Source organism: Oppia nitens, unplaced genomic scaffold (assembly GCF_028296485.1).
Source record: "Oppia nitens isolate AA-2021 unplaced genomic scaffold, nextdenovo-longstitch-racon4-pilon3 scaffold41_pilon_pilon_pilon, whole genome shotgun sequence".
In the NCBI taxonomy this organism is placed as follows: Eukaryota; Metazoa; Arthropoda; class Arachnida; order Sarcoptiformes; family Oppiidae; genus Oppia; species Oppia nitens.
In genome coordinates, this window is record NW_026533223.1 from 274,071 (window position 1) to 418,249 (window position 144,179).

Genomic DNA, 144,179 nt, shown 5'->3' on the forward strand with positions numbered 1-144,179 from the left:
TTTTTTTTTGTTATTTTTATTTATAAAAATTATTAATTTTATTACAATAATTAAAATAATTTTATCATTTTTTATATCTATTAATAAATTATTTAATAAATAAATAATTAATGATCTCATCAAATGTTAACTAATTAGTTAAATAAATTTATAAAACTATTAATTATTTAATTAACAATTAATTTTTTTTACTTATCCATAAATCAATTGTTTATATTAATTATATAATTATTGTAAATTAAATTTTTTAATAATAATAGATTACTGTAATTTAAATTAATTTATAAATATTGAATAAATAAATAAATAAATAAATTAATTAATAATAATAAAAACTGCATTTTTATTACTATGAATTTATTAATCAAAAAATATATGATTGATTGTGATTATAATAATGTTTAAGCATGGCTAATTTTAATAGATAAACAATTTTCAATTATAAACTTTAAAAACTATGTTTTTTTTAATAAACTAATTGAATATATTTTTAGCTTATATTTCTATAAATAAATTTTTAATATTTTTCTATTTTGTTTAATTTATTAATTAAGATTAAAAATAACATTATTTTGTTAATAATAATAATAAAAAAAATCAAAACATATTTTATTTAATCATTTAAATGACTTTTACATTTAACATTTAAATGATTGATCACTGATTTATTGATTTTATTATTTTGTTTCACAACATTTTTTTAGGTATAAAATTTAATAATAATTTATTTTAGTCTATAATAACAATAATATTATTATTATTAGTCAACTATAAGGAAAAACATTAATATATTTATTATTAATTGAAATAATTTTTTAAAAAAATTGTTATATTAATGTTAAAAAATTAAACAATATTTATTTATAATACAAAAACAAAACAATTGTTTAAACAATTAATTGCCAATAATTTTAATCAAATATATATACCGGTATATATATATATATATATATATATATATATATATATATATAGTTTATCTAAATATCAAATTAAAACTAAAATTTTTGTTATTTTTATTTTAAATGCTTTTAATAAACCTATACTAATATTTTAAACGTAAATTATTTTTAGTTTTAAATTAAATTTTAAGTATATTTTAATTGTCAATTTGATAATTTTTGTCTAAACTTTTTAATAAAAATTGTTTAATTTAAGCAAAATAAAATTTTTAAGTACATTAAGTAGTTTTATATTATAAAAATCTAATATATATATATGTGATGTTAAGTTTGCATAATAATTATATTTTAATTATTATTATTATTTATGACATATTTAATGGGAAATATGAAAACATTTCTACTAAATAAACAAAAATAAAATATATTTCATTATATCATACACTATATATACTGTTTATATAAATATAAATATATAAGTTATAATAAATTAGTTACAAAATATTTGAGACCAGTATTTTTAATAAATAAAAACAATATCTAAATTAATTATATATATATTTTTAGAAACAAAATCTAAAAATTTAGTTTGAATTAAATTTTTTCCTAAATAAAAAATTGGAAAATAAATAAATTTTTAATGAAACATAAATATATATATACGAGTTAATTATAAACTTTATTATTAATATTATTATATATATATATATATATATATATATATTGCTAAAAATATAATTTTATTAAAATACTAAAATATTAAATCATACAGTATTACTAATTAAATCCAATAATTAATAAGTTTAATAAGTTAGTTAAAATAAATTCATCCAGTTACTTATCCACAAAAAATCTAGTTTACCTATTTTGTAAACAAAACAAAAAATAAATAAATATATTAATGTTTAATTAGTGATTAATATATATCATTATAATCAACAATATTAATATTATACATGTAAATAAACAGTAATATATTATATGCTTTTTATTTTTATTTACATATTTAATGTAATAATATTTACCATTTTATATATACATGTATATTATATATACTGTATATCCAATAAATACTAATACATTATTTAATGTATTTAATATTTGATGACAATTTTTCTAATCAAATATTTTTGTTGTTTGTTTGATATAATAAGTATTAATTGCAAAAACATTATATAAATACAATATACATATATATATATATAACAAATAAAAATTAATAAATTTAAATATTACTTACAATTTAGTTTATATATGAATTCAATATATTTATAAATCATATATTAAGCAATTAATTAATTAAAACAATTATTATTATTATATATTGTTTAAGAAAAAGTATATTATTTTTGTTGTTAACTATTTAAACAATTTTTTTAAAGAAAATAAATAAACTTTTAATCATTATATATAAAAGTTTATTAGTATTAGTATATAAATGCATAGTAACAACAAAATATAGATAATTTTAATTTTTTTAACAAAAAAATATACATGTTAACTTTGAGTAATATTGTATCATATTCAATATATCTATATTAAATAAGTTATGATTACTAAAAGTTAATTAAAATAAGTTATGATTACGAAAAGTTATCAATATAATTTTTGTTTTTCAATTTTTGTTTATTAACAGTTAATCTAATTAAACCATAATTTTATTTAAATATATTTGCCATTCAATCAGTTTATATATATATATATAATTACTACACAATTAATTTAAATTAATCTATATATATATATATATATATATATATATATATATATATAAATTATATATATGCTTAGTAACAAACAAATTTTAATTTAATTTAACTTAATTTTTTTATTGAAATTTAATTATTAATAAAAATCAAATGTATTGGTGATAATAACCGATAATTTATATATAATTTATAGTTTATACTAATAATTTATTAAACATATTTATAATTAGCAATATTACACTATTAATTTAATTAAACACATAATATATATATATATATATATTGTAATGATAAACAATTATTGATAATTTTAGGTAATTAATTAAATCAATTTTTATTAATTAATCAATCAATTCATATGAACTATAATGTAATGTATAGTAAATATAATACATATATATTTAATTAATATTTGTTTTAAATATTTATAAATTATTTTAAAACACTATACTGTTTATTAAAAAAAAAATTAAATATATTTTTCACAAATAAAAACACATTTAAAAGTTATACAACAATAATATCGTATACAATCATTGATAAAAATCATAATAATAACAATAATAACTATTGATTTATTATAGTGTATAGTATTTTTTTTTTTTGATCATTGATGATGATAATGTTTGGATAATAAATAAAATCTAAACATTAATAATAATAATAATAATAATGAAAATCTAATCCAAGCTAATGGACTAATAAAACTAATAAATATTGTATTTTATTTAGTTTTGTTTTGTTTTAGTGTCTATTTTCATCAATAACTTGACATTTTGGGCAAAAATGTCCAAAAAAAATATTGAACAATAATAATAATAACTACTACTACTACTACTACTACTACTACTACTACTACTACTACTACTACTACAATAACAAAAAAATAATATTAATACTAATAAATTGTTTTAAAGTTTTTATTATTATTAATAATAAGCTAATTATATGATATAATAGAGTATTAAACTATAAAAATAAAATTTATAAAAATTTAATTCAATAAAGTTTTTTTTTGAAACTTAATGTTTAAATACTGTATATATATATATATATATATATATATACTCTATGTATGTATTAATTAAATTCTACCAATTTATTAATATCCAGTATAACTAACTATATTTTTTTGGTTATTAATTTTTTAATTGCTATACAATATATATAATATTAATAATATTACTAAACTTTTTATTGTATACTACAGTAGTTTTTTTAGTTCATTTGTTTGATGAAATAAAAATAAATAAAATCAAATAAATCAATCAATAGATATCCCACACATACACACACAAAAATAACTGATAACTTATTTTAAAGTTCAAAACTATAATAATATAATTTATATAATCATTAGTATTGAAAATCTATTATCATTTCCTGTTGTTGTTATTATTATTGTGTCGATAACACATACAAACAATATATATATTTAATATAAACACCAAAAATAACTGTGAAAATCATATACAATATATATATATAATAGTTTTATACCGGTATAAGTAGTATAAGAGGATTACATTATTACTAGATTTGACATTAAATATACCAATATATAAATTTTATATTTATATATAATATAAATATATATTCCGTAACTATATATATATATATATATTTAATGTATAGTTAGTTATTAAATTATTAATAATATTTTTATTATTATTATTATTATATATCTGATATCTATACCCATACATACATTTTCAGTTAATTTAAGTAAAACACAATTTCAAATGTATATATCAATATCTATTGAATTTTTTATAATGTTATTAATATTTAGTATTAATAATAATAGTAAATTACAATACTTGTAACTTATTATCATAAAATTTTGTTATTTTTTTTAAAGATAACATACAAATGTTATCTTTATATACAGTGTATAAGATTTTACACACAAAAAACTAACAAAATGTTATTATTATTATTATATATTAACACATTTTATCGCTATATAAAACATTAATTATATATTTATATAATGTTGTTGTAGGTGTGAGTGAGTGCTAAGTGTTAATAATAATATTAATAAATAACTAAATAAAATAATAATTGAATAGCTTTAACATATAAACTATAATATATATATATATATATACATATGTATTGTAATAATATATATATGTATATAAAATCTTTATCTCTATAACGATGCCATTAGAAATTATTTTTATTTATTTTAGCAATGAAAATAAATTTATATACATGTATATATTAACAGTATAAATAAATTAAGGTATCTATACATAAATTTTTTATTAAAATCTTATGATTAGTATTATAAAAATAATATATATATATAGTGTAAACAATACTGATATTTAGTTTAGTTAAATAACTTATTTATAATTATAACAACAACAAAAATTTTATTTGAATTATATAACAACAACAACACGAAAATAATATACTTATATAAATTGATTAAATTGTAAGTAAATTGAAATTATTTACTGTTTATTATACAGCATATATAGTACATTAAATGATAAATAAAATTTTATAAAATATATATATAGTTTTATATTAGTAGTTAAGTAGTTATGTATGTAATGAAATGTTAGGTAAAAAATTTGATATTTATTAACTTAACTTTTTATACAGTAGTATACATTTAATAATATTATTATAATACCTATATTATCTATATATTTATAGTTTACTATAGTATATTACCAGTAAATATATTTATATATATATATAATATAATAGCTACTTATGTAAGATAGTATGAAATTACAAATAAAAAATTGTTTGAAAAATCTAATAAAATAAATACATTTATATATTATGTGTAATAAATATGTGATTAGTATTATAATGAAATATATTATATATAGATATTAAAAGCATATAAAACTAATCTAATAATATAAATAATTTAATTTATTTCACATTTTAAAAACTTTTATAAGCTTATAACTATTATTACAATTTTAAACAAAATAATTGCTTATTTTAAAAAATACAAAATTAGTTACTTAACTTTTTTTTAAAATACGGATAATGTTTTATATAATAATTATTTATTTAAATATATATTTTTTTTAATTTAAAAAGTACTTACAATTTAAGCTTAAAATAAACTATTATAATAAATTATTAACAGTAACAAATCATATTGTTTTATAAATTATATACAAAACTTAAGTTTTATATGAAATAATTTGTTTTTAAAAATATTAATATTTAAATTTAGCACAATATAAGCTATATGTTTAAAATGTTAATATAATATAATAACAATAATCTAATCAAATTAAACTATGATTTTATTTAACTAATTAGTTTATATAGTGATACTATTAAAAAAAACTACTAATTAAGTGTATATAAATATTTAATAATTATGATTAACATTTTTTATTGAAGTTTTTAATTTTTATTTTAATAGTCACATATTAAGCCATTAATTTATTTAATACATTATAACTCATAATACAGTAGTTAACATGTATTTGCTTTTTTAAATAGTTTTTTTATAAGTAATTACTTAAACAAATAAAAAATTAAATTATATATATATATATATATATATATATATATAGTTGAACTTATAATATAATTGTAATATAATTTTTTTTCTCATAGAGTTTACATAGAGTTTAGTTTTATTATAGTTTCAAAAATAAATATTTAAACTTTAAATTGTTATTTTTTTGTTGTTGTTATTGTATAACATTACTTACAAATTACTGTAATCATTGTTAATCATATATAAAAGTCTAGCATACAATTAGATAGAAAATTTATATATAAATAAAATTTTTAATTAAATGTCAATATATTTTTATATTTTTAATGAGAAATAAAATAGCTAACCTTGTAAAGGTTTATTTAACTCAATTGAATTTTAAGTTTAATAAAAAAAAATTCACAAAATTTTTATATATTGTATGTAATTATATACTATAATATATATATAGTTTATAATAAATATTTATATATATATTTTATTAAGCATAAAACATCCTGATTTCATTGTAATACAGTTTATATATATATATATATCATATATAATAATATATATATAGTATATATAGCTATCATTAAATTTTACAGTTACTAAATAATTAATTTATTTATTGTGAAAATTTTCCCTGTTAATTTAACAATAATAATAACAACAACAAAAATTTTATATTGTTTTAGTTTAGTACAGTACATGTTATACTACATTGTATAATAATAATAATTATTATTATTACAGTGATAGTACCGTACAATAACATTATAAATCATTATTTTTTAGTTTAATAATTAATTATTTAATAGATTCACTCCTAACAACAACAAAAAAATAGTCGATAAAATCATATTATCAATAATAAGTAATAATCAAAATTGATTACAACACATACATACAGTATATATATATATATATATATATATATATATATATATATATATATATATAYATATATATAATTTCGTAATTGAGTTGTCGAGAGAGAGAGAGAGAGAGAGAGAGAGAGAGAGAGAGAGAGAGTTTGAGAGAGAGAGAGAGAGAATCGGATGAGGAATCTGTAGTTTTTCGTTGTAGTGTATGTGCAAATAGGTGTGGCCTCCGAGTCCATAAAGCAATGTATATTATCCTATGAGAGAGAGTGAGTGAGTGTGTGTGTGTGTGTGAGAGAGAGAGAGAGAGAGAGAGAGAGAGCATATGGTTTATGGGAAAGAGAGAGAGAGAGAGAGAGAGAGAGAGAGAGAGAGAGAGAGAGAGAGAGAGAGAGAGAGAGAGAGAGAGAGAGACAGAGAAGAATCTATTGCTTTAGAGTTTGGGGTAGAAGTCAGACACCAATTCTTCTTGCGGTAGACTCTCTCTCTCTCTCTTTCTCTCTCTCTCTCTCTCTTACTCTCTCTTAACATATGATATAAAATAATTGCAATAAATTTTTCATATATAAAGTGTTGGAAAGTTTTATAATTGAAAGAAATTATTATTATATTTAATAATAATAATAATAATATATAGAAATTTTTTTGACCGAAACCAATAAAAAGTCACATTTAAAAAAAATAATAATTAAATATATATATATATATTCTAGTTAATTTTATTTGTTTGTTTGTATTGGATTGAGTTATAATAGTTATAATTAGTTAGTTATAGTTATATCATACCATCAAAAAAATAAGTGGTTATACAACACATTTTGAATTGTGTTTTTTGAAGTTTTTTATTTTATTTTGTGGTCACGTTTTTTTTCATATATATACTGTTAAACTGTTTGTTTAATTATTAATAGTTAATATCAAACACAAGTTTAATAAATTTTTTTGTTGAAACAATTGTTAAATAAAAAATAAAAAAAATTATATATACATTGATTGGTTTCAATTTAATTTAATTTTTTTTTTAAAAGTTAACAACGATATGATTGTAATAACATTTAATTGATTTTAAAAAAAAAWTTTTTTTGGTGTAAATTATATTTATTTTCAATTTAATTCAATTGACGGATGAAAATGCTATTTTCGAGGACATGTTTTTCGTTAAACTTTCTATTGTTTTCCTATCTATTTGTGGTGACTATTATTATCAATAATTTTCAACTATCACAACAACAACAACAACAACTACGACAACAACAACAACAAAACAAGGAAACAATACCCGAATTGTTTGAGGAGTCGTCCCAATCAACTAATCCCGACAATCCCGACACTGATGATGATGTTGTTGTTGCCATCGCTGATGACGGAACCAGTCATTCATGGATACCGCGAACCAGCAGTCGTAGTGGTAGTAGTAGTAGTGGTGGTTCACCCGCAGCCAGCAGTCATCATCGTCTGAACGAAGAAAATGCGGCCCTCTTTGGCCAACTGTGGCCACAGTTTTCATCGCACGACGAAGCCGTCGATCATGTAATCAATTCGCGACTGATTGAAGAACTGGAGACCCGAGAGCTGGAAAAGTTGTCACATAATTATAATAATATTGATTATAATAATCCAAACTTCAAGATCAGTCACCATCAGCACCATATCAGTGGTCATAACAACGAAGACAATGACAACCAGTTAAGACATAAAGCAGATCTGTTGCGCCATTTGCTTGACTTTTATGCCATGAGAGGTGTCGGCAGCGGCGGCGGCGTCGGCGGCGGTGGTGTTAGTCTGAAAAAGAGAGGCGAAGGACCGCAGCTGTCGATTGTGAATCCGTTGGACGTATTAAGACAGCGATTGCTGTTGGAGTTGGCCCGCAGGCGGATGAAAGAAAATCAGGATCAGATCCAAGTGAATGCAGAGATTTTGAAAAAGATTGGCAAACGAAGTGTCAGACCAGAAGACGAAGAAACAGAAACAGAAGAACAAGAAGACGAAGAAGACATAACCACAACAACAACTACTAGTAGTGACAGACCAGTTGTTGGATTAGTTTCTTCATCACCTCTTCGTCATCGTCTTCTTCTTCTTCATCATAATCATTATCATACACTACCACCTCTTCCTGTCCATCATCTGCTGACAACAAGACGGCGAAGACGTGAAATTAATACTTCATTATTATTAAGAAGAAAAGATAATAATTTTTTAAATACTACTAATAATAATAATAATAATAAAGAAATTGATCCCAAAATAAGTGGTAGTAGTAGTCGATTGTCTTGTACTTCATCTAATAAATGCCAAAAACTTTTACCACTAAAGAAAATAAAACACATTCAACAGGTATGGCTTCAATATAATTGAAATATATATTTATATTGTAATATAATATTTATTATATATATATATATTGATATATAATTGAAAATATATTATATAATGATATATCAATATATATATATTAAAAAAAGAAAAGTTTTTTATATACTTTATAATTATTATTATTAGTATTTATAACTTTTATATACTTTATTATTATTATTATTATTTATAACTTTTATATACATGTATATCTACTCTGGTAATACAATAAAATGTTTTTTATTTAATTATATTACTATATTTACTTATATTAATATAATACTGTATATAAAAAATATAATAATAATAATAATAATACTATAATTTACTTTTTTTTGAATGTTTTATCTGATTATTATTATTTTTTTGTCATTTCATATAATATATAACTAACTTTATTATTGTCTCTAATTTTATTTTATTTTTGTATTTATTTTCAGATTGTTTTCGGATAAAGGCATTGAATATATGATACACACAGTAGTAATGTATTATATTATATGTGTTTTATTATTTAGTAGTTAATTATTAAATATGTAATTAATAATAATTATATTGTAATTAATTAATTAATTAATTAATTTTTTTTGAATAGACTGAATAACTTTTTAAAAAAACATATATTATATTTTATTTATATATATATATATAATTTTTGACAAAACAATAATTATACATGTAATTAATTTCATACTAATTATTTATTTAAATTATTATTATTATTATTATTACTGATAATAATAATAATAATAACATATATTCATTAGACATTATCTTTTGACTTAATCATTGAATCTCTTCTATCATTTTAAACATATATTTTTTTCGTTTAATTTATTAATTTATTTATTGGATATCATAAGTGTTGAGAGAAAAATATATAATAATTTTTAAATGTTGTATAAATGTCTGTACATATAATTATGTGTATATTTTTATTTCAAAAAAATAAATCTATTTTTAGGTTTTATTATTATTATTATTATTATAAATTAAAGAGATTGAATTAAAACTTATTAAAATTAAATTATGAAAAATGTTTTTTAATATATATATATATATATATATATAGTATATAGTATATAGTATATAATGTTATAAAATGTATTTTTAATTTAATTTAAGTTAGTTTATTTAATTTAATAATCATAAATTTAAATCATTTAAGATAATATTAAAATATTATTTGATATTATATTTTTTTCTGAATCATATTTTTTTTTTGCTGAGTGAGATAATAATAATAAATAATAATAATAATAATAATAATAATAATAATAATAATAAAACATTTATTTAGAAATTTATCTAATTTTATGTTTAATTTTAATTTTATTTTTCTAATTAATTTTGGATTTATTATTTTATAATTATTAATGAAGTATTTATGTAAAATATTTTTTTAACAATAATGAAAAATATATGCTCACTAAACAAAACTATAAAAATATGATTTTTACTAATTTTAGGCATTTTAACATTTTAATAATTTGTAAAAATAATAATAATAATTACATAATAAAGTTATTATGATTAATATATATATATATATATATATACTATTTTCATTTCATTTTCATTTATGTAATATTATTATTATTATTATTATTTAATAATATTTTATTATTAGTAATTTTTATCATATATTATAATTATTAATAATAATTACATTAATTCATATATTAATTTTTATTTGGTTTTCATTTTTTTCATAATAATAATAATATAGTATACTATATATTTAGAGCTAATATTTTTCATAATAATTATTTTAAATAATTTTTTTTGTGTCATTACAACCAATTATTTTTAATTTATATACTTATTGTTGTTTATTAATATTAATTTTAATTAATTAACTAAAAAATTTATTATTATTATTATTATTACTTATTTATAATAAATCTAAATATATATTGTTTATTTTTAATTGTCTAACTCAATGATATTATTATTATTATTATTATCTAACATTATTATTATTATATATAATCATTGTTATAATAAAATATATTTATTTTGTGATATTTTCATATATATAAATAATTTTAAATTTTTAAATAATAATAATAATAACACTTAAAATGATAATATATATATATAATAAATTAAAAACAGTATTTTACAAAAAATAAAATTATTATTAAATGTATTGATGTAGTTTTATTTTTAAAAAATAAAATAAAAATTGTTATATTAATTATATGAAAAAATTAATTAAATGAAAACCGAATTCAATAAAAATTATGTTTTAACAAAAAAAAATAAAAATAAATAAATAATTTTTTTTAAAAGAAAACTTCTAAATAATATTTAATATATTTGAGTATATTATAAATATATATATTTAAAAATAATCTATTTTTAGAGTAATATTTTTATTTAAATACCAACAAAAAAAATATTAAAATTACTTCAACACATATCATCCAATTTGTTGTTTATTTTAGAAATAATTTAGTTTTTTTTGTGTGCAAATCAATTGAAGAATTTTTCCTAATAAATGTTATGTAAATAAAATTTTTAAAATAATTGTTAGATTTGTATGTATTAGAGTATTGTATATATATATATACTATAGTAGTGTTAAGTAATATAAATATATATATATATAAATATATTTATTTATAGTTGCATTTTGATGGCTGTATGTGTGTGTATGGTTTGTCAAAAAATATGAAAATTGTTTGTCAAAAACTATGAAAATTATATATAAAATTATTTAAAAAAAATGATTGAAGAGTTGTTTTTTGAGATATATCTAACAACTAAACTAATAACTAACAACTATAACCACCAACACATTTATGGCCTCTATATATACATGTATATACCGTATATATATATATATATATATATATTATATATATAATATACTGTATATTATAATCAATGATTTATCAAATATATATATGAAAAGTGGCATTTAGTTTGCGAAATGTTATATAAATAAAAGTATTACTAAAAAAAAGTATATGATATGGATATGACATCTCTCTCTCTCTCTCTCTCTCTCTCTCTCTGTTTAAAAGCCATATAAAAAACTCTATATAATCTCATGACTGATGCCATACAGTCTCAGAGCTCCGATTTGTTATTACTTTCATACAGTATATATATATATACACACATATATATATACAGTATTTTTATAGCCTGTTCCCCATTCATACATGTATGTAAGCGCACGGTTATGAATAATAATAATAATAATAATATCCTATGCCATATGCTAAATATGATACTTTACACTATCCATATATATATATAAATTTGTTTATATATATATATATATATACAGTATATTTAGTATTTTTATATTTATTAAATACAGTAAATATATATATATATATATAATATTTTTAGGCAATAATATATGTCTGGGCAAATTGGACATACATATTTTTGAGTACACACACACACACACACATACATACTGTACATACTGTACCCACCAAAAAAACCTACCGCACACATAGTATGTATAGTTCAATACACTTTATAATTTACCACTAGCTAACTAACCCCAACCAACCAACCAACCAACCAACCAAACTAAATCTGCTAAATACTGGTTAATATTTTTTCCTAAATATATATATATATATATATATATATAAATTTGAGACAACACTTGTTGAACATTTTTATTTTGTACTTTGATTTTTAAATATAAACTTTGTCTCCCATTCCTCCTAATCTCTACACAATCTCTCTCTCTCTCTCTCTCTCTCTCTCTCTCTCTCTCTCTCTCTCTCTCTCTCTCTCTCTCTCTTACATAATATTCACATAAAAATTTTTGTTAACTAACTATTCATAACAAAAAAAAAATAAAATAAAATAAAATCATATTATATATCATATATATATATACGATATACTTGATTGTCGGGAAAAATAAACTTTTATTTTTTAATTTTCATCACATATTTATCTATCTGACAGTTATATATCTGATATGATTTTTTTTGTACATTTTTTTTTTGGACAGTTTATACCAGTAAAACAAAAATCAAATAAAATAAATATCTAATTAATAAAAAAAATTTGAAAGTATGAAACAATTTTTTGTTTTTTTTTGTTTTTTGATGAAATGCAGACAATTTATATATACTGTATATTGAATCACAAAAACGGAAACAACATATAGATATAGATTATATATATATATAAAGATATTTTATATTTATATAAAACTTTTCACATTTTTTTTATACATAATTTGTTTCAAAATCACAAAAAAAAAACAGTCAATAAAATTATTATTATCACTGTCTATGATATGTGTCGACATTACAAACATATTTTACAAAAATATTTTCAATAATTTAGTACTTTTTTTCAATATAAATATTTCAATAAATAGTAATAATATACAGTATTTATTAAAAAAAATCAGTAATAAAAATAAAAAATTTGATTATTTTTTTTATTATTATTTTCGTATCTAATTTGTTTTAAAATGATAATTACTAAAATAAAAATCTTTAAATTCATTCATTGATTTATATTAATATATATATACTGTATATAATATCATTAATATTTTATTACAATTATTACATAAACAATCACTATGTATAGTATAATCTAATAAAAATTATACAATTTTTATACATATTATATAAACATATTTTATAAATTTCTTGGGAAACATTTTTGTGTGTATGTATGTGTGTGTATGTATGTGTGTGTATGTATGTGTGTATGTGTGTGTGTCTGTGTGCATGTGTGTATATGTGTGTGTATGTGTATGTATGTGTGTGTATGTATGTGTGTGTGTGTATGTGTGTGTGTGTGTGTGTGTGTGTGTGTATCTGTATGTATGTGTGTGTATGTGTGTGTGTAGTGTGTGTATGATGTGTGTGTGTGTGTGTGTGTGTGTGTGTATGTGTGTGTGTATGTGTGTGTATGTATGTGTGTGTGTGTGTGTGTGTGTGTGTGTGTGTGTGTGTATCTGTGTGTGTATGTGTGTGTGTATGTGTGTGTATGTATGTGTGTGTATATGTATGTGTGTGTGTATATGTGTGTGTGTATGTGTGTGTGTGTATGTATCTGTGTGTGTATGTGTGTGTATGTCTGTGTATGTATGTGTGTGTGTATGTATCTGTGTGTGTATGTGTGTGTGTGTGTGTGTCTGTRTGTRTGTGTGTGTGTGTGATGTGTGTGTATGTATCTGTGTGTGTATGTGTGTGTGTGTGTGTGTGTGTGTGTGTGTMTGTATGTATGTGTATGTGTGTGTATGTCTGTGTATGTATGTGTATGTATGTATCTGTGTGTGTATGTGTGTATGTGTGTGTGTGTGTGTGTGTGTGTGTGTGTGTGTGTGTGTGTGTGTGTGTGTGTGTGTGTGTGTGTGTGTGTGTGTGTGTGTGTGTGTGTGTGTGTGTGTGTGTGTGTATGTATGTATGTATGTGTATGTGTATGTCTCAAACATCTAATTGAAACTTTTTTTTGTGTATTTTCAATACTAAATTCCATACATTTTAGTATATATTTTATTATTATTATTTTTTGAGTAAATTTTTGTTTGTTGGTTAAAAATTACAATTCAATGAGTCTAACAATGATAAATAAACATTTTGATATATATATATAAATTATATATATATAGCCACACAAATTGTATAACACACACACACACACTCACTGTATTGATATTATATTTAAATAATATATATATATATTTATAAATTTTTAGAATAAATAAATAATTTTTTTTTAAAGACAAACCATATACAGTAAAGTCAAGTAATACTAACTGAATCAAAAACAAACAAACAAAAAGTTAATAAAAAAAAAATAAAACAAAACTATTACAACATTAGTAGTAGTAGTGATGGTAGTAGTAGTAGTAGTAGTAGTAGTAGTAGTCATTTGACTGACTCACCTATTTTGCCTGTTGTTGTCAATTATTGTTGAATCCCTGTGCGCCTACACACACACACACACACACACACACAGTCATACAATAACCTACCAGTGCTAACACACACACAGGTCGACATAAATGGTTAAATTGTTGTTATGTTTTTTAAGGTGTACGGGTATGTTTGCCTTTTATATAATTGACCCAAACTGGGCAACTGGGCCATACATTACTGTTTACATTACAGGTGCCGATAACCCACACACACACACACACACACTAGCAATATGTGGTCAACAATTAACTTGAAGTGTTAATTAATTCAAGCATTTAAATGTCAACTATGTGTTAGCCACACATATATATATATATATATATATATATATATATATTGATGATAGGTTATACCCCATCATCAACAATAATCTACCTGAACCTATAAACTATTTTTTTTAACAATTTTATAAACTTATACAGCTAGATAATTTAGCTAGACACATTTATTTATCGCCCCATACATTAACGGTTAACTATATTGTAAATGTTTTATTTCAGGTCATTTAACACATAACTATAAAATATTATTTACATATCTATTATAGTTTATTATAGTTTATTATAGTTTATAACATCAATATTTGTACTCAAAAAAAAAATAAAGTTATTTTGTGGTTGACTTTAATTGACTAATTAGTTTGATTTTTATAAAACAAACAAAAAAAAGTTTCATTAAATAGTCTAATATTAGGATCATTTATTATTTAACTATTAATAGCTGATCACTAATAATAACTATTAGGTTTTTTATTTTGTTAAATTTTATTTTATTGTTAAAACAATCAAAACAACATTATTTTACTTTTTTTATTATTACTATTATTTCTATACTTGGAATAAATTAAATTCAATCAATTGTTTTGTTATGTAAACAATATATTTATATATATATATATATCTTCAATATATTTATATATATATATAATATAATATAATTATATATATTTTTTGATGATGACGATAATGCACGCAAATAAAAATTTATTTTTTATATATATTGATATAAAAATAAATAAAAAATTTTATTTTCAATTTATTTCAATTAAACTCTCAACTGAACAACTCATTGAAATATATATTGTTTTTTTTATTGAAATTTACATTATTATTATTATTATTACTATTAATTTTCTATGAAAAACATATTATTTTTTTTGCTGAAAACAACAATGTGTTTGGTTATTCACAATTAAATATATATATATATATATTTATATAATTTTATTTTTGTTATATATATATATATGTATTTTGGGTTTATTTATTTAGGTATAAGGATATATGGGAAATGTTTTTCAATAGTAATCTGTTATGATATATATATATAAAATAATTATAATTTAATATAAAATTCATAGAAATCCAATAAATTGGTTAATTTTTTTACAACAAAAACAACAAAATGTTTTAATTTATAATTTAATTTATATTTTTTTTAAAAATGTAAATATTTAATTTTGCACTTGATAAGTTATTCAAATTGTAAATACTATTCAATTATTACTATGTTTTATATATATATATATATATATTAATGGAAAAGTTTAATCAAAAAATAAAAATTAAATTAAATGAAAAAACTTATTAATTATAATAAATAGTTGAAATCATTTAATATTTATTTATTATTATTTAAAAAAATAGTAATTATCATTTATAAGGCAATATTTAATTGATAGATAAAACTATTTAAAACGTTTAGATTTGTTAATCAATTAATGGGACAATTAGTATATAAATAATATTTTTTTTAATTAATTAATTAATACTGAAAATACTGATGAAAATTATTATTAAATATTTATATATAAAAACATTATCAACAATTCAATTATTAAATCATGTTAATTGCTATTATAGCTAAAAATATTTCAAATATAATAATCAATTAAGTATTTTGTTAATTACAAACAAAATAAATTAATTAAACAGAAAATGTTTTTAATATTATTATTATTTATATATTGTGATTATATAACAAAAATTATTTGCAACAAATAATATTAAAAACATATTAAATACCTTATAATAAAAAATTATTAAGTATTGATTGAATCACATAAGTATGTGGAAAAAAACATTGAAATTTATTATTATTATTTTCATTTTAACAAATCAAACAATTTATTATTAACAAAAAGAGAGAGAGAAAAAAAAAATTTTAATACTAACAGCAAAATAATATAATAATTTCTTTTGAGACAAAAATACAGTATAACAACAATAATCAATACATTTAGTACTTTATATATAATATATTTAATATTATATATACAATATAAACATAAAACAATTGGATTTAGTTATAACAAAATAATAATAATAAGATTTTAAGTGATTTTTATTAACATTGAATTTGGGCTCTGATTTATATACAGTATATATATGAAAAAAAACAATAAAAACTAATAAAACAAAACAATAAATTATCGTCTAATTTGTCATAAATAACTAAATAATAATAATAATTCAATTTCAAGGGAGGATTTTTTCATTGCCTGATCAGTACTGAAAAGTCAAGGCACTGGACCTCTTGGCCACTGAAGGGAACGGTAGCTATCCATTGGCTCAGTTGGCTATTATAGTAGACTTTACCAATTTGTTCGCTAATACGTCGGATATAATTAAATTGTAGCCGACATTGACATATATAATAGTAGTCGACAGTACCGGCACCGCCACTACCGCCGGTAATACTACTACTACTACGTTGACCGCCCAGTACTATGTTGGCCGGCAAATGTCTGGCCGGCCACCGAACTTGCGACCATTGATACGAACTATCGCCGCCCGTGGTCGGCGGCGGTCCAATCAGTAGCTGATATTTCCGGTACAGTTGTTCCCGATTATTGTGTCCGATACTACACTTGTTTAGTTGTACCGAATATTTGCCGGGAATTGTCTCATTTGGTCCGATCCGTACCCGACATATGAACAATGTTTGGCCATCGATGTCGATGCCGGCGGCAAATGCTTTCGATCTTATAATTGACTTTATTTTGTAATTATTAGTTGTATTATTGGTATTATTTGTATTATTAATAATATCAATAATTTTAATATTATTATTATCAATAAAATTATGACTATTACTTAGATTATTATTATTATTTAATAAATCAAATTTATTTATTTCAAAAATTTTTTCATTATTATTATCATTGAAATAATTACTACTATTTGTATTATTATTATTATTATTATTAAATAATCTCATTTTATTAACTTTTTTTATTATAACAACATTTCCTAAAAAATATATTTATATATAATTTATTTGAATAAACATTAGTATATAAAAGTATATTAAACTTATAAAAGATATTTTAATTTTTTTTTACTTACCAGTAGTATTGGCTAATAAAACAATAAATAAATTGATAAAATTGATAAAATTAATGCATTTAAATAATAAATTCATAGTTTAAATAAAAAATCCATTAAACAACAAATTTGGATTAAAATTTTCATCCAATAAATTATTATTAATATTATTATTAGTATTGGTATTAGTTATCACATATTTATTTATAATAATAATTATATTATACATCATAAGCAACAACAAAAATAATAATAACAACTAAATAATTTTAACCATATAAAAATTATTTTAAATATTTTAAACATATATATATATTACACATTTTTTCAACAACAAAAAATTTAAATATATATTAAATTTAGATATTATAAATGTTTTTATTATTTTTTTTTTAATAAAATAGATGACACATAATAGTTATCTAATATATGACACGTTATATATATAACTAATCTATAATAATAGCCATAAACATCATAAATTTGTTTCAAACAAATATCTATATTATAGTTAACAAAAAAGTTGAGTTTAGTTATAGAAAATACAATTATTATTATTAATAAAAACATATATTATTTATCACTTTTTCTCTCACTATCTCTAAAAAGTTATGTTTCAAATTGTGTGACTAATCTGGTCTAGTATTGCATTGTTTTTTGTTGTGATATAGTAATGAAATGTAACAAAAAAAAATTAATATTAATATTAAATAATTACATTTAAATTGTATATATATTTATATATATATATATATATATTAAAGCCATCCCCAATGTCATCATTATATTGTATTTATGTGTTATATTATTATTATTATTATGTAACCAATTGTTTATAATTTAATTTCCTTTTGACATGAATTTTTCCTCCAGCAGTGAAAAAAAGTGAATCTTATTATTATTTTATTTTATATTACATTATATTATTATATATATATATATATAATATACAGTAGTATAGTATTTAGTAGTAAGTATTGCAAAAGTGTTGTAATAATTGTATTTAAAATTTGCATTTTTTTGTGTGTATCACTGTGTTATAGTATAGCGAAATATGTACATATAATATATATAAGTAAATTAAATATTGTAGAAAAACAACTTATAATATACAGTATATAAAACATATATACAATATATATGTGATGTCTTCAAACAATTTGTTTGTTTTAATAAACCAAACAAAAATCTATGTCAATGTCGGACACATCATATCAAACTAATTTAAAAAATTAAAGTATTATTTATTTAAGACAAACAACAAATAAAAAAAAGTCTAAAAAGTTTTATTGCAAAATATTTGTTGGGCTCTCTCTCTCTCTCTCTTTCTCTCTCTTTTTTTCTCTCTCTCTCTATCATCACTATCATGTAATTATTATTATTGCTTATAAATAAATATTTTTCTAAGTTAAAAATAAATATTTATATTGAAACAAAATTATTTTTTTAAAAAAATTTAATATGCAAAATTGTTTTAAAAATTTAACAAAAAAAATCATAAATAAAATAAACCCAATTTTATATTTCCATTGTATAATATTAATATATTAATAAAATGTAAATATAATTTTTTAAAAATATTAGTTTTAAATAAATTATAGTATCACGTATTGCTTGTATTATAATATTTTTTTACCTAATAGATAAATAATATAATTATATGTATTGAATTGTTTTTTAAACAAATATTTCAATTATATATATATACATTAAAATCTATTTTTTAAAATTACATTATTTACCTACACTTCAAATAAAATAATAGCAAAAAATAAAAACTGCATTTATATTTATAAAATTGCAAATAATTTTTTTATATTATATGCTATTTATCATATAATTAACATAAATTTTAATATTAACAAAATTTCAATTGACTATTGTAGTTTAATTTAATTAAAATAAATAAATAAATAAAAATTAACAATTAAATAATAAACTTAACTTAATTAAAATTATTTAGATGTCAAACATGTATATTACAGTATATAAGTTCAAACAAACAAACAAACAGTTATTAAATTATTAATTATAAAATAATTAAAAATCTGTACGTAATATACACTTTGAATTGAATTATTTATCTAAATAAATATTTTTTTTACAAATTTATATTTATTGATATTGTTTTTTAATTAATTAATTTATTTGTTATTATTCACAAAATATATCTTCAATAGTTATCAAAATAATATATATATTATATATACTGTAATTCAAAAATTTTTTAGACACATATAAACACAAAAGTTCATTGATATTATTTTTTTTGTAATATTAAAGAAAAATTAATAAGTAATTCAACAACAAAATAAAATTATGCCAACAATTACTACAAAAACAAAACAGTAAAACAATAATTATAATTATATTATATATAAAATAGATATCATATAATGTATAATAGTTGTTGCACTCTATTATAATAACCATAAATTAAGTTTTTAATTATTATAATTATTTAGGAAAATAATTAGCCAAAATTATTATTATTATTATTATTATTGTAGTCATCAATTTTGAGTAGTGTATATGTAATTGTATTTTTTTGTTAGTATGTGTGCAACAAAATAATAAAATAAAATTTTTTTATTAAAAAAAAATAGTTTTCAATTGTTTTGTTGTTGTTTTGCCAGCAATTTAAAACTGGATGATGATATGTCATAATAATAATAATAATAATAATAATAATATACCTAACAGTATACTAACTAATATACTACTAAATATTTTTCAACAACAAAAAAATTTTTTTTAACATAATTTTCATTTTAAATTAGTGAACAATTTTTTTTGAATATTTAAAAAAAGTGAAAAAAACACTTTTGAAATTTGTTTGACCAAAAAGCCCCAGTATTTAGCAAATTGTCTATAAGTTTATAAATGTTTTTTTTTAAAAAAAAATTATATATATATGTAGACTAAATGACCAAATTGTTTATAATATGATAATAAACTATAGTAACAATTAGTAACTTAATTGGATTTTTTTTATTTGTTGTTGTTTTTCAACATTAATTCAATATATAAAACATGAATTAATTTTTTTTCAATTAATTTTAATTACTTTGAATAAATATTTTCATATATATATATATATATATATATATATATATATATATATATAAATTCACTTATAAATAATATAAGTGATAATTACTTTTTTTAGCTATTAGTAGTATTCATAATATAATAATAATAAAAAAATTGTTAAAATTGGCATCAAATCTAAATTATTTATATCTATTATTATTAATAATAATAATAATGTTTTTCTTAGAAATTTATATTAATATTGTACTTAAAAAATATATATTTGTTAAATTTAATGATAAAACCACACACACACACAAAACAAATTAAATGATTTTATATATTTCAATTTACCTAATAATAATCATTTAGTTAGAAATATCTATTTTTAAAAATGTATAAAATAAATAGCAAAAAAATACATTAATATATAAAATAAATTGACTCACCAATATAGATATAATAATATATTTATAATTTATGTCTAATAATAAAATTGACATAAATATCTCCTAATTCAACAAAATTATTTATTTTTAAAAAATATTATATTTAAATAAATAAATATATATATATATATATAAATTTGAACCATTATAAATTTGTTAATATATAAAAATAAAATAACTTTCAGCTATTAGCTTAACAGTTAATATATCATATTTATATATATATATATATATATATATATATATATATATATAAATTTTTAAAATAAAATATAGTATATATATATATATATACTATAAAAAAATTTAGATAATATATATATATATTTACTGTATATAATCGTTACAACTATTTTTATTATTAATGCTCATTATTTTTATTTATTTTTATTTTTTTGTTTTGTAACTGTATTTTATGCAAAATCATTGGATTTTAGCCAAAAAAATACTAAAACGAAAAAAATCTATTTTTAAGTCCTCTTTATTTTGTTTTTCGTAGCATTTTTTTAAAAATAAAATAAAATAAGTCCTCATATAATATAAGTACAGTTTATATATAAAACAAAAGCTCACTTAAATAAAAATATTTTTTAAAATAAATACTAAATAAAAATAAATATTTTTTAATATATATATATATATATATAATTTAAACCACAAAATGAATGGCAATTGATGTCAATTCTTTTAAATGCAAATTCTTTAAATATTTATTATTTATTTATTTTTTATTATCATTTATATATATATATATATATATATATACTTATATATATATATATATATAAGTACTGTACTTTATAATCATTATAATAATTACTGTATTATCAGCATTATTATTATTACAGTATTATCATCATTATATTGTATAAATAAATTGTTTATTTATTTGTTTTCATGTATTTATTATTATTTATATATATATATATTCAATATATTATTAATTTTTTTGGTAATAAATTTTTAGGACGGCTTTTACATATAGCATAGTATATAAACAATCTGATATATATATATATAGGTAATTGACAAATTTTTTTCAATAATAATAATAATAATTTTTATATATCATATTTGATAGTATCAATAGTTAGGACAATGAAAAATATATTTATATAATTTAGAATAATATAATTAGAATATATATATATATATATTGAATAACAAATTTATTATTTTTTTAAATATATTTATATATATATATATTTAACAATAATATGTAATTTAAATTTGATTACTAAATCAAATTTGATATTATAATATATATATAAATATTGATATTATCTCATTTTAATATACTGTAATACCCTTATATAATCCATAATAATTATAAAAAATCATCAAAAAAATTGACAATTATTTTATTGTTTGTTTTAATTTTTTAATTAAACCAATTTTTTTTTCAAAAAAATCTGTATATAACTGACTCTCACTGATTAATAATAATAATAATATATTATTTTTTTAAAAATACATAACAAACAGTCTCTTTTGTGTGTATATCAAATAACCTGTCATTTGTCTCATTAGATATGATTTTTTTATTTTTGTTTTTTTTTGTTTTGAATAGTTTAGTGAACAAGAAATATAAGATATAATTATTATTTTTTTTTTTTAGAAAAACAATATATTATTTTCTGTCAATAAAACAATCTTTTAAAATAATAACTTATAATTTAAATATATTTTTTAATATATATATATATATATATATATATATGTACTGTATTTCAGATATAAATTAAATTCATTGAATCTTTTTTTTAACAATTTGTTTGTTAACATTTAAAAAAAATACAAACCAATACTGAATATTATTATTATAATACTAACAATAATAACAGTAATGTATTTTTTTGGTTAACAAATTTCAATAACAAATTTAATTTATATAATTAATTAATTAATTAATTATTAAAAAAAACAAATCTATCATTCAATTCATCTGAAAATTTTTTTTTGTGTTATATATTTCTCTCTCTCTCTCTTTCATTTCAAATCAATAATTTAAAAAATAATATAAACAATGATATATTGATTACAAGTACTAACATAACTAACTGTTGCCTATTTAGCCAATTAGTAAACCGAGGATTTGTTAGATAGAGTAATGGATTTCGCGATAGCTTTTCCTTGAGCTCCAGTTCCTGGCGTTGCTGTTCCCGTCGGTTGTGTGACAATACGGATACTTCTTCGCGACTCATCATCGGTTTGTTAACCTGTTTGACAACGTTTGGCTGTAGCGATGGTTTACGTTTCAGACCACCACCTCCTCCACCACCGCCGCCGCCGGCACTTAGCTTCTGGTTATGATTTTGAGCAGCAGTTGGTATTGTTGGCGGTCTGTATAGTGAGGCTGTCCTCCATTGTTTAGGCTGAGGACCTGAGGACTCGTCGAAAGTATCTTCGTTTTCATAGTCATTGTTATTATTATTATTATCGTTATTAATACCACCCGAAGTGCCGGCCACTGCCGCTGCCGTCCGAAACTGTTGTTTAAGGCATTCATCAAGGCTTACACCCGCCGCCGCCGCTAACGGATCGCCGCCGGGTGTCGACGGGATTTGGGATTTATTATTAAAATTCATTAATAAATTTCTATTACTACCGCTACTACTTGTATTAAATGGTTGGACATCGGGAGGTAAGGGATTATAATTAGAAAACCTATTATTATTTAAATTACTAATATTTTGAACATTAGATGATATCATTGGATTTGTCGAAGAATTAGGAGAAAATGATCGCTGCTTTTGTATGTTTGAGTATTTTGATACCAGTGTCTGGTATTGATCAAAATGATCGCTAAATGTCTGTCCAAACGGATCGTTGGTCATCGATGGTATCGACGACTGTTGATAGTTAGGATGGTGTGGCAGTAGTTGATGGACACTTGATTGTTGTTGTTGTTGGTGGTGTTGTTGTCTACTAAAGTTGTGTTGTGGTTGCATATGATGTGGCAATTGGTTTGGCAACTGCTGCTGAAGCATACGGTGCTGTTGTTGTTGTTGGGGTTGTAGTCCGTGTTGAGGATAGATAGCCTGTTGTTGTTGTGTTGCCATCGATGACTGATTATTATGTGTACGGAAACTGCCTCGACGTCCGCCAAACGGTTCGTTAGGGTCGAGAAACTGTCGGTTGGCGGCGGCGACGTTTGGATTGTTTGGCTGAATGGCGTTTCGGTTATCCAGCGGTGGTTGGTGTCCGGGGCCGCCGACGCCGCCACCGCCGCCGCTGTCGCGAGTGTTTCGCCTGATCTGCGAAAAGTCGGACAGCCGTCGCCTGAGCGGTGCGTCCAAGGAATGAGACTGACTCAGATCGATACCGCCGTACTGTTTGGCCGTAATGTAGGCCATTTGGGAGTCGTTGCGGGCCGAACCGGCACCAAAATCGGCTTGTTCGGCTTTCGATCGGGCCGTCGATGTACGACTCACAGCAATATCCGACTTTTGTAGGGCAATCTGTTGGGCTCTATGGGCGGCCACAATGGCCGACTCGATACGTTCCCGTACTTTCGACGATCGTATAACAAACAAATGTTTTTTCCTGACATTAGTGACCAACTGATTGTTCTTGTATTTGCCCTCTTCCCGAGTACCGTCCCTGAATATGGTCGCACCGTAGCCGTACTTTTTATTGTTATACCATTCGCCTTCATACCGGAGCCCGTCCGACCGTTCGCATACACCGAAACCGCATCGCTTATCGTTTTTCCATTCGCCAGCATACGTTTCGGTAGTGGTCGGATCGCTTATGTCGCCGTTTTGCGATAGAAACGATGCATTTGAGCCGACATCCTGGTCCTGATCTTTGAACGAAGCGGCCGAACCAGTTTCCGAAGCTTCTCGGGACGATACCAACGACGGTGTCGTCGACTTATTRGATTTGACATCAATATCGCCGGTCGATCGTTGTTTTCKSAGTCGCAAGTTTTTGAACAGAAAATTCCCSCGAATTCCCGATGTTTTCTCGACCAACGAATTACGGCGTTTACCGCTATCGCGAAACGAGTTACGGGCAACCAMTACGAAACCTCCGCGTACAATATCCCTGCGTTGATCGCCCATTTGGGACTCGCCCTCAGTGTCCAGCGACTGTAGCGATGCATTCGTAGCGCTGGTCACTATGGCTTTTGTAATGTTACAGTGGCCGTACGGTGCCGACGATCGGACACCGTAGCCGTGTCGCATACCTCTTAACCATTGGCCTACAAAACAAAAAATACATATTAAATAATACAATTGATTTTTTTATCGGGTATACTGCCGCGCGGCATATATTTATATATATATACCTTGATAGGTACCGCCATCGGCATAGGTTTCCGACCCGTAGCCATCCTGTAGACCGTTAGCCCAGGTGCCCTCGTATTTGGCATTGGACAGTAGACTGGCCCGTACACCGTACCGGCCCTTATAGCCTTGTGTCCATTCGCCTTTGTAGACCCATTTGCCCCTGTATTCCACACCGATACCGTGCCGTTTACCGTTTTGCCATTGGCCTTCGAAAGTGGCACCCGACGGCCACTTATAGACGCCGCTAACCTCGAAACCGTAGTGCCACGACCCCGAATATTCGCCCTGACCTTTAGGTCCGGTACATATGCCGTGTCCGTGAGCTTTGCCGTCGTGCCAGCCGCCACAGTAGGTACCGCCGTCGTCGAAATCAAAGCGGCCACCGTTTATGACGCCAACACTACCGGCGGTAACGCCGGTTACTTGTTGTTGTTGTTGTAGCGGTTGTATCGGTTGCGGTAATAAGTGTTGTTGTTGTTGTTGTTGAGGAGGGGGTAATGTTTGTTGGGCTAAATTTGACATTTTTTCGGGTATTATTATTATTAAYTTTTTTTGTTTGTTGTTGTATTGATAATTATAATCCAAATTTTTTTTATGTCGATAATTATTAATTTAGTTTTTTGTTGTCAATTATATTACATATTTTTTTCTGGATAATTGATTGATTGATTATTATTATTATATTAAATATAAATAATTAACCAAGGTCCTGGTGTTTGCAGTATATATATAATTTATATATATTGTAAATCTGTAAATAGTAATAATGAATTATAACAAAATAAATATACAAAATTAGATTTAATTAATTAATTAGATAATTAGCAAAATAATAATAAATCTAACTAACAAACAAAAAAAGTTTATTATTTCAAAAATTTAAGGATGTTTATTGTAATTTATATAAATATATATACTATGATATATATATATATATATATATATATACAAAATATATTATAAAAGATAAACATTTTTTTCTGTGTGTGTGTGTGTTTGGTGTCTAACCTAACTCATGGATTAGTTTTTTTTTCTCTCTCGAAACAATTTATCACAATTTATTTATATATAAATAATTTAAATAACATTTTATAGCGAGACTTAAGAGAAAGAAAGTAAAGAGAGAGAGAGAGAGAGAGAGAGAGAGAAAGAGAGAGAGAGAGGATATACTAAAATAATTATTATTAGTTTTCAATGGTATGACAATGTATAATATGGAGCCCATAACTAAATGTGATGTTTAAAAAAAAAAATTTTTTTTCATTGTAATACAAATACGATTAGAAAAATTTATAAATAAATTTCTCTCTCTCTCTYTCTCTCTCTCTCTCTCTCTCTCTCTCTCTCTCTCTCTCTCTCTCTCTCTCTCTCTCTCTCTCTGTGTATTCAAATATACAGACATTGTGTGTGTGTGTGTGTGTGTGTGTGTGTGTGTGTTGTGTGTGTGTGTGTGTGTGTGTGTGTGTGTGTGTGTGTGTGTGTGTGTGTGTTAGCACAAAAAAACATATGTACAGTATTACTACCACTAACCAAAAAATATATAGTAAATTGTATATTATATTATAGATTATAAAAATATATTTTTAAAAATTTAAATACATATAATTTATATATATCATAGTAAAATGTTGAAAATTGTATTAATCATTTTTGGCTACATTTTACATATGATTCACACATATTTTGCTCTCTCTCTCTCTCTCTCTCTCTCTCTCTCTCTCTCTCTCTTTCAAGTCTCCATCGGTGCCAAAATCAGTATCACTAATATTTCAAGTTTCATCGATTATATTATTACTATACAGAATATACATATATATATATATATATACAGTATATACTATATAGATATTTAAAAATATATAAAAATTTAATATTATTATTGAATATACAAATTATAGTATAATTTAACAATAAGTTCAACATTTTTACGACTATTATATTAATATATACAGAGTATGTGAGTTATGTGTTTGCTCTCTCTCTCTCTCTCTCTCCCATTGATGTTAAATATTTAACTAAATGTTACAAATTTAATGTATAAATAGTATAAAATATTTATACTGTATATATATATACTGTATATATTTATATAAATTTTTTTATAGTAAATATTAAGCGTTTTAATATTAATAATACTATAATACTATACCTTTTTTTTTATTAAATAAAATAAAAATTATTTCAACACAAAATATTTATATATTTTTTCAATGTCTAATTACTAATAATCATAATAATAATGATTTATAATAATTATAATAATAGTTATATAGTATAAGACACTTGATTAAAATTTTCATTTCAACGAAACAACAAATTTAAATTAAACAAATTATTATTATATTATAATTTTATGATTAATTAAATTAAATGACTATTTTTTTGGTTTGTAATGTTATTGACGACAACATTATCATCAGTAGAGTTGATATATTAATAATTAAAAAATAATAATAATAAAAACATAGTTTAATATATGATATATCCTTTTTGGTTGCATATAAATTATATCCACAAAAAAATCATATATAAATATATAATATATATATATATATATATTTAATTAGTTAACACAAGTTTTTTTTAATATATATATATAGCGAGAAAAACAACAACAATTGGTTTCATAATAATAACAACACTTTTATTAGTAAATTATTATTTTATTTTATTTTTTTTTGGAGATAACAATATTGATAACAACCAAATAAATTAATTGATAACAAATTAATTTTAATCCAAACAAACAAACAAATTAATTGAAAAAAAACAAACAAATAAAATAAAAGAATATAATTTTTTAATATATAAAAATTCTTTGCAAATAAATATAATATATATTTTATATATATATATATATATATCATATAAATATATATAGATATATACTGTATATATATATGTGTGTATATATATATACACACAGTATAACTGGATGGCAATGTGGTGTTGTTATACCGACACCATTACCATTCTTATGGCATTCTTGTCCATATACGACATCCCCTACTACTCCTTCAGCACATACATGCATACATACACACACACACATACACATACATATACATACATACATACATACATACATACATACATACATACATACATACATACATACATACATACATACATACATACACACACACATACACATACACACATACACACATACACACATACACACACACATACACATATACACATATACACATATACACATATACACATACACACATACACATACACACACACATACACACACACATACACACACACATACACACACACACACACACACACACACACACATAGTCATTGACGGCACCGACTCTTTGCATCACTTTTGATGCCAAACCAAAGTCTTAGAGCGCATTCTCATCCAATGTCTTCACTTTCTCTCTCTCTCTCTCTCTCTCTCTCTCTCTCTCTCATCTGTGTCTCCAGTCTTAAGAAGTCTTACTCTAGTTATATATATATATATTCAGACAACACTTACCGATAAATTTGTTTTTTTTAAAACGTTTTTATTTTACATATATATATGTGTATATATTTTTAGAAAATATTATATATATACAGTATATATATATATATGCCATACCTCTCTTGCACGACACGACACGACACACACACACACACACACACACACACACACACACACACATACATACACAAGCTTTTTGTATTTTATGCCAAGTATTAAGTATTAAAAAATAAACCATTTATTTCATATAAATTATATATTAGTTTCAATGTATAATAATAAAAAACCACAATAATATATATATATATATAATAATCATAATAATATTAATAATAACAATAAAAATAAGTATATAATATTGTATATCGTTTTTTTTGTTTGTTTGTAAATTACATTAACAAACTAATTGTAAGTTATTTTTGTTACCCATACTATTGTTTGTAGATAGATATGTAGATAAAAATAAATTGCTATTAAATTTATATATATTGATATATAAATTAATAATTTATTGTTTTTTTTTGTTTGTTTATGTGTATCACTCATTCAATTAAGTAAAAATTAGTTTATAATAATAAAAATAATTAACCTAGACACTAAATTCAAGTACAAAATATTTTTACCATTAATATAAGTTTACAGTATATTCAACAACAATAAAAAAAATAATCAATATTTGAACCCAAAATTATTAATATTATTACCGGTACATACAGTATATAAATAAACATATATTTAATATATATATATAAATATATATAAAATATATTGCTATAATATTTTATTTTTAATAATTTTTTACCTTATAATAATTATATATATATATATATATATATATATTCAACAACAATAACAATAAACTAATGCACCGTAATTACTATATATATATATATATATATATATATAAAACAATTAAATTATAGAAAACTAAAATATATTTAAAAAAAAACAATTATTAATAAAAAAACAATTATTAATAAAAAAAACAATTATAGTTAACTGTAAAAAAACTATTATTATTATTATTGATATTATTGCTCACACACACACATAGGATATACCACACATGTATAGCTCATGTATGGTACAGTACACTTAGAGCTTATGTATGCGGTGGTGGTATCGCTGGATCAATTGGTAGTCATTTAGTTTTTTGATGACATGTACTAGACTTGCTGTTAATTGTTGGCGAACCGGTACCCAAAACTTTTTTCCGCTGAGCAATCATATAAAAATATAATTGAGGAAAAACTATACACAACAAAAAAATAAATAATATAATTAAAACAGTAATTAATATTATAATAAAAAAAAATATTAATAATAATTATATTTAAAATAAAACTACAATTATTAATATATATATATATATAAAAAACTAGAGAAGCAATTAATTTCTAATTAATTAATTAAAAAATACATAATAATAATACAATACTTACAGGGAATATACCCCAACATAATGGCCACCAAACCGTAATGATAGTAAAAGGAAAAGTTAGCAAAATTTGGTAAACTTAGAGAATAGAGGCCACTGTCCCGTATGTACGGTATGGCCGCAACCATTGTCAACAGTTCACCGGATACCCCGAGCGGGTACAACACAATAAACAGTGTATATCGGAGCCAAGTGAGGACATAGGGTACCTGATCGTAGATATTCAGTGCATAGTACATATAGCGGGTCATTTCGGCCAACGACCAGGCAATCAGTAGCATCGGTACGCCAATACTTGTACGGGAGTCGGCCACTGGTAACAGTATACCCCAGACAACTACCAATCGGGAGAAAATTTGGACAAACGTTTGGAAGGCATTGGACGGAACCAATCGTACCAAACAGTGGCCGACTTCGATCAGCTGTAGTGACTGGAAAATGGTTAGCGATAGCTGAACCCGATCGTAGGCACCGGTAAACTTGCCGCCGGTGGCCAACACATGGCCGACAATTATTATCAATCCGTATGACCAACTGTTTTGTGTGGCGGAGGAGAGGAAAGGTATCCACAAAACAAAAAAAAACAATTAGTATCTGTCTATTGATATGTTTGATGACTGACTGACTGTCCAAATATGCCGACCGACCGATTGGTGGTCTATATCTGTATATAGACTTACCCGAAAAATTGTACCAAATTATAGCCAAACAGATACAGTTTGGCAGCGGATGTGTCTTTTAAGGCCATTATTGGATGTATGGATCAGATCCTACTAATAGACTGTTTGTTTTTCAGACACACACACACACACAGACAGACAGTCAGGTCAGACAACCAACCAAACAGACAGTCAGACACTTAGTGATTGTTTGTTAAACTGTTTGTTAGAAAATGTTTGTCAAACTAATTGGGTTGTATTGTGTGTGTGTGTGTGTGTGTGTGTTATATACAGTACAGTAACAGTTATACTAACATTATTTATATACTGTATATAAAATAATAATTCAATCAATTGAGAAAAAAAATAGCGCTAGAGATCCTCATTTTAGTATTATGGGTAATACTAGAGGTCCTGTACTACTACTTGACATTAGTTTACATTTGATATCTATGGTAACTAAATATTTGGTCAACTTTTTTGACACTACTCTTAAATTACGTTATCATATTTATTGCTATTAAGCTATTGTGTAAGCAATAAATATGATAACGTAATTTAAGAGTAGTGTCAAAAAAGTTGACCAAATATTTAGTTACCATAGATATCAAATGTAAACTAATGTCAAGTAGTAGTACAGGACCTCTAGTATTACCCATAATACTAAAATGAGGATCTCTAGCGCTATTTTTTTTCTCAATTGATTGAATTATTATTTTATAATCATATAATTATTTAATAATACAATTATATAGTTACAAACAAACAAAAAATATTTAACATACATAATTAAAAAAGGGCCCGAGTCTTCGGAACCTCTTATTCATTGTACTGTACATTGTATACTAAACATTTTTTTAAAAACAAATTCAGTACCTTTTTATGTACAAAAAGTTTATGTATGTATATGTATGTGTGTCTATGTATGTGTGTGTATATATATATGTATGTGTGTGTGTCTATGTATGTGTATGTATGTGTGTATATATATATGTATGTGTGTGTGTCTATGTATGTGTATGTATGTGTGTATATATATGTGTGTGTGTGTCTATGTATGTGTGTATATATATATATGTATGTGTGTGTGTCTATGTATGTATATGTATGTGTGTCTATGTATGTGTGTATATATATATATATATGTATGTGTGTGTGTCTATGTATGTATATGTATGTGTGTCTATGTATGTGTGTATATATATATATATATGTGTGTGTGTCTATGTATGTGTATGTATGTGTGTGTATATATATATATGTGTGTGTGTCTATGTATGTGTATGTGTATGTGTGTATCTATGTGTGTGTACTTAATACGATTCATACCTTTAAATGTAATTTTTGTGTGTGTATATTTCTATGTATTTTTCCATTTAAATTTATTTTTAATAATATTTATAACTAAATATCGTATAATAATAATAATAATAATAATAATAATAATAATAATTTATTGAGTAAATTATAACCAAAAATAATATCATAAGTTAAACATTAATACTGTAATAATTATAATCTAATATTTTAACTTTAATATTTTTAGACAACAATATAACTAAAACATATGATAAGGTATGTATGTGTATGTGTATGTGTATGTGTATGTGTATGTGTATGTGTATGTGTATGTGTATGTGTATGTGTGTGTGTGTGTGTGTGTGTGTGTGTATGTGTGTATGTGTATATGTGTATATGTGTATGTGTGTATGTGTATATGTATGTGTATGTGTGTATGTGTATATGTATATGTTTATGTGTGTATGTGTATGTTTTTGTACATTTTTAACATTTTAATCATTATTGTATAAAAATATAATACTCTACTAATAATTATTATTATATATAAATATAAAATTTCCATTCATTTAGTGGTAGTTTTGGTTTAAAGAGACTATAAAAGCAAACATATATTGAAAAATGGGTTTCAATAGGAAACGATTATTTGGATCTAACAGACAGTCTTCGGTATTATTGCTTAGAAAAGCTATACTCAACAACAGATCCATGGGTTCTGTCAAACCTATACAACATGAGGTCGAGATTGCCTTCAAACGTGGATCTGCTTTGTTAGCTAAATGGGATGAATTGGCCGTTAAGACAGACATTGAGACTCACATTTCCAAAGAGTATGTGCTCTCTCTCTCTCTCTCTCTCTCTCTGTCTCTCTCTSTCTCTCTCTGTCTCTCTCTCTCTCTCTCTCTCTCTCTCTCTCTCTCTCTCTCTCTCTCTCTCTCTCTCTCTCTCTCTCTCTCTCTCTCTCTCTCTCTCTCTCTCTCTCTCTCTCTCTCTCTCTCTCTCTCTCTCTCTCTCTCTCTCTCTCTCTCTCTCTCTCTCTCTCTCTCTCTCTCTCTCTCTCTCTCTCTCTCTCTCTCTCTCTCTCTCTCTCTCTCTCTCTCTCTCTCTCTCTCTCTCTCTCTCTCTCTCTCTCTCTCTCTCTCTCTCTCTCTCTCTCTCTCTCTCTCTCTCTCTCTCTCTCTCTCTGTCTCTCTCTCTCTTTCATCTAATTTGATTCACTAATTGATTGATTGTTTTGTTGTTGTTTTTTTTAATTATCAATTTGTTTGGTTGAAACAACAGTTCATTGGTTAACCTAAATGAAAAACTACTTGTTTTTCATCAATTAGATGATGATTGTCGTACAGACCATCCAAGACATATGCGTATAGATGTTGAGGACTACACCTATTTTAGGTCTCAGTTGATTAGTTCGCTCTCAAAAATCATGAAACGGTCGGCCAATTGGCGGTCAATCAGGTATATTGATTGGCATTTGACACGACATTGTATTTGATATATATATATATTAGAGCCGACGATTCACACCCCAGATATAACCCAAACAAACAAACAAACATTAAAAAAAACATTAAAAATTTTAAGTACGGTTTTTAACCCCCCCCCCACCCCCACCCGTGTGTGTATGTGTGTGTGTATGTGTGTGTGTGTGTGTGTGTGTGTGACCCGAATTGTGTTGACCTGAATTGTCGGCCAAACTTTTTTTTTTTTTTTTTTTTAAAAAAAACTTAAAACATTAAAACTTATAATTAACTAAAAATTTTTGTTTTTTAATTATCAGATCGTTTAGTCTATGTGTACGTGATTTGCATAATGATATCCAAGACTTTTTCAGTCTAAACACTACTCTGGAAGTCTCATCTGAAGACTCAGATGGATATGACAGTTGAGATGATAATAATAATAATAATGTTATTAAAAGATTTTTTTTTTTAATTTATTGTAAAAAATTAATTCATTTCACTATTTTTTTTTTTTTTAAATCATTCATTGAAAACAATAATTGTTTTTGTATTTTAATTACAAAAAAAAAAATTTTATAACTTAAATGCAAATAAAATGATTTTTTAATCATAAAAAACAATTATAACTTTTTTTAATATTTATAATTAATATACAATTTGTTTTATATACCGATATAAAATATATTGTAATATAAATTTTTTTTATAACTGTTTTTATTGTATTTAAAAAAAAAAATCAAAATATTTCGATGATTTTTAATAATAATTTCAGTTAAAAAAAGTCAAAATTATTATATTTTATTTATTAATATTTTATAAATTAAAAAAATATTTTTGTTATATATATATATACAGTATATTTAGATATGATTATATCATACTATTGTATCTTATATTTATTAATATACAAGTTATAAATTATAACAAATATATTTTTGAAAATTTTTTAATGTTATATATATACTTAATTATTATTCGATAAATAATAACTTTTTTTTTAATTATTCAATTGTAAATATAATTAGTAGAAAAATTGTCAAAATTTTACTAATAATAATAATTATTATAATAATATCAATATCTGTATGTATATAACAATCCATAATTATTTTTTGTTTGTTTATAATAATAATAATTAATTTACAAATTTGTTTATACAATATAATGTAATATAAATTTTTATTTAACAGTATTTACTGGATATATATATATTTATTTAAATAATCCAAATATTTCAATGATTTTTACTAATAATTATTATTATTTAGTATTAGATTAGTGTTCAAAGTATGCCATTTGTTAGATACTGAAACCCGTCGTACAGTTTCGTAGTCAACGAATGTATGGACGACTCGACCATTGAGTCGACCTCCAGTTGTAGCTGTTCTTCAGTTAAGCCCATATGAAACCTTTCGCGCAGACATCGGACAGTTGACGGGCCGTTACTAAAACAGGCTAACTGTGTGTTTGCCTGTAATATCTCGACAATGGTTACGATTTTTTCGTTATGTTTTCGGGCAGCTATCAGACCCTGTAGTATCAGTATTTTGAAATATTCAAACATATCGGAGCCCAGACCTCCCATTACCTGTAAATAATTAATAATAAATTATTAAAAAAAAGTTAAAAATTATTATTATTTTTATTTGAATTACATCAACAAATTCTTGTGTCAATTTGAACGGCGAGTTCTCGAATCCGAGATTTTTCGGTGAATTCGATAAAATAAAACCAAAATCAATATGAATTATATGGCCCTCAGAGTCGAGTAATATATTTCCGTTATGTCTTATTGTAAAACAAAAAAATTAATTAATTTAATATTATTTTTGTTGAATCAATATTGACTGCAATATAGAGTATAATTAGTTACCTGTCTTTAACTTGGATCAGATAAGAGACCAGACAATAGGCGGCACACGATTGGACAAAATTTTGTTGGGCTGTTATAAACTGTTCGCTGGTTTGCGGACCAAATTCTTTGATAAAATAGTCGAGAATCGATAGTTTACAGTGTTTTTTAATTTGATGTAATGAAACGGTATTGAGTATGACTTCGATGAGTCCCGATTCGCCGGAAGTAACCAGAATTTTGTACGGTTTCAACCAAAGGGGTACCCGTTCCTGTTGCCATATCTTTTGCAAACTGGCCAACAGCTGGTAGGCCATCAGTTCCTGTCGTAAGTCGTCACCGCATTTGACAATAGCAGCCAACAGACGCCAATTCGACAGATGTCCGAACGGTGACGACTGGCGAATTCGGCTAACTTTTTCATCCCACGGTTCTTTGAGTGCGGCAGCCGACGGATCGTCCGGACATCGTTGGAAACTAGTTTTCGGTGCATTGTTAATGGTTTCGCTCAGTCGTCGACGTATATCGCCGGCGGCCACAAACACTGGCGGATTATGGCCACCATTATTACCATCGGTACCATTACTGGTACCCGAATCCTGCGACAACTGCGATATCGTATCCTTATCGTAGCCACTCATTCGCAGCCTATACTGTTTGGATACTTCGTCATCTTCGGGTGTCCAACAATCGCTATCGTCCAACAATACCGACGGATAACAACTGCTAATATGATTACTGCTGGCGATACGGGTTATCGTCGGAACCGTTGTTGTTGTTGTCTTAACTGCTGCTATACTACTGGTACTCTGATTTTGGGCAAACTCTACTAAATTTTCTTCGGATTTCGTTTGCCTTAAACTCAGATTAGTTTGTTTGACCGGAATCGGCGTAGCATTGATATCGTCCACTTCGATAACTTCGACACATATCAGATACGGTGCCCTATCTTTCGAGTTCAACAATACGGCCGCCTGTGGCGGTACTCTGACAATCATATGTTTGGCATCGTGTATGGGCAGCCATACACGGGCCGGCAGATTCATATTCAGTTGCATTAGTTCGGCAATCAGGCGCTGAGATTTCACTTCTTTAGCTGGAACTGCTTGCAGACGTAGGCCAATGTTGATCAAGCATTTGATAAACTCGTATTGGGCGGTCAGCCGGGGAGCACCGCAATGGCAGACCACACGCTCGCCCCGGCCGAGTAGTTCATTGCAAAGGCTGACACAGGCAGTAAAACATACGCATCCGTTATCGAATGCGTGACCCGATTGCGGATCACCTAAATTTAGTCGACCGCCGACGCCGTTATGATGATGTCCGCCGCCGCCGCTGCCGCTAATCATTGGCGACCGTAGCGATTGGTTGCGCAACGATAGCGACGGATTATAGCAACTAAAATCACTGTACGATCGCTGATGAGTTTTCTGATGGTGGTGATGAAATTTTTGATGAAGTGCTGCTGATGATGATGTTGTTGATGATGATTGATCCGAACCGTTGATCAACTTTTGCGGCAGCGGTGACGCTGTCGGTAGTGGTGGTGGTGGCGACAGCTCCGGCTGACTATTGTCTACAGCAATCACCGATAAGCTATCATTTGTATTATTATTATTATGATTATTGTGATGATTATTATGAAGGGAACAGTCAGGTGTTGGTTGTTGTTGTGGTGGTGGCGGTGGTTGAGGTGTTGTCTGTTTCTTTGGACGCAACTCTTCCGATAGAATGAGATTTCTTAGTTTAAGACCCAACGATTTTCGTCGGGAATTGGATGGCTTGGGTATGGCTGCCGACGAATAGACTGTATCGTTGCAGAAGGCGTTCAACAGCCAGACCAGCTGTAGGGAGAAGTGGCTACTGTTACGGCATCGGCTTACGAGATACGGATGCAAGGCTTCGGCAATTTCCTGATGATGTATATACAGTGTGATTAGTTGCGGCAAATAAAAGTCAACCTCTTGGTCGCCGAAAGTAAACATACGATTACCCAAATAGGATAATACACCCAATTCTTTGGATTTAAACAAATACATGATTGCCAGAGACATGTCAAACAATTTCGACTCGAATAGCCGTAAAAGCCACGACCCTTTCGGTACGGTCACTGCCGCCGACGCCGACGCGGCCGCCGCTGTAGTCAAACTACTACTGCTGCTGATGCTAGTAGTGATGGTGGCCTCCGATGTTRTTGTTTGGCCGCCGCCGACAATCGCCTGTTGGTCATCGCTTGACTGTCTTCTAGCTGTTGTTGTTGTTGTTGTTGTCTGTGAATCGTCATCTGTTGGCGTCGACTGCGGTGGCGGCTGTTGTACGGCCACTACTACTACTTCTTCGCCATCTTCGGCGTCAAACGTTGTGTTGTTGTTGTTGTTGATGACGGCGGCAATGGTATCGATGACCGCTGCTGAAGACATTATCGTCTCAATCATTAACTAATAGGATATATATATTATATGATATGATATTATCAATGGTTTCGGTGGTGTTGTTGGCGGCGATGATGATGATTGTGTCCATCAATTGTTGGTCCCATCATATCATTCAATGATAATAATAATCTTCAATTCAATAGTAAATAAACTCAATAGCGATGAGTCGTATATTAAATAATAATAATAATAATAATTATTATTATTATTATAACAATAGATAGTTAATAGTAATTATATTATATTAAATAATACATGATATCTATAGACAATAATAATAATAATAATTAAATTGTTTACAAATTGTTTATCAAAAAACAAAACATTTAAAACATATCAACAAAAAAATAAACAATAGTTTTATTACTGTATTGTTATTATTATTATTATTATTATTATTATTATTATTATTATTATTATTATTATTATTAAAACATTTGACACATCAAACAATTATAATAACAATTATTTTTTGTTTAAATATTAATATACTATTAATTGAATTTTAATGTTTAAAACACTACACATACAAAATAACCCACAAATTAATATTATTATTATTAATTTAGTTATAATATATTATTACTAACTAATAATATGATTAATAATATTTTACAAAATCAATGGGTAATCACTGAAATCATTGCAATCATAGAGAGAGAGAGAGAGAGAGAGAGAGAGTATTAAAATACTGTATATATCTAAACACATATACACTGTGTGTTTGTATGTGTTATAAGTATGTACTGTATAAACAACATAGCATTCAATTGACATCACATATAATATAATCAAATAATCACATGATTGACGCCTTATTCAAAAAAAAAAAAAAATATGAAAAAAAATTTAATTGCATTTTTAAAATAATAATAATAATTAATACAAGTTTTTTTTGTGTTTTAATAAGTAATACTATAAACTAATTATTATTATTATTACTTATAATGTTAACTAACTTTTTTTTTAAAAAAAACTATAACACATATTTGTATCTATCAAATGTGTGTATATATCATATATATAAAAGTTTATATTATAAACATTGCATAGTTTTTCAATGACTTTCACGCACTCATTGATATCTTTACACTTAATATTACTGTAAATTATATGTATATAAAAATTTATTATACTTTTCTCTCTCTCTCTCTCTCTCTCTCTCTCTCTCTCTCTCTCTCTCTCTCTCTCTCTCTTTCTCTCTCTCTCTCTTTCTCTCTCTCTCTCTCTGTATGTACTGTTTAAACCTTTAAGTGTTTTTAAAAAATAAATATTTTTTTTTTGATTAAAATCTATGTCGAGATCTATAAATATATAATTATTTATTTTTTTAAAGATTATATACCTGCTATACATGTACAACAATATCATTGACACACACATAAATACATACACACATATATATATAATGTATATACACATTGATATATTAGATAATTTATAAACAAAATTTTTAAATAGCAACTAATGTATAGATCATTATTATCAATGGATAGTAATACTAACTGTATATTATTATTATTATCATATAAGTTATTTTTTATTTAGAAAAAATTTGTATCACATATTTTATTGGATATATCATTTAAAGTTATATATATATATATAAATAAATTATATGTTTGATTATAAAAGCAAAAATAAAATAAATAAATTAAGATTTTTTTATATTTTTGTTGTTAAATAGTTAGTTGATTAGTCAATAAATTTTCTAGGAATTATGATTTATTAAATTTTATTTTTTAATTATTTTTTTTTATTTGTGTTTTTATAACAACTTGTTTGTTGACAATTATATATAGATATATAAATTTGGGACTGTATTTGAATGAATTAGCAAAATTTACAATAATAATAATAATTGCAATAAAAAATAATTTTATTTTTATTTTTAAATATACTATTATTGTATGAATGTATATTTCATCGCATAAATTAATTTTCATATCCCTATTATAACTTATTTATATTATTATTATTATTAGATAAAAAAATATATACTGTATTATCATATAGTTAAATAATTTATTAGATATTTATAGAAGAAAATATTAGCGATAGAAATCTATTGGATAAAAGCATATTTTAAAAAAAATTATTATCAAAATATATTATATATTTTATTTAATGCACTATTTGTTTGGATTATATAATCATAATTATTATTATTATTATAACTATTGAAAATAATTAGTAATTTATTTTTTTTAAATATAATAAATAATAAGCATATACTTTATATATAAGTTATTATAATATTTTAAATAATAATAATAACAAATTTAATTATTAACAACTATTTTTTCAATGGTTCGTGAATTATATTCAATTATAATAATAATAAATTATATTTTTAATATTATTATATAAATTAAAATATATCGTGAATATAAACTATTAAAAAAATTATATGTAATGTATTTTTTTTGAAGATAAATTAGTTTTGATATATAAAATAAACCTTTCGATGACATAACTAAAAAAAATAAAAATCGATTAGACTTTTATGATAAAACTTTTTTAGATCTATATATATATATATATACTGTATTAATATATTTACTCTAAATATATATATATATATAAATAGATTGGCATTTAAGTGAAAATTTGCCAGAAAAAAATGTCACATAAAAATTGTTTTCCTTATATTTAATGTATTTATATTGCATTATATTATAGATTGCATTACTGTATAAACTTATAATATAATGTATTTTTCCCTCAACTAATGTATTGCATTTAAAAGCTCAGTACAGGTGACAAAAATACATTATCAATAAATCTATAGAAATTTATTTGTTGTTTATTTTGCATCTAATAATTGATACAAAAAAAAAAGATCTTAAATATAATATATATTTATTTATTTAGGTAATGAAAAGAAATAATGGTATTTAAATAAAATTGTATCCAAAAAAAAAAAATTTTTTTTGACTACTATTTGTATCACATTTATAATCACAAGATATTTAGGTATTTAAGACCCTATTTCCGATGGCATCTCTCACACTATTGGGATGACATTTACATACATATTATACATACACACATGTGTGTGGCGGTATGTGTGTGTTGAGTACATGTATGTGCAGCTGCACCGGCAAGTTATTTGATAGTAAGTAGGCTTAACTCTCATATATATGTGTGTGTGTGTGTTGTCAACACCTGTGTGTACTTTTTGTGGTATAAATTGGATTCATATGGGATGACAAACACAATAATATAATATAATGACATTTGCTATGCATAGGGGTATATACACTGTACACACACACACACACACATACGGGTACGGGTATGTTGGATATGACAATACCCATACCCCACACTCGTATCTTTAATTTTTAGGAGGTGTTCACAAAAAAAATCTAAATATTATATATAATCTATGATAATATATAAACCATTGACAAATTATTTTGCTTACAAAAAAAATAAATAAATTATAAATTGTTGACTTAATTTATCTGATATATCCATATATCCTGTAATACAGTTTACACATATATATATATATATATATATATATATATCAAATTGATATTATCAATATATATTTGATATGATATATCCTATATTAAAAGATATTATTATTATTTTAATAATGATTATGCATATTAGTTATAAGATAAATATTTTTATTAACATGAATTTTTTTTAATACATATATATATATATGATATATAAATATTTAAACATTATTAGATATAATCATAATATTATGATAATAATACTGTATATTAAACCAATGTTTATATATATATATATATATATATATTACCAAATCATCTAAATATTGCATATACTGTACAATAAAATAGCATTTATTAGCACAAAAAAAATTGATAACTATTTTTTTGTTGGTTTTAGTATTTATTTATTTAATTAATTTAATAATATATTTATATAAATATAAAGTTTATGCCTATAACTTGATAATAGTTAACAACAGTAGATGTATAATATAATATAATAATTAGTATTAAGTTTATGATAATATAAGGGGGAAAAAAAGTTTTCCCAACATTTGATATATTCAGTATTAATACATTAATACTTTTTTTTAAATAATAATATCAGTTAACAAATAATTTGACTGACAATTATCGTATCGTTTGTGATAATAAAAAATATATAAAACAAATATTATATAATAATAAGATTATTATTATTATTTAAAAAAAATAAAACAAATAAATACAGGTATGTATTTAATTATTAGTTATTATTAGTTATAAATATAAATTTAATTTTTTAAAATTATTTTTTATTATTAGTTAACCAATAATTTGACTGGGACAATTATCGTTATAGTGATAATAAAATATCTAAAACAAATATTATATAATAATAAGATTATTATTATTATTTAAAAAAATAAAATAAATAAATACAGGTATGTATTGTTATATTTAATTATTATTTTTAATTATTATTATTAGTTATAAATATAAATTTAATTTTTTTATTATTTTTTTTGTTATTGAAAAAAAAACTTATTAGTTGTAATAAATACTACTAATAACTACTACAGGTATACAAACACGTTAACAAAGGTGTGTGTGTGTGTAAAGCTAGTGTCACCCCCACCTCAATCTACCACCCCCATTATTCAGCAACTGTCACCTAACCCTAGCTAACTGATCCCCACCACCACCATCATACCAAAAATGCCAATATATATACCGTACAGTATGTATAGTTAGTGGGAAACACCATACATGTGTGTGTGTGTGTGTGTGTGTGTGTGTGTGTGTGTGTGTGTGTGTGTGTGTGTGTGTGTGTGTGTGTGTGTGTGTGTGTGTGTGAAAAACTATCGGTGCTGAAGGTCAATCCCATAAGTCAATCCCAAATATAAGTAAAAATGATGGTTAATATCCAGAATATATGTCCACTGGCCTAACCTGACTGCCTGTTCCCCCCCCCCCCACTCATACACACCCTATCCCACCATTCAATGCCTGCTAAACATATGGGATGGGGGGTAACAACCCATGCATAGATTGCATGCGATTGGCCCATACATTGTATACTGTAGAGCTCCCCCATTGACTTTATGGGCCCACACTATAACTTTGTCGCACTGGTGTTCACACACACACACACACAAAATGCATTGATAAGAGAGAGAGAGAGAGAGAGAGAGAGAGAGAGAGAGAGAGAAAAGAGAGAGAGAGCCTATGGCTTATACTGTATACTGACTGTACAGGCATTCAAAAAGGCTTATGTAAACATTGATATGTGAAAAATTAGTTTATACATATTACAGGGGGGGGGCATACATACTCCTCCATACAGTTAAAGTACAGTTCCCTATAATAAGAGCCCCTTAAACAACATTAACCATGTATTAATCAATGTTTTTTTTTGTTGAGGAACATAACACATAAGTTTTTTCCCCCCTTTAACACTGTGTGTGTGTGTGTGTATTGAATGGCATCTATAATATGGGATAATATATATGTGAATGTATTGAATGAATTCAATAGTCGATGAATGTATTGAATGTATGAATGGATTTGCCATTACTTTTGTGACAATAATTTTTGTCTCATTTTTTGTTTGTTGGTCTAAACCATTAGGTTATCAAAAACACTGCTAAAGACAGACACTAAGACACAAATTAAATGGTAGTTTAAAAAAGACATCGAAGAAGAAGAAGATAATGAAGACAACGACGACGACAACGACGTGATATGTTTGATACCATTATAAGTGACTACAACTACATCAACAACAACAACAACAATGTCTTAAGACTTGAGATGTGTTGGCGATAGTTGTGGTTATTATCATCAAAGACAACAAACAAGTTATGGTATTATTTGGTGATCAGAGTCAGAGATAATTGTCACGCGTCTAGTGTTTAAAATAAAAGAAGATATGATTAGACATCAGCAGCAGCTACTGGTGATACTGGTGTTAACCATATTGACAATCGGTTGTCGTCCAGCGGTGTTGTTGTTGTTGACCAATACTGATCCGGATGTCTGTCCCAAACAGTGTTCGTGTTTGGGAGCACTGGTCGACTGTTCCAAACGACGACTGTCATCGGTTCCCCAACCGATACCCAAATGGTGTGAACTACTGGAACTGTCGTACAATCCCCTGAATACGGTCGACAACAGGGCATTCGGTGGACTTCGACATCTGTTTCGATTGGATCTAAGCCATACTCAACTGAAACAGTTGGACACAAATTTGTTTATCAACGGCGGAACCACTGCTGCCGCCGCCAATGAAGTCGATGCCAGCGACTTGCAGACAGCTATACTTGACCTCAAACTTAATAACAATTTGTTTCAAAAGTTTCCCCAATTGAACGGCTTGTATCAACTCAAACAATTGGTTATCCATCACAACAGTATCGATACGTTGGCCAACTCATCGGTAGACTTATATCCGAGTCTCGAAACCATTGATTTGAGTCACAATCTGTTGACAACAATACCCAATGAATTTTTCAGCAATCGTTCGCATCGGTTAACTTCCGTCAACTTCAACAACAATCGCTTAACTAGTATCGAAAAGTTCTCGTTCGACCATCTAATTCATCTGGAAGTACTGAAACTATCGAAGAACAAGCTATCGTCGCTACCAAAAGAACTGTTTCGTCGGCTGACAGCACTCAAAGAGCTTGACCTGAGCCGCAATCGGTTGCAATCGCTCGAGGGTCTAGTGTTTCACGGTTTAGACTCATTGGAAACACTGCGACTCCGGAAGAATCAGCTGACACATCTGTTTGACGGTACCTTTTGGGGTCTGAATAAGATTCAATATCTTTATTTGGATCACAACAATCTGACATCCATACGAAAAGGATGGCTCTATGGACTGTCATCGCTGAAACAATTGTTTCTCAATAATAACGAAATCGAAGACATCGATGGCGATGGCTGGGAATTTTCCAATAAACTAATGGAATTAGATTTATCATACAATCGGATCCATTCGATAGCCAAAGAAATGTTTAGTCGACTACATTCGCTACAGTATCTGACACTCAACTACAATAGTATATCATTTATCGATGATTCGGCTTTTCGGTCGCTGTCAGCCCTGGAAACACTCGGTCTGAATCACAATCAGATTTCGTGGACCATCGAAGACTCGAGCGGTTCGTTCATTGGTTTGGAAAAACTACGAAATCTTGGACTGGCTTTTAATTTCATTAAATCAATTACCAAACGGACGTTTTCGGGACTAACTAATCTGGAAATCGTGGATCTCAGTCACAATCCGATTGCATCGATTCAAGACCAGTCGTTTCAATGGTTCCAGAATCTGCAGGAAATGCGTCTGAACACTACGGATCTGGTATGCGATTGTACACTAAAATGGCTGCCAATTTGGTTAGCAAACAGTCAGATAGCCAAACAACACCGGATGACCGCTACGGAAGCCAAATGTAAACATCCCGAACGTCTCATTAATCAATCGCTAATCGATGCCAATTCCGATGAGTTTATATGTCAAGACTATCTGAAACCCTATCTGATCGACGATTTCAAACATATGGGCGATAAACCATTGAAAGCACTGAAAGGCGATAATATGACACTGACCTGTCGGGCGGCTTCGAGTAGTCCGCAACCCATAGAGTTTCAGTGGCGTAAAGACAATCAAATATTAAATACATCGATGGATAGCAACAACAACAACATCAACAACAATGTGTTTCTCCAGACATTTGCCAAACAACGTGACGGCGGCGCCGGCAGTAGCGGTAATATTACCGAATATACCGGTAATTTGTTGCTGACCGACATCGAAGACCAGGACGAAGGCCGCTACCAGTGTATAGCATCGAATAATTTCGGTACTGTTTATACGCACAAAATTCGTATCAATGTTCATGTCTGGCCAACGTTTACGAAAACACCGAACAACGTTACGGTCAAAGTGGGCAATACGGCTCGGCTTGAGTGTGCCGCCCGTGGCCAACCGATGCCGGAAATATCGTGGCAAAAGGACGGCGGCGATAATTTTCCCGCTGCTATGGAACGCCGTATGCATGTTATGCCAGCCGACGATGTATTCTTCATAGTCGAAGTCAAAGTCCAGGATATGGGTCTCTATACGTGTACGGCAACCAATGATGCCGGTTCTCATACGGCCAGCGCCTACTTGAACGTACTCGAAATGCCCACATTTGTTCGTCCAATGACCGACAAAGAGGCCATCATCGGCGAAACAGCTGTCATCGAATGTATGGCTTCGGGTTCGCCGAAACCCGTGCTTCAGTGGACTAAAGACGGCGGTGCTATCATTGCCACTGAACGACATTTTTTTACGGCCGACAATCAACTGTTGATTATTGTTAAGACCCAAGAGTCGGACGAAGGCGAGTATTCGTGTGAAATGAGCAATATTTTAGGATCAACTAAAGAGACAATATTTTTGGATATTATTCCCGGCGGTTTGGCCAACGTTGCCGCCAACGATAATATTGGCGGCAAAATGGACGATACGTTCACATTGAATACGTTTATCATCGAAAATAGCCGACTGATCGGTATTATAGTGATTGCTGTGTTTACGTGTATTGCAATGACATCATTGATTTGGGTGATAATCATATACCGGACCCGAAAACGACATAATAATAGACAATACTTGGATACCAACTGCAGCAGCGATGACGACGATGAAGCTGTTGATGATGACGACGCTAACGATACTATTCGTCGATTATCGGCTAAACATCGTAACAAAGAACTGATGACAAGCAATGTGTTTCTTCAGATTACTACTACTACTACTACTACTGAAGACGAAGATGAGACAACATCGTTGAACAGCGATTCGAGTGCCAAAGATAGCGGAACCGGTGATAGTGCCCGACAACACCAGAGCCAGGAGGCCATCGATGAGACAACAACAGCGACGACGATGGTTACCGATGACTATAAGTTCGACATGAGAGCCACCGCCGCTGTTGCTGTCGGTTCGCTATCGCCGTTACACGCGTTCAATACGAGCTACAGATGTCCAACAAAAGCCGCCGCCGCCGCCACAACAGCTCTTCTACACAAAGGCTTAAGTATGGATCAAATTAGTGCCAAACGTAAAGCTAAACTACGGACAGATCCGCCGCCATCATCGCTCAACACAACAACAATCATCGCAACAAGTGGTGGTCGTCGACACAAATGGACCGACAATTGTCCAACAATTAGGTCTTCGTATTCGGCAAATGATATGCTAAGTGTTGTGACAGATGTCTAACTGGAAGAGACCAGACAGACATCTTCCCAATCAATCAATCACTTGGTTTTCTAGTCTTTCATATATATATATATATTATGTATCATATAATTGAAGTCAAATTTTACTGTTTGTTTGTTCAATCATTAAGACATTTGTATTTAAATTCATTTTTTTAATTATTTAAAAAAAGACAATCAATTTTTCAATTTAGTTGGAAATTCATTGATTTTTTTTTTGATTGTATTACGGTATTGTATATGTAATACAAATTATGTACAGTATATTACATATGAATTAATTTATATATATATATGACTATCATTTTTAATACAAAACAAATCAACAAAAATCATACCATTTGTTTTCATACAAATACATTATATATATACTACTTAATCACTAATTAATTTATAATAACAATTATTATTAATTTATAATAACGAAACTTTTTTTTAAGTATAAAAAAACGAAATTAATGGATTATAATCATTATTTTTTTAAATAATATATATATATATATTATATATATAATTGTTAAATAATTGAATAATTAATTACTACTGTATTATTAAGCCTATGATGTGCCTATATATATATTTAAATGATATTTGTATAGGTATTTTTTTATAAACTATATATATATAATTTTATCAAGTAAACTTTTTTTTATATATAAAAAAATTGTTGTAAAATAATGTTTTATTGTAAAATAAAAAACAAAATAAACTTTTTAAACTTATTAGATCAAAAAATTATTATTTTTTATTTTTCTTACAAAAGTTAAAGTACATTATAGTTGTTTTTTCTAAAATTTATATTAAATTATTTAAGAAAAATTATTTTTAATAATATTTAGTTATTTTTTTATTAAAAAAAAAATAATTAACTAAATGTCAAATCAATGATAAATAATCAATTGAACAAAAAAATAATAATAACTTATTAATAATTTATATTATTAATAAACAAATTATAAATTAAAATTAAAAAAAACAATTTAAGTTCCCCCCCCAAAGAGAAATAAATTCCCCGGGGAAACATTGATATTAAATTAGCATGCTTAATTACATATAAGATAAATAATAATAATTAGAAAAGTTACCCCGTGTATAAATTATGGTATTATTTATTATTTTTGTAATATACAACTAATATCTACTGTATTAGACTGCAAATGTACATGTATATATTTTTTTTAGAAATTTCTATTTTTATATGTAATACTGTATTATTTTTTATTAATACTTAAAAAATAATGTAAACATTTAACATATTATTTATTAATTAATTAATAATATAATCAACAAATTTATTACAAACAATAACCCAATCATAAGTTTCATTAATACATAATAACTTTGTTTGTAAAGTGTATGTATGTATGTATGTGTGTGTGTGTGTGTGTGTGTGTGTGTGTGTGTATGTATGTGTATGTGTATGTGTATGTGTATGTGTATGTGTATGTGTATGTGTATGTGTATGTGTATGTGTATGTGTATGTATGTATGTGTGTGTATGTATGTATGTTTGTGTATGTATGTGTGTGTATGTATGTGTGTGTATGTATGTATGTTTGTGTATGTATGTGTGTGTGTGTATGTGTGTGTATGTATGTGTGTGTATGTATGTATGTTTGTGTATGTATGTGTGTGTATGTGTGTGTATGTATGTGTGTGTATGTATGTATGTGTGTGACGTACTAACCATAGCTTTGTTTGTTTGACTATCAACTACATAGTATGATTGTAAATGTATAGTAAATTACTGTACACACACAGTGTGTAATCTAAAACATATATATATATTTCCATTGAATACATATATACAGTATATTTATTTCAATGCATTAATACAGTACTGTATTACAATAATTACAGTATTATTACAATATATTATATACAATATAAACTCATTGCATATATATATTAATATATATAAAGTATAGTTTACTTATACATGTATTGAGTGATTATATTATTAAATATACTAAAAAAAAACATTAAAAATATTTTCAACAAAAATATAAATAAAAACTAAATAATAATAATAACTATATATTACTAGTAAATGATAACTAATTTCCTTAATATATATAAATGTAAATTATTTGTTATTATATTATATTATATAATCATAGGATATATAGTATATTAATATCATATCATATTATAATTGAGAACCCATTGAATAATAATAATAATAATAATAATAATAATTAAATCAATGGTTTGTTTGTCATTACAGTTGAATGTTATGTCAGAAAACACATGACAGAAGAAGAAGAAGAAAGGAGGCGTTGTCTTCATATTATTGTTGTTGACATTGTGTTTGATTAGACAATATATTATCTCATCTCAGATCGGGATCCGATTGATTGGTCGACTATACTAAATGACTGACTGACTGACTGATCCATTGGCGCCACTGTTGACCCGATCCGCGAGATTGCCGTCGTATTGTTTGGTCATATATATAAAACTTTTAGTGTGTGTGATATCAGTACCGCCGCCGCCGCCGCCGACACTATCACTACCGGCCAGTTGTGTCAGTGAGTGTGTGTGTGTGTGTGTCCGACACCGTCGACAACAATGCCGGCCGCCCTCATGAGTGTCGGCGACTTTGTTGCCGAAACTCGCGAAGATATCAATTCACCGACAACTTCATCGTTTGTCTCACGTATGTCGCAGTGTAGGCAAACAGTGGCCACACTGGAGGAAAGTCTGGATCTCGATCGGGATGGTCTGACCAAAATGAAAAAGGCATTGAAAGCCATCTATAACGGAGCCAATTGTTAGTTATATATATAACCTATTGATTGATTGTTGTGATTATAATGATTGTAATATCATCTCTCTTGATCTGATTGATAGCGCACATCGAAAATGAGATCTATTTATCGAAATCGTTGGAAAGATTGGGCGCCAACGCCATGACCAAAGACCAGGAGCCGGATATCGGCGCCGCTTTCATCAAGTTTTCCATTGTTACCAAAGAGTTGTCGTCGCTGATGAAGACAAAGGTTTTTTAGTGTTTGTCGATTCGGATCTAAAAATAAATAAATAAATCTTTTTTTTAATATACACTATCTATTCATCAGATGCAAAGTCTTCATAATATAGTAATGTTTCCGTTGGAGAGTGTCTTGAAGGGCGACCTCAAGGGTGTCAAAGGAGATATGAAAAAACCGTTTGATAAGGCGTGGAAAGAGTACGAAACAAAGATTACGAAGATTGAAAAGGAAAAGCGAGCCCAGGCTAAGGAGGCGGGACTGATCCGTACAGAGATCACTGGTGCCGAAGTGGCCGACGAAATGGACAGAGAGCGTAAAGTATTTCAGCTACAAATGTGCGACTATTTGATCAAAAACAATGAAATCAAGTCCAAGATTGGTGTAGAACTGCTCGAACATCTGGTCGAATACTACAATACACAGACCAACTATTTCAGGGATGCCCTGAAAACTATCGAACATTTTAGCGGTTATGTCGGCGAACTGTCGGGTAAATTGCAGAAAATTCGGGTAAAACGTGACGAAGAACGTAAAAGTTTGCACGAATTGCGTACAGTTATCCGTAATTCGGTAAATATTGCCGACATTAGTGGTGGTGGTGGCGGCGGCGGCGGCGGCGGACATACCAAAGATGGCGTCAATTTTGCTGCAAATAATAGCATGTCTTCGTCGGCCGGCGCTGGCGCTTCCAAAGACGCTTCCAATTTAACTGGTTATAGTCTACATCAGATGCAAGGAAACAAAACATTTGGTGACCAGAAATCGGGTTATTTGCTGAAGAAATCTGAAGGTAAAATGCGTGTCAAAGTTTGGCAAAAACGAAAGTGTGAGGTCAGCGACGGTTATCTGAAAGTGTTTCATTCGGACGAATCAAAAGTACCGACAAAATTGAATCTATTGACTGTTCAGATTAAAGCGGTTCCGGACGATCGCAAATCGTTTGATTTGATATCCTATAATAGGACCTATCATTTCCAGACAGAGGATGAATCGGAACACGAGGCCTGGGTTTCAGTACTGGTTAACAGTAAAGAAGGTGCGCTTAAACGTGAATTTGATAATAATAATCAAAGTTTAGGACCAAATAGTGGTTCGACAATAGGCGGAGGCGGAGGAGGAGATCAAAGTAATTGTCAATACTATCGAAATCATCAAAGTCTACGGGAACTACAACAGACAATCATTGCAGAAGTTCAACGACTGCCGGGCAATGACCGGTGCGTTGATTGTAGTTCGACTAAAGACCCGACCTGGTTGTCCACCAATTTCGGTGTGCTTACGGTAAGCTATTAAAAATTGGTTAAAAATAATTACCGGGTATTATCCTATTTGTTTTTTTTGTTGTTGTTGTGATAGTGTATTGAATGTTCGGGTATTCATCGCGATATGGGTGTCCACGTATCACGTATCCAATCGCTAACATTGGACAATATCGGTACATCTCAACTATTGTTGGCCCGTGTAATGAGTAACTCAAATTTTAACGACACTATGGAAGCCCTGCTCGATGTGTCCACAAAGCCGACTACCACGAGTTCAATGGATAAACGAAATGAGTTCATACGAAACAAATATATTCACCGAAAGTATATAATCAAATCGTGTAGAGACGAATCGGAACTGCGAACCGAACTCGAGGGTGCAGTTGTATCACGTAATTTGCATCAACTGTTGCAAGTGTTTGCCGAAGGCTGCGATCTGACCAGCGTTTTGCCCAACAGTGCCAACAACACCGCCGGTGAAACCGGTATTCACTATCTGATTGCTCATCAACACGAAGACAGTAGTGGTAATAGTAGTATATCATCGTTGAATGTATTAGATTTTATTATACAAAACAGTGTTAATCTGAATCGTGTGGACATCGATGGCAATACTGGTCTACACTATTGTGTTTTATATCATAATAGCGAAGCAATGAAACTATTGCTCCGATCAAATGCTCAGTTAAATGTTAGAAACAATCAAAATAAGACACCATTAGATTTGGCCAAAGATAGTCACAATCATCTACTCATTGAATTGGTATTATTATTATTATAATTAAATCTAATTATTAATAATTATTTTTGTTTGTTTGTTTGTTATTAACAGTTAGAAAGCGCTTCCATGAATAAGAAAAGTTTGTTTGAAAATGTTTGTCTGGATATGAGTTTCAATCATTTTGAAGATCCGTCAACTGATTTCAGCGATGAAGATCTAACCGATGATAGAGTAAGACATTAAAAAAAAATTTTGTTGATATTATTATTATAACTATTATATGACTAACCATTTGATTATGTAATCATTCAATTCAAGGAGATTAACAATTAGATAACAATTTTTGTTGTTTTGATGACAACATTAAATAGTTTACATATTTTTTAAATGTTAAACACCTATACATAGCAACTGATAATTGCATAACTAATATATTTTTTTAGTGCAATAATTAAATAGACAAATAATTTTATTTTATTTTATTTGTTTGTTTGATAACTATATTAAATATATAAATTGTTTGATATATTGATATTTATTATTATTTATTTTTTAATTATAAAAAGCATACAATGAATTACTCACATCCGGTGCCAATCATCGATCGGCGATCGTCGTCGCGGCCGTCAAGCGTTGTCGGCAGCGAATCGCCGTCGAGTAAATCAAGCGACAGTTTCAAACCGTCGTCGTCGTCGACGACAACGACCACCACTAAGCAGACATCGTTCTCAAAATTGTCGGCTCAGTTCAGGAATAGCCTTAAAAAACGTATACCACCACCAGTTCCTCCGGTCAGAGACAGCACTATTAGCACTGGAACCGCTAGCGACAACAAAGCTAGCGGTGGTAAACCACTACACCAAACACCCAACAATAGTAGTAGTAGTTTCGGCAAAACTCATAGCCGACACTCGTCCGATTCGATGATGACCACAACATTCAAGCCGATAGTAGTACCGCCAGTCGATCAACAACAACAACAACAACAAAATCATTGGCGTAACTATTCTATAGATATATCCAACAATCATAACAATAGTATTGGTGGTGATGGAGGTGGCGGTGGCGGCGGAGGACAGACTATTGCTAATATCAAAACCACTCCTCAATCGGTTTCGGTATTTGTTTCCGATAACAAATCAATCGGCACTCCTCCGACTGGTGGTACACATCATCATCAACTATATTCATCATCCAATGCTCATAACAATAATAATAATAATAATTATATGAATAATAATAATAAATCTAAAGCTCATCCGTTACACAACCGACAAGACATTAGTCATAACAATAGGATAACTAATGGACAGTCTATAGAAAGTTTGCCATCGATTTCATCCGATGAATGCGGTGGCGGTGTCAACACTTTTGGTGGCGGCGGTGGTGCCGCTCATCATTCATCAGTTCCCGTTCCTCCACCGCGAAAGGTATTTATCCAAAATGATGAGACAATTATCTTATAATTTTTATTTTCAATTAACAAGAAAACCGATGGTCTTAGACATAGACGTTGTATAGCTCTCTACGATTGCGACGCCGAACGAGAGGATGAGCTGGCCTTCAGAGAGGGCGAAGTGATTGTCGTCGTCAACGACATTACCGACGACGACGACTGGATGGAAGGTATGATCGAATCGGAACCGAACCGTCGCGGAGTATTTCCAGTTATTTTTGTTGATTTTATTGATAATTAGACACAAAAAAAAACAAAACGGAAAAAAATCTGATTATAAGTTAATATTTTGCTCCCATTTCTATGCAATAATTTTTTTGTTGCAATTAATATAAAAAACAAAATACAGTACTTCTAGTCATTCAATGATGTTGTTTGCAATCATTCCTTATTAGAAATTATGTTATATATTATTATTAATTATTATGTAATTAAATTAAAAACTGTTTTTAATTTATTTTTTATTATTACTATTATTATTGATTATATATATTGATTGATATACTTTATTATTATTATTATTATTAACTGCTTTAACCACTGTTATTATGTAATATTAAAATTGCTATTATTATTATTATTAATTATTATTAACTAGTTTATACCATTTTGAGATAACTAAACAATAATAACAAAATGTTTTACTGTTAATGTAAAATAATAACAATTTTTTTATTAATTAATTATATTGATATTTAATAATGTATTTGTAATACCTCTCTATAATAGCTTACCACTTGTTTTTTGATACATGACCTCGTATAAATATATAATTAAATAATTTTTTTAAATAAATAAATAATTTAAAATAACAATTAGCCAGTGTAATACTACCTAAATAATAATATTACCAAAAAAAACAATTGTTTCATTTTGTTTGTTTGTTTTTTTTTTAATATAAATAAATAAAATTTAATTTAATAATGTAAATCAAAGTGTGTGACAATTATTATTATTTAATTAATTATTTTTTTGGTCCAAATAAGTGATTAATATATAATAAATAACTTAAATTATATATTAGTATTTTATTTTTAATTATTAATTACCGGTAATTAACATAACTAAATATTAATATATATATTTAGACTAGATCAATTTTAAATGCAATTATTATACATATAGATAATGTTAAAATATAGGATAATAATAATATATCAATAGAGGACTACTTTATACTAATTTATTTTTAAAAAATTTAATCTCAATCTACAGTAATATCTATAAGTACTGTATTAGTATTATTATGATTGACAACAATTAACATATATATACACAATATTAACACATAATAAAAACATAGATAAGTATTGGCACACAATTACCAGGTATAACACAAATGTATAAAATTTAAATTAATAAAAAAATAAATAATAATCAAAATTGAAAGACAATAGAGTTTTATATAATAATTTTTAAGTGACTTATCCGTCAGTTTATATATAAATATATGATTAGATTTTTTTTATGTTTGTTTGTATATATTAGTTATCCTTCTTCGGACTGATTCCTTGTTCTTGGCGTTCAATAAGATCAAGATTTGCCAAATTCATGGCAGCCATAACACCATGCAATAGACTGATACCTGTTTTGATCAATGCTATCGGTGCCGACACCCAGACCAGTAGCGGTACAATCGAAATGTTCAGATAGGGAACTGTTGTTCACAAACAAACAAACAAACAAAAAGACAATTACCGTACCATTTAATAGAGACATCCAATTATTAGGGTATGGGTGGGGGGAACAGGTATCTTAAACGGATATACTTACTCAATGGTCCACTAGTGAAGTGAAGGAAATACAGAGCGGAATAGAAGAGCTCATTGCCGGCACACATGAAGAACAGTACCGATCGATTGGTGTAATACAAACGCATTACAGGATTTTCGTCCAACGATATGGTCTTATGGGACGTCTTGCCCAACATTGTACTCGTTTGCAGATGAATCCAATGACAGGATATATCGATGATCAGCGATAGTTGAAACAGAAACATGTATTTCGGATAAAATACGGTCAATACCTGTGAGAAGAGAGAGACAGACAGAGTGAGTGAGAGACAGACAGAGAGAGAGAGAGAGAGAGAGAGAGAGAGAGAGAGAGAAAGAGARAGAGAGAGAGARAGAGAGAGAGAGAGAAAGAGAGAGAGAGAGAGAGAGAGAGAGAGAGAGAGAGAGAAGAGAGAGAGAGAGAAAAGAGAGAGAGAGAGAAGAGAGAGAGAGAGAGAGAGAGAGAGAGAGAGAGAAAGAGAGAGAAAGAGAGAGAGAGAGAGAGAGAGAGAGAGAGAGAAAGAGAGAGAAAAAGAGAGAGAGAGAGATAGAGAGAGAGAGAGAAAGAAAGAGAGAAAGAGAGAGAGAGAGAAAGAAAGAGATTATTAACAATAAGTATGATATATATCGGGTAAGTGTCGGTCGGGTGACCACTCACTTGGATCAGTGCCATTGTAGCGCACCGGTCGGTCAGTTGGTCTAACATAGCACCGAATCGTGTCGACTGATTATATCGGCGGGCGGCCATACCGTCAAAAGCGTCCAACAATGCCGACGTTACGTAGAAACAAGTGGCCAACAGATAGTGGTCGACCATCAGTGCGAACGATACGAGGGCTAAGACTATACGAGCGAATCCAATCAAATTGGGAACAAATAGGAAGATATTTTCCGACATTTTTTGTTTGTTTGTTGGTTTGGTTTTGGTTTATCGGTTAATAGTTTGTGACCACTTTTACCGATGATTTTTTGTTGTTGTTGTTGTGTGGATCAGCTAAATGTTGGATCAAATAATAATATCAATCAATGGTTTAGACATTTGATGTCATCATTACATACAATATATTATGTGTTTATTATGTATTGATTTGTTGTATTGTTTACACAATTGTATTTAATAATAATATACTGCACATAGAGTTCGGGCATAACTTTATTCCCTCTATTAGAATGTTCCCCTTTAAATAATATCCAATAGCTGTAGCCTAACTGTATAGAAAATTAATGGAAATTTCCCCCCCCCCCCCCCGCCAATCGGGAAGCAAGAAAATAGGGATTAAAAATACAACTAGGGAGTATTTTCGAGCGAACCCCAAAATAATATATATATATACATTTAGTACACGTGCATCATCAATAATTTTATACAATTATAACTAAATGTTTTTAAATATTATTATTAATTACTTTTTTTTAAAAAAAATACATATAAAGTCAAATAATTTTTTTAAATAATTTTTTTAGTATTATAAACTATTATTATTAAACTAAATTTAAACATAACTAAAAAAATTTAAAATTTGTATTTAAATAGTTTTTTTTTTTAAAAACTGTAAAATAGTTTTAAATATTTTTTCATATTATTACTGTATTTATTGAATAACAATATATTGGGTACACATGTATAGCATGTATGGATAGACTGTTAATATTATTAATAGTATTAATAGATTTGGCGGTCAATTGAATGCATTGAAAGCATTGATTGATTGTCTCATTAATAATACTATTGAAGTAATTATTAATTAAAGTTTTAAAAAGTTTTACCGATTTTTTTTTTGTTGGCCATCACTGACCATCACTGACCACAATGAGTCTTAACGATGAACGTATGGACTCTAAAAAATTGTACGATTATTGTCAACTGGCCGAAGATATTACCTTAAATGTTGTCCAATGTTTGGCCGACAATCAACACAATCAGTTTGACCGGCGACACAGCGATTGGCGACAATTAGCCGATAAGTTTACCGATGAAATGAAACAATTGGCAGAACTAAGGCAACAATTGGACACTGAAGTAGAGGCCACATACAAGACTGACGTACAGCTGAAACAATTGCTGGCCGATAGCGAACAGTTGGCCGCCACCGCCGCCGATGATGATGTCGGCGACGACAACGAAGACAACGATAATCGTCGGCAACTACTAACTAATGTCTCAGTTGGCGATATGTTTACCGATAATTTAGGTAAACTTTTAGCGTCGGCGGCCAAAAAGTCCACTGTTCTCACCGACAACAATGAAAACTACGGTAAACTAATGGAAGTATTGAACGAAATGGTCGAAGACATGGATGATGCAGACGATGGCGATTCAGACAATAATCAGACGACGACGGCTACTAATGGCGGCCGCAATCAGACTAATATGAATGACGGCAACGACAACGATGACGGCGACGACGACGAAGAGTTGGTAACATTGGATAATCGTCAGCCAAAACGTATACCAATTGATCCGTTTAGTAAAAAACCGATTGAACTACCCGTCCGATCGATTACATGCGGCCACATATACGATCGCAATCAACTGGAACTGGTACTCAAGTCACGGGCGGCCGATTCAAACCAATGGATCAGTTGTCCGACAGTTGGCTGCAGTAATCGTAAGCTAACGCTTGCGGATGTGGTCGACGATCGCAAAACCCGAACATTAATTAATAAACTCAAACGTAACTAAATAATTACCGATTAGTTTTACCGAAATTTATTACCGATTTAAATGTATTTAATTACCGTTTATTAGTTTTACCGTTAAGTTAAAAACTATCGGTAAATGTATTTTCAATTGTTTTTTAGTCATTATTATTGTATTATAATTATTAATGTTTTTTTTGTGTTTGTTTTGTTTAAAACAGAAAATATATTGAAAATTAAAATAATATTATTATTGTTTTTTTATATGAAAAAAATATATATGAAATTTAAGACAAAAAAATTTTTTTTTTTAATAATTTAATTTATTGTATAAACATATATTGTTTTTGATTATAAATCAAATTTATTATTATTATATTATTATAAGTACTAATTATATTACTATATATTAGTATATATGTATATTAATTGTAAAACAATATTATTAAAACTATTAAAAATTATTTTTTATAACTGTATAAACAATAATTTAAATTACTATAAATAAATAAATTTTGAAAACTAATACTTATATAGTTTATATAGTTATTGAAAATTTATATCTATTATAAAAATTTTAATTATTTAATTTTATTTCATAATATAACTATTACAACACACACACACACACACACACACACACACACACACACACACACACACACACACACACACACACACACACATTAGTATAGTATTAAAATAGATATAACTTAGCTAGTTAATTTTATAAAAATAAAAATTAATATATAATTAATATATATACTGTATATATATATATATATATATATATATTGTATAAGTATATTGTATAAATATTTAAAATTATAAATAAAATTTTTTAAAAAACTTATAAAAAAAATTTTACAAAATTACAAACATATAATAATTACGTTGCTTAAAATCTATTTGCTATTAATTTAAAAAAAAAATAAATGCAATGGGGGGTTTTGATTGTACTACAGCTAGAGTTATCAACCCTACCATGGGGTAGGGAAGTTTCCTAATAAAATCCTTAAAAATTTTCTGGGAAAATATAGATAAAATATTTTTTTTTATTACCCTACCTTAATCATTAGAATGGGGGAATATATATATATATATATATAACAAAATAGATAGTACTAAAAAAACTTAAATAAATTAAAAAAATAAAACAAAATTTCATTGAAATATTTATATAAAAAAAATTACAGATAAAATTACAGTTTAATTTTAATACTTGTTTTTTATCAAAACATTATATTTAGTAAAAATGTGTTATAGTTTTTTTTAGAGTTCAAATAGATTTAATAGAAATAAAAAAAAATAGGAATTACTAAAATTAGGGGATTAGGAAAACATAGGGAAAATAATAATAAAAGGGAGGGAATTTATTTTACAGGGGAGGTACTACATGTATGTAATCCATGTAGATATTACAGTACATTATAACCCAGTAGTATTAGTAGTGCCCCCTCTATTTGATTGAGTCATTTTAAATATACATTTTACTGAGTATTTACTGTACATAATATTTTTCATATAATTCATTCAAACATATTGTATGTTCCGCTAGAGGTAGGAACCGGAGCCAATTTCTCGAACCGAACCGTTATTTATCTATAATATTAATTAAATTTAAAAAAAAAATTCTTTTGCATGTCCATTTTTAGAAAAAAACACATTTTAATTATAAAAAAATGTATATATTTACTATATTTTAATTATAATTAATTAATTATTAAAAAATTATTTTCAAATATACAGTACAAGTATATATACAGTATATATTTTATTTAATTATTTAAAGTTAAAAAACCGTCAATAAAAAACCCAAAAACCGTCAATAAAAAACAAAAAAAAGTCAATAAAAAACCAAAAAAAAGTCAATAAAAAACCAAAACCCGTCAATAAAAAACCAAAAAACGTCAATAAAAAACCCAAAAACCGTCAATAAAAACCCAAAAACCGTCAATAAAAACCCAAAAACCGTCAATAAAAACCCAAAAGAAACCGTCAATAACAAAAAACCGAACCGTTCTATTAGGAACCTAACCGAAACCATTACGGTTCCGATTATTTTATTTTTTTTAGACGGACCGAACCGTATCGGTTCCCGGCTCTAGAGTTTCTGTGTGTGTCTATTGAATAGAGAGAGAGAGAGAGAAACACATTATTATTATTTCAATACTAAAAGTATTGAAACACACATTCATTGCCTGTTTTTTTTGATAATATATTTAATACATTGCAGTCATTATACTAAAGGATAGCTTAAAATAATAATAATAATAAAAAGCAGACATATATTGGACACACATTTGATTTGATGACCACAAAGACATTATCATCACCTAAATCACAACACCGCGGATGTGATCATCAATTTTAGTATCAGTTTATTGTTTATGTGCTCTCAATTGTTGGTGTCTTGTAATTGATCCCAAAAAAAATTAATAATAAACAATTTGTGTGGGATCAATTAAAGGTGATCCACCTAAACAAACCAAATGGGTATCTTCTAGACGACCTCATTATCATCACCTAATAGATGTCAACAACGACAACAACAAGAAATATGTCGTCGACTTCAATGCAATTTGTATTGAATCCGTTGCCATCAACTGATGAACAACTAAACGATAGGTTTGTTGTATTGATTTGATTATCACTTTTTAATTGATTCATTCAAAATCCGGTTCCGTATAGACTTCGCGAGATATGCGACAAAAATGGTCGCAACGGCGGTGGCGGCATCGGTGGTGGTGTTAGCGGTTTGTTGTTGTCGTCGTCGGGCGGACCGTCATCATCATCATCGTCGTCGTCGTCATCGTCATCAATGGCGGCCGCTTTTCAGTCTATTAAAACAGTTGCCGTCAATCACTGTTGTGTCAGCAGTTCGCACATTGTCTTACTTCTTGAGGTATATATGTCTTTGTTGTTGTCGCTGTTGTTGTTGTCGTTGTTGTCGATGACCTAACACTTTATAGTTTAGTGTCCATCAAATCGCATGTTTGTTATGGTTATTGTCTTAATCATTGTTTTTATTGATAATTAATTTTTAAAACAGCAATTGGTTTAAAATCATTAAATTAATTAGCAATTAATCAAATTGTTATATCAATTGTTTGTTTTTTTTTTTTGATGATAACAACGACAATGTTATTAACAAATAATAATAATAATAATACTAATGATTATATCTCCTAAAAGGATGGCCGCATATGTCGAGTGGCGTATTCAATATTTACCGATCGGTTAGACCTGTCGGCCAACGATTCATCAAAAATGTAATATTTAATTATCAGTTTTTTTTCTATATATATTAATTAATTAATCAATTAAATTGATTTTCAATAATAACAATAATAATAATAATACTGTTTTTGTTTGATTAAAAAAACCAAAAGAGTTAATCTCAAGGGAAGCGCTGGCAGTCATGTATCGACACTGGCCTCCAATCAGCGATCAAGTCCGGCTGCCCGTCGCGGCCGAATATTGCGTACGTCTAACAGTGGTCGCGGTCGCGGTGGTGCCGCTGCCGGCGGTGCCAGTGTCATAATGGGCGGTCGGCCAGTAGTACCGGCACCGTTCGTACCCGAAGATCTGGTATCGCAAGCCCAGGTAGTCTTGCAGGGAAAGTCGCGCAATCTGATCATTCGGGAACTACAGCGAACCAATTTGGACGTCAATCTGGCCGTCAATAATCTGCTGAGTCGTGACGATGAAGACGCTGACGATATGGACGATAGCCAAGAGTCCTATATGCCCAGCGATGACCTGATGTCGCTGTTGGACGCCGGCATTCACAACGATCACGCCTCAGTGATCATCGATGCCGATGCCGTCTTTCCCGACGACGTATTCAGCTATTCATCTATACGTGTCCGATCGTCGGCAGCGGCCAATCGCATGTCATCGCGTACGGCATCGGCGGCCGAAAGAGAACGTGATTCGAGTGCCGTTGAACGAGATATGTTAAGATTTGCTTCGGAACGACAATATCCGACTTCCAGTGCATCGTCGAGACGTTGGTTGGAGTACGCGCTAAGAGATTCGGGTTCGGCATCCGATGCGTCAAAGTGTGCCGTAACGTCATCGCCAGCTGACGCCAATTTGAATACCCGAAAGCGTACGGATAGTTCACAGTTGAATCCGATTTACGTAAGCGAACAGTTGGAGTATTGGCCAGTGGCCAGCAGCGACAAAAAGTTTATAGCAATGGCTTCGCTGTTTACGGAATTGGCTGCCATTACCAGTACTGGTCAGTTGTGTCAATGGAAATGGTCGGATAGCGAACCGTTTAGGTCGCAAACAAACGACGGTGTTGTCTACTATCATCCGAAAGCGCTGTCATTGGGTTTACTAACCGAACGTATAGTTTGTTTGGCCGGTAGTTGTATCAGATGTTCAGTGGCTACCGATAACAACAAAGTGGCCACTTTTATCGACGAAAGTTTGATGCCAATTGCCAACAAACTCGAACACAATTTGCTACCATTGCCCGAAGTGACCAATTCATCGGATACTAAAATCGCATCCCTACACGTTTGTTCACTGTTTTCGTGCGTACGCCTGGATACCGGTGCTGTCTATTGGTGGGGCATTGCTCCGTATATGCATCGGAAGAAAATGTGGGAAAAAGTTCGGGCAAAGACCAAAAAACAGAGACAACCTGTCGGTAGTCAGTCGTCGTCAAGTGGATCGTCAAGTGATATCATTACCGGCGCACAGGTATGCCTACGCAATAGTCCATCGTATAGTGCCGGCGCTATCGGTTTTACCACTTACGGTGGCCTACCAAAAGTTGGCCAACTATTGTCATCCGCGTGGAATATAACCGATTCGTGTGCATTCAAACTATTAAATTCAAATGAATTCAAACAACAACAACAACAGCAGCGAAACACTGGTACTACCAGTAGTTCTCAGCTATCGTTTCCATCAAATTCGTTGGCATCGGTGTTGAGAGCAAATACCGCTGAATCGTCGTCATCGACGTCAATGGTTGTCAAAGACCAACAACCGCCGAGTCCTAGTCTATCGAAAGCGTCGTCAACTGAACGCCTGGAGATGCCGCCGCCACCATCGCCGGCGTCGTCAACTTGTTCGGAACCAGGGTGTAGTCCTCTACCGAAACGATCGAAACCGCGTCACAATAGTAATGTAATGTCGGGCAGCGGTGGCGGCAGTGGCCAAGACTGTTGCAATGAAAAAGTCGAGGAAACCTGGAGTCTCAAGGATGTCATATTTGTCGAAGACGTTAAAAACATACCGATTGGTCGGGTATTGAAAATTGATGGCAACTATGCAGCGGTCAAGTTTAACGCCTCGAACAACAATAGTAGCCGTGCCGATCAACACGGATCGGAAGTGTCCAGCGATGTTACATCGATATTGCAAGAGTGTCGACTGTTACGCAAAGATGAACTACAACTGGTCAAAGGCTCGACCTGTGCGAAGGCTTTGGACTGTTTTCAGAGATTCCCGAAAAAAGTACACCTATCCGATAGTCTCGGGGTACTGGCCATGACTGTCAGCAATCTGGGCATACACGCTATTGTCCGTACGGGTACCCGATTGAACTATGTTGTCATCAATATAACCAGCGGCCGTGTAGAACAAGAAAGTCGTTTTCCGACCGATACTTCGGCTTTTCTAGGCCAGGACACATCGCTAATATCGTTGAACTGTTACGGCGAAAACGAAATTATTACTATTGTTCGCGACGGTAACGGAGCCATCTATCCGTTGGCCAAAGATTGTTGTGATTCGGTTAAGGATCCGGTAGCGTTGGACATTGCACCCGCTCAGGCTATCGGTATCGGTATCTATCCCGTACGGGATGCGGCCACCAATCAGAAGAATCAAGTAGCCGTTATTGCACTGGCACTGGAAAACCAGTTGCTAACGCCGGCCATCATCAAAAGTGATCCCGATCTGGTACGGCTAACGTTGGCTTCGCTCGAAAAGGAATCGGTTTCCCAACAAGTAGTGGTCAGCGAACGATGCGACGGTAATCGCAATATCATTCATATGGCCGTATGCGCCTGTTTTCCCACTTCGAACAAATCGACCTACGATTCGGTGGCCTCAGTCGATGATCCGACTGCCGAAACGTTTGACGCGCGCAACGCAAGCCTACAGGACGTTATGCGCAGAGCCTCGAAATCGATGTCCGATCGGCTGAATTCGGGCGTCGGCGGTACCGCTGCCGTAGTCGTCGACCGTAGCAGCGATAATGATCTACGCGAACGTAGTGTTGAACCGCCGTCGGATAGTTGCGATTCCGAATCGAATGTACCGATTGCTATGATCTACTATCCGCCCGACGGTAACCAAACGTCAACTAACGAACCACTGTTGGATCCGACCGAACAAAAACCAGTCGCCCATTCGATACTATGGACACTATTGGATTCGCAGGTATTGCGACCATTCATGAAGGAACTGTTATGTTCGAAGGACTCGCAGGGCTATACACCGTTTATGATGGCCGTCAGCGGTCGTGCCTATTCGGCGGCCAACTATATTATGACTATTGCCGTCAAAATAGCCCAACGATCGTCGACGGATTCGGATGTCCAACAAAAAGTCTTGATGTCTATGCTATATCCGCGCGGATCCAATCCCGATGACTCACCACTGCACCTGTTGTGCTGTAACGACACCTGTAGTTTTACGTGGACCGGTGCCGAACACATCAATCAGGATATATTCGAGTGCAAGACATGCGGCCTAATCGGTTCACTGTGTTGTTGTACCGAATGTGCCCGCGTTTGCCATAAAGGACACGATTGTAAACTGAAACGTACGTCGCCGACGGCCTACTGTGACTGTTGGGAGAAATGCAAGTGCAAGGCATTGATCAGCGGCTGCCAGACGTCACGCTATGCCCTATTGAAACGATTGATTGCCGAAACCGATTTAGTCACCTATCCGAACGGTCGCGGCGAAAATATACTACTATTTCTGGTACAAACAGTCGGTAGACAAATCATTGAACAACGCCAGTACCGGCCGTCCCGATCGCGTACATCATTGACTCGTAAGACACCCGAAGCGGCCAGTAATATGGAATCGGAAATGCCTGACCATGATCTGGAACCGCCAAGATTTGCACGTAAAGCACTCGATAAGATTCTCGGCGACTGGAATGCCATCAAATCGATGATCTTAACCGGCTATCGGCAGCCGCCCAGTTTGGCCAATAAAAAGCAATGTTTCGGTTTTGGTAACAGCTATGCTGCCGCTGAGGAACAACTATTTCTGAACAGCCAAAACGGTACGGCATTGTTGGATAAGTTTACCCATTCACTGTTGGTCAGAGTTGGTTCCGAAATGTTGGACAACCTGTTGGTAACAATTATACGCGAATCTCAAAATCCACAGTCAAGTGTAGCGAAAGAAGCTCGACTAGTGGCCCGACGTTTTGTCCGATCAGTGGCCCGAATCGGTATTGTCCTATGTATTGAATTGACTCCGTCATCGTATGCCAACTCCAATGTACTGTCGCTGTCGTCGACTAGTCCGTCGTGGAAGAAGACAGCCGTATCGTCGCAGTTGCATAAATGTCGTCGCGTTTTTCAAGCCCTACTACCCATAGCTATCGAAGAGTTGTGCGAAATTGCCGATTCGCTGATATCGCCGGTCAGACTCGGTATTGTACGGCCAACGGCACCGTTTTGTCTATCGACTACACTATCCGATGCCATAACCGGCAGCGAAGAACTGTTTGCTGTCGATCCGCTAGTATCGCAAACCGGTGGCCGAAATGGTGGTGTCGATTCGCTATTGATGGACATATCGTCGGCAACCGATTCGCTAAATAGTATGAACAACCCTCAGAGCAGCGGTATCGGCGGCAGTGGTGGTATCATACCGTTGGTGGACGCTTCGGTTGGTGCCGATGTTGTCATAGGCGGCGGCGGCGGTGCTGACGATGAACACGAAGTCGATGTCATTGTCGGCCAGGAAGATGTCGATCACGAAGGCAGCGAACACGAAGAACCAGTCGATGGCGGCCAACACGAGGAAAGTGATTCGGATAGCGATTCCAATCCAGACGACGCTTCCTATCAGAGCAATATTGACAATGCAAGCGCCCAACGAAGTGCCGTTACGGGCGCTACGGCCGGCAGTGATTCGGGTGTCGCTAATTTGGCCTATTTTTCCGAAGAAGATTCGGGCGATTCGTCGAATGGCGAAGACGAAGAAGAGAGCGAAACTGCCGAAACCGAACCGGACACCGAAGATCTGGCATTTATTGACGAACAATTGGAACGCCGAGCGGCCAATTCGGCGGGTGCGGCAACAGTGGGCGCCGTTTCGGGCAGTGTATCCAATTGGCGTAATAATTTGGCACAGCATCTACAGTGGGCACTCAGACAGCGCGAAATTGGCGGAACTGCCTCTACGGGAGCTGTTGGCGCTACCCGTGTGACCACTAGCGGCGGCGGATTGTCCGGATCGACGGGACTGATACATATAGATCCGACTACTATTCGACGATCGGCTACAACTGTAACACCGATAACTACAACATTGACGACCAATGAATCGGTATCAATGGCCACCACTACCGTTGGTCTGGCCCGAGCCTTTGCTATTGTCATCCGACAGATATCGGATCTGTTGCCGACACTCAAAGATCACGAGCGACAGTCGTCGTCGTCGTCGACCATTTCGGGCATTAATTCGTTGCCGATAAACACTACCGAAGCCTATAATTTACTCAATTTTATCGAAATGAGACTCAAACCGACCTGGGATTGGCTGATGACAGTTATGGACTCTACCGAAGGACAGCTACGTTTCGGCTGTGCGCTGACCAACAGCAGCGGCGGTGTATCGTCGGCTTCGTCATCAACGCAGACACAACCGTCGACTAGTAGTAGTAGTGCTGTCCAATCGCACGGTTCGCGCAATACTGGCATTTCACTGGGATCTGGTGGCGCTGGCGGCAGTTCGCGTCGGATTAATCTAAACGACGAAAATCGTGTCACACAATCGGGCGACTCGCGCAGCGGCGCCGCCGGTATAACATCGCGACGTAGCGGTGGCGGTTCGGCCGCTGGTCATCGATTTTTATCGGCCGGACATCACGGTACCAATACTCTGGACTCGACTTCCGCGCGCAAAGACTTTCTATCCTATGCTATGTCACTCATGCGATCGCATAATAGCGAACATCTGGATTCGCTGCCCGTTCTCGATGTTTCGTCACTCAAACATGTGGCCTATGTTTTTGATTCGCTTATCTATTTTATTAAAAGCGGTTCGGAAGAGTCGGCTAGCGGTGGAAGCGTTGGCGGTGGCAGCAGCGGCGGCAACAATAATGGCAGCCGATTGGTTGGTACAGCTTCGGATCCGATGTCTGCAGAAAATTGGGCCAACGATGAAGAATCTGATGTGATTGAAGAACAAGACGACGAACTGAATACGATTCAGTCGTATACGTTACCAGATATTAGTACCATCAATGATGCCGAAGATTCTTCAGCGTCGGCTTCGGCACCAAATGGACCGCCGAGTAGTCATAAGAGTCGTAGGCATCCATTTTTTCAACGATCCGAATCGACATTGTTTTTAGGTTGTCCGCCACCCGATCCGTTTTCGACGCCCCTACAGGAAGCCCTACCATTGGCCGATGCACCGCATCTGTTGCAGCCGAATAGCCGTCGTGAACAACTGTTCGGTATTCCGCGACCAACAACTGCCAATGTTGCCGAAGAAATGTTCGATACGATACCCACTAGACTGAGCTTAAGTAACCGAAATGTTTGTCCAGTCGATGGCCAGTCGGCGGCTATCGGTATGGACTTAGCGAGTGATATGATGGCGACAACCAGTTCTCAAAGTAGCGGTAGTGGTAGTCAACAAAGTCAGTACATTGATGGTAGTAGTAATAGTAGTAGTAGTGCTAACCAAAGAGCACAGTCTGTGATTATTGCCGAAACAGGACAACAACAACAACATCATCATCAACGGGCACCGATAATAGTGCCCGTAACTGCCAATTCAGCGGCCAAACCCAGTGTGATTGTGTTGGCCGGTTCGATGAAACACCATTCGCAGAACAGTATCGGTAATTCAATGTCAAATACGAGTGGCGGCGGACAACACTTGTTGGCCTCACATTTACACCAACATCAACAACAAATTGGTGGACCATTATCTCTATCGTCGTCGATGACTATTAGAGAGATTATTGACAGTCAACAACAACAACAACAGCAGCAGTTTATTCACAAAAGAGGTGGCCATCATCTGCAACAACAACAACTACAACAACAATCGCATCAAATGATTGGCAATATGTCCCAACACGACAGCCTACTCGGTCGATGGCGGCTAACACTGGAACTGTTTGGCCGTGTATTTGTCGACGATGTCGGTGCCGAACCCGGTTCGATAATCGGCGATTTGGGCGGTTTTCCGGTAAAAGAGTCGAAATTTCGTCGGGAAATGGAACGACTGAGGAATTCCCAACAACGGGACATTAATTTCTCGAAACTGGACAGAGATCGGCACGCATTGATTCAGCAGACATTCAAAGAGTTGAATACAATGTATAATAATTTCAGTCGACGTATGTCTGTCGGTACGCCATTGTTGACCGTTTCGCGAGTGAAAGTAACCTTCAAAGACGAACCGGGCGAAGGTAGCGGCGTTGCCCGTAGTTTCTATTCGGCATTTTGCGAGGCCATACTATCGGGCGAAAAGTTGCCCAGTTTGGAGTCGTGTCACGCACCGAATCGATCGCTTCAATACAATCTGATTCAGCGGCTGAAGAGTCGCGAACGTGAACGAGAACAGGCCCGACGAGCCTATCAGGCCAGCCGATCGTCGCGTGACCACAATTCGACTTCGGGTAGTGGTGGCGGAGGAAGTTCGGGACGCGGAACTGATAGCCGATCCGATAGGGAAGTGTTTACACATTTGAGATACGAAGCGCCGCCGTTTATTATGCCCGGCGATCAGTCACCTCAGCAGCAACTGCATCAACAACAACCGCAACAACAACTACACCAACAATCACAACAACAACAGGTCAGCAATAGTACTGTCAATCTGAACGAATTGCTTAGTCCTCATCGACAACAACTTGGTATGCGTTTGTATCCGCGAGTCCATCAACTGAGGCCATCGTTGGCCAGTAAGATAACCGGAATGCTTCTGGAGCTGACACCGGCCCAACTGTTGACATTGTTTGCATCGGAGGACACCCTCAGGGCCAAAGTGGACGAAGCAGTCGATATTATTCTATCGCACGGCCGCGACACTACCGCCGACGGTCTATTCGAGTTGGATATGTTTAATCTGTCGAAAAACTTGCAAAACAACAACAACAACGTGAACACATCGGCCACCATCAACATCACCAACAATACGGCCACCAATACAGCCGTCGGAGGCGGCGGCAAAACAGCAACAACAGGTCAATCGGCCCGAACATTGGACATTGAAATGGAAGACGAAGACGAAGAAGATAATGCCCCGCTATTCTATCAGCCGGGAAAACGTGGTTTCTATTCGCCACGTCAGGGCCGGGCATCGGCCGAACGTATCAATGCATTCCGTAATGTCGGCCGAATTATGGGCTTATGTCTACTTCAGAATGAATTGTGTCCGCTAAGTCTTAGCCGTCATGTCTACAAATATATACTCCGGCGAACCATTCTCTGGCACGACTTGGCCTTCTTTGATCCCGTCCTTTACGAATCGTTACGTCAACTGATTGTTGACGTAGAATCGGGTAACGATTCGATGTGCGCCGATCTTGACCTCAGATTTGCTGTGGATTTGTGTCCAGAGGAAGGCGGCGGCGGTAATGTCGAACTGATACCCAATGGCCGGAATATTGAAGTTACGCCGCAAACTATCTACGATTATGTTCGCCGTTACGCTCAGTATCGGATGATTCAGTCCCAGGAACGGTCACTTCAGGTACGGTCACATTCCCGAGAATAATATATTTTACCGTATTTTTCTAATTGTTTTTTTTAATCAATTGACAGGCACTTAGACAAGGAGTCTGTGATGTTTTGCCCACTAATGCTTTGGACGGATTGACTGTAATTAACCGAAACTTTTGTTTTTTTTTTGTTAATTTTTAATTTAATTACCGGATTTTAACGATTAATTTATTTAATAATTTAATTTATAGGCCGAAGATTTTCGTCTACTATTGAACGGTGTTTCCGAAATTAATATACAATTATTGATCAGTTATGTGACATTCAATGACGGTATGTATTATTAATTATTAGTTGATTGAAATTAATTTTTCATTTAAAATAAAAACTAATTGCGATTTATATTGTGACCGAAAAACACAGAGAGTGGCGACGGTAGCGAACATTTGACTTATTTTAAGCGTTGGTTTTGGTCTGTAGTGGAAAAGATGACAAACCAAGAGAAACAAGATTTGATATACTTCTGGACGGGTAGTCCATCGTTGCCGGCGAGCGAAGAGGGCTTTCAGCCGATGCCCAGTATTACGATTAGACCGCGCGATGACTTGCATTTGGCCACCGCTAATACGTATGTGACTATCGCGTCGAAAAATTACCGAAAAATTTATCTAATTTTGTTTACTTTCAGATGCATATCAAGACTATATATTCCCTTATATTCCTCTAAATCCATATTACGTCAGAAGCTATTGATGGCCATTAAGACCAAGAATTTTGGATTTGTTTAGTGACAATAGATAGATGAAGAAGAAGAAGAAGAAGAATAGGATACCGAAGATATAGATAAAGACAGAAATAAAACACAAAACAAAACACAACACAAAAAACCACTCAATTATTTAATCATTATTTTTCTTATTAATTAATTAATTAATTAGTGTTTATTATTATTATATTATATTATTAGTGTGATTATTGGCTAAACCATTGATTTATTTTTTTTTGTTTGGAAAATATCTGATAATTTTGAATTTAAATTTAATTTAATTAAATTATAAAAAAATTATGATGTTTTTTTTTGATTTGCTATAAATAATAATAAAATTGATATATATATATATATAAATATAATTATATTACGGTAATTAATTAATCAACAACAAAAAAATCATATATATATATATACAGTATATTGAATTTATAGGTTTATAAAAAAAATATATATGATTTAATAATAAATATATAAGTTATATATATATTTATTGATTGTAATTCAATACAAGTAAACATTATTATTATATATATCTAAATAATTAATTAATTTCTTTTTTTTTATTATTATTATTTAAATATTATTAATACTATTTTTTTTTCTTTCAATAAAATATCATATGTTTTTAATAATAATAATTTTTATTATTTATTTTTTTTTTAAGTAAAATATTTGGTTTCAATCAATCAATAGGTAGAGAGAGAGAGAGAGAGAGAGAGAGAGAGAGAGAGAGAGAGAGAGAGAGAGAGAGAGAATATATAAATAATTTATTTTAAATATAACTATTGATATTAAAACAAAACAAAAAATTGCACCTAAATTGTAAAAACTAATAATAATTTAATAATAATAATAATAATAATACTGTAGTACACTATACATGTATTTAACTTAATAGTAGTACAGGTAGTATAGGTAGTAGTAGTCAATTATAATGTATGTAATAATATACAGTATTATACACACTGTAATTGATATACAGGGTTACCATATGTTTATTAATAATAATAAAATAAAATTACAGGTAATAATATTTTCTCATTGGAAAAAAATTATATATTAAATATTATAATTAAAAAAAAAAACGGGAAATTAATTTTGTTTTTATGAGGAACGGGGGCAATGTATGGGTAATGGGGGGGGGGAGGGGAATTATCGTAGAATATAAATAATTAAAATATCCATGGTCATATATACATGTATGTATGTATATATTTGTTTGTTTTTTTTTATTATTAGTAATAATTTTCATGGAAATTATATTATTGTATTTATTTAGTATTTATTTAGTATTTATTTAGTATTTATTGTATTATATTATTAATTTGTACAGTAATTGGATATCTATTAATAATATATAACAAGTAATTCAATAAGTATTACAACAACAATAACACTGTAGTGTATTGTACTGTAGATTAAAAGTTATTAAAAAAAATAATACAATAATTATTTGCACATTATTTTAATATAGTAGTAGAGTTGTTATACCATTGAATTAAATATATATATATAGATAAATACGGGTTCGGTTTAGTTAATTAATATTTAATTAAAATAAACCCATATTTAGATAGATTATAATCAAGCACAAATAATAATAATAATTTAAGTTAGTACTACTATATTGTATATGTTTAAATAATAATTTTTAATTTTTTCAAAAAAACTAGTAACTAGCTAAAATATCTATTTATTTATAATAATTATTATTTGTATACCTAGTATTATATATATTTTTAAAAAAATAAATAAACTAGATATAATTTATAAATTCGAACATATATAGAAATTATTAATTTTTCAAAAAAAAATAGTAACTAGCTAAAATATCTATTTATTTATAATAATAATTATTATTTGTATACCTAGTATTATATATATTTTTCTAAAAAAAATAAATAAACTAGATAGAATTTATAAATTAAATAACTTTAAATTAAATAAATTAAAACATATATACAAATTATTATTAATATTTTTAAAAAAAAAAATACATTTAGTTTTATTATAGTTTTTTTATCAAAAAAAAAATTATATAATACTTAAACTTTTTTTTAAAAAAAAATTTTATATAGCGGTTCGGTTAAATAATATTAATATTAAAATTATTATTTATAAAAAAAAATTTCTCCCAACTCTAGTTTATATATATATGTATTATTCCATTTTGGAAATAATTTTGTTGTAAACAACTTTCAATATAATAATAATTTTAATATCAATAACACTGTACTATAAAAATAAAATTGAAAATCTCATTGAAAAAAATATACAGACATTTAATAATAATAATAAGTATACCAATAAACCAATATTATAATTTGGTACTATTTATTACTAGTAAAACACATAGGTTTCAGTAACAATAAAAAGGTCCAAATTTGTTTTATATGTGTGTCTATTATTATTAGTATTGTTATTGTTTTTCTCATTGACTAAAAAAATATATAAAATCATAAAAAATATTGTATTAAATAATAATAATAATAATCACAACAAATATGGTGTCAATTCATTAATGGTAAACAAGTTTTAAGTTTTTATTTTATTTATTATTAATAAATAATTAATATTTAATTAAAATTAAAAAAAAAATTGTGTTTTTGTTTAACCAAAAAATAATTATATAATTAATTAATTAAAAGTGAAAACAATTTGTTTTGTGTATATAATTATCGGCTGAACTGTTTGGCCACTAAACCGGTGATCAGTTTTTCAGTTTTTTTTTGTTTAAATTGTTAATTGTTTTGATTTCGAGGAAGAATAAGAAGATTGAAGAAGAAGAAGAGGAAGAAGTGGTAGTAAAACAACAGATTTTGTTGGTATTTGTATTGATCTGTCAGTAGTCGTAGTCGTCGTCTTCAGCTGCAGTCATATCGATGGCCACAACAACATCGCGGCTGCCGTTGAAACCGATCATTGATTTTAAGTTTAAGTTATTATTATTATCATCGATAAGACAATACTATTATTACTGTAAACCCAACCAATAAAAACCACCGATAATGTCCTCCTCATCGTCGTCGACGACGACAACGTCGTCAATGTCGACCATCAAGAGCTCGTCCAAGAGTTTCTACAAATCACACGGCGGTAGTGGTGGCGGTGGCAGTGGTGGTGGCGGCGGTGGTGGCGATGAATCGACATTTCAAATGCCAGATGATGTCAAACGAGTCGGTTATATGAAGAAACTAAAGGTACGTATTGTTGTTGTTGTTGTTGTTGTCATCAATTGATTCCGACAATTAGGAACAGGAAGAAGAAGAATAAGAATAATAATAAGAAGAACCCATCGATTATATCATATAAAATGATTTTATTTTTTTTGTTTGTTTGTTTGATATCTTTGTTTATCTCATAGTCTGTATCTTTCCTTCAAAATCAGACAATGAAGAAGAAGTATTTCGTCCTAAGAGATCATAACGATTCAAATATGGGTTCGCTTTCCTATTTTGATAGCGAAAAAAAGTTTCGCCACAACAACGGCCAACAACCGAAACGATTGATTTATCTGAAAGACTGTTTCAGTATTAATCGTAAAATAGATGGTAAACATAAGCACGCGATTGCTTTGTATACACGGGACGAATGTTTTACGACGATTGTCGAAGACGCTGAACAACAGAGACAATGGCTGGAAGCGCTTCATGCCCTACAAAACCAGACCAACGATTTTCGTATCGGTCACGGCGTTCATTACGGTAATTACTAATTACTATGGATTTAATTGATTGATTTTCTTCATCTATATCCATATACTATCACTTCCAGAGCACGTATGGCAAGTGAACATCAACCGCAACGGTTTAGGTCAAACACGCAATATGAACGGTACTCATCGACTGTGTTTGACTGCCCACACGCTATACATTGTCAAAGTGGATCCGCTGGCCAGCGAACCGCCCGACGTCTACGAGTTTCCATTGATCAGTATTCGACGATGCGGTCACACGACCAGTACGTTTTTCATCGAATTGGGCCGATCTTCCAGTATAGGTCCCGGAGATATATGGATTCAAGCGGACGATTCGGCCATTGCCCAGAATATGCACGAAGTAATTCTGGCGGCAATGTGTTCGTCGAAGAATCACGAATCAGATTTTGGCGGTCCATCGCAACGGCCTCGTAGTGCGTCGACCAGCGATAAACCGTTGACCAGTCGACGGCCACAGTCATCGTTATCGACATCGTCGTCGCATACGAACCAAAGTATGATTATATTCGGTGGCGGCGGCGGCGGTGGTGGTGGTCCCGTCTATTCGTCAACGACATCGTCGACCACTAGTGTTCATCAGAGTTCATCAAATATTACATCAACAACAACAGGAGCAGCAGCGCAGACAACTTCGATGTCGAGTTCGGATCGCGTCCGATGCGATTCGATGCCTTCTTCCCGGTCGAGGACTACCAGCGAATCGGATTCGTTGTTGTTGTCGTCCTCTCATGTCGTCGATAGCAGACACTGGACAACACCGCAACACTATGGAGGCGGCGGCGGTGGCAGCGGTAGTGTCGGTGATAATCGTTTACACTTAACATTACACAGTAGAACACTGTCCTATTCGCCGCCATCACATAATCCGCTCAGGTATGCCATACACATACATACCATTTATTATGAATGACTAACTGTATTTGTATTCAAACCCTCAACCAGTAGTTCTGCCGCCTATTCCACTGATAGCACTGGTAGTTCACTATCGATAGACGACTACGACAGTGGTAGTCATTGTCTGACACCGGTTTCCGAATATCATCTGAGTCTTCACAATAGTCTAATGCCGTCGGAGCCGCCCATTTCCGAAGAGGACGGTCAAACTGATGACTATCTGTCAATGTCGCCGACGGGCAGCTCGAGCGGTGGCTGCGGCGGCAGCTGTCAGTCGATGGGCGTCCGATCGCATCTGAATCTGAATTTCTATCCGACTTCGAACCCGTCGCCTATAACATCGCCGACTACGGCTGCCATCATCGGCGGATCGGCAACAAAATCGTTGATTAATAGTAAAGTTATTGACGAACCAGACAGTAGTCCTTATATACCGATGAGTCCGGTCGGTTCAGTCGAAACTAGCGATAGTCTAGTATCCAGTCGCCGATCGAGTGGTCTACTGGATAGTAGACATTTGTATACAAACGAAAACATTGCCGAATATATGCCAATGGTGTGCACCACTTCCATCACAACCAGGAGCAGCAGCCAGGAGATGATCATCAAATCGGAATCGATTGACGAATATCTAAATATGGCGCCACTATCGGAATCGCTTCCGAAAATTAATGATAGATCGGCGCCGCCACCGCCGCAGCCTAAAGAGGAATTTCATTTGGATAAAGTCAAGTCATACTTTCCCCATACGGACGACGAATTGGATTCGTTTGATTATATACTACCGGTTCGGGCCTACAGTATTGGTAGTCGTCCGTCGCAGCCGACGGCGACTACCAAAGCGTTGATCAGAGCTAACATCAAATCCAGACAACAACAACAACAACAAATGACATCAGCGTCGTCCTCATCGGCGGCCATCAAATCGGGTACACAAACGCCTGAGGAGAATGAAATCCGAATTCGTGCCTTTTCTATGGGAAGTCATGTGACAAACATGCGTGAGATGCGTATTGCGGCCAAACGGCAGGCATTAGTCGATACACAGATTGGCGGTCCGACGGCCGCTATAGACGAATCGATGAAACGAAATTTGCCGAAAGCTTCGAGCGCACCGATACTGTCGCCGGCACAGCCGCGAAAGCGTAGCGCAACTGTCGGCTGTCGACCGATTTTTGCGAAATCATCGCTTATTGCTGGTCGCGGCGTCGGCGGTAGTGGTGGCGGCGGCGGCAGCGGCTTCGGAGCTATCGGCGGCAGCAGAAACATCGATACAGATCTAATGGAAATCGATTATTCATCGAAGTCTATGCAATCCTCTACACAACAGCAGCAGATGAAGGAACGCCTAGAAGACCGTATCAAACGTTCGTCAATTGGTGGCGGCAGCGGCGGTCATAGACAGCGATCAAATTCGCGATCGTCGACATCATCGTCGGGTATCGGATCGGCCAGTACTACGTCGCCGTCGATTACGTCATCGATGAACGAGTTGACTACTGGAGGACTACTGGATAGAAAGTCAACTAATAATTTGATTAACAGATCTATTGATGACCAACAGTTCCAGAGAACTAAAGAGATTGTTAACAATGATTACATTGAAGTACATATGATAACAACAAACCATGAACTGAAACAACTGCCATCGAGTTTACACTCAACAGCTAATCTAAGACCAACTATTACTGACCATTCTATCCAATTATCACAACAACAACAACAGACAATAGCTACAGTTCCTTCATTTACTTCATCACATTCTTCCGATTCTCTATCACAACAACAACTGCAGAGTCATTGGAAAACAAATCCGATAAAATCAATGACCAAAACAAGTGAATCATTTGCTCAAACAATGAACGAAAACAATATTAAGACTAAACAACAATCGGATGTTGTCGTCGTTGCCGATAGTAGTGATGGTGACTATGTATGTCTGGATATGAGATCTACAACGACAACACATGTGCCTCAAAGATCTACTATTACTACTACTACTACTACTACTACTGCAGAGCCATCATCGCTACTATCGCAGGTCATGGAGTCAACCGTTGTTGAGGAATCATCGTCGTTGTCGTCGTCTTCTTCATCGTCAGACACCACCAACAGAAGCAGAGGCAAAGCTAAACAAAGAAATAGTTCTATCGATAGTCATATTACTACTACTACTATTGGTAAACAACAAGAACCACAGCAACAGCTCCCGGTGCCAACAAATAGTGATACAAATAATTTAACGAAAACCAGTGATAGACAACAACAACAACAACAAGTCATCAATAGATTGGATGATAATAACAAATTGATGACAACTAATACCAGTAGTAGTAGTTGTTGTAGTAATGATGAGCCAAAAACAACCATTTCTTCTTCTTCGTCTTCACCTCCGCGTCGATCGTCGCCTCCGTCGTTGTCGACGACGATATCATCGGACAAAGAGCTTAACTATGCGTCGCTAGATTTGGCCACAGCTACTACTACTACTACTACTACTGATGAAGTATCGGCGGCGGCCGCCGCTAAATATGGATCACATCTATCGTCATCAAGTGGTCTAACAGCGACTCTGACAATAACAACGCCATTATCACTATCGTCGTCGTCGTCGTCGTCATTGTCTTCGACATCACTCACCACCACCACTACAACAGCTATGCTCACACAGTGTTGCGGAAGTCAGGAACAACTGCTCTATAGCGGCGGTGTTGGCGGTGGTATTGTCGGCGGCGATCAATCATCCAATCAGTTAGCTTACGCTGAGATCGACTTTGGTATCGCCGGCGGCGGCGGCGTCGCCAACACTAAGATTGCAAAGTCTTAAACAAAACGAAAAACAAAAAATGAAATTAAAATTATATTTTTTTAATTACAAAAAAAAACAAATCAACGAAATCAACAACAATTCCCCACTAATTGTATGTACTGTCTGTCTGTCTGTCCATCTGTATGTATGTATGTCTGTCGGTCGCCGCTCTAGTCATCGATAACTTTGACTTTTTATTATAATTATTATTTTTAATAGTAATCTATTGATTAAAATATATGTAACTATTTTTTTGTTGTTTTATTTTTTTTTCGATGAAATACTTCCTCAGCAGAGATAGAGAGAGAGAGAGAGAGAGAGAGAGAGAGAGAGAGAGAGAGAGAGAGAGATCTTTAGGTCTAAGAGTTATTATTATTATTATTATTTTGATGATAATTGCGATTATATTAGAGATTTATATATATATATATATATAATTAGCGCCAAAATTACTAAAAGATTTTTTTTTTTTGGTATTCACTTATATATATATATATATAAATTATTCCAACATTTTATTAGTCAAATGAATAATTGAAATTAAAAAAATAAAAATAAAAATAAAAATAAATTATATATAAATTTAAAAACAAAAATAATATTATACAACAACTTATATAAAGTCATAATACATATAACCTGTTATTATTATTATTATTATTATTATTATATAATTATTATATTCTATTATTATTATAATAACTATTATTAATATTAAAAAATATATATTATATATTGATATAAATTTATTATATATATATATACAGTACATTATATTATAAATTATATATTTATATACAGTATATATACTGTATTATTGATTGATTGATTGATTTAAACAAAAAATAAAAATAAATTACCGGTATATATTATATAAAAAATAAAAATATGATTTATACGTTCAAATCAAGTATTTAAATAATTTATAATAATAATAATAATATATTCAAAAATTGATTTTTAATTTGAATGAATAAAACAAAATTAAAATAATATAATCGACTTTTTATTTTATTATCTGTATTATTATTATTGTTATTATTGTTATTTATATTAAATTACAAATAAATTAATTGATTGATTAATAAGATTATACAATATATATATATATATTCCTATAAATTTACAGTAACTTACATATCGTATTGAAATACAAATTTAAAAAAATTTAAATTAAATTAAATTATAGGTAATTAAAATAAAATCAATAAACAAAATAAACAACAAAAAAAAGGTTAAAATTATAATATAATAAAAACTAAAAAAAAACAAAAATTGTATTTCAATTATCACAAACACATTATTATTATTATTATTATCGGTAATTATCGGTAATAATAGACACATAACTTCTTGAAATGATATCACCGTTTAGTTCACACCATAACAAGTGGTGTGGTGTGGTGTCCACTGGTAGACCATTACCGACTTTATCGGCAAACAATCGGTGAGATATGTAATGGTAACTATCATCGGGTAGTAATCATGAGATGATTGAACGATTGCCGGACGATATAAATCTAGTGGAGACCATCAGTCCCAGACAGGAGATAATACATAACCAGAACGGTATGAATGTTATATAGAGTGGTAATCGGCTACCGCTGATGTAGTCCAGCCGTAAACAGATGACCACTTGAAAGGTTAGTTTCGTTAGCAAACAGGTTAGGCAATAGATATTTTGGTAGAGTCGGCGCTGGGCTGCCGATGATGTGGCCATTGATATCGAATGAGACCAGCGATTGGTGGCCGATGTCGATGCAGTGGACAATCCAGCCGCCGCCGCCGGCGAAGTCCGTAGCCATTTCATGGCCAACATTAGACACATTAGTAGGTCTAAGACAAACATCGGTATGAAAACGACAAACCAGTTCCTATAGAAAACGGTAATAACAAACAAATTAATGGTCAGTCAATATTGTGTTGGCCACCGATACTTCGGGTGATAATTCGGTAACGAGAAAATTACAAACCAATCGCACTTATTGTCCACTTTGATGGCCACCAACACTACGAACAGCGCCAACGATACCAAACTGAATAGCGATCGGTGAATGACAGACATCGCGGTCGCGGCGACGGCCGCGCGGCCAACGACACCACGCGGTTAGCGGCCAATGATACGCGCGGTTCGCGGACACGTGTTTTCCCAACGCACGTGAGTTTTGTAAAAGTTTTTTTTGTCAATAGTTTTTTTCAAAACTAATGTGAAGTTTATATTTAATAATTATTTATTTAAAAAAAATAATTTAAAAAATTTTTTTGTTTATAAAAAAAAATATTTGTTATTAATTTTGTTGTTATTATTATACAGTTATTAAATACAGTGTATATAAAATATTCAATTCAAATAATATGATACATTAGATCCTATTTAATAATACACACAAAAAACAAACATATTGTTTATATACATAAAAATAACATTGTCACAATAATTATGTTGTACTGTATATATATGTAGTGTGTTCAAATTTGAGTATTTTGATCCTGTACATTTATGATTATAAAACATTAGATAAAAATTTATGTTTTTTAAAAAATTAAAATAAATAAATTATTTAGTTTATTTATTTAGTATAAATTAGTAAAAAAAATATATTTATTTATATTTTTTAAAAATAAATTATTGTCCATGATATTTAAAAAATGTTTGATATGGTTACCATGACAATTGATTGATAGACAATAGGCAACAATAGCTTATTAAAAATAAACAAACAATTTTTTAGACTCATATTTATCTATAAAAAGGCCCAAATGTACAACAAAACCATTAACTAATATATATACCTTTATATATATATATATATTATAAATAAAAATAATTTATTTTAAATAAATAATAATAAATTGTTTCAAACTTTAAGCCATCAACTATTGAAAGGTTAAATGAATATATAGTTTACTTAAATACATGTACTGCACTATTATAACTCATAGATTATATTACTTTATATATCATTGATAATTTATATACCATGTAAAAGCTATTGTATGTATAATATACACTGTATATATATAAGCTCCGCCTATAAATAGCTTTAAGCTTAATAAACATGGAGTCAATGTTTTTTTCGTGTTACTATTAAACACTGTGTTTGTACGGTTCATTAGAGCTGTTAAACCAAATAACTGTAACACTTTTAAAACCCAAACCAAACAATATTTATTAAAAAAAAAACAATAAAATTTATTAAAAAATAATTAATTATTAAAAAATTATAATAAACAAAATTAAATTTATATCAATTTATTTTGATAATAAAAAAACAATATTAATATCGATATATTAATTAATCAAATAAATTATAAAAACCGAATCCAAATACTAAACCCGGTTTTCTTAGTCTACTATTTTGATAAAAACATTCAATGCTTTTACTATAAAAAAAAAAAATTTTTATAGATATTTTTGAAAACATTTACAGAATATCTATGTATTAATGTATACCAAACACACTGTTAAAACACTGTTAACATTACAATAGTAACCGTGAATTCATTATACATATAAAAAATATATTAAATAAAATAAAACTATTTATTACAGTATTATTATAATTATTATAATTGCATTAATTAAATATTATTATTTTTATTTTATTATTAAACTATAGTATTACTACTACAGTATATTAAATTTATATTAAATTTTGTTTGTTTTTATTAAGTATTAATAATAGTGTGTGATATATATGAAAAAAAAATATTAAATAAATAAATAAAACATTTATTTAACACTTTTTTTATATATATATATATATATTTATTGAAAAATCAATTATCATTTATTACACAAACAGTATTATCATTATATATATAACAAGTTGTTAAGTAATAGATAATAACCTATCAATCAATCAATTGGTTTATAACTAATATATATATATTGTATTTATATATCATATATATCTTATACATACATAAGTGTATTAAACACTATAATAATAATACAAAAAATAAAATAATTAAATAATTATTAAAAAAAAAAAATTAAAAATCAAATGTCGTTAACAAAAGCAATCAATTATTATACAAAACGATTGCTGACCCGTCGGCTAAGGTCATCACTGGCCAACAATACCGGCCACCGATGCCTACACGTATCGCCGATTACTGCCGCCGCCGCCGCCGGCAAACAAACGGACAGCCAGCGAAAGTCGACTGGTAATCGGGTAAATAAAAATGATGGCCATCACCAATGTTTACCCTAATTAATTATAATTTAATTTAATTACCCGAAACTTTAGATATCACGTGACTATCCCGTTGTTGACCATACATTCGATGCGGTGGTTGTCGGTGCCGGCGGTGCCGGACTCAGGGCTGCATTCGGTCTCGTCGAAGAAGGTTTCAAAACGGCTGTCATAACCAAACTGTTTCCGACCCGATCGCATACGGTGGCCGCCCAGGGCGGTATCAACGCCGCATTGGGCAATATGGAATCGGACGACTGGCGCTGGCATATGTACGATACGGTCAAAGGATCGGATTGGCTGGGCGACCAGGATGCCATACACTATATGACCCGGGAGGCACCGAAAGCAGTGGTCGAACTGGAAAACTATGGTATGCCGTTTTCGAGGACCAACGACGGCAAAATCTATCAGCGTGCATTCGGTGGCCAATCGTATAATTTCGGTAAAGGTGGCCAAGCTCATCGATGTTGTTGCGTAGCCGACCGTACCGGCCATTCGCTGCTACACACTCTCTATGGTCAGTCTCTGCGCTACGATTGTAACTATTTTGTCGAATACTTCGCATTGGATCTCCTGATGGATGAAAATAGTGGCGAATGTGTGGGTGTTATTGCATTGAATCTCGAAGACGGTTCGTTGCATCGATTCAGGGCCAAGAATACAGTGTTGGCCACTGGCGGCTTAGGTCGGGCCTATTTTTCGTGTACGTCAGCCCATACGGTTACCGGCGACGGTACGGCTATGGTATGCCGGGCCGGTATTCCCTGCCAGGACTTGGAGTTTGTCCAGTTTCATCCGACCGGTATCTACGGTGCCGGTTGTCTCATTACCGAGGGTTGTCGCGGTGAGGGCGGCTTTCTGGTCAACAGCGAAGGCGAACGTTTTATGGAACGATACGCTCCCGTAGCCAAAGATCTGGCCTCGCGTGATGTAGTTTCCCGATCGATGACCATCGAGATTCGGGAGGGTCGCGGCTGTGGACCACACAAAGATCATGTATATCTACAGTTGCATCACTTGCCAGCCGAACAATTGGCACTGAGATTGCCGGGTATTTCCGAAACGGCAATGATATTTGCCGGGGTTGATGTTACCCGAGAACCGATACCAGTATTGCCGACTGTCCACTACAATATGGGCGGTGTTCCCACTAATTTCAAGGGTCAAGTGCTGACACACGTTGAAGGCAGAGGCGATGTCGTGATTCCTGGTCTCTACGCTGCCGGTGAGTCGGCCTGTGCTTCCGTTCACGGAGCCAATCGATTGGGTGCCAACTCGTTGCTCGATTTGGTCGTGTTTGGCCGGGCCTGTGCCCACACTATTGCCGAAACCAACAAACCGGGCGAATCGATTCGGGAACTGAAAGAATCGTCGGGCGAGCAATCGGTGGCCAATCTGGATAAAGTCCGCAATTCGAATGGATCGATATCGACGGCTGAACTACGGCTGAAGATGCAAAAGGATATGCAGTCGCACGCGGCTGTCTTCAGGACAGGCGATAGTCTGAAGGAAGGTTGCGTTAAGATAGACGACTGTTACGCACAACTGTCCGATATTAAGGTAAAAAAAAGTCATTATTATTATTATTAGAAAAATATTATTTTGTTTGGGATTTTTTTTTGTTGGTGGTTTCAAACATATAATTATTACACTATTATATGATATGATGTATATAATGGTTGTGTAAAATCCCCTCTCAAATAAAAAACTGACATAACTTTCCTCAATGATTACATAATTTGAAATTTTTATGTTTTTTTTTGTTTTGTTTTTGATTTCCAAGATTAATGACAGAGGATTGATCTGGAATAGCGATTTGGTTGAGACACTTGAACTGCAGAACCTGATGCTCAACGCACTGATGGTCATCAACGGTGCCGAACAGCGCAAGGAAAGCCGTGGCGCACACGCCCGTGAAGATTTCAAGGACCGGGTCGATGAATATGATTATTCAAAACCATTGGACGGCCAACAGAAACGACCGATCGCCGAACACTGGCGTAAACATACACTGGCAGTTGTCGACCAGTCGACCGGTAAGGTTAAGCTATGGTATCGGCCGGTTATAGATGAAACATTGGATCGGGAATGTAATACGGTTGCACCGGCTATTAGATCCTACTAATAGAGGTATCAATCAATCCATTTAGGTATTTATTATTATTATTATTAAATTAGTATTTAAATAATAATAAAAAACAAAGAAACCAAATTTCACTGTATTATTAGATTTAATTTTTTCAAAAAATATAATCGGAATTAAAATTGATTTATTAATTATAATAATATTAATAAAAAATTTTATTTAATTAAATTTTTTATTTAATGATTGATTGATTAATTAATTAATTAATTTGAAGGCACACATCAGTTAAGTTATATAATTATAATAATATATTTTGTGGTTTTTTTCTATACAATTTAATAATCATATACTGTATATATATATATTTGTGATTTGGTTTTATTTTAAATATATAAATTAATTATAATTATTATTTTTTTCAAATAAAAATGACCAGAACTAGTGTGACAAACAAACTAGTGTTTTGTTAATATCATATAATATAATATCTATCGTCAAAATGATTAGTGAATTATATATATATTTATATATAATATAAATACAATATTTTATATCTCATTTAGTTTGGTAATTGTGTGGATAAATATTGTATTTAAATTTAAAGTGGAAATTACGGTCATTTTTTTAAATATCAAAAATATTAAGTACACTAAACTACAGTAGTATACAGTGTACTATAGATACACACACACACACACACACACAGTAATATTAAAACATAATTTGTGCTAATTTTGTTAATCATAAATAATAATAATACAGTAAATTAATTAATTAATTAATTAAAAAAGTTATATTAAAAAAAATGTTTTGCAACAAACAAACAAACAAATTATTATTATTAATATTTACGTTATTTAATATACCGGTAATAATAATAATAATAATATAGATACTGAAAATTCGGTGACTTAGTGAAGGAGGAGGGTAGGGTGTGTTTTGGGGGGTGGGGTGGGGTGGGGTGGTGTACGGTAAGTGTGTGTATCAATATGTATGTATGTCTCCCATTCCTCCTCTCATCCATCATATCCATCCATCCATCAGTAATGTTGAGCCTTACGTTTCCTGGCGGCCAACATATCGTAAAACGGATTATGACTTATACTTGTTTTGATACCTTTAAGCCATTCGTCTTTTTCTTCGGCCGTAGCGGCGGACATCCGATAGACAGTGTGTCGGCCTTCGATTACTTTGCCGTCGGCATCGGTTTTGCAGGCTTTGATAAATTCCGACGGTCCGCCCGCGGAAAACAATTCAAAACAATGCGGTTTGGATGTACGTTCCGGACACTCTCTAATCTGGACATTTTCCAGGGGAATGATACCGCGGGGTTCCTTATCGGTAGTGTATTCAAAATAGTACAGACACTTGTCGTTGAGTATAAACCATCGACGTTTCCAACTCTTATATCTGCCTCCTTGTTTCCATAGCCAGCCCTCCCGGTCGGGATTGAAAAACGTATGCATCAGATCGTTGCCATCGTCTTCGGGTATTTTGAACGGTTCCTGTTTGATACTATCGTACAACGATTGTAGCAATTCTTTTGGTAAATCGCCGCCATTGTTGATCCCACGATTCATTGTAACAAATTTATCGACTGTTGGCCTGTCTTTTACCGACGGGTTATGCAGAGCCGTATTCAACATAATGATCGAAAAACTCAGTACATAACAGGTATCCGTATTGCTGAAGACGCCCGGATTTTGCTGACAATATCGTTGGGCAAACTTTTCCATCATTCGGTCAATTTTTTGGGCTTCTCCTGGCAGCCGAAATGACCATAAAAACTGACGGAGAGCCTGGACAAGGATCAGATTGGTAAAGTCGTGTAATTCGACGAATGAGTCCAAAACTTTTAGATTGAAATCAATCTTTTCGCCCAAATAGACACCGATTGCCGTCTTATTGAGTCCTTCGCCGAGAAACAGGAAATGGGCGACAGCTTCGGGTGTCTGTGCGACCAATTGGTTGGCCACCAGATATTCGATACCTTTTTTCGGATCCATATTGAATCGCTTTTTACCGATCGATCGTTGCTTTTCTTTTGTATTCACTTTCGATTCGTCATCGTTGTTGACCTCCAGTTTGGACATCTCGTGGGTAACATTGGTTATCTCGTCTTTTAGCTGTTGAATTTCGGCCATTAGTTCGGCTTTTCGGCGCCTAATTTCCGACAGCAAGTGCTGTTCTTCGGCAGTCAAATCGGTTATATTAAACGATGTCATTATCATATCGTTGGCAGCGGCGGCAGCTGCGGCTGCGTTGGTATGTAGTCTTGTATTAGCCGATGAGGAAGTAGTTGAGGACATCGATGCTGCTGATGATGATGAAGCAGTACTAGTGGTCACTGCCATTGTCATCATCATTGCCATCGACGACGACAATGAAGACGATATGATTGAGACGACGACGATATCATTGATTAAAATATATGAAGACAATAGCCAATGAAGAGATGGGTTTTAAACAAATGACTTCAAAAAAAAAGAGACAAAACTAGAGCTCATCTCAAGAGACAGTCTTTGAAGTGATGTCTATATATATAATAGTCTTATTATTATTTAAATTATATATATATAAAAAAAGTCTTGTCTTTGATATTAATGACTTCCTGTGGAGGGATAACAACAACCAGTTGTGTGGGAACTGATGGTCAATACAAAAGTCAGTCCATTGGACGACAACACTATAGATAGACTACTAATGGGTTTTCTTTGGTCTATAAAAAAAAAGTTTAATAAACTATTTGTTTTGAAACAATAATCACAAAAAAAACATATAATTATTAATAATATTTAATTTAATTTTAGTTATGATTTCAATATTGATATGATATGTGATTCATATATATATTTATTGTATAGTATTTGGTGTTTATATTGTAATCACAAAACACAACACAACAACACTTATACAGTAAGGGATAAACACTAGTATACTGTATACTGTTTAGTACAGTACTCACTGCTTATTAAGTCAAATATACAGTGTATTTATTATAACACACATACAGTGAGAGAGAGATAGACAGACAAACATACACACAGTCAACACAACTGTCCCCATATGAGAGAGAGAGAGAGAGAGAGAGAGAGAGAGAGAGAGAGACGTATACAACAAAAAACCACTACAAACAACATATACGCTGTTTATGGTGTAATACATATGTGTAATATACTGTATATAGTATATACTGTAGTAAATTAATATTATTAATTATACAATGATTCACACATACTGTACACATAGACATACATACATATACACACATATATACATATAGACACACACACACACACACACACACACACACACACACACACATAGACACACACACATACATACATACACACACACATAGACACACACACACATACATACATACACATACACACACACACACACACACACACACACACACATAGACACACACACATACATACATACACACACACATAGACACACACACACATACATACATACACACACACACACACACATAGACATACATATACACATATACACACATACACACACACACACACACATACACACATACAAACACATACACACACATACACACACATACACACACATACACACACATACACACACACACATACACACACACACACACACACATACACACACATACACACACATACACACACATACACACACATACACACACATACACACACATACACACACATACACACACATACACACACACACACACACGCACATACATACACACACACACACTTTACAACAATTTGTTATTAATTAGCATTAAACTATTATAATTAAGTGCACCTGTATTTAAATTTTTATTTTATTATTATTTGTTTGTTAGTAATTTATTTCAATTTATTATAATCAATTATCAAGTAGAGTTACCAATATATACAGTATAAATGTTTATTTAATTATTATTATTATTAATAATTTATTTTACATTTAACTATTTCCATACCTATAAGTAATTGATAATTGATTAAAACTAAATAAAAACATATAATCATAGATTTTGAATTTTAGCTAGCTAAAAATATTTATATAAATCTATATTTAAATAACATTTACTTTTTTTAAAAAAATATTTAAACATAAATTATTATAATATTAGTTGATTTTTTGTGTGTAAATAAAATAAGTTTTTAAAAAAAACTAATTTTACCATTTGGTCAGTCTATATATATATTTAAAAGTTAGTTTCATTTATTAAATTTTTTTTGCGTAAAAAAATAACTAAATTATTAGTTGTCAATCAATCAATCAATTATATATATATATAATTATAATACAATATAATATTATTAAACAATAATATTAAACAATAAAAACTAGAAAATTGCCAATTATTTTGTAATAATAATTATAATAATAATAATAATAATAATAATAATCATCAAGGTCCATATCAAAATCTGTTTATATTGAATTGTCAATTAAATACAAATTTTTAAAATAATAATAATAATAATTATTATTATTACAAAACGTAATAATAAATTTTTAGGTTTATTACCTCAACATTATAGGAATTTTAAAAAAATATTTATTATGTAATTGATTACTGTATACAAACACTACATATCATTAATACATAAATAAATAATAAATAATAAAATTCATTGAATTTTTTTATATTGTTGTTTATATAATTTATTATTAATAATAATTATGTATTTTTTTATACAAACAAATAAAACAAAAAATTAAAATAAAAATTAATTATTTTATTATTTTAATTACTTTATTATTGATATTTTTGAAAATAAAATATATACAGTATATGTTTAAAATACAAAAAATTAAAAATATATAAATATTACTATGTAAATAATTTACTATTTGTACTATTGATAATATTATAAATATAAACCTAGATTAAATTTGTAGATAAAAAATAATAATAATTTCTAATTTATTTAGCAATAAAAACTATTTATACAATTTATAGTTATCTCGATAAATATACAGTACTTTTATAGTTATATATTTAATATCTATTTATTTAAATATTTAAATTATTATAAAGATATACTAAAATTTTTTTAATGTATTTTAGGTTTTTATTTATTTAGGGTGGGGTGGGGGTGGGCGTCAAATTAAAATTATTTCAATAATATGAAATTACTAGTAAATTGTTATTAATTAATTGTAATGTAATTTTTTCAAAAAAAAATAATTTATTTAAAATATTATAAATATCTATAAACTATATGCCAATAGACTGATTAATAATTTTTTTACAAAAAATTATTTTTTTTAATTATCTAAATTTTAGATTCTAAAATAGTCTATAAATTTTTACAGTTTGTAAATTTTATTAATTTTAAAAAATTTTATATATTTAAAAAAAATAGTTGAAAAGTTAATAGTTTTATATATACATTAATTAATAGCTAATTTGTTTTAACAAATAATTAAATATTAATAATAATATAAATTTAGTCTAAATTTTTTTTTTAAAAAAAAACTTTAATAAATATTAAAAAAATATAAAGTAATCATTTGATTGGTTGACTTTTAACTTTACTTTACTGTATTGACTACTTGAATGTTAAACATAAACAACGTTTTGTTTGGACACGTGTTTAGTGTTTAATACTGTTGTTGTCGTATACCATGTGATTCATCGGACGTACGGTTAGTTTGTTAAAAACAGTGACCACTTTATCGCCGCCGCCCGCCGTCGTGTCTACCGATAATAACCGCCACTATCGCTGGCCACTCATACATATAATAAGCCATGAAAGTCAAAGTCTTGAGCCGAAGTCACGACGATTTTGTCCGACAAACCAAACATGACATTCATAAAGGTTAGTATCGGTATTCCCGATATATAGTGTCCACCAATTGGCCAATTAATTAATTTATCACCGAATTTAGTTGAACGCAACTATAGTCCGCATTTGCATCCGTTTGAAACCAATCGCGAATACAAACGTGCGGTAAATGCCGTCAAAATGGACCGTATGTTTGCCAAACCGTTTCTATGTTCGCTGGACGGCCACTCGGATATTGTCCAATGTTTGGCCAAACATCCGACACGGCTATCCGTATTGCTATCGGGTGCGGCTAATGGCGAACTAAAACTGTGGAATTTAGCCGACCGAAAATGTCTTGACATTATCGACGGCCACAACTCAATTGTCCGACAGATTTGTGTACCATTGCACGGGCGGTACTTTTTTTCGGTTGGCGACCAAACTATCAAACAGTGGCCATTCAGGGAATCCTATGATGACGTGATGAACACTACTAGATCGGTAAACTCGTCGTCGTCGCCAATGAATACACTGATATCCCAGACGGTTGTCCACGGAATGGATTGCCATCGAACTAAACCCCTATTGATTACGTGCGGCGAATCGGTTGATCTGTGGGAAGAAACCCGAACCCAACCGTTGCGGACATACAAATGGGGTTCGGATAGTGTCAGTTGTGTCAAATTCAATCCAATCGAAACGGATTTGTGTGCGGGTGCGGCCAGCGACCGAAGTATACAAATCTACGACACTCGGCGATCGGAACCGCTACGCAAAGTCATAATGAAAATGCGTACAAACAGTCTGGCCTGGAATCCGATGGAAGCTTTCGTGTTTACCGCGGCCAACGAGGACAGCGATTTATATACATTTGATTTGCGTAATCTGAAAGCCGCCCAACAGGTACACAAAGATCATGTGGCGGCCGTTATCGATGTCGACTATTCGCCGACTGGACGCGAATTTGTTAGCGGTTCGTACGATAAAACTGTTCGGATATTCGGTACGGAAATGGGCCGTTCGCGTGATGTTTATCACACCAAACGTATGCAACGATTGACAGCCGTTTTGTGGTCAGCGGACAACAAATATCTGGTATCGGCTTCCGACGAAATGGATATACGTTTGTGGAAAGCGTATGCATCGGAAAAGTTAGGTCTGAAGTCATTTAGGGAACAATCGGCTGCCGATTATAATCAGAAACTGATGGACAAGTTTGGCAATCATCCGGAAGTCAGGCGTATAGCCCGTCACCGACACGTACCCAAACATGTGATGCACGCGTCGAAAGAAAAGCGCGATATTGTCGGCGCTATTAAACGCAAAGAAGGCAATCGACGGCTACATTCAAAACCGGGAACCGTTGGCTTTGAGTCCGAAAGAACCAAATCGATTGTCAGTGAAGAACAATAGAGACTATATATTGGTTATTATTTTTAGTATTTATTTTTATTATTAAATATAATTAACAATCAAAATTATATGTTACTATATATTAACAAATATTGTTTTACAATAATAACTAATTAGTGACTATTATTATCATAAAATTCTAATAATTTTTTTTAAAAAAATGATTTACAGTAAAAACTCATTAAAAAAACAAATTTATATCATTTTCAAATATTAATAATTTTTTTTTTTTAAAGTACTTAATAATAATGTAATATTAATGTATATTAAATTTATATGATATATTAAATTTACTGTACATTATCGGTAATTTATTTTATTTTCTATGTGTGTGTGTTGTATGTGTATGTGTGAGTTTGTATGTATGTGTGTGTGTGTGTGTGTGATATATCGTGTCCCACCCTTTTGTGTGTCTCTCTCTCGACAATAATGATTGTGTGTTAACAAAGTTAGTTAATATAATCATAAATCTTATATATATATATTTAAATATAACTTATAAATTTTATACATGCAAACTATTAAATATATTATTAAAAAACATATTATTATTATCAAACTCATAAAATTTATTAGTTTAACAAACAAAAAATAATCCAGCAGATATATTATATTTATTATACTAATACATATTTTAAAATAAATATTTTAAAAACATATTTAAATATCTTTATAAAACATATATATATAGAATATTCTGGTTACTAAATAATAACTTTATAAATAATACATTTTTTTGCAAAAAAATATACTTTTTATGATATTTTATTTGTATTTTTTTGAGGAGATAAATATTTTTATAGAAATATAAAATTTATAATAATAATGTAGTGATTATTTTTATTATATTTTTAGATAATATTATTAAATCATAGGACTTAAATACAAGATAATATGTTAGCTAATAATCCTATTAAACAAAAATTAAGCCAAACTATATAAAAGCTTTAAAAGTTTTATTTTTATATTATTAATACTGTATAGAGATATATGTAATAAATAATTTATATCTAATTTATTATTATTATTATTATTATAACAATCAATAAGTCATATTACGAGCGCACAAAAAAAATTGAAAAATAAATTCAATGAAAAATTACAACAAAAAAATTAAAAATAAAACTTAATTTTAAGTAAGTGCTAAATAAATTACTTTTATTTGTATAAAAAAAAGTTTTTATTTTCTAAATAATAGTACAATTTTTGAAAACTATTTATTTATCTGTATTTTTTCTGAGAAAAAAATAGATAGTTTTAAAAACTATTTGATATTTTTTTGTTTTGTTTTGTTTTATAATATTAAATAAAATCATTTAATTTGATTAATGATTGTTTAAAAATTGTTTTTTATAATATTATACTTATATATATATATATCATTTATATTTTGGAAAATTTCATGGAAATTAATAATGTATGTAAAAACTAAAATAATTTTCATTAGGGAAAGTTTCTAGGAAAGTTTTCCACCAGCTAAAATTAAATTATCTAATAATCAATGTTTTTGATTTAATATATATACAGTATATATATATAGTAGAGAAAATTTCCTGGAAATTATTTATGTAACATATTTGTTGTTGTTTTAAAATTTTTTAATGAAATTTTATAACAACAAAAAATTTTTATTTACTTTTAATATTAATATTTTTTTTCTCTCTCTCTATATTTATTTTATCATTAATTTTTTTTATCTGTTTAAAAATAAAATTAAAAAAAAATCCTTTTAACATCACTATATTGCACGTAACTTATCCTATCAAATAAAATACAGTATATAATATATATATATATAAGTTTTTTTTAAATATATAAATTTTTAATGTTAAGTATATATATTTATTTTAAAATAATAAAAAATAAAAATATTATTTTACATGACATAGTGGTAAACAAGGTACTTAATATATATATTTATAAATTTTTTATACAGTATATATATACAACACGTGTATATAGGATGTCATTTACAATTTGCTTTACTATTATATATATAGAGATTTTTAACATTTATTTATTATTAAATAGATAGAAAAATAGTCATTTTGAAGATAGATTTATATTTTATATATATATATATATATATATATATAAATTAATTAAATATGAATCTCTCTCTCTCTCTCTCTCTCTCTCTCTCTCTCTCTCTCTCTCTCTCTCTCTCTCTCTCTTTCTCTCTTTCTAGGAATAGATAGTCATATATATATATATGAAATGTTGTATTGATTTTTTTTGGGGACATAGAAGAAAAAAATAACTTTACTTTTTGGGAGACATTGAGTGATAGATAAATAGTTAGAGAGAGAGAGAGAGAGAGAGAGAGAGAGAGAGAGAGAGAGAGAGAGAGAGAGAGAGAGAGAGAGAGAGAGAGAGAGAGAGAGAGAWAGAGAGAGAGAGAGAAAGAGAGAGAAAGAGAGAGAAAGAGAGAGAAAGAGAGAGAGAAAGAATAAGATATGAAATGAATTGATAATATATGTGTTGAAAGTAATGGCGATATATCTATGGTATGGTATATATAATAACAGGACATACCATCACTCTGTAGTCATGACAATAAAGTGCAGTTTCAATAGAGAGAGAGAGAAAAATAAATATAAATTTATTTATTTTTTTTATAAAAAAATAAATAAAATATAATAATAATAATATAATAATCGGCTAAAAATGGGTTATGAATTTTTTTTGTACTGTATTTTCTCAACAAAAAAAACTAAAAATATAATTCACTAGAAATTTATGTTTGTTTGGATGATATCCTTTTCAATAGAAAAATTTTTTTCTTCAATAATATCAATAATTTTTTATATATATATATATTAATAAAACTATTATATGTCATATAATTTTTTGTTTGATACAATAATTGAATAAAGATATTATACAATATATATATTAACTATAAATAAATTGAAATAAAAGGTTTTTGTCTCAATATTACATAATACACATTAAACAAACATTATATATATTATATACTGTAATATATATATAACTATAAAACTTATTAATGTCATATAATTTTATCTTAATTTAACTTGATAACTTTAAAATTACATTTGGAAAAATATACTGTATATTTATTATTATTATATATATAAATATATATATAAACATTTGAATATAATATCCCAGTAAAATATATTTTAAAATAAATTTATTGTTATTAAATGTAAAATAGGATTTTATATCTATATGAATATAAAATAACATTTTTATGTGAATATAATATTACTATAGTATTTATTATTATTATTATTATTATTATTATTATTATTATTATTATTATTAGATTATAATAATATATAGTATAATATTTAATATGATAACCAAAAAATATATATATAACAATTATTTGAAACAATACAACTAAATAAGTTATCAATGTTTGTATCATATTATTATTAAAAAAAATTGAATTATATATTTTAATAATAACAAAAACAAAATTGTTTTACTATACTGTTTAGTTAGTTATATATAAATTATATTATCTAATACTGTATATCAAATACAATAAATATATCATAATTTTAAATTTGACGCTAACTTTATATATCCCAACAAAAATATTTTAGTTTTATTTTGAAAAATTTTATGTTTAGTTTTACATTATTTATTAACTATCAGGGATTTTATTTGTTGTTGTTGTTATTTATAAAAAAAATAAATAAATAAATGTCAATGGTGCATTTGAAATATACAGTATATAATAATATTATAAAAATTAAATTTTGTTAAGTGATTTATATTTATATTTATATTTATTTACAATTTATTAAATTAAATAAATAAATTAATTTAAAAAAATAAATAAAATGAATCACTTAGCTAGATTAGTTTCAAATAAAATTTTCCTAAATAGTCGACATAAAATTTTTATCAATAATAATAATATTAATAATAAAAAGTTTGTCAGTAGTTATTCAAAATTAATTTTTAAACAACAAAAATGTTTAACAACAACAACAACATCAAGATTACTATCATTTAGTCGATCTAATGGTAAGTATTTTTTTTTGTTGAAAAAAACATAATAAAAAGTTTTATTTATCCCCAAAAAAATTTATATTTGATTATATTATATAATATATATATCAATATATTGTTATATAACTGTAGATATTAGCGCCTCTAGAGTCCAATCAATCAATCAATTAATCAAATAAATAATGTTTTTTTTTTAATTTTTGAAAGTTTTAAAACTTTATGATTAATTATGATATTATTAATACTGTATCATTACAATTAGGTAACTGTAATATATAGTTAATATAATTTTTTTAATTAGTTTAATCTAATTTAGTTATATAAAAAGTAATGTAATATTGTAATAAAAAATTAATTAAGGGTAGGGGTAATGGGGTAATGGGGGGTAGTGGGTTGTAGCTACTAATCAATTAATATCTCATATTGGGGCTAATAAATTATACACTGGTACATTTAAGAGTAAATTTAAGTATAATATACAAAACTTATAGGAGGGGAGGGGGTAAGTTTTTTTTATTAATAAATTAATTTACTGGGAATTATCAGGTAATTAAAAATTAATTGCACTTTAATGGTATTATTAATATTGAATTAAATCCACTAACATTATTTAAAAATAATAATATTTTTGATTTTTTTTTTTAAAAATGTAATTATTTTATAATAATTAATAATTTTGTTTAATATATGTATAATAAAAACCCAATGACTAATATAAACTCATAGATGATATATATATATTTAATTTTATACTATAGTTAAGTTTATACAATTAAACTTTAATATAAAAATGTCTTAATTTAAAAAAAAAACAAACATTTAATCACTGGTTATAATTAAATAGGATATAAATTATCTATCATATAATTATTTATATATATAATATAAAAAAGTTTTAAAACATTTAAAAAAAAATTAAACCAATTTAAGGATCAATTGTAAAAATTACTGATGAAATAGTCGATGCCATCCAATCTAATAGACCTGTTGTGGCACTTGAATCGACTATTATAACACACGGTATGCCTTATCCTATAAATCTAGAGTAAGTTATTAATAATATATTTTTTAAAATTTTTAATAAATAAAAATCAATTGTTTTTTTTAAAAAATGCCAATAGATGTGCAAAAAATGTTGAACAAATTGCCCGAAACAAAGGTGCGATTCCGGCTACCATTGCTGTCATCGATGGCCAGATATGTGTCGGACTAACCGATGAACAGATCAGATATTTAGCTAAAGGTATTATAATAATAATAATAATAATAAAACTTATCGTTTAAATTATAACTTAAAACTAAACAATTTTTTGTTTATAAACAGAGAGTTCAATAACCGGCCGGTTATTGAAGATATCGCGATCGGATCTGCCCTACGCAGTGGCCCGACGGGCATCGGGCGGTACAACAGTAAGCGCTACATCACTGGTGGCCAACGGTTGCGGTATCGGTGTGTTTGCTACCGGCGGTATTGGCGGTGTTCATCGGGATGTCGTCAACAGTTGGGATATCAGTGCCGATCTGACCGAATTGGGTCGGACACCGATTACTGTTGTCTGTGCCGGTGTTAAGTCAATACTGGATATACCGAAAACATTGGAGTTTCTCGAAACGCAAGGCGTATGTGTGATAGTATTGAACGGCGACCGCCGAGTGGAGGACAAGTCGGACGGCGGCGGCGGAAATAAATGGGAGTTTCCGGCATTTTTTCAGCGCACTAGCGGATCATCGGTTGGCTATAATGTGGAAAATAGCGGCGAAGTGGCCAAAATTATAGCCAGTCGTAATCAATTGGGACTGCAATCGGCAATTGTTGTGGCCGTTCCCATACCGCACGACTATCAGGCAATTGGCCAGCAAATAGACGCGGCTATCGGTAAAGCCTTAGTAGAAATCAAGTAATTATTTTTATCTAAAATTTTTATTTATAACTTTAAAAATTTTAATATAAATATATTATATATTTTTTATATTGATATATCAGTGATAACAATATATCAGGTAAATCGGTGACACCATATTTGCTCAGTCGTGTCAATCAGTTAACTGATGGCCAATCATTGTCGGCAAACTTGGGTCTCATTAGACATAATGTCGAAATTGGAGCCGAAATTGCTATTGAATTTTCTAAACTACTAACTAATAGGTATATATATACTGTATATATATATATATATATATATATATATATATATATATATATATATAAAACAAATTTTTTTAGACATTAATATAAATAATTTCTTATATTTAAAAAATAAAATAAATTATATATTCAATTACCATATAATTTATATGCAATTTTTTTTCATCAAAATTCAATACATAAGTTAATTAATTTTCTTATTCATTCATTCATTCATTCATTCATTCAGTCAGTCATTCATTGATATCTTAATAATACATAATTTATATGAAGAAAAAAATTGTATTAATTTTTTTTTCTCTCTCTCTCTCTTTCTCTCTCTTTCTTTATCAGTGATAATAGAGAGCCATTGATTGAGTTCACAGAAATGATGAAATCAACTGAAATAATAAATCAAAAAAACCTAAATCGTTGTCTGACTTCTGAAGTTAGCAATCAATCAGCAGATGAAGAGAAGAAGGAGATGACGATGAAGAAGAAGATGATGGAGAAGAAGAAGTCAACTCCGGTTTGTTTTGTAGTCTATTTTGAATTCAGTCATCCTTTTCATTGATTTGTCTGAAGAGAGAGAGAGAGAGAGAGAGAGAGAGAGAGAGAGAGAGAGAGAAACTAATCTTTTCTTTCTTCTGACTTATTCTTCTACTTCTACTTCTCTTTTCATTATTTTTTTTTGTCTGTCGATTCAAACATTCAAATATATATAAAAAACTAAATGCAATACTAAAACATATATATATATATACTGAATATATATATACTGTATTTTATATATATGTGTGTTTAGGTAGTGATCGGGGGATCGATATATGACATCGTGTCTGACGCCAACACCAAATCGTTACGCGTAAGTGTCAAACAAACCATTTATTTATTTGATTTTGATTTTTTTTGGGTCTATTTTTGTGTTTGATTTTTGTTTTGTGGGTATAATTTATATTTATTTAACACACAATCACTGCTGTGCCCACCATAAACTATTTAATACAATATATATTTCAATTTATACAGACATACATACACATACACATACACATACACATACACATACACATACACATACACATACACATACACATACACATACACATACACATACACATACACATACACATAAATTTATATATAGGCTAATTTGTATAGCTATAAAATATTGAGTTTTTGAGTGCCATTAAATGTTTTATAAGTTTTTTATTATATTAAATATAAATTTATATATCATATACAGTATAATACTGTATAATGAAATTGAATTTTTCAATCTCAATGTCCAATACGATTGCCAATTGCCTGCCAGCTATTAAAATAATTTTATTCATTCATTCAATTTTTATTATAATATATAATAAATAAGTAAAATATATAAATTTAATTTTAAACTTTTTTTTGCTGGTATCTATAAATGTCATCAATTGTCACATTTAACAATAATAGTAAAAAAAATTTAGTTGAAAAAAACTTATATTTTTAATTTAATTTTTTCATATATACTTTATATACCTTTACATTATGTATATATACTGTATATATTAATGTCAAAATTTATTCAATGTGCTAGCTCAAGTAGCTAATATGAAATTTATATATATAATATAATATAAATTAAAAAAAATCTAATGTAAATATTATTTTTTATATATTTTTATATACTGTATGTAATTTTATAGTTAGTTGAATATATTATACAATTATAATACACTTTTTTAGATCGATTTTTTTTGTTGGTTTATATATTTTGTAATTTAATATACACTATATATATATATATATATATATATATATATATATTATTTATAAGATAGTATGTAATGGATATATTGTAAGTTATATACATATAGACAAAAAATACATTCAAATAGTAAATAGACATACAATTACAGTATTATTATTATTATTTTTTGGTAATTTGATATTGAAAAAAGTATTTTTAATTATTATTATTATTATTATTATTATCGTCTATATATTGTTTAAGAAATTTTATTTCTAAATGACTAACAAATGTGTAGATATTATATTAATATAATTAATAGTATAATAATAATAACTAATAATTTTAAGTAGATTTTAATTAAATAGAAAATATATGTCAATTTTGTTGTTGGTGTTGCTATAGTTTATTATTATTATATTTATATTTTATTTATATATATATATATAAATATTTATTTATTAGTAAAAAAAATATAAGTCAACAAAACAAAAAAAATCAAACAATGTATGACATTAAAACTAACTATGGGTAATATATATAAATGTCATTGATAAATTAATCAAATATATATATATAAATAATAAATATATTATTATTATAAATAACAAACGTAAAAGTATAACCTATATAAAAAAAACTTTTTTTTGCACAATATTTGCAAAATTAATTAGACGTTTTGTCATATATATACTAATAAATAATTAACTTTTACAAATACTATCATATCATATATACATACAGTGTATATACAAATGCATATATATATATTATATATATATATTGAATATTCATACTATAGTATGAATGTTCAATAGTGTGTGTGTATATATATATATAAATAATATTGTAATAATAATAATAATAATAAAAATATTGTAATAAAATAGTTTAGTCACAGAGACACACAAGTAAATCAATATATTGTATAGATTTTTCTCACTTTAGATATTTGTCTATATATTTATTTTATATACTTATATATATATAAATTTATATATAATCTTGTATTTTATTTTTTTTTGTTGATAAAACTTGCAAATAATTCATATAATATTCAGATATTTCATATATATATATATATATATATATATATATATATATATAATTGAGATTAAATTTGAAATTGAAATTTATTTAGTTTTTTGATGAAAAAAATTTATTATTTTTTTATTGAAACTTGAATACAGTTTAAATAATAATAAAAAATACTAAATCAAAGCAAACTTTATATATACAGTGTATATATATTGAAATATAAATCAATATTCATTTTTTTAGTGGATTTATATATACAGTATATATCTAATAGTTAGTCTAATAGTAGTAGTATTAGTGATCAAAAAAATATATATTATAGTAAAAATTGCTGAAAAATTGTTTTTATATTTTTTTATATTTAGTTGCATTTAATAAATGAGAGACAAGTATTATATATATAAAAGTTTGTTTGCTTTTATATAATAAATTTTATATCTATATATATATATATGTTATATGTTTTATTTATTTATTAGTTTGATTTGACATTTAGTTTATTGGTCTATACTTTATATATACAATATATATATATATTGTATATAAAATACTATATAAATTATATTGAGTGTCCAATATTGAGGTCATTCAATAGCGCGTCATTTCACACGTATATATATATATATATTTAAGTATATATACACAGTATATATATATAATATTATATATATATAACGAGATTTTTGAAAATATAATAATTTATTTGTCGCACAAATATATATATATATAGTCCTAATATAAAGTCCTAATTCCCAGTTAATACTGATTTTTAGTCTCTCTCTCTCTCTCTCTCTTTCTCTCTCTCTCTCTCTCTCTTTCTGTGATTGTATGACATCATTGCAAACATCTAAATAATTTTTAGCTACGCTTAGATCCACACAATCAATACTCTCCCTCCCTCTCTCTCTCTCTCTCTCTCTCTTTCTCTCTCTCTCTTTCTCTCTCTCTCTTTCTCTCTCTCTTTCTTTCTTTCTTTCTCTCTTTCTTTTTTTCATTTATTATTTATAATAATACAATATATTACTGTATATACTATATATATATATATATATATATAATAAGTTTAATAATGAATGCCAGCGCACGAAAACAAAATTTTTAATCATCAAAAATTAAATCATTGACTGCACTGAGAGATTACATTAATTATTATTATTATAGACAGTATATAAATTTATTGTATATTTAAATGTAAGACTAATTTATATATATATATATATATATATATAATATAATACTGTATTAGTGATAGAAATCTAAATATATATATATTTTTTTTGTGCAATTTAATTTACAAACAATACTATTGTACAGTAAATATTAAAAATGTATTTATTTATTTAGTTATACTATTATAATTGAGGAAATCAATACTATACACTGTATAATTACTGTATAATATTAATAATAATAATAATAATAACAAAAAATAAAATATTAATGATATTAATATTATTATACTAACAAAAAAAATATATATATTTAACAAACTGAACATCTAATCAGTCAAACCTAAATAAATAAAATTTTTATTATAGTATTTAATAAATAAGTTATGAGTAATACTGTATAAATATATATATATTAATAATACAGTATATAATATTTTCAGTAAACAAGTCATATATTAGGTCAATAAATTATAAAAATATATATTATACTTAAAAAAAATCATATATAAGTTATTATATATATATACGTTTTTATATGCTATATATAGCTAATATAACAACAAAAAAGTATTATACTAGAAATAATATACTATTATATAACCATTGAATTAATCGTTCAATAAAAGTTAATTTGCTGAAATAAATGATACCCCAAAAATAACTAACAAACAAAATATAAAAAAAAATTGACCACAAAATGAGATTAATATTATTAATCAATATATATATATATATATATATATATATATATATATATATATTGCTTACCACTTAGAAATATTTGTTCATTAATTTCAAGTCAATATACTATTAAATATATATATATATCAATATATATATATATATATTTAATACTATGATTTGCTAACCTAAACACAATAATATAATATATTACTTTTATTGTTAATAGCCATAGAATATTCTGTATATATATATCCTATATATATATATAAATAAAAAAAAAAGTTATAATTGATTTTTGAAATAAGACATATATTATTTACGTTGTTTGTATTAATTAAATAATTAAATAATTAATTATTTTTTTACTTTAACAATGGATGCAAACATAATTTTTATATTAAATTTTTTTTGCTTGTTTAGTATATATATTATATTTTTTATATTGTTGTTGTTGTTGTAATAATATTATAATATTTTATATGAATTATTAACAAAATGCTCAGTTGTATAGCATTTTGAAAACAACATTAATTTTATCTCTTTTATTGCATAATATATATATATATATATATAATATACATACTGTATACATAATATATAATATATATTTATGATTAATACTCACAAAAAATTTATAAAAAATATAAAAAATAATTATAAAAATAAATAAACTAGAATCACAATTAAGATTTAATTTAATTTTTTCAAACAATTTTTTGATTTTATATCCTTTAAATTTTTATTTACACAACATTTTTTAATAATAATAATAATAATAATAATAATAGTCATACAAAATTAAAATAATTCATCAATTTTTTAGTCCATTCATATTATGTCTATATATATATAATTATTATTAACTAATTAATCTATAATAATAATAATAATAATTCGTTTGAAATAATTTGAAATATTTAAATACAGTATATATATATTGAAGTTTATAATATAACAATTTATTTTTTTTTAATATAAATAATAATTATAATAATCTAATTTTTTTTAAATATACAATTTATAATAATAATAATAATAATAATAGTTTCTATAAAAGACAACTTATTTATATATATATAATATTTATTTCTCACTTATTTTTCTATAAATATAATACTATATATAATAATAATAATTTATAATAATTTTTTAATAATAATAATAATAATAATTGGTTATACAAGTTTATATATATATTATATTAATATAAATTATATTATATATATATATAAGTAATTGAAAGTGAATTTTATTATATATATATTGTTTGAAAATATGAAATGAAATGATAAACCAAAAAAAAACAAACCAACAAAAAAAAGTTTATTATTTTTATGTTTAGACAAGACTTTGCTTTTTGGACTGAGTTATCTGATTTGCGGTGACATTAATAATGTCGCCGACACTGGTTGTAGTCAAACTGTTGCCTCTGGGCTTATCAGTAGTGGTGTTGGCTATACTACCGGTGCCACCGCCGGTGGTGGTGGTGACCATACAGCCGCCGCAACTGCCACTTGCAGCACCTACTCCTACTCCTCCTCCGGTACAGGTGCTGATGACGTGATGGTGATGATGGTAACAATGTTTGTCAATACCACCACCACCACCACTGGCCAGACCGCCGCCGCCGACACCGCCGACAACCGCTGCACAGCAGCTGCCGCTTCTGTAGTGATGGTAAGCACTTTGGTTTGGTATGGCATTGATCAGCAATGCCTGTGCGGCAGCAGTGGCGGCCCCGCCGGAGCTGCTGGTCATGAAGTCCGACTGGGTTTGTTGGACTATCGACGGTCGGGGCAGATAGGCTTCCAGATCCTGTACGGGTACCAACATTCCCGAGGCGGGCGATTCGGATTTTAAGACTTTGATTTTCTGTATCATCTCTTTGATTTCGTACCTCAAGATAACCAGAAACAGTATTTTGACAAACGTTATGATACAGAAGCCGAGTATAGATAATAGGTCGGCGCTGTGCTGTAGCCATAGATGTATGGGTTCGTAGCAGCCGTTTTGATGATAGTTTATTAAGTGATGATTAAGATGATGACTGTCCGTATCGAGTAGTAGTGAGTCGGCCGACGAAAACAAACATCTAGTGTCTAATCCAACCCCACCGCCTCCGCTATCGTAAAATAATTGGCTATTATGTTGTTGTTGGCTGACTAGTATCGATGATGAGGATGTCATCATATCTTCTACTAGTTGTCTAGTATTACTACTACTACTACTACTACTACTACTTAATAGACAACAACTATTAGGCAATACTTGTTGTCGGTGTTGTTGGTGTTGGTGTTGGTTGTGGTGCTGGTGGTAGTGATCATCAATAAGCACTTCATTGCTCATTGTTAAGTGATCGCTGGTAACAACTGAATCACTACTACTACCACCACCATTGGTGATGAAGGTGCTGGTGATGGCCGTCCTATTGTTGTAATCGTAAGGACCGTCAACACCGCAGCACTGGTAGTCGGTTTGGATTTGATTCCAGATATCCTATTAGAGGAAAAAAAATTTTGATACAAATTTAACATTATATTTGGGTGTATAGTATAGTATATATTATATATATACTCGAAAAACATGTATTTTTAAATTATATTTTTTTTCTATAAAAAAAATATAGTTATAAAATGATACATAGCTTTTAAAAATATTTTTTATTATGTAATTTTATATTATATATATAAAATTTATTTTAGTTTTTTATTATATACAAAAAACAATTAACACGTGCCTTAATTTTTTTTTAAAAAAAAATGTTAAATCATACTTAACTAAAATAAACATGGTACATAAATTTTTTATTTATTTATTTTTTGTTGAAAAAACAAATAATAATAATAATAATAATAATAAACATTAATTTTGGCATATGTTTAAAAAATGTCTAAAAATAAATAATTAAAGAGTTAAAATCCCTTAAATTAAAATTTAAAATAATAATATTTATGACTTTTATGCAAACTATTTACAGTACTATTATATGTTATTTAATATAATTAATATTGTATTTATTTATTTATTTTAAATCATATATTATTGTGTAATATAAACTAATTATTATTTATATTGAGATCTTTAAATAACTAAATTATTTATTAAACAAAAATTTAAGTTATGCATATATAGTTTAGTTATTATATTATAATATATTTATATTAATAGTACAGTATATTACACACACACACATACATACACACATACACACACACATACATACACACATACACATACACATACACATACACATACACATACACATACACATACACATACACATACACATACACATACACATACACATACACATACACATACACATACACATACACATACACATACACATACACATACACATACACATACAACACATACACATACACATACACATACACATACACACACATATACATACACATACACATACACATACACATACACATACACATACACATACACATACACATACACATACACATACACATACACATACACATACACATACACATACACACACATACACATACACATACACATACACATACATACACACACACATACATACATACACACACACATACATACACACATACACACACACACATACATACATACATACATACACACACACACACAACGTATTTATTATCATTAGAAAATAATAAAATATTTTTTGAACAAATCCTAATAATATATTTAAAAATAAAATAAATTATATTAAACTATTTTTAGATACTAGGATTAGACTAGGACTAGAAATTACAATATTGTCTAATTTACAACATAATAAACATATAATAAATGTATAATAATATACTATATGTTCAATAATACATTAATTTTAGTATAATTTTTTTTGCAATCGTTTGCCAAATCCTATCATTTTATTATTATTATTACAACAGTATGTTTTGTTTTGCAATCTACTATATTATACAATAATAAATTACTTATATATATATATATCAATATATTTAGATAGCTTTGCACTTTTTTTTGAAATGCATTATTATTATTATTAATAATAATAATTTCCAGTGAATTATAATTATTTCAATTTTGTTGTTTAAATGTCAAAAAATATTTGACTTTTATTTTATATATATATATATATATACAGTATATACTGTACTTTACACCAATATTTTTCCCAATTGAATTGAATTTTTATTATTTTTTATTTTTGTTGGTTTTTTTATAAGCTATATAAAAAATTATTTATTTGACACACAGTTTTATTAGAAATATTAATACTAATAATACTAATAATAAAAATACTAATAAAAAAGTTAACATTAGTTTTTTAAAAATATTTTTTGAGAAAATTTTCCATATTTACTACAATATTTTATTTGAATATTCAATTTAAAAAATATTTTTTATATTATTATTATTAATGTTTAGTTACACAGTAGGGAATATCTATATTTTTTTGTAATAATCAGTTTTAATAGTCTAAAATAAAATATTGTTTAAATTTGTTGTTTAAAAAAAATTAAAATATAAAAACTTATATAATATATTTTTTACTAATATATTACATACTAATTGAAATTTATTAATATATAGTACAGAATTTAGTATACTATTAATATCTATATATATATATATACAATAAAAATAAATTTACATTAACTTATTTTCAATCAATTTTCTTTATAATATATATATATATATATATTGTACAATATATTCACACAATAATATTCATTCATAATTTTGTCTATTATTTTATTGATTATGTTATTCAATAATAAAATTTTTTGTTATGGAGTTATTATTATTACAATATCCTTGTAGACTAAACTATAAAAAACTTTTTTTTTTATTATACATAATGCAATCTTATTATTATTATTATTATTATTACTTTACAGTATATATTATATATAATAGAAATTTCAATAATAATAATAATAATAATAAGACAGCAAACTTATCATATTGTTAACGCAAGCATAATGTCTAGCAATTTATATTAAATTAGCTAAATATATATATATATATATATATATGTAAGTTATATATAGCTATAAAATATTGATTAGTGTTTTACTTGAATAAATTTGAATAAAATATTCATAATTTAATTATAATTAGATTGATATCTAGATATCTATTGAAAGTATTATTATTATTATTGAATCTTTGCTATATTATAATGTATTATAGATATACTGTAATAATAATAATAATAATAATAAGATTGTATTGTGTATTATCAATAATAATATTTTTTTTATAAAGTTAGTCTACTTATTATAATAATTTTTTTTAGTTTATTTTGTGCGGATAACACACATAAAGTATTTATAATTATTCAAAAAATTTAATTAATTAATTACTAATTAATTAATTAATTATTTTGTGTGTGTGAAATTATTAATGCTGCTAAACAATTATAAATTTAATTGCAATAAGCTTGATAATTATAATTAATTAATTTTATAACTTATAACTAAACAACAAAATAATAAGCCAGGGTAATTTTATATTATACAATTGTATAATATTATATTATTGTAAAATTATATTAATAGTGTCCACAAAAATATTATTAATTAAATATAATTTTATGGATTTTATTACAACAACAACAACAACAAAAATTATCAAAAAAAAATATTTTTAGTTTTTTTTTGTTTTTTCATTCAAACCTGAAATTCAAAGTCGATGTCGTAGTCGGATAACAGTCTAGACTTTAGGTCAGTCCTCAGATTGGCTACAATTGTATTGAATCGGGAGATCCAGACTATACCGACCAATCCGTCACCAAATAACAGTGCAATCATTAATAATAAATAAAGATTTAATAGATTTTCATTCAGTCTCAGGGCTCCAATGCAACCAATTGTCTGCAAATAATAAAAATATAATAATATTTTTATTATAATAATAATAATAAGAAAATTAATTCAATTTTTTTTGTATCTATAATTCAATTATTTTTCTGGTGACATACACTCACACATAGAAAATGAAAACAAAAAATTTTGCGATAATTTAATAAATTGTAATAAAATATACAATTTTTTTTTGTGTGTGTATTATTTACTATTATAATAATATCTGATATTATGATAGTATAGTAATTTAATTATAACTACAATATACTGTGTATATATACAGTATATACTAGTAGTGACTTAATTAAATTTTTATTTGATATAAAAATTTTTAAATTTTTAAATTTAATTATCTATTTGTATATATTATACAGTATATTAATATTTAATTTAATAACTCTTTTTTTTGTTTTAAATTTTATTATTTCACACTTTCAGTTACAGTTAGTTTCAAACAAACAAACAAACAAAAATGATATCTATTTTTATTAATTTTGATACAAATATTGATTATAATATAGATGTATATATATGTCTAACTTAATAAACATATACTGTATAGACATAATTAGTTATATCTCTATGTATATAAAAATTTAATGTAAATATATATTCATATTATATGCATAATAGTTGAATAATTTATTTGCAAATAGTTTTATATATATATATATATATATATCGATACAAATATAATTATTATTATTGAAATAGTAGTAATACATGTAACATAACATAACTATGAAATAAAATGTAATATATGATAAAATTTTGTTACATATAAAGTATCATTTTTTATGTAATTATAATTAATAGTAACATATTTTTTTGAATTATTAATATTTATAGTACTGTATTTATTTATTTAAAAAAAAATCTCACTGTCCATAATAACTTGAGTTAAATTGACTGAATATATTTACTGTTATTTAATAAAAATTTATATTTTATTGATTTATTGATTTATTTATTTTAAAATCATTTATTTTATACAGTTATATAATAACTAATTATTATACATATTCTGATCTTTCAATAACTATATTATTTAAAACCAAAAAATTTAAGTTATGTATATATATATATTTTAGTTATTATATTATTTAAAAAATATATAGTATATTACACACACACACACACACACACACACACACACACACACACACACACACACACACACACACACACACACACACACATACACATACACACACACACACACACACACACACACACACACACACACACACACACACATACACATACACATACACATACACATACACATACACATACACATACACATACACATACACATACACATACACATACACATACACATACACATACACATACACATACACATACACATACACATACACATACACATACAGGCAACAAGTGCAAACAGCCGACGTCTTAGTTCATTACACCATTGAGCCACGGACCACATACACATACACATACACATACACATACACATACACATACACATACACATACACATACACATACACATACACATACACATACACATACACATACACATACACATACACATACACATACACATACACATACACATACACATACACATACACATACACATACACATACACATACACATACACATACACATACACATACACATACACACACACATACACACACACATACACACACACACACATTATAACATATATTACTTGGACCGCAAATCCTATCTATGAAAATAAAAAATTATATAATAAATAAAAAGACATTAAAATTTTTTGGTTTTATTATTATATATATACAGTATATATATAACACACGTTTAAATGGATCACACAAAATGATGATACACTTAATAATTTTTATTATTATATATATATTATATACTTAAACTAAATAACTTTTGTAAAACTAAATAAAACTAAACTATTTTATTTTGTAAAAAGTATATAACATTAATATTATTATTATTATTATTATTATTATTATTATTATTAACTTTGTTATTGTCGTTGTCATACACAGTATTACTTTGTATTTTTAATAATAATACTAATAATAATAAAATAAGATAAAAGTTATTATTATTATTATTATCTATTTATTTTAAAAAAATACTTTTAATTTAAAGGTTTCCTGTTTTTTCATCCAACAAACATATAATAACAATAATTATTATTTTTTATTTTTATTGACTTAAAATTAATGCTACAATTTTTATTTAAAATTAAAAAAAATAGCATCCAGTAACTATTGTAAGTTTGTTGTTATTATAAATATTACTGTATTTATTTTTGTTATTATTATTATTATTATGTTGTGTTGGATTAAAGTTAAAAATTACTAAACATATTATATATAAATTTTCAAATTAAATTTTATTATTATACATCAAATTTATGATCTAACATAAACTATATATATATATATATTTTAAATTTTAATACTATTTTATTTATAATAAATGTATTATTATTTAAAATATTTTTCCTGTTTTATATCACTTTAAAAATACYWAAAAAAAAAWAAAATAAATTAACATTTTTAAGTTAAAAATAATTTTCAATGTTATATTGATTTTTTTATTATAATTTTTTATATATATATATATATATAACTTTAAACATTATTTTCTTTACTTAAATTTAATATATCATATAATAATAATAATATATTTAATGATTTTTTTATTAAAATTCATTTTGTTGGAAAATCATATGCATGATTTTATTTCAATTATTATTATTATTATATTTAAGTATAAAGTTATTGTAATCTTTGAATAACTTAATAATATTATATATATATATATATATATTATATATACAGTTAAAGCATGTAATRYTATACTACAGTATAGCGCTTATGTATCTCATATTATATATATATATATATATAAAATAAATGATAAAACAGATTATCATTTTTATGACACAAATAACATTCCCTGACATTTAGTTTTTTTTATAAAAAAATAATAATATTTTATTTACTATTACTACTACTTGACTAAAAAAAATCATTGACTTTCACTTTCAACTATAAAAATAATTTTTTWTTATTGTGATTATTATATATTTCATGTGTAATATAWAATGYWATCTAAAYASTGATTAATATATATATATATATATATAATTTTAATGTCTAATCAAACTTTATATATAATATTATAATTATTGTCTATAAAATTAATTAAATTAGTTAAATAAAGCAAAAAAAACTAACATTTTTAATGATAATAATAACTTTTCATCAACAAAAAAAATGTTTGTTGTATATAAATGTATCATAAATTTTTGCAAAATTGCTTTAATTTTTTAATTACTATTATTATCTTTGTATATCACGGTTGTTCCGGTGTGATCACAGTTGTGTCGGCCACTTTTGGTGGCAGAGACACGACTGGTTAGACTCAACTCAAGTCTAGTACTTTTCTTACTGTTCTACAACTCTGAAGTATCACTGCTTTTTGCATTTCATAGATCTTAGTTTTTCTGATTTCCAGTGATTCCAAACTTAGGGCCAGATTTTTCGGTATTACGGCCATTGATGACAGGATTATAGGTATGATTTCAACTTTCTTAATGCGCCACATCTTATTGATCTCATAGCCAAGTCTGTATATTTTCGGCGTTTCTCACTATGCGTGTCCTGTAGTTTGTGTGTTAGTGGGACCGCTATGTCTATTATGTACGCCTTATCTTGATGTTTGTCTACTAGTACTATATCTGGGCGGTTGTGGGCCACAGTCTTATCTGTTCTTATTTCTTTATCCCAGTAGAGCTTGGCTCTGTTGCTTTCCATTACACTTTGTGGCTCGTATCTATAGTATGGTAATGGTTCTTTGATTAGTCCGAATCTTATTGCCAATTCCTGATGTATGATTTTGGCTACTTGGTTGTGACGGCTTAGGTACTCGGTGTTTGTGAGTACTTTACACCCATTTAGTATATGTTCTATTGTTTCGGACTCCATATGACACATCCTGCACTTGTCTGTTGGTATATTTAGCTTTTGGATGTATTTCTGATGGTTTCGTGTCGGAATCACTCGATCTTGTATTGCCATCATGAACCCCTCTGTCTCTCCATGAAGACCGGCGTACTTCAACCATTTTGTAGACATTTCTTCGTCTACGTGTGTTTGGTTGAGTTCTGCCCGGTATCTTCCGTGAAGTTCTTTTGAGGCCCATGTGTTAATCCTCTCTTTTTCATTTTGTATTTCTATTTGATGTTCATTATTGCTGAGATTTAGAGGTGTGTAGTTGTAATCGAGTGTTGATGTTATTTTGTGGAGCTCTGAGACATTGCATTTTTGTTGATGGTATTTTCTCAGCAATTCTCGCTGTTTGGCTTCAAGGCTTACAATGTTTAGTAACCCTCTACCCCCATGTTTTCTACTAACACATAGTCGTGCTACAGAACTTCTAGGGTGGTGTAGTCCAAACATTGTAAGTTGTCGCCTTATATGTCTTTCAATTGTCTCAAGTTCTGTTTTACTCCATTTTATTATTCCGAACGAGTATGTCAGTACAGGTATAGCCCAAGTGTTTATTGCTTTGAATTTGTTGTTTGAGTTTAGTTGAGATTTTAGTATTTTTATTATTCTTTGGTTTAATGATTTCTTTATTTCTTCTTTAACTTCTGTCATTTTAGATTTATGCATTTGCTTAATTCCTAAGTACTTATATATATCTCCATTTTCTAGTGCCTTTATATATCCATTTTCAGTTTCGTATTGATTTCTTTCAGAATAGACTCCTCTTTTCAGTTTCATTATAGCACATTTATCTAATCCAAATTCCATATTTATATCATTGGAGAAAGTTTCTGTTGTTTTTAACATTGCATTTAAATCAGATTCTTTTTCGGCGTATAGTTTTAAGTCGTCCATATATAGTAGATGTGTTAGATTATATTTTGTATTACTTGATTTTAGATTTACGCCTTTTAGCTTTTTAAGTAGTGATGATAGTGGGTTTATGGCTAAGCAGAACCACAGAGGACTGAGTGAATCTCCTTGAAATATTCCTCTATTTATTTTGATTTCTGTACTTATTTTTGTTCCATTATTTGTATTGACACACAATTTAGTTTTCCATTTTTTCATCATATTTTCTAATGTGTTTATCAGTGTGTTGTCAATTTTATATAGTTTTAACACTCTTAATAACCATTTATGTGGGACTGAATCGAATGCTTTCTTATAGTCTATGTATGCTATTTCAAGATTTCTATGTTTTTGACGAGCTCTTATTGTTATAATATTGTCTATTGTTAATTGCTCTTTACATCCCATTGAGTGTTTTATACAGCCTTTTTGTTCTTCAGCTATTATGTTGTTGTTACTTAAATGATTATATATTTTTGTTGATATTATGGATGTTAGGATTTTATACATTGTTGTTAGGCAAGTGATGGGTCTATATTTGCTGGGATCTGATGTACTTTCTGTTTTTGGGAGTAGATATGTTATTCCGGAAGTGAGGAAGTCATCGGTTTGTCCTGTTTTTATTATTTTATCCATTGCTATTGCCATTGGTTGATGTACTGTTGTAAAGTGTTTGTACCAGAAGTTTTGTATTTTGTCTTGTCCTGGGCTTTTCCAATTGTGGGATTTCTTGATGGCTTCGGTTAAGTCATCTTTAATTATATTTACTGAAGTCATAGGTGGTATTTTTTTATTTTCATCTTCAATATCATTTATCCAATTAGATTCTTTATATTCCTTTGGGTTGCTCCAGATTTCTTTCCAGTAGTTTTCTATTTCATCTATTTGTGGTGTATGGTTAATATTGCTTGAATTTATTTTGTTTTGATTTCTATAGAACATTTTTTCGTTATTATAGAACATTGTATTTTGCTTTCGTCTTTCGCTTTGTTGTTTATATCTTCTGATTCTTTGTGATAGTGCTTGAACTGTTTGTTTTAATGTGTCGTTGTAATTCCGGATAATAGCTTCAAATTCAGGTTTTCCAGGTTTTGTCTGTAATAATCGGTATATATCTTTTAATGATTGGTTAAGTCTTTTTGATTTGTTTCCATTTAACACTTGCGTTATTCTTCCTATTACTTGTCTTTTTCCTTCTATACGTGTCTCTATTCGCTTTTGCCATTTAGGTATTATATTTTCTTGATTTAGTTTTGTAGTTGACATGTGTTGTATTTTGTAGCCTAAGAGTCTCGATACTGCTACTGCTGCACAGTATGTTATTGTATTAATTGTGCTCAACGACATGTTATCTTCGATGTAATCTTTAAGTATATCATTAATTGTTATTATTGTAGATCTTGTTTTTACGCCACTTTTTATTTTTGGTAACTTAGGTCTGAGTTCTATTTCAAAGTCTTTATATTGTTCTAAAGAAGTTTTTAGTTCATTTTCTGCTGTTATTCTATTTATTTCATCATTTGTATTGATTCTGTTATCTGTTGTTGTAGGTGTCTCTTCCATTTCTGGCACTACTTCTACTGTGGTATTTAATTCAGTTGTTTCATTTAATGATAGTTCATGTGCCACTTGCTGTTTGATTTCTTGTAATTCTATTGGGGATATTTTATTATTCTTTGCTAAGAATCGCCGCTGGTCTGCAATTCTTTGTTCCGTTACATTTAGTTCTGGATATTTCTGTTTGAATGCTAAGTAAATTTGGTTTCTGTAATCAGTCATATTTGTTTCGAGTCGAGTTGATCTGTAGTATTCGCGCATTATCAAGGTATTCATCTCATGTGTCCATTTCATGCGCTTTTGCGATTTTTCAACCAAATTGGTCAGTTGTCGCTGGGAACCAGCTTGAACTGAAACATTTTGGAGGTTAGTCTGATTTTGTTGACTAGTCTGCGGTCGCATTACATCACAGCTTTGCCCGCATAGCACATCACTGCGTGGGATATGATGCATACTTAACGAACTGCAGTCAATGCCTACCTGCTGAACGCGGGATTTATTTGAGAGGGTACCTCCCGAACACCCCCCGTTATTCCTTCGACTACGTGTAATCATAATTATATATATATTTGTTTTTGGCCTTTTTACGGGGTCCCAGTCCCTAGAATAAGCTCAACACTAACATGTGTCTATTGCCACCCATTTCTCACCACTAACATGTGTTTGTTGAAATAGGATTTTTTTATTTTTTTGAAACAAAAGTGGCCATTGCGTGTGAGGACGAGTAACTACTCGAAGGGTGAAGAGACATCCTTGCGGACGTCTCTTCGGGGTGGGGGCACCTTTTTACTGGCACCCCCGGGTGGGGGCACCCTTGCGGGTACCCCCAGGTGGGTACCGATACCGAAGTACCGATACCCGGGGTCGGGCAGAAACTCGTCCTCACTTAGCACCCCGCTTTCCCCATACTACTTAAGTTGGCCGTCCTAAACAGCGTTGGTTGGGCAGGGACGGGAAGCACAGTTAAAACATTTTTTTTTTCTCAGAAAAATTGCTTTACCACATCGGGGCTCGAACTATAGATCTTACTCTCCATTACACTACATAGCCCTACACACTAACCACTACACCACTGTGCCTCCTCCTATTATTATTATTATTATTATTATTATTATTATTATTATTATTATTATTATTATTATTATTATTATTATTATTATTATTATTATTATTATTATTATTATTATTATTATTATTATTATTATAATTACAACTAAGAAAAATAAACTAAATTTTTAATACTCTATAAAAATTTTTCAAAAAAAAATTTCTGTATAATACTGTTTAGATATTAATATACAATATAAAGAGTTAATTATGAAAAATGTTATTAAAAATGTTTCAAAAATTTCAAGTCAAATAGCTATACTATATATTATTATTATTATAGTAAAGTATAATTATCATTGTTATTACAGTACAGTAGACTACATATATATATATAGTATATCATCTATTATGTAATATATCATCACTTTATTAAACAAAATGAAATATATATATATATATATATATACTATAATATACTATAATTACAATCTCTTAGTTTATATATTATTTTTTAAAAAAATAACTTAATATTTTTCACTACTATATTATTATTACCCCCAATTAATATTATCATCATATAAATTAATTTATCAATTAAACAGCAACAATATTTACATATAAATATTAATAAATAATAATAGGGGTATAGACTACTGTAAATAACTAATCTATTATATACTCTATACTTATATTGATATACAATGTATATAATAGTGTGTACAGAATATTCTGTAATAATAAACTCATTCATACCGTACACATRTATATATTAAATAACTTTATATACACTATATATATATATTCTGTACATAATATCATAATTGATTGATTGCCACCAAAAAAATATATCTATATATATATATACATAACTAAATAATAATAATAATATGATTTATAATTTACCTGTAGTACACCTCCCTGTAGTATAATCGCACAGTAGTTATAGAGAAACGTCGGCTGATATAGTCGTATGGATTTAATTAATAGCATTTTATTATCATTGATAATACATATGAAGGCTATCGTATAGATGATGGTAGCTATCAATAGTGATATATTGCACGAGTAGATCCAAAATCTATAGTATCTCATGGCACGACTCATTGTCTTTAAAAACATTGGCACTATGTTTCAGAAACTATATGGTATTATCATATAATTAATAATAATAATAATAATAATATTTATATATATAGAATAAATTTAATTAAACAGTAATTAGAGTTTTTAATTATTATTATTATTTAAAAAATAAATAATTAATTTCCTAAATTATATACTAGATATACTACTACTACTAAATATATAGATTTATTTTTATAGTTTATTTATTTAATGTTTATTAAATTGTTAAAATTTTAAATAATAATCAATAATTAAATGTTAGATTTTTTGTAAATTTTATTTGAATTATATTCAATTTATTTAATATATTAATATTAGTAAAGAATATTATTTTTTTTGATAAATTTATTATTAATAAAAATTATTATTATTATTAGTTTTTTTAAATTAGTTTTTAAAGAGTTTTAAATGAATGAAATTTTTATGATTTCTTTTTTTTTGTATTAATGAAAAAAAAAATTGAATTTAATTAATTTTTTTGTGTGTCTAATATTTCGGAAGCACTTTATTAATAATATTTAATATTAATAATAATAATAATAATATGTTTTATATTAATATTTATTTTCTACATTATGTTTGATGTGCCCGACACACACACAAAATAAAATTGTAGCCAATGTTTGATTATTATTATTATAAAATTAAATTTCATTATACAAGTTATACTTAGTAGTAACAGTAGTAGTACTGTATATCTATATAAAATACAGAAAAAATATAATAAAATTAAAATTAAAAAAATATCCAGGATCCAGGTTAATCAAATAAGCATATATATAGATATTTAATTTAATTTTAATATAATATGCAAATTTAGGATATATATCTAAAAAAATAGTAGTAGTGGTGCAACTGTATAATAATTAAATTGATAATTAAATATTAATGTGAAACTACTGTACTTTAGATTAGTAATAGTAGTATAAATAACTATACTAAAAAAACAAACAAAAAAAAGTTAATTAAAAAAAACATTTGGAGAATATTTCTTTGAAAATATTACTTGTAATTTTTGTGAGAGTGTCTTATTATAGTATAAATAATCAATAAATAAATTTCTAAAAATTATTATTATAAAGTTTACCTAGTTTCTAGTTTATTTATTTTTAATTTTTTTTATTGTAATAATTAATTAATTAATCAAAGTAAAAATTTATTAGATATTATATTTGAAAATTTAATACAATTATTATTATTATTTGTTTGTAATTAAATGATTTATTTTTATCGACAACAAAAAAAAATGTTAAATCAGATAAATTTCTATGGAAATTTGCTATTTATCCTATAATATTAAATTCAAACTAATATATATATATTATTATTATTATATACAACACAATAATAAAAAATATATCTAATATAATCTAATTATCTATAAATTAGTGCAATTTATTTTTGAGTTTTATTCAAACAAATTTGTTTTATCTAAAGTATTATTTTGTTTATATAAATATATTTAATTAAATTAAAATAATCAGTAAATTTCTCTCGTTTGAAATCCATTAGTCCATTAGCTGTACTGTATATATAAGCTAAATGTAAATAATAATAATAATAATTATTATAATAGTTTAGTTTTATTTTGTTTTCATTATTTAAATTACTGTACATTTGTCTAAAATAATGACAATTGAAAGTTTGAATTTAATTTAGTTTAACTATTTTGTTGTTGTTGTTGTTGTTGTAATTGTTTTTAAATTTATTTTAAATCCTATCTTTTAAATATAATTTAACAGATGTTTTTAAGTGAAACATTTTATATTTAGTAAAAATTATTAAAATTTTATTTAATAAATATTAATTTATATTATAATTCCAGATTTAATAGTTAATTATTATACTATTTTTATTATTATTATCTAATAGTTAGTACAAATTTAGTATCATTATTATTATTAGTATTATTAATGATAATAATATTATTGTAATATTTTTTGTTGTTGTTGTTTTATAATGATAGTATTCAACAACAAAAAAAATAAATTTATCTAAATTAAACCAAAATTGGTTACAATTAATTTATAATGCAATTAGTATTTTTTGTTGTTGTAATTTTATTTTTTAACATTAGATATATATTTTTTATTTTTATTTATTTATTTTCATTCAAGTGTGCCTTAATTATCATTTTTTATATATATTTATTTAACTAATTATGTTAAGACATGAATACAAAGTGAATCATTATTTTTTTTAAATATAATTTATATATAAAGTACATGATATATAAAAAATTAAATACCAACAAAAAAACTAGAAAATTATTAAAAATAAATAAAATAAATTATTTTATTATTAATGGTAACATATTTTTCATATATTATATATATATAATGGACATTATTTTCTTTAATATATGATAATTAGCATCTAATTTGTATTAATATTATTATTATTATTAGTATTTTATTAAAACATATAACGGTAGACATTATATATATATATATATATATAAATATCTATATATTATGTAAATTGTATCAAATAAACAATAAACATTATATCAATAAATATTTATTATAAATATAATAATAATAATAATAATAATAATAATAATAAACATAACCATTAAAATTATGCTAATTTTTATTATATATATATATAAGATAGTAAATTACATAATAAAATTGTATATAAATTTTTAGTTTTTTTAAATACTAAATTATAATTTTAAATATCTAGTATACAATGTAACTAAAAGAAACCTAAATAATACATTAAACAGATAGTTATACTATACATATAGATAATATGATAATTCATATATATATTAATTGAATAAAATCTAATATAATAATAATAATACATTTTATTTATTAATTATTATAATTACTTACTGAATCCAAATAATTCAAATTATCCATTGATTTATTATACAGTATATGGGATTTTTTCTGTACATTTTTATTATATATATATATAAATATATATAATATAATAATTGTATTATAATGATAATATTATTGTTATATTATTAAGTAAGTGATGGAGAGATACTGTGATGCGGACACACAATAACACACTAACACACAAAACACTAGCGATTAGATAAAGAGAGAGAGAGAGAGAAAAAAAATCTAAATATAGATTAAATTAAAAATAAAACACAAAATTTAACAAACAATTTGTTTATATACTGTATTTTAATATATATTATATATAGCTATAATAGTAGTTGTATTTGTTTGCCATCGACTGCTAATGATTGCCAAACATTAATGACTAAACAAAATATCATTAATTAGTTGTCAATGTTTTTTTTATATATGTTGGCTATGATATTACAGTACATTAAATAGTATAGACATTACTTGAGAGTCATATTATTATTATTATTATAAAGAAAATCTTGAAATATATTTGTGATATCAATTGAAGACTGAATTTTTTGCTATACATTAAAACACACACAGAGTCAGTCAGTTTATATATATATATTGTATATACAGAATATTCTGTATATATTGAAAAATCTATATATAAGTCTCTCTCTCTCTCTCTCTCTCTCTCTCTCTATGTTTAAGTCGGTTTGATTTTGCTTATGGAGTTGACTCAGTCGTCTCCGGCGCCGATAGTAGTAGTAGTAGTTGTTATGTAACTTACTGTATGTCAGACCGTTTATATGGTATATATACAGTATATATACTGTATATGTATTGATATTGAGAAATATATATATATATTTGGTCAACACTTGTGCGCACTCACACATCAATAGTTGTCTTTCAATATATCTTATAATATATAATATATAATATATAATATATATATATATATATATATATATATACTGTATATATATATGCCATACAATACATTACTGTACTTTCCATTTATTTTATTGTAAAAACAAATTTATTTTAGTTTTTTTTCGGCTATGTATGCAATGTATCCCATAGAAATTCAATAAATTGAAACCCAAATAAAAAACTTTTTAAATATATATTTAACTTATATAAAAAAATATATTCAACAACAACAACAAAAAACTTTTATAGATTTATTTTCAATCAATCAATGGCACCGACAAATCGATTGGTTCACGAAATGTCTACACAAATAAAAATATAACCAAAAAAAAGTTTTATTTTATTTTATATTTTTTTGTTGGTGTGTGTATGTAATGTTATTTCAAATTTATTTTCCCATTTTATACCCATTTAAAATGTATTCTTTGCGCATTTTTTATATCAAATAATATTTTTTGACATTTTTTTTATAAATTATTTATATTTTGATTTAAATTTATAAATTGAATAAGATTTTTGATTTGATTTTTTTTTAAAAAAAAATTATTAAATACTAAAAATCAAGTTTAGTTTTATAGAGTAATAAATATTTTAATGACATTTTTTTGTATAAAAATAAAATTGTATTTTATTATAAAAATTTTATATAAAAGAATATTTTTATAATTCAAAAATTATTTTCAAAACATATATATATAACAAACAACCAAAAAATTTTTGATAAATTAATTAATTAATTATATTATTATATTATTATTACCAAAAAATTAGTAGTTATTCTGCATTCTTAGCCCATGAAATAGCTTTCAATCAAAAATAATAATAAATAAATAAATATATGATATATTATTATTGAATATAATATAATAATAGATGCTAAACGATATAATAGATTTTTATTATTATATTTTCTGAAAAATTTTATATATCAAAAACAATTATTTCATATAAAACTATTTATCAAAACAATATATATATATATATATACAGAATCTAATAACATAAATAAATAACTATAATATATATATATATAACTTAATAAATAAATCATTTTTTCAGAAAAAAAATTAAATAATAATATATGATTTATAATAATGTCTATTATTTTATGATTTAAAACCCATTTATATATATATATACAGTTAGACGGCAGTACTTATAGCGGAAACATTAGGACAACATTGGGTGGCGTCGGACGCAATATATTTGATTGTCTATCAAAACTTGGTTTGAATCCTATATTTATATCTTCAGTTGGAAACGATAGCAATGGTAAAGCCATACTCCGGTGTAATGATTTAAAAGTGAGTTTTTATTTTATTTTTTTAGTTTTTAGTTTAAAAAAAAAAGTTTTTTAGTATTTTATACTAAAACATTGTCTACTGGTAATTACTGGTGATTATTATTATTATTGTTTTACATGACATTTGGTTTATGGGGTTTATTATTATTATTATTATATTGTAGGGGAAGTGGGTACATTACGGGTATCTAAGTTTGTCTAACCTTCCTTATGTAAACCAAACACTCGGCAATACACCACTTACCTTACGGTTTTGACTCTTTTAGTGATAACTTATAGTAATGCGTGGCTTAGGAACGAGCGGTTTCCTATTTATTCTACTCTGACCAATTAATTCTTTAGCCCAAATAGGTTTTGTCCCCCAATAGGGTCTGTCACCCAAATAGGGTCTGTCACCCAAATAGGGTCTGTCACCCAAATAGGGTCTGTCACCCAAATAGGGTCTGTCACCCAAATAGCGTCTGTCACCCAAGTAGGGTCTGTCACCCAAATAGGGTCTGTCACCCAAATAGGGTCTGTCACCCAAATAGGGTCTGTCACCCAAATAGGGTCTGTCACCCAAATAGGGTCTGTCACCCAAATAGGGTCTGTCACCCAAATAGGGTCTGTCACCCAAATAGGCTCTGTCACCCAAATAGGCTCTGTCACCCAAGTAGGGTTTCAGATCCGTCTAGGGTTTCAGATCCGTCTAGGGTTTCAGATCCGTCTAGGGTTTCAGATCCGTCTAGGGTTTCAGATCCGTCTAGGGTTTCAGATCCGTCTAGGGTTTCAGTCCCGTCTAGGGTTTCAGATCCGTCTAGGGTTTCAGATCCGTCTAGGGTTTCAGTCCCGTCTAGGGTTTCAGATCCGTGTAGGGATTCAGATCCATCTAGGGTTTCGGATCCGTATAGGGTTACAAGGCCTGGAAGGACCGTGGGCCTGGAAGGACCGTGGGCCTGGAAGGACCGTGGGCCTGGAAGGACCGTGGGCCTGGAAGGACCGTGGGCCTGGAAGTACCGTGGGCCTGGAAGGACCGTGGGCCTGGAAGTACCGTGGGCCTGGAAGGACTGTGGGCCTATAAGGACCGTGGGCCTATAAGGACCGTGGGCCTATAAGGACTGTGGGCCTATAAGGACCGTGGGCCTATAAGGACCGCGGGCCTATAAGGACCGTGGGCCTATAAGGACCGTGGGCCTATAAGGACCGTGGGCCTATAAGGACCGTGGGCCTATAAGGACCGTGGGCCTATAAGGACCGTGGGCCTATAAGGACCGTGGGCCTATAAGGACCGTGGGCCTATAAGGACCGTGGGCCTATAAGGACCGTGGGCCTATAAGGACCGTGGGCCTATAAGGACCGTGGGCCTATAAGGACCGTGGGCCTATAAGGACCGTGGGCCTATAAGGACCGTGGGCCTATAAGGACCGTGGGCCTATAAGGACCGTGGGCCTATAAGGTACACTAAGAGCCGTCCGTTAACGGATACGGGGTCCGGAGTTCTCATAATAAAAATATTTACTTACGTAATAGTTGTTAGCTGTCCGCGTAGTTGTGGATAGGTCCAAAGGCGTCCCTTAAGATGTCCAAACAGTTGATTCGCGATGACAAAGTAAACACACACACAAAGTAATATGCAAATACTTTTATTAATTCACTTTAAAGTAATACACGTAGTATGACTCCAAATGGAGAACTGATTTTGGTGTCTGAGAGACACCTCTATTTATACTAAAGTGTACGTGAGGAGAAAGTGTGTCACATTGAGTCAGGATTTAATCACTATTAAAACTGGGAGTTTACTATTTAATTTTTTCTATAACATTTTAGTGCATTATTTTAACACTCTATTTAACACAAAATATTGGATAAAGTTTCCTTAAAAACAAGGTGTTTACCTTTAGGTTTTTTGTAAAACATTTTAGTGCTGTTATAAATTTTTAACAAATAAAAATAAGAATAATTTTTGAAATAATTTTTCAGAGTATAACAAATAAAATACCCTTACAATATATCCTTGACTTCAATATAAAATTATTTAATGTTGAAATATTAGTGTATATAAGCATTTGTTTATTATAGGGAAAGTTTTCAATAATTTAGCTTATGTAATAATTATGTTTTTAATTATTTAAATAAAAACAAAACTATTTTGCTGATTTGACCCACTATTGCAATATTATATATTTTATATAAATAATTTAATGTCAAAATATCAAATAATAATAATAATAATAAAATATCTATGCAATATTTAGGATATATATTAATAGTAATATATATATATATATTATTTAAAATTTATGCATCATAAACAACAAAATATTTATTAATATACATTTTATTTATAAATTTAATAAAAAACATAAAACAAAGATATATTACAATAGAAATTACTATTAAAAATATTATATTAGTTTAATTTTTTTTTTGTGGAAAACTATTGTTACCATTAATTTTTTAGTTTTTTTTCTTCAATAAAAAATTAAACAAACTATTATTAGCAAAAATTTACTAATTTTTCCATAATTACACTAATTATATACTAAAATTAATATATCAATATTTATAACATATTTATACATTGGTATAAAAACATTTTTTTGTTAATTTCAATAATCTTCAATTTAGTATTTAGTATATCATAATCAATATAATGATAATGATGTTAATGCATAATAACAACAACAAAAACAATAATTACATAAAAAATTAATATCACACACACACACATACATACTCACAAAAATAAATACACACACATACAAACACATACACACACATACACACACATATACATACATGCACACACACATACACACACACACACATTCACACATATACACACACACACACACAATTTTTTTTTTCAATACATTACATATAATTAAAAAAAATAATTCTGTATATTATGTAATAATAATATATAATATCTATATATTTCGTGTTATACTATACTAACTATTAAATAAATAGCTAACAAAATACATAAATGTAATGAATTATATATATATATATATATATACAGTATATATAACTTCACTTATATAATAATGCTCTACTAATAACTATTTTTTTATTTTTAATTTTTTTTAATTTTCATTTTATTATTATTATTATTATTATCTCACAGAATCCCAATGGTATAGAAATATCAGATGAAATACCGACCTCTTCGTGTACTGTCATTGTCGACGGCAACGGTGAATGTCGACTAGTGGTCGGCGATCTCCGATGTCATCAATTAATTACTAAACAACATGTAATTTGTATTTAATTATTTTATTTTTTTTCATAATTTTATTATATATATCTATATTATACATATGTATACATATATATATAATTTACAGTATATATATATATAATAAATTTAATATCCATTTAGCGTTTTTTTTAGTAACTAACTAATGTTGTTAACTAATGCTTAAGTAATTACATTATATTAATATATATATTAATATATGATATCATGATATCTCATAAGTACTGATAAGTATAAGTATTATATATTAATATATATATATAAAAAAATTATGCTATAATTTATTTTATTTATTTTTTATTTGTACAATTGATATATGGATACAGTCTAAATTTTTGTTGTTGTTATTTAATAGTAACTATTTATCATTAATAATATTTTAATTATGATATTTACTAAAAAATACTAATAATAATGATATACACACTAATATTTAAAATGTATAAATTGTTTGGTAAATATATTGCAAAAAAATATTTAGTGTACTATATATTGTTAATTATATATTAATATATTTTTTTTAAAAATTTATTTGGTGAAAAATCAATTATAATTTATATAAATAGATATCACAATTTGTTGATGACATCAAAATTGCACCGTTAGTTATAATTGACGCTAATATACCCATTGAATCGATGGCCTATGTATTGGATGTGTGCTCAAAATATACCGTTCCCGGTAAGTAGTGTTTTGAAATTTAATTAATTATATAATAATAATAAATTAGTATATATGATTTAATAGCAAGTATTTAACTATATATATATATATATATTTTGCACTATATATATAACTAAAAAATTGCTATCAAAAACATGTTGTTTTATATATATATATATATAAGTAAATTGCTATCAAAATTAATTAATTAATTAATGTGTAATAAACTATTATTTACACCCAAAAAAACAGAGAGACTAATTGTGCAAAAATTGTTGGTTAATATTATTAATTAATTAATTAATTAATTATTTTGTGGTTATTATTATTATTATTATGTGTTAAACTTGCGAAAAGTGTGTATGTCTTTCAATGGGTGATGACTTTGACTTTTTCAAAGGCATTGTTGAATCGTAGGCATCACTATTGGGTTGTCTGAAAAAATATATGAATAAATCATATAAAAAATAATATATAAGTAAATAATTTTAATAAACATTTTTTTGGTGTGTGGTTTGTTATAGTTAATTGTTAATTATAATAACAATATACTAATAATTTTTTTTAATTAATAAATAAAATAATGATAATAATAATAATATATTTTAATGTGATAATGAAATTATAAGCAACAATAATTTGGGTGCAAATTGTAAAAAAAAATTAAAATTGTAAAGCGATTAAATTTTTTTTAATTAATTAATATAAATCATTAATAATTACTTTCAATAATAATAATATCATATATATTAATAAAATAATATAAACGTTAAATAAAATAAAAATAAAATTGATAATATTAAATAACATATAGAATATTAAAACATTTTTTTAATTTTTTTTGTAAAATAATAACTAATCCATTAATAATAATAATAATAATAAAAATCATAATTCATATGATAATAAACTTTATCAATAAAAATAATAATAATAATGAAAGGGTGTGCACACTATGTGTTTCATAATAATAATAATAATAATAATGGCATGAATTAGTTTTGAATGGAGGTGTGGTATATGGGACGGGTAGACAATAATAATAGTTAAATGTTTTTATTATTTTGGTAGACATTTAATATATGGCATTTAATAATAATGATATGACAATTAAAAAAATCATATATATATCAAAAAAAATAAAATTGGGTCTAAAACCTGGGCTGCATATTGTAGACCAAGTTTGTCAACTTTTGTTTGCGCTGTCGGGTCTTAAATGTTTCATACAATAGCATTAGGCCGGCTAACAGGTGCAACACATTGGACAGTATGCATACATAGAAGGCCCAATCCAGATGGTTATACATGGGATACATAAGCCACGATCGGTCGGAATGCATTATACAGAATACTAGCCAACCCAGGAATAAGGGTATTGCTATATATATGTGTGAAAAAAACAAACAAATATATCAATTAGTTTTATGGATATTATTATTATTAATGTCCTATTAGGTGTGTATGTGTATGTGTATGTGTATGTGTATGTGTGTGTGTGTGTGTGTGTGTATGTGTGTGTATGTGTGTGTATGTGTATGTGTATGTGTATGTGTATGTGTATGTGTATGTGTATGTGTATGTGTATGTGTATGTGTATGTGTATGTGTATGTGTATGTGTATGTGTATGTGTATGTGTATGTGTATGTGTATGTGTATGTATGTATGTATGTATGTGTGTGTGATATTAATTTTTATGTAATTTTTGTTGTTGTTGTTGTTATTAATATGCATTAACATCATTATCAGTATATTGATTATGATATACTAAATACTAAATTGAAGTTTTTATTGAAATTAACAATTTCATCTGATTTTTGTATACAATTGAGATTCTGTGAGATAATAATAATAATAATAATTATTATTATATGAAAATTTTTAAAAAAAATTATAAATAAAAAAATTAGTTATTAGTAGAGCATTATTATACTGTATAAGTAGTTATATAATACAGTGTATATATATAATTCATTACATTTATGTATTTTGTTAGCTATTTATTTAATAGTTAGTATAGTAACTCACGAAATATATAGATATTATTATTATTATTATTATTACATAATATACAGAATTATTTTTTTAAAAATTATATGTAATGTATTGAAAAAAAACTAATTGTATATATATATATATGTGTGTGTGCGTGTGTGTGTCTGTATGTATGTGTGTTTGTATATGTGTGTGTCTATATGTGTGTGTGTCTGTATGTATGTATGTGTGTGTGTGTCTGTATGTATGTGTGTGTGTGTCTGTATGTGTGTCTGTATGTGTGTCTGTATGTGTGTCTGTATGTGTCTGTATGTGTCTGTATGTGTCTGTATGTGTCTGTATGTGTCTGTATGTGTCTGTATGTGTCTGTATGTGTCTGTATGTGTCTGTATGTGTCTGTATGTATGTATGTGTGTGTGTGTATGTCCAACACACTTACCGGCGCAAACTTGCATCAAAAATGCCGACCCGATTACGGCTACGACATACCGGTTAAGAAAATGCATTATAGTTACACTGATTAAGGCCAGCGATAGTACCGAAAATATCAATGATATGCATAGCATTCCCTGGACAAACATAAACCAACCTAGATGCAAATAAAATTAATTAATTAATTAAAAAAAATAATAATACACAATATTAGAAATTATAATTTTTTAAATAAAAAAATTATAACTCATTATATACAGTAAAAACCATAACAAATCAATTACTTGATTTATTTGATATAATAATTTAATACTGTATTCAACCAACAAAAAAACAGTAGTAATTGACATAATCTCTCTCTAAATATCATAAATACATAATAGTTATACTAATAATAATAATATACTGTATATACCAGTAAAACACAGATATCTTATCAGTGGGGGGGGGGAAGTCATATACTATTGATAATTGTTGTTATTGGGTGTGTTGGCTGGTTGGTTGGTTGGTAGGTATGATTTGGTGGTGTTATCATATCTCTATATATACAGTATAATATTGTATATTAAAACCGTTTTTTGTGACCAATTGTCATTGTAGTAGATAACCGACTATAAACCAATTGGTGGGGTGGGGTGGGGATAACCGGTATAAATTTTTAATCAAATTACCCGGTTGTAGCCAATCTCTAATGTTCTGGTACTTGGAGCTATAGATCCAGTGACAACCATTGAATAGTTCATCATATTGATAGGGTGGGTGCCTATATATATAAATATATGCATATAATCAATTAGTTAAATAAATACAATAATCAATTAGTCAAATAAAAAATTTTATAGATATTTTATAGACTATTATTATATGATATATTAATTAAATTTAATTTATGGCTACAAATAAATACTAATCATATATAATAGATGATAGATAAATGATATTTTTTAATTAAATTAAATATCATATATATTATATAATAAATAATTCTAGACAATAATTAAAGTTTAATAAAGTGTTATATATATATATATAATATTACTTATTTACAGTATATGATTAACACAACAACAATAACAACAATAATAATAACAAAACTTATTATCAAATTACCAAATATATCATATAAAATAGATTATATATATATATATATATATATATATATATATATATATATATATACTGTATATATATACCTGTAATGGTCGAAACAAAAATCCCAGAGACCTATTGATACAACAAAACATAACAACAATTAAATTAAATTTTTTATATTAGCTTATAATTTACTAATAATTAAAACAAACAACAAAAAAGTTATCTATTATACGGTATATAAAAAAAAAATAAATACTAACCGAGTCTAACAAAATTTTTGTACGTATATCTATGAGATGATAGCCAATAGGGACTGGCAAACGATATGATTAGGGTGACCAATGCGGCCAATGCTACATAACCGGAGGCCAGTAGGGTATACGATGTTTTTAGACGATATTTAGGCGGTATATCATCGCCGCTCATACGACTGCTGCCACCGCTAAGACTTGACATTATTATCGGTTATTATTATTCACTGGTTATTACTGGTGTCCAAACAATTTGATTGCCTATTAAATAATGTGAACACAAATTGATTGATTGATTGATTAATATAAAATTGCATTTAATTTTTTATATATATATATAAAAAAATCACAGATAAATTTCTAAGTAATATATATATACTGTATATGATGTTATTATATATGCCTAACAAACATAATGTATATAACAAATATAATTTTTTTGGGTGAACGCCCCACCCTATTGGATAGACTGCCATCATTTTGCATGCCTATCCCTATCCCTATGCTATGTACAGTATATACTGTATTGTATATATATATAGTATTACTAGTAACTACTAATAAATTAAACTTAAAACTAATAAACATTTTTAATTTTTTTTTTTAAAAAAATTATAGTAAACTTATTAACAATATTATACATACATATTGTGTGGTAAAACACTTTTTTTTGTTTAGTTGATAACCAATATTATTAACTTTTACCGTACACTATATAAATACATACAAAATGTAAAATGATTTCAAATAAACATTGTTTTTGAAGCAAAAATTAAAAAAAAAAAGTTATTGGGTATACATGTGCGCAGGACAGTTACCTGGAGAGAGCTACCTGTCCCCATAAATACAGTAAATGTAATAGTAATATACTGTACAGTATATATACAGGTATAATACACACACACTTGCATTGTATGCCCCAATAAATTATGTTGTCTAAAAACTTAATATATATTTTTTGTTGTTGTTGGGTAGTATTATATATGATATAATATTTTCATTTATATTATTAATATATAGATTGATATATAAATTGAAAATTAATATATATTTGTTGATATGCTATAGATATAATATTTAATGATATCTACAATTTATTATCAATAAAAAATAAAAATCTAATATAAATGCTAAAAAAATAATATATATTAATTTTTTTAAGTTTGTAATTTTATTTACAATAATTTATTATTATTAATAATAATATTTTTTGCTAGTATTTTGTTTAAAAAAAACTTATAAATTTTTAAACATAATTTTCCCCCCAAAAAAATAATTAGTTTAAATATTGTTATATTTTAACTGTACATTTGATTTTTATTGATAATAAAACTTAAAAATAATTTACATTAATTTTTTTTTAATTGTACTTTTAAAAAATTAATTATCTATATTAATAATTAACTTAAACAAGTAAATACCGGTATCAATTAGTTTAGCAATTGATTAAATAGTAAACATATGTTATTATTTAATTAAAAATATTTATGTATTACATAAATTAATATTAATATATATACTGTATATTATATAATATAAAAAAAATAGTATTTATGGTAAAATTTTGTTTTGTTTATTAACTTATATTAATTGTATAAATTAGTATACAATGAATATGATTTGAAAATATATTCAATAATAGTATATACAGTATATTATTGAATATATTTTCATAATTATAATAAAAAAACAATAATATATTCAATAATAATACAAACATTTAAACACCTCTCGATAATTGTTTGTTATATTATATAAGTTATATATATATATATATATATATATATATATATATATATATATATATATATATATATATATATATATATTATTGATTAGTTTATAAACTTGTTTTATTTTTTGTTTCACATAACCACACACACACACACACACACACACACACACACACACATAAAGATAACAACAATTTTTTTAAAAAAATATTTATTTTAATCTACTATTGCATAATAATAATAATAAACAATTATCTAAATCATGGATATGTTTAATTGTTTTGTTTTTTAGTTAGTTAGTTAAATCATATCATATCATATATATATCATACCTGTATATACATTATAAACATATATATTATAAAAATAATGAACTATAGAAGCGTATAAATGATATCAATTATATACAATATTTTTTTAATATGTATACTAAATATATAAAGTTTATATACAGTATAGTATATTATATATATAGTAAAATGTCATATTTGTGCAGATCATATATATTATATAATTAATTTTAATCGCTGGTAACCATAATTTTTAGCATATATATATACAGTATATATACAGTATATATATATTAATATATGACAACTGTTGCGCAAACCTGGAGTCAAGTAATTTTGTTGTTTGACATTCAACACAAACACACAGCAAAATAATAGTTACCAAAAAAAACATATAAAGTAAACGATCTATGAATGTAATGCATTAGTGAATCTCTGAAAAAAAACATTACTTATATTATATAATTTATATGATATATATATATATATATATACTATAAGTTACTAACTATACTACAGGTATACTAACTATACCTATATATATCTTATATGATTTCGCAACTGATTATTCAAATGACATCTACTTTTTTTTTGAAAAGTTTTTTGTTGCCTTAACTACTAATTATATAATATAACTATAGACTATACAGGTATTACAGAGAGAGAGAGAGAGAGAGAGAGAGAGAGATACAAAATTGTCTTTTACTTAGATATACAGGTATATTGATATATAATACATAAATATACTGTATATTTGTTGCACAACTCGTCAAATGTTTCGCAGCAAACATACTGACAGTATATATATAGTATTTAGTACTGAATTATATATTAGTTTATATATATATATATATATATATATATATATATATATATATATATAAAACTATTATTTCTAGTCTTATTTTTTTTGGTGTCGGTTTGTTTGACTGCTGTTTTGTCATTAAATATCATTGTGTTGTTGTTGTTATTATTATATCAACAGTTATATTGTATATGTTTGTCAAACTAAACAGTTATATACATACAGTTATACTGTTTATCATATTATATATCATATTGTATATAAACTATTAAAAAAAAAGTTATTACCTATTATTTTGTTATTATATTGTTGTGTCACATATATATTCTGTCATAAAAAATATTATTTGATTGTTATTATTCATAACAGTATATTTATAATATATTCTTGACTGTTATTATTATTATTATTATTATATTATCGCATATTAATAATAATAATACAATTTAAAAAAAATATTAAATAAACTAACACATGTTTTTAATAATAATAATAATAATAATTAAAAAATAATTATATTTTTAGTTAATTTTATTTTTTTTGTGTTGTTGGCCTCTAATTTATTTATTTATAAAAGTATTATAAATTATTATTATTATTATTATTATAAATTTGTGTATCAATAGTGAATCAATAACTACTATATAAAACACTACTATTACTACTACTACTACTACTCTGTGTTTTTTATAATTCAATGAAAAGCTGTTTTATAAAAAATAATAATAATTTGATTTAATTAATAATATATATATATATATATATAATATGCTTATAATTATTACAGTATTATAAGGTAGTTAAACACTACACACACACACATACAGATTATTATATATATATTTTTGTTGAAAAATTAAATATATGTGTTTTATAAAAAATTAAAATAGTAATCGTATATTAACAACAACAACAACAAAAGTTTTATATATCAAAATTATAAAACAAATTAATAATTTTTATTAAATATCATTTTATTTTTTATTTTATTTTTTGTGAAACATTTCACAAAAAAACATATTTAGTTTATTCAAATACAGTACAAACATTTCCCTATTTAAAAAAAACTTGTGTTGTATTGTAATAATAATAAAAAAAATTATATTGAATCAAATATTCTTGTATTGATTTATATATATATATATATATAATAAATTATTATTAATATAATAATAATAATTTGTTTGTGTGTTTCATATTGTGTTTAAAAAAATATATATTTTAATATTTTCTAATAATAATTATTATTAATATTCATCAATAATATTATTTACAAAAAACTATTGTATTATTATTATTATTTTAATAATACAAATGCAACAACAAATCAGATTCAATAGTGATAATTATCATCATTATCAACAACAACAACAACACGATAATAGTTGCTATAATAATAATAATAATAATGATTATTATAACAGAATCGATAATAATACCATCGATGACGATAACAGTCATAATAATAATCATAATAATGATAATAAAAATTTATTAATTATTGACAACAATTATTTATCTGTCAAACCTAATCATCATCGGTATAACAATACGACTACTATTACTGCTAACAACAACTATACGACACTTAGCTGTTGCCAAACGGATATTAACTTAATAGATACCATACCTACTGATACTACTACTACTACAGTTCCCCCTCATCCTCATCCTCATCATCATCATCGACAACATCATCGGCCTATGAATAACACCAATAGTAGTAGTGGTGGTGTACTGTACTCTACTGGCATACAGCCGGCTGCGACAGTAGTGGCCACCAGTGGTCATCAGCCGTTGTTGACACTAATGAAAGATCCTAATCATCATCATATCAGTAGTAGTCATCATAATAGCGATAAAGGTGTCGTCGTTGTTGTTGACGACAGCAGCAGCAGATCCAACAACAGTAGATCCACTGATGATTATAAACAGAAACGCGAGAAGAATAACATCGCTGTCCGCAAGAGTCGGGAAAAAGCCAAACGACGACTGAAATTGAACGAAATTCGTATCAATGAACTGATGTCCGAAAACCAACAGCTGAAGAATCGGGTCGAAGTGATGGCCCGAGTGGTCGGTGGTTTGCGACTATTGTTGACCACTTTTGGTTACTCCGAGTCACGAATCGATACGAAAGTTACCGAAGAATTGTTTCCCAATAACAACAACAACAACAACAAGAAATGATTGTTTGATTTATGAGAAAATTTTTTTTTTAATTATTTATTTATTTATAATTAATTAATTAATTAATTATCTATTTATTGTTAATGTTGTTTATTATTATTATTAATTTTTTAAGTTATTTATTTATATTTAAATTTTAAATTAATTATTAATACCTCTCACTATTATAAAAAAAAGCACAAATTAATTGATACTGGTAATTTATATACGTATATATATATTAATAATATATATATAGCTTAATTTAATTAATTTATTTTTTGATTTAATTATATATTAATATTGATTTTTAAATGAAATATAATATATATAATAATGTTGTTGACTTAAAAAAATGAATTTTCTATTAAATAATCTATTTTTAAATTTTAATAATTATGTACATAATCTCTACATAAAATTATTATTATTATTATTATTATCATTAGTGATGTTATGCTGTTATTGCTTAACAAAAGTCATGTAATTTAAATCCCTTAAAGATTTATCTCTCTATATCTCTCTCTCTCTCTCTCTGTCTATATATATACAGTATACCGGTATATATATATATATATATATATATAATATCATAATTATAATGAAATATAATATTGATTTTTATTTCTTAGTAGTTTAAAAATAACTTCATTTTTTCATATATTATTAATATATACATAAATGAAAAAGTTTTACGTAATCATTATTTGATAAACACATATATAATATATAATATTAAAAAAAATATATATTAGAAATCATATATTTTGCGAAAATACTCTATAATTTTATTAAATAATATAATATATAAAATATTTTGTCATTATTATCAGTGAAAATAATAATAATAATAATAATAATAATAACAATAAAATTGAGTTAAATCAAAAAATCAATTTTTTTTGTTTAATAAACCGATGACTTATCATTTTTTTTGGATAAAAATTTTATTTTATAATAATAATAATACTGTAATTGATATTATTTTTATTATGATTATGATTAGCATTGAATATGATGACGTTAATATATTTTATTTTTTTTTTTGATAAAAATAATAATCAAAAATCAATTGAAACACTCATTTTTAATTTAATTAGCAATTTTTAAAAAAATAAAATAATAATAATAATTGCTTAGCAATAAACAAAAAAATTACTAAAAATGTTGTTTAATTAACACAAAATTAAAAACTAATATTAATTTTTTAAATTTAAATTTTTTATTATTATTCATAATTTGACGATATTATTTTAAGGTATTATTGAGCATTTAATTATTATAAACAATATACTGTATATATATAATAGATATTGTTTTTTAATATTATATTAATATTAATATTATTTTAATATTAAATATATTGAATTTTTGAAAGTAAATTATTTTTAACAAAAAAAAATAATTAATTAATTAATTAATGTTTGTTAATCGCTAAATGTTAACTTTTTTTATTAGTCAAAAAATTTATTGTGAGCTTAATTATTATTATTATTATTAACAATAATATTAATTTATATTATTATAAATTAAATTACAATACATGCAGAATTATTATTATTGTAATTGTATTTACAAAATTATTGGGGGGCGGGGGCGGGCGGGGAGCTATACAAAAAAATTATAGCTTATCATTAATAATTTCACAAAAAAAAACACAATTGTTTGTGTGCACAAAAAATCTAAAATAAAATGAGATATTTGAGAGATATTATAAATTTATGAGATATATTGTATATAATTATATAAAAATTATAAATTGTTTTTTTTTAAAAATATATATAAATTATATATATATATATATATATATATATATATAAAAATTAAGAGTGCATTAAACATATGATAATTGATTTTACAGTTTTTTGTTGTTGTTTTGATATACAGTATAATATTTTTATGAAACACATATATATAGTTATTAATAAACATATATATATAAAATTGTTAAGGTATCTCAATATTTCATATTAATATATATATATCAATAGATTTTATCATTCAATCATTGAATTGTTTTTTTTATATATAAAAAAGGACGGAATAATTAACACATTCAATATTACAGTAATAATAATAATAATAATCAATGGGTTTAATCAATCAATTTTTAAAAAACCTATTAAATATTATCTCAATTAAATAACACAACAATATTACTAATAATTGGTATTAAATAATTATTAACTTTAACATTGATGGGGGGGGGGGTTATCAATCATATCCCGTCCTCCTCCCACTCCCCCACACCCCCACTAAGCCTTGATGTTTGTCGGCTCCATATTAAACATCTGTTGTTCCCGTTTGAGCTCTTTCTTGTAAAGTATACGGCTTTCGGCCCAAAACAATATGGCCGACATCCACTCGAAAAAGACGCCGACTACGGCCAGACCGTAGCTCCAGGACAGGAAATTGTGGTCGTGATCGGGCATCCAATCACGATCGTCGCCTCTAATACCGAATATTAGTACAGCTATTGTCGTAAATAAGGCTATAATTTACAAAAAAAAAAAATTATAAATCAATCAATCAATCGGGTAATTATTCGGGTATCTATTGGTGTCAATCAATCAATCACTTACCGGCCAAAAACATTGTAATCGATAGGACTTTCATTGCAAATATTTCCCGATCGATAACAAAACATAGCTGAATGGCCAGTACGCCGATACAGGCGACCAACAAAAATATGAAACCAATTGTATATAAGACTTGGGTGGCAATGAAAAAGGCTATAATAGATATATAATAGATAAGAGAAAAAAATATAATTAATTTTTTAAAAAATATAATTTTAAAAACAATTATATATTCAAATCAATTAATATTAATAAATATATGATATCAATATATATAGATATAGATAAAATAGGGGGTATATTATCATCAATATTACATGGCATCAATAGATGTCTAATAGTATAGTATTCGTCGGCAAATATCCACCGGCAACCCGAATAATATTTGGTCAGATCGTAGTCATCGGGGTTATGATAGGATCGGAAACATGTTTCCCATAGACCGAGCTTAACAAAATTTGCACCGTATAGTCGCCGATCGGAGGCCAGCCAATTGGGCGTAACAAACCCGATAAGTGTCGACACGGAACAAATGGCAGTGACCACTAGGGCGGCGATACGGGCATCGGTCATACGGTGGCGTTCAGTCATTATTATCGGGGGGTGTGAGGGGCTATCGGCTAACTATTAACTATCGGAAGGTTCGGACGATTTGTTGTGAATTTTTTGGTTGTTTTTGGCTATACTTTGAACACATTTAGTAGTGGTAGTCGTATTAGTGGACGGGATATCCCACATACACACACATACATACATACACACACACACACACAGACAGATAAACACCAGTTATTATTATATAATCATCAGTATTATTATTATTATGACTTTTTTTTGGGGTAACCTGTAGGTGAACTATCACCTATTAAAAACTACAGGTGTATTGACGACAATAACAAGAAATTATGAGTTTTTCAATAGGAAATAGTCGTCGACTTCATGGTTGAGACGACAGTATATTATATATATATATTTTGAACGCCTTTTCCAATACTCGCCATTCATCAGTAGTACCAGTGTTTGTATAGATTTTTTATATATATATATAATTCAAACGTAAAAGTATAGGTAAAGCTATAGCACAGGTATATAACCGACGCCCTAAAAACGTCTCTCCCTCTCAAAGAGAGAGAGAGAGAGAGAGAGAGAGAGAGAGAGAGAGAGAGAGAGGAATACCTGAATGGCTTATTCCACTTCTCTCATGAGGTATTCCTCTCTCTCTCTCTCTCTCTCTCTCTCTCTCTCTCTCTCTCTCTCTCTCCCAGACTATCCCTATCCTCTCATTTCASACAACAATTTAATGACATTTTAAAACATTTTTAWWAATTTAATGAAAGTATTTAATGCAAACAACATAAACACTAATAATAATAATAATAATAATAATTGCTATTARCAATTAATTGCGCTAAAAAGTTAATACATTATAAAAATCATATAATAGTTTTATTTACTAAAATAATAATGTAATAAATTATATTCAAACTAGAAAAATCTGTGTTAAATATGACATATTTTATATATTTTTMAAAAATCACTGGAAATATATGTGTGTTATACTGTATATTGTAATTAATATCACTATTAACTACTATTTCAAAGGGCATACGTAACTAGTTTTCWATGTTTTTTTTACTAAATGTAAACATGAAATATAATATTTTTAACACACAATTTAAAAAATAATTTTTAAAAAATAAATCGAAATAAAATTGATATCTCTCTATATATTGATAGCTATTGATAAATATATGTTAAAAACGGGTATTTAATATAATATATAAAGTAAATTATTGTATTGTTTTATCTATTTATCTTTATATAGATATATATATATATATATATATATAATATMTATATATATATAAATTTATAACACATGTATTCACACTTTATTTTTTTAGTTGAAACAAAAATGACATTTTATATATSAWTTTTTAATTGACAATCATATGATATGATATAAATGACAAAACAATTATCACTTAAATACAAACAAAAAACCAATCACTYTATRAAGTGATACCATTAAAAAAATTTGATCCCTGAKCTATATCAKACTAATAGATATATATATATATATCWTTGATATCATATTATTTAAGGGAATGGTATGTATAAACTACTACTAYTATTATTGTATACATACGGGGCTCCAGAAAGTCCAATAGGAAGGCATAGTCTTCATCGAAAAGCCATTTACAGCCCCTGAACTCCCGATCGTATAGATAGTTGACATCCCTGAACGTATAGAAACAGGCCTCCCATAGACCTAACTTTTCAAAACGTTTTATCGGTTGCCKATTATCCGCTACCAACCAGTTCGGGGTCGAAAAGGCTACTATTGTTAAGATTGCCGTTACAAATGTAAAAATGGCCGCATAGGTGACCGCACGGACCGACGTTACGTCCACTTTGTGGACAAACTTTCTCATAAAGTCTGTCATAATTATATCATTATATATAAGCAGTGATTTTTTTGTGACCACAATTGTTACCCGAAATTAATAATTAATTAATTAATATTTGTATCAAAATTCATTGGATTGGTGTCGACACACAAACCAAAACAGTTTTTTGTCGCAACACTTATAATAAAAAAAACTTATTATTAATTATTATTTAATTAATTAAACCATATTTTTTTATTTTGAAAAACTTTTTTTTGTTTGTTTGTTATTGAATACACTAATCAATTGTCAGAAAATTTTCTCCAAAATATATATATATATAATTTGATAACTTTTTTGATGAAAACATTSACAAAAATCTGATTATTACATATCATATACCTGTATATTAATATATGAAAAAAACATATCATTAAATAATAATAACAAAACAAAGATTCACACCTTTATTACTACTATTTTGATTATATAYATAAAAAAAATCCAGTGAATGAAATGCACAGCCATTTGAGAAAAATATGGCATTTATTGCGATGCCTCCTCTCAGGTGTATGACGTCAACCCTCAATATATACCGACATACCTGAGCCATGAGTTATTTTATATAATATATATATATTGGRTTAGCACTGTTAGCTTTTTTWAAAAAAAAAAGTTTACAGGTATTGGACACCAGTTTATATTTATTTATTTTTTTTATATATAGCGCTAAACTTTTTTTTTCAATTTAGTTATCAAACTTTTCAAACAAATAAAGTTTTCAATTTAAAATTATTGGGATATAATTAACTAAATTAAAATTAAAAAATTAAATAAAATATTATCAATAAAATGTTATATAACTTATGATATGATAATGTATTAATATTATTAGTTAATATTAGCCTAAAAATTAAGTTAAAGCACTGGTATATATTTTTATACTACTGTACACTATACTTATACAGTTAATAACTATTACACAGTTTATAATTTTTTATATATATTTTTATGTCATTTTAACCTGGATACAAATAACCAACATTATCATTATTATAACATATAAAATTAATAATTTATTGTTTTAACTAAATTATAAATTAAATATATCTAATACAGTAARTAATTATTAGCTAACTTAAAAATGTAAAAATTTGTATTGTTMTTAAGTTTTAATAWAKTTTATTGTTATTGTTATAAARTWTATATTAAATTTTTAATTAAATAATTTTAATWAATTAATTAATATATTTTTTTGAACACAATTATAGTTTGGTACGAACCAACCGATCGTAATATTTGTCATAAAATTTTTATGACTAATAATATCGACAATAATAATAATAAGTTAACCATTGATTATAAATCATTGTGTTTTATGTCACCTAATTATTATGAATTATTTGAAATATTTCGACATTTATTTCAAAATGATAAAAATATCGGGAAATATTTGACCGAAAATATCGATGATTTAGGTATTGATTTATTAATTGAAAATTCAACAAAAATGTCGAAACAGATTATYAGGAAAACACAATTGTTTCATACAATTGTCGTAACTTTGGGAAAGTTTGGSGTTTTAGTGGTAACCAAATCTACCGATAAATCAGATATCATTGAATTGGGACCAAATTCGCCGATTATTCATAAAGATTCAGTTTAGTTATCAATTTTTTATACAAATTTTTAATTGTAAGTATATAATTATGATAATTAATTTTTTAATTATAGATATCCATGTTTTATGACGCCTATACCACTATCAATGTATATCATTGGCCACAAGAGGATCAGCTTCAGGATAGCATTGTCAATGTTTCCGGTGCTGGCGATTGGTATGTGGTTTTCATACAATAAAATTWAATTTTAATAATATTATATATATATATATTATTTATTAGTAATTTTTAAAAATAGTTAAATCTATTAGAAATATTATTATAATTTTAGGTAAAATCTATTTTTATTTATTTTTCTAATTTATAAAATTAGCCTAAAATTTATTAYACACACACACACACACACACACACACACACACACACACACACACACACACACACACACACACACACACACACAAATTTACATACACATAGACATACATACATAAATACATGCACACACACACACACACACACACACACACACACACACAAACACACATACATAGACACACAACACACACACACACACACACACACACACACACACGACACATACATATATACATACACATCAGACACACACACACATAGACACACACATACACACACACATACACATTCACACACACACACACATATATATATATATATATATATACACACACAAACACACACACACACACACACACACATACCTATAAATACATACATCAATAAAGAATATTCCGATGACTATTCAATATATTTAATTAGATAGCAATATATGTTATTTTTGATAATAATAATAATTACATAATTATTAAAATACTATAATAATAAAAATATAGTATCACTACCTATAATAATTGTTGTATASAAATCTTTATTTTTAATCATTTATTTGTTATGTGTTTATTTACAGATTAGTAATAATAATAAAGTACTTTAAACTTAAGTATWTAAGTTATAAATCATTTAAACTAATAATAATAATAATATATAGCAAACAAATTTTTATGATTACTAATAGTAGTCTACTATCTACTAATAGTCTACTAGTGATAAAAAACAAATATTTAACATTGAGATTATTATTATTAGTTTATTATTAKTTAWGTTTAGTATTACTAATAAATTAAATTATATCTAAAGTAAYATAATTAACATATAAACACGTACWGTAAATTAATTAATTATTTATTTACTACAAATATTTAYATTAAAAKTATTAATATTAATTTTTAGCATGTTCATTTTTAAAAAATAAAATAAAATCTAATTTATATATAATACCGTACATTAACATAATATTATTACTATTACTATATTTAAAAAACATTATTTTAAACTTAATAATTAATCTAAATATAAATATTTTTTAAAATAASTTTTTACGATATATTTTATAWTTTTTTTTTAATAAAAWAAAGTTATTTTAATTTTATTTAAAAACCTACACATTATTTATTTTTAAGCCAATTTCTAAAAATATTTATACTTAATATATATATATATATATATATATTTAAAAAATATAAATTAATTAATTAAAATAATTTTTATTATTTATATATATATCGTAGCTTTGCTTCGGCAATGATTTACGGCTTATTRCGTTCAAAATGTTTGGCCGATTGTGTGGACAGTGGTCTGAAAGCCGCCAAACTATCGCTTATGTCTACAAATACCATACCTGAAGATATTGGACAACATATACATTAAAATTAAAATTATTTTTTTRTAATTTTTTGGATAAAATATAATTTTTTTTAAAAGAAACACAATTAGTATAGAAAATAAATATTACTAAAACTTTTTTWAAATAAATATTTTTAAAAAATAATTATTTGTGTTACGTTGTATGTGAACRTTGTTGTAGTAGTGATGGGCGGATCTATAAACAGTAAATATAACGTTATTTATGAATATATCATATCATAAAAATGGGAGGGAGCGACTGATGACAAGTAATATTTACCCTACATTTTCTAATACCCTCTCAAAAAAAA

General features: G+C 27.6%; 19 protein-coding genes across 22 annotated transcripts; 11 read left to right on the forward strand and 8 right to left on the reverse strand.

Annotated features, from left to right (window-relative positions):
* The first annotated feature begins 8,594 nt into the window (after positions 1 to 8,594).
* Positions 8,595 to 9,788, forward strand: LOC128959106 (uncharacterized). The gene is made up of 2 exons (XM_054305048.1): positions 8,595 to 9,113; positions 9,757 to 9,788. The coding sequence occupies exons 1-2, from the start codon at positions 8,696 to 8,698 to the stop codon at positions 9,786 to 9,788; spliced, it is 450 nt and encodes a 149-aa protein (XP_054161023.1). The 5' UTR covers positions 8,595 to 8,695.
* A 14,242-nt stretch (positions 9,789 to 24,030) lies between these two features.
* On the reverse strand, positions 24,031 to 26,865 carry LOC128959107 (junctophilin-1-like). Its single transcript, XM_054305050.1, has 2 exons — positions 26,343 to 26,865; positions 24,031 to 26,255 (listed from the first exon to the last, which is right to left on the reverse strand). Exons 1-2 carry the CDS (start codon positions 26,863 to 26,865, stop codon positions 24,043 to 24,045), a joined length of 2,736 nt encoding a protein of 911 aa, XP_054161025.1. The 3' UTR covers positions 24,031 to 24,042.
* A 3,918-nt stretch (positions 26,866 to 30,783) lies between these two features.
* LOC128959115 (very-long-chain (3R)-3-hydroxyacyl-CoA dehydratase hpo-8-like) lies at positions 30,784 to 32,187 on the reverse strand. Its single transcript, XM_054305057.1, has 3 exons — positions 31,946 to 32,187; positions 31,270 to 31,799; positions 30,784 to 31,078 (listed from the first exon to the last, which is right to left on the reverse strand). The coding sequence occupies exons 1-3, from the start codon at positions 32,011 to 32,013 to the stop codon at positions 30,969 to 30,971; spliced, it is 708 nt and encodes a 235-aa protein (XP_054161032.1). The 5' UTR covers positions 32,014 to 32,187; the 3' UTR covers positions 30,784 to 30,968.
* Positions 32,188 to 33,801: 1,614 nt separating this feature from the next.
* On the forward strand, positions 33,802 to 35,112 carry LOC128959108 (uncharacterized). The gene is made up of 3 exons (XM_054305051.1): positions 33,802 to 34,053; positions 34,505 to 34,681; positions 35,004 to 35,112. The coding sequence occupies exons 1-3, from the start codon at positions 33,845 to 33,847 to the stop codon at positions 35,110 to 35,112; spliced, it is 495 nt and encodes a 164-aa protein (XP_054161026.1). The 5' UTR covers positions 33,802 to 33,844.
* Positions 35,113 to 35,935: 823 nt separating this feature from the next.
* Positions 35,936 to 39,053, reverse strand: LOC128959135 (phosphatidylinositol 4-kinase beta-like). The gene is made up of 3 exons (XM_054305077.1): positions 36,560 to 39,053; positions 36,342 to 36,474; positions 35,936 to 36,274 (listed from the first exon to the last, which is right to left on the reverse strand). Exons 1-3 carry the CDS (start codon positions 38,971 to 38,973, stop codon positions 35,969 to 35,971), a joined length of 2,853 nt encoding a protein of 950 aa, XP_054161052.1. The 5' UTR covers positions 38,974 to 39,053; the 3' UTR covers positions 35,936 to 35,968.
* A 5,341-nt stretch (positions 39,054 to 44,394) lies between these two features.
* LOC128959134 (leucine-rich repeats and immunoglobulin-like domains protein 3) lies at positions 44,395 to 48,216 on the forward strand. The gene has a single exon (XM_054305076.1). It carries the CDS (start codon positions 44,860 to 44,862, stop codon positions 48,202 to 48,204), a length of 3,345 nt encoding a protein of 1,114 aa, XP_054161051.1. The 5' UTR covers positions 44,395 to 44,859; the 3' UTR covers positions 48,205 to 48,216.
* A 2,193-nt stretch (positions 48,217 to 50,409) lies between these two features.
* Positions 50,410 to 54,992, forward strand: LOC128959143 (arf-GAP with SH3 domain, ANK repeat and PH domain-containing protein 2-like). Its single transcript, XM_054305088.1, has 7 exons — positions 50,410 to 50,976; positions 51,057 to 51,205; positions 51,284 to 52,477; positions 52,553 to 53,221; positions 53,291 to 53,410; positions 53,746 to 54,609; positions 54,667 to 54,992. Exons 1-7 carry the CDS (start codon positions 50,775 to 50,777, stop codon positions 54,874 to 54,876), a joined length of 3,408 nt encoding a protein of 1,135 aa, XP_054161063.1. The 5' UTR covers positions 50,410 to 50,774; the 3' UTR covers positions 54,877 to 54,992.
* A 1,077-nt stretch (positions 54,993 to 56,069) lies between these two features.
* Positions 56,070 to 57,521, reverse strand: LOC128959145 (CDP-diacylglycerol--inositol 3-phosphatidyltransferase-like). Its single transcript, XM_054305090.1, has 4 exons — positions 57,467 to 57,521; positions 57,066 to 57,401; positions 56,409 to 56,661; positions 56,070 to 56,292 (listed from the first exon to the last, which is right to left on the reverse strand). The coding sequence occupies exons 2-4, from the start codon at positions 57,303 to 57,305 to the stop codon at positions 56,120 to 56,122; spliced, it is 666 nt and encodes a 221-aa protein (XP_054161065.1). The 5' UTR covers positions 57,306 to 57,401; positions 57,467 to 57,521; the 3' UTR covers positions 56,070 to 56,119.
* Positions 57,522 to 58,080: 559 nt separating this feature from the next.
* Positions 58,081 to 59,097, forward strand: LOC128959144 (uncharacterized). The gene has a single exon (XM_054305089.1). It carries the CDS (start codon positions 58,218 to 58,220, stop codon positions 59,088 to 59,090), a length of 873 nt encoding a protein of 290 aa, XP_054161064.1. The 5' UTR covers positions 58,081 to 58,217; the 3' UTR covers positions 59,091 to 59,097.
* A 2,097-nt stretch (positions 59,098 to 61,194) lies between these two features.
* On the forward strand, positions 61,195 to 71,904 carry LOC128959142 (E3 ubiquitin-protein ligase UBR5-like). The gene is made up of 8 exons (XM_054305087.1): positions 61,195 to 61,675; positions 61,739 to 61,952; positions 62,243 to 62,319; positions 62,440 to 70,978; positions 71,050 to 71,106; positions 71,199 to 71,280; positions 71,371 to 71,575; positions 71,636 to 71,904. Exons 1-8 carry the CDS (start codon positions 61,581 to 61,583, stop codon positions 71,733 to 71,735), a joined length of 9,369 nt encoding a protein of 3,122 aa, XP_054161062.1. The 5' UTR covers positions 61,195 to 61,580; the 3' UTR covers positions 71,736 to 71,904.
* A 2,316-nt stretch (positions 71,905 to 74,220) lies between these two features.
* On the forward strand, positions 74,221 to 79,411 carry LOC128959139 (serine-rich adhesin for platelets-like). 3 transcript variants are annotated; one of them, XM_054305081.1, is made up of 4 exons: positions 74,221 to 74,919; positions 75,084 to 75,423; positions 75,494 to 76,310; positions 76,380 to 79,411. In XM_054305081.1, the coding sequence occupies exons 1-4, from the start codon at positions 74,728 to 74,730 to the stop codon at positions 79,156 to 79,158; spliced, it is 4,128 nt and encodes a 1,375-aa protein (XP_054161056.1). In that variant the 5' UTR covers positions 74,221 to 74,727; the 3' UTR covers positions 79,159 to 79,411. The 3 variants fall into 3 exon arrangements, with proteins under 3 accessions (XP_054161056.1, XP_054161057.1, XP_054161059.1); XM_054305082.1 differs by having other exon boundaries at positions 76,383 to 79,411; XM_054305084.1 differs by having other exon boundaries at positions 75,108 to 75,423.
* A 1,097-nt stretch (positions 79,412 to 80,508) lies between these two features.
* Positions 80,509 to 81,319, reverse strand: LOC128959141 (transmembrane protein 60-like). Its single transcript, XM_054305086.1, has 2 exons — positions 81,114 to 81,319; positions 80,509 to 81,014 (listed from the first exon to the last, which is right to left on the reverse strand). The coding sequence occupies exons 1-2, from the start codon at positions 81,203 to 81,205 to the stop codon at positions 80,624 to 80,626; spliced, it is 483 nt and encodes a 160-aa protein (XP_054161061.1). The 5' UTR covers positions 81,206 to 81,319; the 3' UTR covers positions 80,509 to 80,623.
* Positions 81,320 to 83,125: 1,806 nt separating this feature from the next.
* LOC128959140 (succinate dehydrogenase [ubiquinone] flavoprotein subunit, mitochondrial-like) lies at positions 83,126 to 85,516 on the forward strand. The gene is made up of 3 exons (XM_054305085.1): positions 83,126 to 83,318; positions 83,394 to 84,902; positions 85,126 to 85,516. Exons 1-3 carry the CDS (start codon positions 83,148 to 83,150, stop codon positions 85,465 to 85,467), a joined length of 2,022 nt encoding a protein of 673 aa, XP_054161060.1. The 5' UTR covers positions 83,126 to 83,147; the 3' UTR covers positions 85,468 to 85,516.
* Positions 85,517 to 86,436: 920 nt separating this feature from the next.
* Positions 86,437 to 88,202, reverse strand: LOC128959093 (cytohesin-1-like). Its single transcript, XM_054305035.1, has one exon. It carries the CDS (start codon positions 87,798 to 87,800, stop codon positions 86,469 to 86,471), a length of 1,332 nt encoding a protein of 443 aa, XP_054161010.1. The 5' UTR covers positions 87,801 to 88,202; the 3' UTR covers positions 86,437 to 86,468.
* A 2,800-nt stretch (positions 88,203 to 91,002) lies between these two features.
* On the forward strand, positions 91,003 to 92,629 carry LOC128959149 (DDB1- and CUL4-associated factor 13-like). The gene is made up of 2 exons (XM_054305093.1): positions 91,003 to 91,256; positions 91,327 to 92,629. The coding sequence occupies exons 1-2, from the start codon at positions 91,187 to 91,189 to the stop codon at positions 92,616 to 92,618; spliced, it is 1,362 nt and encodes a 453-aa protein (XP_054161068.1). The 5' UTR covers positions 91,003 to 91,186; the 3' UTR covers positions 92,619 to 92,629.
* A 3,945-nt stretch (positions 92,630 to 96,574) lies between these two features.
* LOC128959109 (pseudouridine-5'-phosphate glycosidase-like) lies at positions 96,575 to 127,101 on the forward strand (the record flags this gene model as incomplete). The annotated part of the gene is made up of 11 exons (XM_054305052.1): positions 96,575 to 96,623; positions 97,539 to 97,653; positions 97,730 to 97,851; positions 97,933 to 98,506; positions 98,593 to 98,754; positions 99,088 to 99,262; positions 99,539 to 99,598; positions 122,722 to 122,883; positions 125,992 to 126,120; positions 126,690 to 126,804; positions 127,039 to 127,101. Coding segments are annotated over 11 exons (1,707 nt in total), but the record flags the coding sequence as incomplete, so codon positions are not given.
* Positions 127,067 to 131,290, reverse strand: LOC128959136 (uncharacterized). Its single transcript, XM_054305078.1, has 7 exons — positions 131,203 to 131,290; positions 130,567 to 130,818; positions 130,405 to 130,435; positions 129,883 to 129,974; positions 129,219 to 129,368; positions 127,945 to 128,164; positions 127,067 to 127,221 (listed from the first exon to the last, which is right to left on the reverse strand). The coding sequence occupies exons 2-7, from the start codon at positions 130,760 to 130,762 to the stop codon at positions 127,128 to 127,130; spliced, it is 783 nt and encodes a 260-aa protein (XP_054161053.1). The 5' UTR covers positions 130,763 to 130,818; positions 131,203 to 131,290; the 3' UTR covers positions 127,067 to 127,127.
* Positions 131,291 to 135,041: 3,751 nt separating this feature from the next.
* On the forward strand, positions 135,042 to 135,762 carry LOC128959110 (CCAAT/enhancer-binding protein gamma-like). Its single transcript, XM_054305053.1, has 2 exons — positions 135,042 to 135,538; positions 135,753 to 135,762. The coding sequence occupies exons 1-2, from the start codon at positions 135,090 to 135,092 to the stop codon at positions 135,760 to 135,762; spliced, it is 459 nt and encodes a 152-aa protein (XP_054161028.1). The 5' UTR covers positions 135,042 to 135,089.
* A 2,020-nt stretch (positions 135,763 to 137,782) lies between these two features.
* LOC128959138 (uncharacterized) lies at positions 137,783 to 140,585 on the reverse strand. Of its 2 annotated transcripts, none has more exons than XM_054305079.1 (3): positions 140,283 to 140,585; positions 138,137 to 138,286; positions 137,783 to 138,045 (listed from the first exon to the last, which is right to left on the reverse strand). In XM_054305079.1, the coding sequence occupies exons 1-3, from the start codon at positions 140,578 to 140,580 to the stop codon at positions 137,810 to 137,812; spliced, it is 684 nt and encodes a 227-aa protein (XP_054161054.1). In that variant the 5' UTR covers positions 140,581 to 140,585; the 3' UTR covers positions 137,783 to 137,809. The 2 variants fall into 2 exon arrangements, with proteins under 2 accessions (XP_054161054.1, XP_054161055.1); XM_054305080.1 differs by lacking the exon at positions 140,283 to 140,585 and adding an exon at positions 138,451 to 139,118.
* Between the last annotated feature and the right edge of the window lie 3,594 nt (positions 140,586 to 144,179).

What these genes read in the sequence shown, in the direction of transcription:
- LOC128959106 (XM_054305048.1), top strand. Translation starts at nt 8,696, where the DNA reads ATGAGAGGTGTCGGCAGCGGCGGCGGCGTCGGCGGCGGTGGTGTTAGT. An exon ending in GACAACAAGACGGCGAAGAC is followed by an intron (nt 9,114 to 9,756) that starts GTGAAATTAATA and finishes ATTTATTTTCAG; the next exon opens with ATTGTTTTCGGATAAAGGCA.
- LOC128959115 (XM_054305057.1), bottom strand. Translation starts at nt 32,013, where the DNA reads ATGGCCTTAAAAGACACATCCGCTGCCAAACTGTATCTGTTTGGCTAT. An exon ending in AATTTGGTACAATTTTTCGG is followed by an intron (nt 31,800 to 31,945) that starts GTAAGTCTATAT and finishes CACACAAAACAG; the next exon opens with TTGGTCATACGGATTGATAA. An exon ending in TATGTTGGGGTATATTCCCT is followed by an intron (nt 31,079 to 31,269) that starts GTAAGTATTGTA and finishes TGTTGTGTATAG; the next exon opens with TTTTTCCTCAATTATATTTT.
- LOC128959108 (XM_054305051.1), top strand. Translation starts at nt 33,845, where the DNA reads ATGGGTTTCAATAGGAAACGATTATTTGGATCTAACAGACAGTCTTCG. An exon ending in GAGACTCACATTTCCAAAGA is followed by an intron (nt 34,054 to 34,504) that starts GTATGTGCTCTC and finishes TTGAAACAACAG; the next exon opens with TTCATTGGTTAACCTAAATG. An exon ending in GCCAATTGGCGGTCAATCAG is followed by an intron (nt 34,682 to 35,003) that starts GTATATTGATTG and finishes TTTAATTATCAG; the next exon opens with ATCGTTTAGTCTATGTGTAC.
- LOC128959134 (XM_054305076.1), top strand. Translation starts at nt 44,860, where the DNA reads ATGATTAGACATCAGCAGCAGCTACTGGTGATACTGGTGTTAACCATA.
- LOC128959143 (XM_054305088.1), top strand. Translation starts at nt 50,775, where the DNA reads ATGCCGGCCGCCCTCATGAGTGTCGGCGACTTTGTTGCCGAAACTCGC. An exon ending in CATCTATAACGGAGCCAATT is followed by an intron (nt 50,977 to 51,056) that starts GTTAGTTATATA and finishes TCTGATTGATAG; the next exon opens with CGCACATCGAAAATGAGATC. An exon ending in AAGATCTAACCGATGATAGA is followed by an intron (nt 53,411 to 53,745) that starts GTAAGACATTAA and finishes AATTATAAAAAG; the next exon opens with CATACAATGAATTACTCACA.
- LOC128959145 (XM_054305090.1), bottom strand. Translation starts at nt 57,305, where the DNA reads ATGTCGGAAAATATCTTCCTATTTGTTCCCAATTTGATTGGATTCGCT. An exon ending in CTACAATGGCACTGATCCAA is followed by an intron (nt 56,662 to 57,065) that starts GTGAGTGGTCAC and finishes CTCTTCTCACAG; the next exon opens with GTATTGACCGTATTTTATCC. An exon ending in CTTCACTAGTGGACCATTGA is followed by an intron (nt 56,293 to 56,408) that starts GTAAGTATATCC and finishes TGTGAACAACAG; the next exon opens with TTCCCTATCTGAACATTTCG.
- LOC128959144 (XM_054305089.1), top strand. Translation starts at nt 58,218, where the DNA reads ATGAGTCTTAACGATGAACGTATGGACTCTAAAAAATTGTACGATTAT.
- LOC128959142 (XM_054305087.1), top strand. Translation starts at nt 61,581, where the DNA reads ATGTCAACAACGACAACAACAAGAAATATGTCGTCGACTTCAATGCAA. An exon ending in ATGCTTTGGACGGATTGACT is followed by an intron (nt 71,107 to 71,198) that starts GTAATTAACCGA and finishes TTTAATTTATAG; the next exon opens with GCCGAAGATTTTCGTCTACT. An exon ending in TTATGTGACATTCAATGACG is followed by an intron (nt 71,281 to 71,370) that starts GTATGTATTATT and finishes CGAAAAACACAG; the next exon opens with AGAGTGGCGACGGTAGCGAA.
- LOC128959139 (XM_054305081.1), top strand. Translation starts at nt 74,728, where the DNA reads ATGTCCTCCTCATCGTCGTCGACGACGACAACGTCGTCAATGTCGACC. An exon ending in GTTATATGAAGAAACTAAAG is followed by an intron (nt 74,920 to 75,083) that starts GTACGTATTGTT and finishes TTTATCTCATAG; the next exon opens with TCTGTATCTTTCCTTCAAAA. An exon ending in CCATCACATAATCCGCTCAG is followed by an intron (nt 76,311 to 76,379) that starts GTATGCCATACA and finishes ACCCTCAACCAG; the next exon opens with TAGTTCTGCCGCCTATTCCA.
- LOC128959141 (XM_054305086.1), bottom strand. Translation starts at nt 81,205, where the DNA reads ATGTCTGTCATTCACCGATCGCTATTCAGTTTGGTATCGTTGGCGCTG. An exon ending in GTGGACAATAAGTGCGATTG is followed by an intron (nt 81,015 to 81,113) that starts GTTTGTAATTTT and finishes CGTTTTCTATAG; the next exon opens with GAACTGGTTTGTCGTTTTCA.
- LOC128959140 (XM_054305085.1), top strand. Translation starts at nt 83,148, where the DNA reads ATGTCGTTAACAAAAGCAATCAATTATTATACAAAACGATTGCTGACC. An exon ending in GAAAGTCGACTGGTAATCGG is followed by an intron (nt 83,319 to 83,393) that starts GTAAATAAAAAT and finishes CCGAAACTTTAG; the next exon opens with ATATCACGTGACTATCCCGT. An exon ending in CACAACTGTCCGATATTAAG is followed by an intron (nt 84,903 to 85,125) that starts GTAAAAAAAAGT and finishes TTGATTTCCAAG; the next exon opens with ATTAATGACAGAGGATTGAT.
- LOC128959093 (XM_054305035.1), bottom strand. Translation starts at nt 87,800, where the DNA reads ATGGCAATGATGATGACAATGGCAGTGACCACTAGTACTGCTTCATCA.
- LOC128959149 (XM_054305093.1), top strand. Translation starts at nt 91,187, where the DNA reads ATGAAAGTCAAAGTCTTGAGCCGAAGTCACGACGATTTTGTCCGACAA. An exon ending in CAAACATGACATTCATAAAG is followed by an intron (nt 91,257 to 91,326) that starts GTTAGTATCGGT and finishes CACCGAATTTAG; the next exon opens with TTGAACGCAACTATAGTCCG.
- LOC128959136 (XM_054305078.1), bottom strand. Translation starts at nt 130,762, where the DNA reads ATGTCAAGTCTTAGCGGTGGCAGCAGTCGTATGAGCGGCGATGATATA. An exon ending in TAGAGATTGGCTACAACCGG is followed by an intron (nt 129,369 to 129,882) that starts GTAATTTGATTA and finishes ATTTGCATCTAG; the next exon opens with GTTGGTTTATGTTTGTCCAG. An exon ending in TTTGATGCAAGTTTGCGCCG is followed by an intron (nt 128,165 to 129,218) that starts GTAAGTGTGTTG and finishes ACATATATATAG; the next exon opens with CAATACCCTTATTCCTGGGT.
- LOC128959110 (XM_054305053.1), top strand. Translation starts at nt 135,090, where the DNA reads ATGAATAACACCAATAGTAGTAGTGGTGGTGTACTGTACTCTACTGGC.